At 40.3% G+C, this 144179-nt stretch overlaps 2 protein-coding genes and 1 long non-coding RNA gene across 14 annotated transcripts; 1 reads left to right on the forward strand and 2 right to left on the reverse strand.

The window, feature by feature from the left end:
* Positions 1-6389: 6389 nt before the first annotated feature.
* On the reverse strand, positions 6390-22343 carry LOC123278405 (uncharacterized). Its single transcript, XR_006515765.2, has 4 exons — positions 22198-22343; positions 21093-21422; positions 16921-17041; positions 6390-7273 (listed from the first exon to the last, which is right to left on the reverse strand). It is a non-coding gene; the product is annotated as an uncharacterized lncRNA (long non-coding RNA).
* Positions 22344-26183: 3840 nt separating this feature from the next.
* FN1 (fibronectin 1) lies at positions 26184-91823 on the forward strand. 12 transcript variants are annotated; one of them, XM_014843578.3, is made up of 46 exons: positions 26279-26695; positions 27639-27767; positions 28703-28840; positions 30136-30267; positions 31234-31371; positions 34337-34495; positions 36697-36888; positions 37638-37817; positions 38439-38615; positions 39693-39845; positions 41117-41245; positions 42256-42399; positions 47311-47432; positions 49928-50108; positions 50303-50479; positions 51304-51432; positions 51531-51620; positions 52403-52597; positions 53330-53602; positions 54931-55197; positions 59017-59111; positions 60782-60950; positions 61391-61477; positions 63213-63404; positions 64714-64986; positions 66085-66267; positions 68601-68690; positions 69998-70267; positions 71217-71333; positions 72015-72179; positions 72715-72870; positions 73542-73655; positions 74479-74748; positions 75917-76104; positions 76981-77068; positions 78137-78313; positions 79117-79206; positions 79440-79619; positions 80792-80881; positions 81815-82281; positions 83294-83432; positions 85647-85811; positions 87342-87467; positions 87982-88088; positions 90624-90734; positions 91062-91823. In XM_014843578.3, exons 1-46 carry the CDS (start codon positions 26548-26550, stop codon positions 91131-91133), a joined length of 7434 nt encoding a protein of 2477 aa, XP_014699064.2. In that variant the 5' UTR covers positions 26279-26547; the 3' UTR covers positions 91134-91823. The 12 variants fall into 12 exon arrangements, with proteins under 12 accessions (XP_070345872.1, XP_070345874.1, XP_070345879.1 ...); XM_070489769.1 differs by having other exon boundaries at positions 81890-82281; XM_070489774.1 differs by having other exon boundaries at positions 82175-82281.
* Positions 91824-105342: 13519 nt separating this feature from the next.
* Positions 105343-132258, reverse strand: ATIC (5-aminoimidazole-4-carboxamide ribonucleotide formyltransferase/IMP cyclohydrolase). Its single transcript, XM_070489780.1, has 16 exons — positions 132089-132258; positions 131731-131857; positions 128706-128782; positions 127864-127930; positions 123813-123901; positions 123379-123530; positions 122950-123106; positions 119034-119159; positions 118106-118213; positions 117175-117260; positions 116011-116100; positions 113124-113252; positions 109078-109170; positions 107472-107654; positions 105975-106130; positions 105343-105565 (listed from the first exon to the last, which is right to left on the reverse strand). The coding sequence occupies exons 1-16, from the start codon at positions 132105-132107 to the stop codon at positions 105446-105448; spliced, it is 1779 nt and encodes a 592-aa protein (XP_070345881.1). The 5' UTR covers positions 132108-132258; the 3' UTR covers positions 105343-105445.
* Between the last annotated feature and the right edge of the window lie 11921 nt (positions 132259-144179).

The following is a 144179-nucleotide window of genomic DNA, read 5'->3' on the forward strand; positions in this document are numbered from 1 at the left end:
TGGTTTTCCAAAGCTCAAAGCACTTCTGCAAATTGATTACAGATATGCCAAGATCTTGAGCCCTTTGGGACTGCCAGAGGTACAGGCTGGTCCATTGACCCTTGTGTGCAATGGTGTGAAAAATACCAGGAAACACTACTGTATTCCAGGCAGAAGTCAAACTGATCTTCTTTCAGTTCCACAAATGCGTCAGCCTCTCCTCTACTTCAGGGCTTTTATCCATGATGTTCCCACTGCCTGTAATAGTATTCCTCAACTCTTCACTCAGCTCATCCTTTGAGACTCAACTTTGCATCAGTTCTTCTGGGAGGCCTTCCCTGAGCGCCCACATTTGGTTAGCACACCCTATCATTCAGTCCTGCAGAGCACTCTACTCCTCCTTTTGAAATATTTGTGGCACTTAAAATTACTTTCATCAATGCCTGACTCTCTCACTCTATACCCAGTGGAGCAGGGACTCAGTCTGAGTCACCACTAAGTCCCAGCAGAGAGAATAATTTACTGAGTGGACATCAATAAATTTTCACAGCTAAATGACTGTTAGCAATCTTGATTTCCCAGATTTAAGAAAATAAAAATAATAACAATTACTATCTTATATGTGTGTGCTCTTTCAAAATTGTTTTCACAGTTAAAATCCTTTCTTATTTGGAAATAAAGAAAGTGAAACACTGAAAACAAAAAAAAAATCAATAACATGCCTAAGTCAGCACAACTCACCACTGGGGGATCAGTAGCAAGAACTCAGTTTCCCGCCTTTCTTCTGTGTTAACTACAAGTTTGGGAAAGCTGTGGGCACATTTCTCACTTTTTAAGGCTGAAATCCTGTAGGACAACTAGAATTCTTTTTTCAGAACACATGTATGACTGCCACAGTCCAAGACAGACTTTTTGGTAGCATGATGTCCTGTCCTGACCCATTATAGCAATCACCACGTGCTCATAACTCCTTGCTGGTCTGTCGGAAATTTCAGGCATTAGGAGAGATTTGGTGATGACAATTCTTGATTATCTGTCATCCATCAACTTTGTGTTTTGATTTGAAAATACATCCCAAAATATATGAATGAACTAGATGGAGTGAAACCTTTCACAATGTATATGTATATCAAATCACCATGATGTACACTCTAAATATCTTACAATTTTGTCAGTTACACCTCAATAAAGCAGAAATTAAAAAATAAACAAAGATGATGGGCAAAACTCCAGAGAAAAAAAGAAAAGAAAAATATATCCAAAAAAGATAAACAACAGTTTGAAACATACACTGTTGTGACGGTTAGACAAAGAAGGTTTTTTGCAACGTTGTGAATTTGCTGGCTCTCCACTTGGGTTTTTCTGTAACCTCACAATTTACACAATTTCCTCACAATTTACAGAGGTGACTAGCAGAAATGAAAAGCTTCTAGTAAGTAACGTAAGGAGGCAAATATAACAACCATGTGTAATTCTGATTTCTTTTCAATACATCATGTGACATTTCTGATTATAAATTGATGGCAGACAAGGATTGGTATGAAAAATTTACTATTGTGTAATGCAAACATGTTATTCATAACAATATGCCAGATGGAAAATGTGAGCACTTTAACTGGAAAGTGAATTATTTCGTCTTTCCATCTTGTGTAAATCTGCAAAGCATAAATTAAAAGCAGAAGATGTAATGTATGGATTCAGGATCCTAAAACCCTCTACCATACTCTATAAATATTTCAGCAGCCTGAAGGACAGCATGTTCAACTGGCCAGATGGACACTCTTGTCTCTTCCCTAGTATTGTTGTTCTACTTTGCGATGATGAGGTTCAAGAAAAATGTACCCCGAAAGGAGTATTTCCCACTCTAAATATTCAACACGAACCCCAAGGCCAGATAGAGTTTATTTTAGTTTCTGCTCACAATGCCCTATGTGGTGCATGATGGTGAAAATTTTTTCGTTCAGAAAATATTTTATCCCTTCATGGTTTTTCACTGTCTGTACGAAAGAGGACTCAGTGCACAGAGAAATGATCTCTGAGTCGGTCACTTGGAACATTTTTATTTTCATATAGCCTGAATAATTTATGTGATATATTTTGCTACTTATAAAAGAGGAACTCAAAAGGTGATTTTTTAGAGCTAAGAAAGCTGTTTTTCTCCATAAACATCAAGCTAGTACTCAGAATGTCCTTATGAGCAATGTAATAAATAAAAGATGAATATTTAATATATAAGTAGAAATAGAAAAATTCACACTTACATTATTGCCTTGCACCTTAATGAATAAAAGAACTACAAAGCGTGAAGGTGAAACATCAAGATGACGAAAACCCAAAAGGGAAATGACTCTGTTGGCCAAGAATGTATAAAATATTTCTACCCTAAATACCAGCATAGGAAATCGTACAGCATATTTTAAATTTTGAAAAGAAGAAATAATTTTAATGTAGCACATGTGACAAAGACAACAGGGAATTTTTTTCCTTTCAAGTTTATAGTCAACTTCTCAAGCATCCAGAGCCACATCTAACTCACTGTCAAAATGTTGTCCCTAAGCGTATCTTTTCTCGAATCAGTATCTTTGTTCAAGTTGTTTTCCTTCCTGGAATGTTCTTCTCTCTTTGCTTCATTTCTTGGACTCCATTTTCTGAGTGTGAGTTTCCTCTTCTAGGAAATGATAGAGAGGGCCTAGAAAACTTCCAAGGGCTCTTCCACCCTATAATTATCAAGCTAGGTTGCCCACTCACTTCCAAAGCAAAAGACCTAGTTGGGAATAAAGTCTATGAACAGAGGAGTCAACTAACCACAGTCTGAGCTAGGACTGATAAGTGTCTGCAATATCAAGTTGTTTGGGGGAATTTTGATGAAATTGGATTTCTCTTTTTTTATATTTCATGATTATTGACTTTTTGGAAACATATCATCCCCAAAGAAAGCTGTTCTAAGTAGTCTCTAAGGTCTGTTATCAATACACTAGATGATTTCGTGGAGCGAGTGTGCCTTAGGAAGACAGGTAGTTAGAGACTGAGACTAAACCAAAGGGACTGGTTGTAGGAATTTCACTAAAGACTGTGAGACTCTGAAGCATGGAAAGGAAGAATGACTAACTGGGGTTTGGTTCTCCATGTCTCATCTCAGCACTATTCCCCTTATTTCAAATAACTTAGAGGAAACATTTTCGCTGCATGGATTTCCTTTATTAAATGTTAACTAAAATTATTTGAGGAACAAAAGCTCCTAGAAGACGCTCAATTTAATAAAAGAGCAAGAATTTATCTCTTTTTCATAAATGTTCTTATTCTCTAATTATAAAAGTCACACACATTTTAATTGTTGTAGTTTCATAATAACTCGAGCAAATTCCCTTTTATAATTACTTTTTCCCAAACGTTCTCAGAGATTGAAGCGAGTGCCTTTCGGCACGTATCTCTGCCCGTCTTTAACGAGAACTCCCTCTCCTTACCCACCCACCAGTATGGGCTCCAAAAACAGGCCTATTTGCACTAAGTGAGCCTCTCTGATGCTAAACACAGTTGATTGGACCCGGAGGTAGAGATTCTCTCTGCCAGGATTCTATAACTGGGACTCAAATTAATCAATCAATCTGATGGTTAATGTGTCTGTATTAGAGCTCTTTTGGTTGATAGTGACAGAAATGAAAATTCAAATGTGCTTAAACAAAATATAAATAGCTTATTGGCTCATTAACTTAGAAGTTCAGAAGCATGTTTATTGCATGGCTGGATGTAGGTGCCCAAATGACATCTTCAGGACTGAGTCTGTCCATTTCTGAGTTCGTTTTCTTTGGATTGTCTTCATTCGTAGGCACCCTCTTCTCCTATAGTGGAAGTTAACCACCAGTAGCTTCACACCTATATTCTACCATTTTAACAACCCCAAAAGGAATCACAATTATTAATTAGTTCTATAAAAATGATCAGGAATCATTTCCATTGGTCTAGTTTTGATTGTGAGTCCATGAACCAATCGCAAAGTCTAGAGTATTTCAATGCTCTGATTACCCGGACCCAAGTCAAAATCCCACCCTTGAGATCAACCACGCCCACAAATCATGGACTGAAAGTGGAGAAGAAATGGTTCTTTAGAGGAAAATCAAGGTGCTTTATCTCATCACAGGGGCATATATTAGAAAAAAAGGTGATCATTAATTGGTTAATTGGCTACTGGTTAATTGCTGTGTGGATTGGCCATCTAGGGCCAGTCTTGGATTAGTCGGTTCTTGGATCTGAAATATACAAATGGAAAGTTGTTAGCAGAATGGAATGATTGGGTGGCTATAGAGTAGGCTTTTTGTGATCTAAATGGCTCTGCTGCTTTCCCATTCTTCTGACTGAAGGTTGAGCCCTAATCATTGCTCCTCGTTCATTTTAGCCATGGGTTATGATGGAAGAGAATGACTAAGGCACTGGGCCAATCAAATGATGATGCAAAAGCACACACGAGGTTCCTCTCTAGTCTAGCTGAATAGTCAAACATGGTTCACCAAATTCCTGGGGTCAGCCTCAGGTATGAGGAGCAAGCCTGCTTATCCAAGATAGCATGGCAGCCTATTGACCCAGGGTGCTTTGTTGGTTTGTTTGCTTCTTGCGATGGTCTGAATGTTTCTGTTCCCCAAAGTTCAGATGTTGAAATCCTAATCCCCAATGTGATGGTATTAGGAGGTGGGGCCTTTGGGAAGAGATTAGGTCATGAGGGTGGAGGCCTAGTGAATGAGACCCAGGAGGGACCCCTAGCCCCTTCTGCCATGTGAGGACACAACAAGAAGTTGGCAGTCTGCAATCCAGAAGAGAGCCTTTGCCAGAATATGACTGTGTTGGCACCCTGATCTTAGACTTCCAGTCTCCAGAACTGTGAGAAATAAATTCTTTTGTTTATAAGCAATCCATTCTGTTGCATTTTGTTATAGCAACCTGAATGGACTAGACATTGGTTTACTTATCTTTGAAGAAAATTAAATTATACAGACCTGGTATTTGCCAACAGGCAGTATGTGTGGATAGCCTATAGTCCTACTCACTGACCAAAGGAGCAGATATACTCAGTTTCTCATTTCTACAAAATAAAAAATTTTTATTCATTAATTTGAAACAATTTAGAATGAATTCATTTCTCCTCTTCACCAGCTATAAAAATTCAATTTAATTCAATCCAAGTCAAGCCTCATCTCCTTTATAAATCCTTTCTTGATCACTCTGCCTACATCAATTTCCTTCCACTTCCTTTTTTTCTATCTTCTTTTCCTCCAATAATAATAATAATTTGTTACTCATTGAGGAATTAACATGTGCCAGGCATTTTGCCAAATGTTTTCATAGATTATCTCATTTAATCCACTCAACAAGGCAGGCGACTGAAGATGATGCTGGTTTTGCAAAAGCACAGAGAGGCTAAGAAACTTTGTCCAATGTCGTATAATTAGTGATCGATCATATACCACTAGTCTGTACCATTTATCTATGGCACATAGTATGCACTCAATAAATTGTTGTCACTGTTATCATTATTACATCGCAATATTAGGTTCACATAAAAATGTCCTGTATTTCCTTCTTCGCACAACACAGAGCCCACAACTTGTGAAGCATGTGTAACATTTAATGTGTTACTGAATTGTGGGGCCTAGAATTGGCCACCCCAAGATATGTCTCTTTGGCATGAGGATTATTTGGGGCTGGTTACTTTTAATAAAAACTGCAGACAAGAAAGGAGCTCTGAGAAGCAGAGTTTACTTACCCTTTGTTAAGAAACATTTACATTTGTAAGGGAAATCTCCATCTGTAAAGTTGTCTTCCTCTCTACCAGGAAGAAGGGGGATGACCTTATCACTAGAAACTCCTATCAATACAGAATGCAAGGACTTAAATCTGCATAATAATCTTATTCCTGTTTATTGTGCTTGTCTGGTAACCTCCTGTAACTGACTCCCCCCACCCCCAACATCCTCCTTTGTCTTCAGCAGGGTATGATATTTAAGGTGGCGGTTTCAGCCATTTTGGTGAGTTGCTCAGCTTGCCTGAGCCTCTCCCATGTATACATGTTATAAAGCTTTGTTTAATTTTCTCCTGCTATTCTGTGTCATGAGTTTTTTAACTCATTCTCCGGCCAGAAGAACCCAGAGAGGGTAGAGGTAATGTCTTCCTCCCCCACAGAATCTAATCTATCAATTAGACCAGAAGTAGAAACATGCTGAGTATTACCATCTCTATTAGCAGGAATAGTAAACACTTTTTTCAAATTTAAGAAGCAGAAGTCTTTTGTTATTTCTTCAGTTTCATAAATGTACCAATGATTTTAACTATTGTTTATTTTTTACAGTGGTACCAGGTGAAAAATATAGGATGGAGTCTCTGGAGAAAATTCTCAGATTCTCACCAGATTTATTTTATTTCCAACTTTATTGAGATATGATTGACATATAACATTGTGTAAATTTAGGGTGTACAATGTAATGATTTGATACATGTATATATGGCAAAATTAGATTAATTTTATTTTTATCATAATATTTTCCAGCTATTTTTAAACTGCCTCATGAAATGAGTGTTATTTTATCATTTAGAATGGAGCTAAAATTAAAATTGAAGTGTATTAGGAGAACATTGACTACATTTAACGCATTAGAAAAATCCTTCAAGTTTTGTCAGTTTTGAAAACACACCCCATTCTCTAGTGGACATTGCGTACCTGGAGAAAGTTCCCAGGTTACAGGTAACACAGTTATGGCAATTGAGAATTTTACAACCAAGACATTTGAGTCATGTTTAATATATATGGTAGACAAATTTCTAAAATGGCCCCCCAAGATTTCCTACTCTAATATGATGAGCTATCAAGCCATGATTTAGTTACATTATATGGCAAAAGGGATTTTGCGGCTGTAATTAAGTTACTAAACAATTGACTTTGAGTTAATCAAAAAGCATCTTATCTGGGAGGGCCTGATCAATCACATGAGTCCTTTAAAAGAGAGAGCTTTCTCAGGTGAGTGGCAGAAGAAATCAGAGAGATTTGAAGCACAAGGATTCAACACGTCCTTGCTGGCTTGAAGTTGAAGGGGGCCACATCCAAAGACCAGAGAGACGCTTCTAGTTTCTGAGAACAAGCCCTGGCAACCACCACCAGGAACTGAATTCTGCCAACAATCTGACTGAGACTGGAAGCAGATTCTTCTCCGGAGCCTCCAGAAAGGATCCCTGCCCCAGCCTGAGGTCGAGTTTGTGAGACCCTAATCAGAGAGTCCAGCTGAGCCCACTTGACTTCTGATCTGTTGAACTGTGAGAGAATAAATACATGTTATTTTAAGCTGCTAAGTCTGTGGCAATTTGTTGCACAGCAATAGAAAACTAACAGAGATTTCTTTTTATTGGTTGACCCATATGAAATTGCCAATATTCACCGTCTTGAACTATAAAAATAATGATTTTATTTGGTCCAATCTAATGTTATTTGGATGTGTTCAATCTAATATTATTTGGTTGATGGGTTCTTATAGCCTTGACATCTTAGGAAGACAGCAAAAACAAATGTTCACGGAATTTACTCCCTCCCTTGTCCTTTATTCCCCAAAATGCACACACCAAAAAAAGTATTTATGTTGATCATTTCTTCAGTGTTACACCAGAGAAAAATGTCTGTTACGTCTAACCATGTTGTTTCTAACTGTTGCTATTACCAACTGTGAGCCATATTATAGCTTGTGTCTGTTCTCAAATGTGATCTTAAAGTATTTGAGGTCAGAAACCATATCTTTATTTCCAGTACAATTTTTTTTTACATAGTACTCTCTTAATAAATGAACACTGCAATGCTCAGGTTTACAATGATGGCCCTTTGAAAATGCAAGGAGTCTATGATTCAGTTATGTCAAGTCATAAGGGGGATTTTGTTCTTGCATGACCACTGGAGAGAAAAGATGTTTTACAGTTTAGACTATAGATGGAGATTTTTATTTTTTTTTAAGATTTTATTTTTTGTTTTTCCTTTTTCTCCCCAAAGCCCCCCCCCCGACCCCCGCCCAGTACATCGTTGTGTATTCTTCGTTGTGGGTCCTTTTAGTTGTGGCATCTGGGACGCTGCCTCAGTGTGGTTTGATGAGCAGTGCCATGTCCACGCCCAGGATTCGAACCAATGAAACACTGGGCCGCCTGCAGCAGAGCGTGCGAACTTAACCACTCGGCCACGGGGCCAGCCCCTAGATGGAGATTTTTAAATGTTTTTCTTCAAAGTAGAAGAGCAGTTGAGGCGCAAAGTAAGTTCCCATGCACAGAAAGAGGACTCCAAGAGCTGACGATTGAGCTGAGAATTCAACAAGCCATCCTTTCAAAACAGCTCATGAAAGCATTCGAGAACAAAAAAGGGCAGAGGAATCTTCCTTGGCATGAAGAATCCAGCAATTGTCTTACCTTGATGAAACATAATATTTTTCTTTACTCTTTACACATGTAGACCAAAAGATGCAAAAGGTGAACTCAATGCAAGTAGGCGCAACATTTGGATTCCATGGAGTTTTGAGACAGAGTAAAGACCAAACAGCTCCTCCTAGTTGTCACTGAGGGTGTGGCATTTAGTATCAAATCAGAAAATGCACTTCTGGTGAAGCCTAACCCTAAGATGGAATGAAGAAATTACTCATGTGTCATGACCATTGTTGCCTCAAGGACTGTAAATCGGTGTTGTTCCTTCCATCCAGACAAAAAGAAGCTGTAGGTAAATTATAAATTATGGCCAATTCACTAGAATCCATCTGCTTAGAAAATTCTCAGGACCATGCTTCCAAATTAATACTCTACACTTTGTTCATGAGTTTCCTTTTACAAATTTTACGATCGGCCAAGTAATTCTACCAAGATGACTTACAGTGTTGTTTAAGGAGTAACACACAAGAACGATTCTCAGAACTAGCAAACGAATGCTAATAAGACACTTCATACATGAAGAGTCTTTTTTTAATCTCCTTAGAAAATAGATATGGTTCTCACCACCGTAATTTGTAAAATTTAATTTCGAATGGTCCCCTTCTTCTCTAACCCATTTTAAATGTTCCTCATTCTTTTCTATTAGGATGAGCAGAGGCATGCTGGGTAGTTTTACTATATTCTATTAACTAATACAATAGAAAAAAAGAACTCTGAAGGAGTTGACATCATTACATGTTCAGTAGCTCTTACAGAATAGTGGAATTGAAAGAGAACTCGGAAGTCACCCAATACAATACAAGCATGAATGAGTCTCCTTCAAGTGCCATCACCAAGTACGGCTTTTGTTTGACTCCGGCAGCCCATTCCAATCTTGCAGAGCTCTTCCCATTAGGAAGTTAAGTTGAAATAAAATCTACCTCCCTATAATTTCTATCTATCGTCATGAAAGTCAAACAGTGCTTAAGATTGTAGTTGTTTTGCTCTCATCTTGCTAGTTATTATTCAATTATAATTCCTTATCTAGTCACTGTGAAAACTCTGCTAACATACGCATTCTATCAAACTACATCCTACATTGTACATCGATATAAATTTCCATGGAAGCAATTCGCACAAGTAAGATTCAATTTCCAAATGGCACAGTCTTAAACATTGACTCAGAAGCCATTTCATTTGTCAAATCCATTCAAAAGCACTTCTGAAGTTTATTCTAAAACACTCACATGAATTCAGATTGTGAAAATGAGTTATAGCTTCTTTGAAGTCAAGCGCTTTTTTAATTCCTCCAAATAGAAATGTTAAAACTAAAATGTCAAAGTAAGCAATAGTAATACTAACATAATTAATATTAAAGATAAATGTTAAACACATGCATACATTTCTTTGCAAAGATCATCTGCAAATGAAGAACCAAGAATGGTTTCATTATAGACCAATCTACTTGAAAAGTATATTAAATTGTTTTACATTCCATATTAGCATTTCCTAAGATTGAAAAAAATTCACCAAAGTTTATTTTTAAAGAATGTAGCCAGTGATGATCATGACTGTAGATTTAGAAAGGGAACATCTTTACCCTGTTCCTGATGATCTCCCATAAGCACAGACCTGGGAACATTCTTTGACTTTTTCCCACTTTGTCTTTCCTTGGGAGAAGTAAAGTGACTTACGGAATTTGTAAATTTGCAAAGAATAACCAGACAAGCCAGCTCAACTCTGCAGGCTTCCTTTTCTTCCTTAGTAACGGAGCCTGTTCACTGAGATCTTCATTGCTTCTCTGTTCCTCCATAGAGTTGGCCTTGCTGGAGCAGGTACGTGCCCCGTGTGGGTCACTCCAGTCCAGTGGGGCCAGCAACAGGCAAATGAGACTCCCTAACTCTGGGCGCAGTTGGCAGACCTACCTTCCTCCTTGATCTTAGCCCCCATCAGTCATCTATTTAGAACTCGGGTAGGGAAGAAATGGCTGTTTTACGAGCTGCACTTCCACTTCTAGGCACCCCAAAAGCAGGACATCATGAAGTAGAATAACAAAGGTCCTTTGATTACTTCAACAGAGGGAAGAAACAAAGTTTTTAGTCTTGCTAGAGGTAAAGCTTTAACTCTTTACCTTTTCTCTTACTCAGAACACAAGCAAGTTTAGCATATAAACCCATATTCCTTGCTAAGATGTATAATCCAATATTCTAGATACATGCAAAATATATGAATGAATACTTAGCAAGTGAAAATGTGTCATTATCTTCTATTCAGGCATTTTTGAAAGTGAAGTTAAAAAATTGTAATTTACAAAAGCTGTTTTATAATCATGTAATATTTTAGACCAAGAAATAAGAAATAATCTAATTCAATGCACTCATTTTACAAATAAGGAAACTGAGGCACAGAGAGATTTAAGCATAACCAGGGTCACATAGATATAGCTTGGCAAAGCAGCGACTTAGTGTCAATTATATAAAAATGCTAATTGATAAAAATCATGAAACCAAAAGTCATAAATGCTACTCTGTAACCACCCTTACGCATCTTTGCAATATAGTAATGATGTAGGCAGATATAATTTTATCCAGTTTTTACCAAAAAAATGACTGAGTTATAAAAATAAGTACTTTTCCTGCAATCATAAGGCAAATCAAGAATAAAATTAATAGGGGCCGGCTCCGTGGCCGAGTGGTTAAGTTCGCGTGCTCCGCTGCGGCGGTCCAGGGTTCGGATCCTGGGCGCCGACATGGCACCGCTCGTCAGGCCACGTTGAGGCGGCATCCCACATCCCACAACTAGAAGGATCGGCAACTAAGATATACAACTGTGTACAGGAGGGGTTTGGGGAGATAAAGCAGAAAAAAAAAAAAGATTGGCAACAGTTGGAAAAAAAAAACGAATAAAATTAATAAACAACCTAGCTTCTATCAGTGCTTCTGATATCAGATAACACATATTTAGCATGTGACCAGTAATTACACACTGAGATGTTACAAAATATTGGGTTAATTTTCAACTCAAAAGCATTTTCCTCTTAGAATAACAAGGAACCTTAGGCTAGACTGTGCTACCAGAGATTCTTAATCATATTCCTGGGTAGCTAAAAATGAAAATAGTGAAAGCAAGAATTATATAAATTATATACAACAATTGGCCTTCTGAGACAGTTCTTTTGTGTTGTCAATGTTAACGACATCTTATAACTCGAGTTTTGGACAGTGTGCAGCAAGCTCTCTCATCACACCAAAACTGAGCAAGCTTTCCACAGCATCTTCATTTTTGTCCTGAACAATAAACAGTGCCCCCATTTTCACTCAGATTGTTTTATGCATGGCGAGGTCATTTGAACCTTATGGTCTGCCCTCACATCAGCAACTCTGGCAGGAGAACTTTCTTTGAATTTTGCTGCTTAGGCAAGACTCCACTATTGAAGCAATAGATGAGAAAGCATAAAAATGAATCATGAAAGCCAACATGTCATTTGGGAGAGTGGGAAAAAAGAATACAGTCACAAATCAAAACAGATTGGGGGTCTGAAATCTGTGGTTGAGCAAACCCATCTATGTGGCTATGAAAACGGACTTACGCCAGAAAGTATCACCTCTGGCTTGTAGAAGCTTCGTCATCTAACCTCCCAACAAGAACTAATTGAAGTTTTGTCATTGTGTTCAACTCAGCGATCCATGCTTGGGAGAAGAATACAAAAGAAACGTAAGGATGATCTTGCCTTTAGGGGGTTTATACTTTAGCTGGGGATAGAAGCCAAACAGCTGAAACAACCAGACTACAATTTCAATGTAAAATCTCTTAAACAAATTCCACTCAGCCCACTCGCCACATTAACCTGTGCTCTGCTTTCCTTCCGTAAAACATACTAGTGAAGCCCAAGGTATGCTCAAAGCCGTGTCCCACCCAACATGCCAACACTCTTCTGCTCCTATTACTTGAGTTATATGTTTACCGGGGGTCAGTTATTGGTTATCAAACTGCTTATTCCATTTGTACTTGTTTTTATAATCATGCAATTTAGTTAAATGTTTTTTAAACCTTTGAAATAGACGTGTGAAAGGAGAGCATTTTATATAAAAACCCATTTGAATTACTTTGGAAAGACACGATAGAGTTGAGATATTTAAAATATTGCTTTTGAATTGAGTATGAAACAACTAAAAAGATTAGAGGAAATATTACAATAATCTGGAAGGACGCTTCACTGAGAAGGTATACACCAGGGGTCAGTAAACTGTTTTCCTAAAGGGACAAAGAGGAAATATTTTCAGTTTTGTGGTCCATCTGGTCTCTCTTACTACACAACTCTACCATTGTTGCAAGAAAGCAGCCATAGACAACTTGTAAAAAGAAGGGCATGGCGGTATTCCAGTCAAATTTCATTTGTGAATACAAAAATTTGAATTTCATATAATTGTCTCATCATAAAATATTATTCTTTTGACTTTTTCAACCACTTAAAAGTCAAAAAACAATTCCTAGTTCATAGGCCACACAAAAACAAAAGGTGGACTAGATTTGGCCCTAGGCTTGCCGATCTCTGGGTTAGGTTAGGTACCTTTGAAAAAAGGCAGAGGACTTTGGAATTGCTGCATTGAAAGGCATGTGTATTTTGTTTTTAGTGCCTATTTAATTTTATTTAACGTAATATATCTGTGGTATGATTTAGAATATTTTTAGTAGATATCCATTAGATCATCAGCACATTCTGGAAATAATCCCTGCTCCTCCCTTCTGATTTCTGATCTAGTGTCTATAGTCTCTTTGCGGCTCAAACATCTCCTTGATCAGAACATGTTGAAATAACTGGAGTCTAGGAATAAGCCTCTTTCTTTTCTCCCCAAGTAGCTGAAATAATTCTTATATGCCAGAGACTGCTTGTGGGGCTTGCAAGTGGAATTCTCCCATTTGTCCTGGCCTCTCATTGTCCTTCCAACTTGGAAAGTTACTGAAGTAGAGAAAACCACAAAATCTATCTCCAGTACTAGAATAATTAAGAAAATTCAGTTTAAATCAATTGTCCTGATGGTTCTTTTTTCTTCTTATTTGCTTTTTTCTCATTTTATTTTTATCAAAAGATAAATAATACTCCAGGTTTATAATGAAAAGCAGCTGTTCTTGCCCCATTCTTCTCACTCTATTTCCACCATCACCCCACTTACTCCCTACACACACTTTCCTTTCTCTTATCTTCCCAATTCCATCATAATTTTTAGTAAAATTAATATTCAGAGTTTCTTTCTGCTACTCTATTTTTCAATTTCTGAGTTACTTCTTGCTCTCTGAATGCTCATAAACACATAGATTACTACTCGTTTTATTTATGCAGTATCCTCTCTCTATAGTCACTGATTTTGAGGTTTTCTTTTTCATTTTCTTCTATTCCTTTAATTGTCTTGTATTCCACTTTTTTGTTTTGTTTCCTATAAGGCTATTTGATCTTTCCTCATGTTAGAGACTTTCCTCAAATGTTTGTGACCTTTGGCCGTCCATTTTTATTTAGAATTAAGGCACCAAAGATCTGATTGGAAACTGTGCACGTGGTGGAGCTTCTTGACTGACTGGCATCACTGTAGGTGATTGAGTTGGGATCTGGCTGTTGCACTGTATCCACAACAGATGCTCTCCAAAGAGACTAAGTCCAGAGAGAAATTCTCTAACGTGCCACATGTAAACTTTTGCTCATTCCTCCTGTTTTCAGCACTGTTCTTCACCTCTACCACCCTTCCTGCCACTGTGTTTAGGATTTTTCTGGTTCCATCTATCCAGACAGTAAAATTCCTGCTTCCTGCTTGGACAAGGTGAGGGAGGGTTGGGTCAGCCCTTGGCTGGGTAAAACAGGGGAGGGAATCAAGAGTGTGTCTAGTTGCTCCTTATATGGAGACTTACAACGCTTCTCTGCCCTATTTTTCTTCCTTACCTTCAGAGGCAGCTGGTGCCTCCAATTATTGAGCTTTCAAGTTTCTTGAATTTAAAGGTACTTGCTTCTTATTGGTCTTCACTCATTTATTCTGTGACCTCAGCTATCTCTTCTCCATCTGCTTTCCTTCTTCCAAAATTTTGTTGCTATCGCTTTTCTGCTGTCTTCTTCTTTCTTGTTCTCTTTATTTGTGTGGGTTTTTACTGTTTTTGTCTTGAACTATCATGTTAGTGTGGTTTCAGAAGGGTGTAGAGGAAATGCTGTGCTTTATCTATCATGTTTTGGTAATGTGCATTTTTAGTGTTACCAAAATGTCCTTTGAAAAGAATGCAGCAATTTACACCTCTAAAGTCTATGCACGTGTATATCTTTTTTCAATGGACACACTTGCCAATAGTATGCAAATCAAATTTTTTCACCCGTGCCAATTCACTACTAAATTGTACGTTCCTTGAGTAAGGCCTGCATCTTGCCTCTCTTTGTTTCCTACAATGTTTGGCACAGAAACATCTGCAGGAAAGAGCACGGACCAAAAGGTCAACCATTCCAGCCCTTCGACTGACCAGGAGTTGGCCTTTGGGCATGTTATGTCATGCCTCTAGAGCTCTGAATTTTAACCTGAATTCATCGCTCTTCTTCGTATTAATACTAAACGTGCTTTTATTAGTAAAGCACAGCAAAGTGGGTGGTTTAAACAACAGATATTTGTTGTCTCATAGTTCTGGAGGATAGAAGTCAGAGATAAAGCTGTCAGCAGGGTTGGTTCCTTCTGAGAGCTGTGAGGGAAGGCTCTGTTCCAGGCCTCTCTCAGCTTCTGGTGCGTTGATGACAATCTTTGGTATTCCTTGGCTTGTAGATGCCTCACCCTGATCTCTGCCTTCATTTCACATGGGATTCTCCCCATGTGAGTGTCCTTCTTAAGTGTCCCCTTTTTATAAGGACACCAGTCATATTGGATTAGGGCCCACCTTAATGACCACATTTTAACTTGATTATCTATATAAAGACCTTATTTCCAAATAAGGTCACTTTCTGAGCTACTAGTGGTTATGACTTCAACATATGGATTTTGGGGGATACAATTCAACCCTTAACAGTGCTCTCAGCAGGTGCTCAAAAATATTTGACAGATGAACTGAATTTATTATTTATATGTAAATAGTAAAATATCAGGAGAGTTTAGCATAGAAGCCAAAATTCTGCGTGTGTACTTGGAGAGAGGAAAAGACAGAAAACTGAAGTAGGATTGCAAACATCAGCGTAAAGCTGGCAAACAAAGCCCATGCAGTAGCCAGGAATGGGGCAGTTCAACAACTGGGCATCTAAGGAAGGCAGCGACAGGCCCCATATATTGGTTAATGTGAAAACCGGGCTGCCGTCCCAAAGATGATCAATAATGCAGAGGCTTAAAGAACAAAAGAGTGTGTTTCTTTGCCACGTAACGGTCTCAACATGAATGGTGCAGGTCAGTGATAAAGCTCTGCTCTTCCTGATGATTCAGGTCCCAAGTCTTTTCCAAGACATTCTCATCATCTCCATGGTAAAAGCTGGATGTCTTTCATGACTGCACTTCAGCCGATGGGAAGGAACAAAAGAACCAGGAGGAGGCACGCCCAATGAATTAAGCCCCAGACCCAGAGCAGAAGGTCTCACATTTCATTGGTGACAACTATTTTCACTAGGACAACTAACTGCAAGGGAGGCTATAAAATGTAGTCTAGTTGTGCACAATGGGACTAACTGTGCAAGAAGAAAATGGATCTGGGAGACAACCAGCAGTGTCCACCATACTTCTTAAGGAACTTCAAACAGTAGAAGTAAAAAAGGCTTCCTGGTAGGAATGAACTCAGTGCCTACCATCAAAGAGTTCGCCAAGCTACTGGAAGAAAAAAATCAATGTAAAACTTTCAATGAGCTATAATAATAAGCCAGTCTATGTGGACAAGAATATAAGTGTAATCAAATGAGAAGAAAAATATCTATTGGGCCAGAATAATCAGGGAAAGCCTATAATTATTATTATTGCCACTTATAATCATCGTCTTCCTGTTGGTTTTCTCACTTGCACACGGAGATAACCATCATCACCAGTAACAACTTCACACAGAACACAATTTATATCACCTTATTTACATGCTAATGATATTAAATAATAATGGAGCCCATAATTATCTACCGATTAGCTTAATAACCATTTGATTCAACACCTAGAGAAGATATAGTTATAGCATTTGTTTCCCGTCAATTTGAGCTTAAACTTTCCTCCAATTTCAGTCTTTGACATCATGTTCCAAGAGAAATAAAATTTGTTTTCAAAGAGCAGACTGATGGAAAAGGATATAACGTCTTACAAGCTAAAAGAGAATATTGAAACAATAGTCAAAAAAATATGGAATACAAAACTGTCAAGAGTATAAAAGAGACACAAAACTGACTGACTAGAGATACATACGAGAACTCCAAGTTGTATTGGAAGTAAGATTTCAGAGAAGGATAATGTTTTTTCAAGTTATTGATTAGAATATTTAAAATCTCTGAAAACTGAAGGGGATACCCACTTCCATCTAAGATAGAATAACAGGAAACAAACTTACCATCTCACCTGAAACAACCGAAAATTAAAAAACAAAAATGAGAGAGAGAAACTTCCAGAAAAAGTATATGAAACCATGGTTTTCAAGACACTGGATATCCGGCAACAGGGGACAGAAATCCCTGAGAGACAAAACAAATCAGATAAGAAAAAATTGATAAACCATACTTAATCAAAATTGAAAATTTTGCACTTCAAAAGACATCATTGAGAGAAAAAGACAAATTACACAATGGGAGAAAATATTTTCAAAGCATATATCTGATAAACAACTTGTATCTAGAATATATAAAGAGTTCTCAAAACTCAATACAAAGAAAACAAATACTCCACGGAAAAATGAGCAAAAGATTTGAATAGCCACTTCACAAAAGAAGATATACAAATGGCAAATAAGCACATGAAAAGATGCTCAACATCACTAGTCAGTAAGGAAATGACAATTAAAATCACTAAGAGAAGTTCTTATACTCCTATTAAAATGGACAAAATTTAAAAAACCCATCATACTTAGTGTTGACAAGGATGTAAAGAAATTGGAATCCTCATACGTTGCTGGTGGGAATGTAAAATGATACGACTAGTTTGGAAAACCATTTGACATTTTCTTAAAACGTTAAAAAATACACCCACATATGATCCAGCCATTCCATTCCTAGATATTTATCCGAATGCAAAGGAAACATAGGGCCAGCCTGGTGGTGCAGCAGTTAAGTTTGCATGTTCCGCTTCAGTGGCCCGGGGTTCGCTGGTTCGGATCCCGGGTGTGGACGCGGCACTGCTTGGCAAGCCATACTGTGGCAGGCATCCCACTTATACAGTAGAGGAAGATGGGCAGGATATTAGCTCAGGGTCAGTCTTACTCAGCAAAAAGAGGAGGGATTGGCAGCAGATGTTAGCTCAGAGCTAATCTTCCTCAAAAAAAAAAAAAAAGGAAACATATGTCCATACAAAGACTTGTATGTAAATATTTCTTGTACTTTCGTTCCTAGTCACCAAAAGCTGGAAGCTACTCACATGTCCCTCAGCAGACGAATGGATGACCATATTGTGGTATATCTATTCAACCGAATACTACTCATAACAAAAACAATCAAGTACTGATACAAGCGACAGCATAGATGAATCTCAAAATAGTTATATTGAGTGGAAAAGACAAACACAAATGAATATATACTGTATGGCTTCATTTATATAAAATTCTAGAAAATGCATAGTGACAGAAAACAGATTAGTGGTTGCCTGAGGCTACATCAGCAAGGCAGGACGGTGAGAGTGACAAGGGGCACAAGGAAACTTTTGAAGGTGATGGATATGTTCATGACTTAACAGTGGTAATAATTTCTTGGGAGTATACACATGTCAACATTAATTACATTGTATAGTTTAAGCATGTGCAGTTTATTATATGTCAATTATATCTTATTTTAGAGAAAACAATATGCTCATGTTTTTAAATTTTTAAAAATTCTCTAATCATAGCTCTTTCCAAATGATCTATTAATATTTGGGAATAACTAGAATCACAATTTGCTGAAATATTGAAGTCGATTATCTAAGTTGTAACTTTAAGCCATTTTAATTAGTCTATAATTAAAAACCAAATCTGAAAAAGCAAAGACAATAAAAAAACAAAGATTTTTCACCAGTAAAGGAAAATATCCTCTAATTTGATATATTGTATGCCTAAATCGAAAAACTCAGTTCCTCAGAGAGGTTAAAACGTTTCAGAAAAAAACTTCACGTTCTAATTATAATTCCATACTATGTTTACCTTGTATTGTTCTTCTAAACTGAAATGAATTTATAATTTTGGTCTGTAAATATTTGTATTATTTTGCTTTAAAATTTAATTGGACAAAGAAGATGGGAAGATTAATTGAATGTGTAAGTTGGTAAAGTATCAGTAATGTTTCAGGAATTTTGTATAAACTGACAAAAATGTGACCACTTTGCAGTAAAAAATAGAGGATAAATTATCAAGCAGCTTAAGACGAGCTGCAACTGATCACACATAACTAACAAAGACATTATAGCTACTTTCAGTTTCCAAATTAACCCCCAATAAATGGATTCTGTAGCTTTTAAAAGATGAGTAAAGTAAGTTGAAAAATCAACAGGACATTGCGAGAAGTTTCAAAGCATGTCATAAACAGCTGTGTTCCTAAATATCACATTGTATTCTAAGATTAAAAATATGACAAATTATTGCTTGTTTTTCAAGGAGAGTCTCTGAAAAGAGTAAATAATTACTAATCCATCAAGTCTGTCCAAGAATTTTCATTTCTACATAAGGAATTTATCTACTCTAAATATTGGTAAGACCTGGGAATTTACTGCATGCAGAAGCAGAGCAGATCTGAGTAAACTTTCCTTGACTTTACAAGCTCTCAGCTAAGTTATTTCAGTATCTAAAATAAATTGAAACGCAAAACTCGCGTTTTTATACATACGAAAAATGTGTAAAAATCCTTCGCTTTTACTTATACATTTGTAGATTTATGAGGGACTTTTTTTTTTTTAAAGATTGGCACCTAAGCTAACATCTGTTGCCAATCTTCTTCTTTTTTCTTCTTCTTCTTCTCCCCAAAGCCCCCCAGTACCTAGTTGTATATTCTGGTTGTAGGTCCTTCTAGTTCTGCTATGTGGGACACCGCCTTGGCATGGCCTGATCAGTGCCCAGGATCCGAACCGGTGAAACCCTGGGCCCCCTAAGCGGAGCACGTGGACTTAACCACTGGGCCCTGGGCCGGCCCCCATGAGGGACTTTTAAAGATAGATTTCTGTCTCTGATGTGATAGGGCTCCTGATCCCAACATCTTTGCAGAAACCAAATTACCCGGTGGGCAAATCAAATTATTTCCAAGCAAGTTAAGAAGGTAAAACAAATACTATATAGTACTTAAAAATAAAATGCTGGCTTCTTTTCTGTGTCATTTTATGAGCACTAGGCCATTTGCTCCTACCATCAGAGCATTTTATTCTGGGAAAGATATAGTATTTGAGGGGCACACATTCAGGTGAAAGTGACAGAGAGCTCATTAAAGACTTGACATACAAGGAGAAATCACTGAGTAATATTAGTTGCTAAGTTTGGAAAAGAATTTGTGTGTCCTAAATCTATTTCACTTCAGTTTCCAACTTAACCCATGGCTTATGCGAGCTGGTCATGTCATGGTCAGAGCCTGTTAGAATCTGGATCGTCAGGTGTTCAGCAGGAAATAGAGTTCAAATAATTTCCATAGACAGGCTTCGGTGAAGGCACTGTTCAAGAGGTGTGGGCACAACCAAAGGATAAAGGGATGTTTATGCTCCCAGGGTCCAGCAAGGTAGGAAGTGTTCTCTCTCCTGGGCTGCTATCTTGGGGAGGGAGCCCATGAGAGCTGGCGCCTCAGAAAGCAGCCTGGCAGGAGCTATCATTCCAGAGCAGTGTTCTTCCCTATTTGTCTTTAGTTATTATCCCCGTTCTCAAGAAATACTAAATCTAATCTAAATTCAACCTAATGAGCTAAATTAACAACTAAGGAATAAGATTTTATCAGGTAGGGTTGAATTGGGGTTTTTTCACTCCTCCTTTCCCCAACCAAGAACCAATTTTCATCCCCTTGGGGGCAATATTGCCCCCATTGAGAACACACATTCTAGAGGGAGGCAGCTGCCAGAAGCAGGCTTTGGAAGACGCACTTTGACCTCTTTGTCCTCTTGCCCTCCAGCAAGCAGAGGACCCTGCCAGACAGTCCAAGGGCTCAGCCCCAGAGCGCAGAACAAGGCAGAGAAGGGCAGAGCTGGAAGATCTGGAGAACAAAAAAAGTAAGCAGCAGAGAATTTGTCCAAATCTGTTAAAACTCACACGAGGCAAAATCTCCTTGGGGGAATCCTTGCATGTCTTGGGGAAGAGTATGAATTTTGTGTCAGGAAGACCCTGATTTAAATCGCAGCTTTGTCCCCTTCTCACGGCACGAGCTTAAGGACCCTCTTTAAACTCTCTGAGCCTCAGAGAGTAAAACGGGGCTATTAATTTCTATTGCTGGTAGCTGCTTTGAGGATAAACTAAATAACATATGCAGGGCACTTCATAATGTAACAAGCTGGATAAATAATCACTAAATGTGACTGTGAGAGCGTTTATCATCTGCCCTTCTTTCCTTTCACTCCTAAGTCCCAGGCACTTACCCAAGGGTGCATAGTGTCCAGTGCTGGGCTTACAGAGTAAACAAGACAGACTGCCCCACCAGTGGAAAGTCAGAGGGAACACTCTTCCACGTGTCACTCAAATGCGCAAACACAATCAGGCTGTTTGAAGGAAACTGCTATACAAAAGAATGGACCTGGATACAACAGATGACAACTGGAAGCATATCTGGTAGCAGACTTCTGTGTGACATCTTCTGAATAAGTTAGTCCCATGTCGAAGAAGTCATCCATTAAATCCTCTAGCCAACTGCTTTGCTCATACTTTCATTCCAGAGGGAGATCATTAAGTGATACCATAATCCTGCAAGGCTGGTGAGTCAGAAAACGTCATTCTAGTTAGTTTTCTAAGCCTTGTACCCTCGCCTGTACAAGACAGAGGATGAGAGTATTTACCTCAGAGGGTTGTTGCTGCTTGAATGAAAAAATGCGTATAAAACACTTAGTACCAAGTCTAGCTCAGAGAAAGTGCTTCATAAAATCTAACTATTTAGACGTATTTCTCTTTAGGTACTGAAATCTTTGTCACCTTGTGCACCTACTTAAGCTTGCCTTAGTTTTTCATGTTTAACATAGCAATGATTTTAAATATCTATCCCATCTTGATAAAATTTTCATAGCTAATGAGATTATATATAAAATTATCTAGATAATAGTTCAGCATAAATGTAGAGATTATATTTATACTTTCATTTTTATAGTTCTATTGAACTAAATATGAATATCCAGTTGAATATAATATGTTAATTTATTATAACTAATTGCTCTATCTAAAGGTCGAAAGAGTGTCTAGTGACCACCTGTAACACCATAGTCTATTGTAGACATAAAAGTTTACTTAAGAGATAATGTTTATGGTTATTTTTAAGCATTTGACACACCCTTCATGATTAGCTGCTTAGGAGATACTAAAAGTATGTGAATGTAAAAAGGATAGAAAATCATTTAAGTACTGGAAATCTTCTAAGTTTTTAAAAACTTTTTTTCAGCCTTTCAAAACAAACCTTTAAAGCCACCAATGTAAAATAAAGCAAAATTGGAAAAAGAAGCAACACACAAAAGTTAAAATTTTCCAAGAAAACGCTACCTATTTGGGAAAGCTGAAACGTTCTATAACACAGTTTTGGTGAAGTGTTCCAGCCACATAGTATTTAGTTCCGTTTTACTGGATGAGTTCGACTTCTTTGCAAAGCCTTTTGGGACTTACATCACTCTAATGAGAAAAGAATACTCCTGTTAAAAAACAAAGGGCAGAGATTAAAGCTCTTAAAAGTGCTGATTAAATAATAAAGTAACTTAAATATAAACAAAATGCTTATTAAGTGAAAACTGGCTAGACTTCAAGGCATAAATTAAAGCCCTATCAAGTATTTCCCCTGCTTGCAGGCGCCCTGTCAATTCTAGACAAACTGCTCAGACATTCTACCCATGAGAGCTGCCCATGGGGTCGTTTACTTTTTTTTCTCACACCTGTGCTTAATGAGTAGCAGTTTTGCAAGCTTGGTCATTTTCAAGGGAAGAAGATGGGAAGGATTTCATGCAAAAAAAAGAAAATCAAGATAAGAAACAAAACTACAGTAATTTATCTCCATTCAACCTTCCTACGCAGACTGTGAAATAGAAAAGGACAACACCAGCTCTTAAGGCTGAAAGTCTGAAGGTCACCTAGTCAGTGGCCGCCCCTCTCACAGCCCTAAAAGGGATTAAGAACAGGATAAAAGCTCAAAGTATTCAGGACAAACAGCCTACTTTCGTCTAAACGTAACCCTTGGGGTCAAGAAGTTATTTCTTATCAGGGATAAGATTTTTTTTCAATAGGCAAGGAATCTGGCTAGGGAGGGGTATGGTCTGTAACGTGTGTTTTACTCTTAAAAGAAATCCATTTTTCACTTGGAAAATAATTGCCCTTTAAAACTTATTCCTTAAGTTGTTTTGATTTCAATCCTCTTTAAATGACCGGATCTGATAAATTCTTTTAATCTTCAACTCAAATGAAGACAATTCAATGTAGATTTCCGTAACTGCTCCTGCTCCTCATTAACTTCTCCAAGAACAAAACAGCCAAACACCTCCACCCTCCCCACACACAAATATTTGTGCTCCTCTTTGTTGTTGAAATTTAAGTTGTCCTAAATTCTGGGGAAATCCTATCGCCATGGCAATTCCAAGAAAAAACAAGGCACAGTCCTAAATGAAGATTTGTTCTGTCTCCGCCACATACATGCCACCACACAAATACTAGGTTTTGTAAGGAGTCACTGGTGTAGAAGAAAGAATTCACTACTGTATTAAAAGCAAACTTCCTCTTAGAAAAATGAAGAAATGAGGACGCCTTGTGTATGCTGCTGCCACTTGGGAGCATGCCCTTGGAACAAAATTAGAAGGTGGTACAAGTCAAAAAGAATAAAGAAATACCACTTTGAAATCAGCTTTTTAAAGACCACTTTATTGAGGTATAATTTACATACCATAAAATTCACCCACTTTAAGTGTACAACTCAATGATTTTTAGTAACTTTACCAAGTCATGCAGCCACCACCACAATCTGGTTTCAGAACGTTTATTTCCATCGCCCCAGTAAGATTTCTTGTGCCCATTTACAGTTAATTCCTGTTCCCAGCTCCAGCCCCAGGCGTGTGGGAATCTACTTTTTGTCTCTTTTGTCACATTTCCCTCTCCAAATCGAGATAAGGAAAAGAAATCCAAGGATATTTCCTACAAATAAAAGGCTACTGTTCACTGAAGAACCCACTCTGTGAAAACACTCTTCAGGATTCTCAGGAGAGTGCAAAGGCATCTTGCATGCTAGGCGTGTCAGCTGAGTCAGAACAGAGTCAGTGTGGTCTTTCAGACTGAATTCTCTCTCCAGATAGAGACAACAGACTTACACAGTTACAAGGGATTTTGATAATGAAAGAAGACTGTACCAAGCCTTGTCATCTTAACCAAGAAACTGTCTCCATGTCCACAGTTTAAAAAAAACAATTTTCAAGTAAAAGGGTGAACTTCCAAGCATTCCTATAAAATTCAGTCAAATATTATATTTTTGCTTAGGAGACAGGAGACAGAGACCGTTTCCTTAAATTATGTTTCAATGGGACTGAAATATAAAAGTTTCTTCTGAAATGTAAGGTGGGCTTTTTTCCTCCAAGTTCTCATATGTATTTATTCTAATATATTTTGAGTACAGTAAATATATCAAACTATCATGGTTTGGGTTGACAAAATACTTTTCTAACCACTTATTTCCTTCCACCAGAATCTACGTATTTTAAGAACGCTTTAGCTCCAGGTTTATCTTGCTTACATCCTGATTTCCAGGTATCCTTCCTTTTGGAAGCAACACACAGCTTCCCAGAAATTTACTAGGAATTTTACAAGGGGCCCTTTTATATGTGAAAGAGAAAACTGTTTTGTCAAGTGATGATGAGAAATTCAAAAAGACTGTAACCTAGACGGGACTCTAAATTTGGGGAAATCCGTGGCGTTCTTTCAACTTGAAATGTTGGTCACAAAGATTCCTCAAGAAGTTATTTTACACTACATGTAGGAAACTGATATTTGCTGTGCGTTTTTTTAAAATTCCCTGCATTAGTAAACACAAATGTTAGTTTTGTGGTCTTTGATGTGTTGGGCATTTTATGGACCATAGAGTTCGGATTACCATATGGCAGGTACTGAAGGTGCAACTTTTGGAGAAAATAAGTACTTGCAGAAATAAACATCTTGCTAGTAGCTTTTATAGGTTCTCAAAGCACACGGGAGGTCTGCGCTACTAATGTAACCAAAAGGCAAAGCTTTGAGTTTAGGGCTTAGGAGTTACCGAAGAATGTTGCGGACTCCCGCTTTCAAAGATCTTTAAAGCAAGTTTGACTTGGGTTTGCCTGAAAAAAAGAGTAGTGTGATAAGTTGCTAAAAGCTAGAGACTTCTCAGATTCCCTTTCGACCCTCTGAGTTTAGACGGAAAGAGGGGGAAATCTTAAAAATGGGAACTTTACACATTCTTGGAGTAAATAACGATTGAAATAGAAAAAAATCTGGCGGCTGGGCTCGGGAAGGGGAATTCTCTGATGAAATTGATGTCTACCAAAAAAAAAAAAAAGAGCGAGCGCCAAATAAAAGCAAAAAAGGGACTGCAGGAAGGGAAAACTTTACATGGTCTTTTCTCAGCTTTTAGTCAGTCAAACAGGATCTCTGCATTGTGTGTAACGCGCATTGTGAACGTGGGCAGGACTTTAAGATCTTTCTCTGTGGCCGGTCCAACTTTCCAGTTTTCAGGTCGTCCACGACTGATTTCACTTTCAGTGGAAACAGACATCCCATCCCCAGGAAGGGAAGATTTTCCAGCATGTTCAAAAAAGCAAACTGCTGCTTTGTCCCTTCAAGAGAAACCCGTTCTCTGAATTTCCCCCAGATCTGCCAAGGGCCCGGCAGAACTCCTAGTATTTAGTGAAGCTCATTAAAGGATGGCTTTTCCCCTTTGCTCCCCAGCTAGCACTTCCTCAGAACTGAGCAGGCACAGCTTTTAGAAGGGGAAAAGTCTCTAAGAGGGAGCTGTGAAGGCAAAGAAAGTGAATCCCAAGTCAGTGCACTCTGGACGAAACAGAGGGAACCGGAGAAAACCCAGCCCCGCCCTGGGATGCAAAGTCTGCATTCCTACAGCTGCAAGGGGGTGGCTACTTTATGGTTTTCCTCCCCCCAAAATACACTCCAGTGAGCAGAGATTTTTTTCAGAGGTGACGCAATGTCCTCAACCTCCCCCCCCCCAATAAAAAAGAAAAGGGAAAGGGAGGAGGGGAGAAGACTTGCAACCCCTTCCCTTCACACAGCTGCAGCCCCTCCCTTTCCCATCCGTCTACCACATTCCAGCCGCTTCCCATCCCTCCCCGCTCGGCCCCAAAAAAGTTTGACGACCGCAAAGGAAACCGAAAAAAGTTCCCTTGCCGGAGTCCTGGCGGGCGATCAGCATCTCTTTTGTTCGCGGCGAACCCACAGTCCCCCTGACGTCACCCGGAGGCCGGCCAATGGGCGCGCGGGCGGCGGCGGCGGCGGCGGCGGCGGCGGGAGGAGGTGGGGGAGTCGGGCCGGTCCCTCCTCCCCGGCGCCCGGGCCTCGCGGGGGGCGGGAGGGGACTGTCCCATATAAGCCGCAGCTCTCGGGGCTTGGCCGCCCGCGCCGGCTGCGCTGTGCAGGGGGAGGAGAGGGAGCCCTAGGCGCGAGCAGGAGAGAGGGGACCTGCAGCGACAACTTCTCTCGTCCTTTCCTTCCCCTCTGTCCCTCTACCCGTCCCCGTCCCCATCCTCCGGCCCCTACCTTCTCCGAGGCTTCAACCCCCAGGAAGCACTGGAAGGGACTCCTCCCGCAGGTTGCGAAGGGAACCAAACTTGGTGGCAACTTGTCTCCTGGTGAGGGCGTCTCTCCCCACACCGTCTCAAGATGCTCAGGGGTCCGGGACCTGGGCTGCTGCTGCTGGTCGTCCTGTCCCTGGGGACAGCGGTGCCCTCCAGCGGAGCCTCGAAGAGGAAGAGGCAGGATCAGCAAATCATTCAGCCCCAGTCCCCGGTGGCTGTCGGCCAAAGCAAGCGTGAGTACTGACCGCGGGCTGAAACGGGCTGTGGCAGGGACGGGACTGCAAAGACAACCAAAGTAGTGACTGAAGTTTTGCGCGCGCGCGCGCGTGTGGAGGGTGTGCACGCCTTAATGAGAGAAACCGGCTGTGGACACAAAAGGCTCTTGCCTTTGAGCAGGCTGGTTCTGAATGCATTGGGGGACGCGCTCTGCAATGTCCTGCAGTGGTCTCATCAACTCTACACTTTCAGGTCTTCCTCCTGTGAATGCATCAAAATTTGCCGTTAAAGCAAAAAATGCTGTGTGCCTTTAAATTTTCCATTTGGAATTAGCGTGGTCCTCACCGTTCTTATTTTCTTTGTTACTAAAAAACTAGTTAAATGTTTTCAAATTGGGGGTGGGAAGAGGGTAGCCCAATAGCTACGTGGTTCCTAAGTAGCTTGGAAGAGATGTAATTAGTTCAGATTGCTCTGGGGCCCCTCAGGATGCTTCTCCAAGCACAGAGGTCGGAATTCCTCTTCAAGTTTTTGGAAGACACACCCTCCCTGTGCCTTGGCTAAAGGAAACTGCTTGAAGTTGCCCTTTAAAGAGCATTGAAGTTCTTGCATGTTTAAAGATGTGATTCCAGTTAACTGCTTTTCAAAATGTTTCCACTCCTTTGATGTAGACCCCTGGCCAGATGGAAATGACATCATTGTATAACATTTAGCTAAGTTAAGTGGGAAAAAAAAGGAATACCTAAATATCTACGTGTACAAGTTGTGGTTAACTCTTTAGATAGCTTGTGTCTGTATCTATATCTTAGTGGAATACTGCTTTTAATTCTCCTGGTGCTCTGATGCTTAGCTTATTTTTCTGTTTGTTGCTTAGGCTCATCAATTTAATTGTACAAGGAAATTCCATAATTTTGAAAAAGGGAGGATGCAAATGTGATAACGTTTTCCTTCAATTATTTACAGCTGGTTGTTACGACAATGGGAAACACTATCAGATAAACCAACAATGGGAGCGCACCTACCTGGGCAATGCCTTGGTTTGTACCTGCTACGGAGGGAGCAGAGGCTTTAACTGCGAGAGTAAACCTGAGCGTAAGTGCTGGGGAGCCTGGTAGTTAGTATCTTTTAGTAGATGGAGAAGTGGTGCTTGTTAATTAAATGTAGCATTAATAGTAAAAATGCATATGCCATTTTCCTGGTAGAATTGTATGTCATTTCCTCACGTAAAGCGTTTAATAACTGCTTATATTTGCTTTTCACGTGTTCCTCTTACCTTTAAAACAAAAGAACAAAGGTATCCCAAAGTAGTTCCTAGAGTCTTCTTTTTGTTTTATTCTCCCAAAGTTTTTTGATGAGAAAATGAAAGAGTTTGTGCTCTCCTTCAAAAAAAATTGCTTATAAAATTTTAATTGTTAGAAAGTTATCTTAGATCTTAAACTCTAAGATTCTGGGCCAGAAAACACTTTGGGCCCTCCATGGCAAAGTGACTTGACAGCTGCAGTTCAGTGCAAAACCACTAACCGCTTCAAAGTTCTCATTCCTTTATGACCGTTGATATGTTTCTTGTAAATTGTAGCAACTCCTGCAGAGAAGCCCTGATCGGGCTAAAATGGAAATAGGAGGATTAGCAAGTGACCGGGCTTGGTGGGGGTGGGGCTCTTCAAACTGCTTTTATGTGGACCTTGCCTGGTTTGACTTTCTGAGTCAGAGACCAGAATCTGAAGCCCGTCCTGCATAATCTAGCTGGTCCTAAGGTAGGGCTTTATGTGGCTTTTTTCTAAGGGCCTGAGAATCCTTTACAATAGAAATTAATTTCCAGATAATTCGAGAACTTGTCAGAGGTCAAAAACTGAGGCTTTATTGGAGCCAAGGATAATATCCAGAACTCCCACTTCAAATTTTTCAGACTTTCCATTGTACCATGCTACTTCTGGAATGGAAAAGTGAGTTTTCCTTTGGATGGGAGTAGTGGAATAGGAAAGCTGTCGCCTCTGTGAGGCTCTCATGGACTTTCCTTCTCCCCTCAGCTGAAGAGACTTGCTTTGACAAGTACACCGGGAACACTTACCGGGTCGGCGACACTTATGAGCGCCCTAAAGACTCCATGATCTGGGACTGTACCTGCATCGGGGCCGGCCGAGGGAGAATCAGCTGCACCATTGCAAGTAAGACAGACGCCTTGTGGAATGACACTAGAATACCAGAAATGCGAATTTCTCTGTTACCGTCTATTACTCTTATGTGGTCACCCAGCTGGTTCCCATGCTTGTGGAAGATGGCTCTGAGCACAGATGGAATCAATGTTTAGTCTGTGTGCATTTATGAGTGTGTGTGTGTGTACATAGTGTAACCAAGTGCATCTCTTGGGTTCCAGTCCAGGAAGACATGCTCAGAGGAGTTGCCCATTTGACATTACCCAGGCGTCTCAAGCCAGATTGATAGTGTGATTATCTGCAGTGATTGGGAAGATGGTCATGAAGAGCGAATCAGCCCTTGTGTGGTCTGCTCTTCTTGTTTGCAGAGCAGAGACCTCTTGCATCTCACAGAAACAGTATAGTTTCTTTGTGACCAATAGTTTATACCCAGAAGTAGATCTGTCAATTCCTAGAGATAATATAGACTAATTAGCCTAACAGTGTTTCCAAGGTACTTTGGGGACTGGGTTGACTCTTATCAATTCAAGTTGAGCTAAGGCAACCTTTCTAGTGTGATTCACTGGGTTACTGTTAGATTCTATTAATGTAGCATTTAGTTTTTTAAATCCATCCTTTAAGTATAAGTCACTTCAAAGGCTTCCATCCAAAAGAATGAATCAGTCCTTTGTGTATAGGCCCAATCATCTTTCCCATACTTAATGTTAGGGTTCATCCAAGTTTATTGGCAAATCTTAAGAGTCAGCGGTCCGTCGTGTTTACATTCTAGTGGACAATTCAGTCTTTGGATGTGCCGTTGTGTTTAACACACACCTAGAAAAGTATCCAGATTTTCATACTTGATATGTATACATCGATTTGCTTTCCAGCAAAATGACGTTTCTATCCCAGGGTGAAATACAGACTCTCCACGCTCCTGAAAGCTGGATGTTCTGCCCCATGTGGCTGTTTCCTTGAATTAGTCTCAAGCCCAGCCCGCTGTGTATATGTGAAGGCCATGCTTGCCAGCCTTTCTTTCTGCTTTAGGACCCATTTCCTGTGCTTTCTCTGGGGAATCAGGATTTATGACCTCTTTCTTTGCCATTCACTTTTCTCTGTGGTTTCTCATTGTGTTTAAACAAGACATTTAATGAATGACCCAAAGTGACCAGACTCGTCACCTTTCCTGTCTCTGATGGGAAAGCTGTTCCCTGTGTCTTTACTTTGGCTAACCTAGGTGCTTACCCTGGGTGGAACATGAGACTTTTTCTTTTTTAAAAACATTCTCTGTCCCACTCTCTCTAACATTTGCTTTTTATCTTGAACAGACCGCTGCCATGAAGGGGGTCAGTCCTACAAGATTGGTGACACCTGGAGGAGACCTCATGAGACTGGTGGTTACATGTTAGAGTGTGTCTGTCTTGGTAATGGGAAAGGAGAATGGACCTGCAAGCCTATAGGTATGTGACTCTGAGCAATGAATGGGGGCGGGACACCCAGTCAAAATGTTGGCTTAAATCGAAATGTACATGAACGAGATCTGAATTCCAATTAAAAAGAGAGAAATGGAAGTTTTATTTCAAATAATGAAATGTTATATAACCCATAGTTTCCTTAAAGGAATCAGATCAAAAAGTACTAACCATGCATAGAAGTCTTAATTTTGTTTCAAAAACGCAAGATAGAGTTGAAAGATCTAGGAAGAAGTCGTTTCTTCTGTCTAATATCTGATCTCAGATTTCTCCTTGGTCAAGATACAAATCACTTAAAAGGAAAACATGACACTTTTGACATATTTCTTTATTGGAATGCACTGGACGATAATATTGTGTGTGCTCTGTCACACCTTAATAATTTTTTTTCAAAGTAAAAATTGTCAGGTTTCTTTTGGTCTCAATCCTCAGTTGAACTCGATAGATAAAATTCCAAAAAGTTCTGATTACAAATTTTACCCTGCTTCCTTATTGTTGTCTCCTGCAGAGGCTTTTATTTTGCTGTATTGTCTCTGTTTTTACAGAATTCCAAATTTTAAATAGCTTTCTTGTCATTTTATTTAGGCATTTGTAATTGGTCATTCATAATTAAGACTGGAAGTTTTCATGTACAGTCTCCTACAGACTGGATCCCTACATAGATCCTTTTCACTCAAAATACTGGTGTATAGAATGGTGCTAGCTGAAAATATACAGCCCATGTACTTATTAAGAGACTAGGATCTCTGCCTGCCAGCTCGACTTGAGCTTCCTTTTGCTTTGGTTATTTACTATGTGCCTCGTTTCAGGGCGTGCCTTTCTTTTGGAACAGGGTACCACTTAAAAAAAATGTGGCTGGACTTTTGCTTACATGATACACTTTACATTACGGGGAGACTGCAAATTCAAAATAACCCCCTTTTTTCTGTTTTTTTTCTCCAAATTTCCCTACAGCTGAGAAATGTTTTGATCATGCTGCTGGGACCTCTTATGTTGTCGGGGAAACCTGGGAGAAGCCCTACCAAGGCTGGATGATGGTGGACTGTACTTGTCTGGGAGAAGGCAATGGGCGCATCACCTGTACCTCTAGAAGTATGTTTTAGATCTTTCTGTTAAAGATGAGGCCAGGTGTCGTTTTCTGGATTCCTAGAGAGAATTATCATGTGATGTCACTTAGAACACCCACTGCCCCAACATGCTTTGGTAACATTTGGATGTCAAGAAAAATTCCATCACTAACTTATTCTGCTTCTTCAAAGAAGACTAAAAAGAAAAATAAAATCTTAGTTCAGTAAAGTCTTAGGCTATCAGCTACTAAGAAAAACCTTAATATTCACTTCAATGCCAAATATGCTATAGATCAGAACATTAGTTGCAAATATTCAATCTAAATTACGACTGAGATATTTTCCAATATTAAGAGCAAAGAAATCATTAAAATAGCACGCAAGGAGTGTGGAGAGTCTGCATTTTACCGCAGGATAGAAAAGTCATTTTGGTGGAAAGCAAACAGGCATCTTTAGGCATGTGGGTCCTACTGACATGGAAGGGGCAAAGCTCTAAAGATTTAAGCTTCCTTCCATCTTTGAAATTTAAATAAAGCATAGTCATAAGCAAAACTGATGAAAATAAAAAGCACTTATCCCATAGGTTAAAATTATGTGTCTACATGCTGGCCCCATGGCCTGGTGGTTAAGTTTGGCATACTCTGCCTCAGTGGCCCGAGTTCACAGGTTTGGATCCCAGGCGTGGACCCACACCACTCCTTGGTGGCCATGCTGTGACAGTGACCCTCATATACAATAGAGGAAGATTGGGGCCAGCCCAGTGGTGCAGTGGTTAAGTGCGCATGTTCTGCTTCAGCGGCCCAGGGCTTCCTGGTTTGGATCCTGGGTTCGGACATGGCACTGCTTGGTATGCGTGTGGTAGGTATCCCACATATAAAGTAGAGGAAGATGGGCGTGGATGTTAGCTCAGGGCCAGTCTTCCTCAGCAAAAAGAGGAGATTGGTGGCAGTTAGCTCAGGGCTAATCTTCCTCAAAAAATAAATAAAATAAAATAAAATAGAGGAAGATTGACACAGATGTTAGCTCAGGGCGAGTCTTCCTTGGAAAACAACAACAACAACAGCAAAACATGTGTCTACTCTGGGGTTAAGGGCAGTGTCTTTTACCCAAAGCTCCTAAATAGGCTCTTAGTGCTGTAAAGAAGGTATTCTCTGGTGTCTCTGCTGCTCTTTCTAAGATTGCCCGGAGGCCTCTCTGTTGCCTTAGGGGCTCAAGGCTCCCTTTTTGAAATTTCAAACTAATAGCGACTATAGAATGTTGAAGCAAAAACAGCCATTAAGTATTGGTGTTATAAAGAAATTTAAAATCAAATCTAAATGTTTTGAACTTTATCTACCTTAAAATATTTCACCAGCTTAAAATATTCATCCTCCAAATTTGAATTCTTTGCTAACAATAAACAAGTCTCTCCTGGAAAGTAATAACAATTCTGACCAAATCTTTCCTGGAACCTTACTGGTTCATTAGATTTTTTGCATTTAAAACGTTATTATGATGGTTAGACTTCCAAGACCTTGGGGAGAGTGTTTTAGTTTAAGACAAATTAGGTGTCTGACTCGAACTCTTATCTATTATTTAAAACTCTTCTAATAGAAAGTTGGGAAAAGTTTCTCAAAGAAAAGTCATTTATTCTGTGAAGTTTTGTAAGGCTCTACTTTGTACAAGATGGTATAGGGATGCAGAAATGAATTGGACATTAGCCCAGCCTTCAAAGAGCCTTAGTAAGTAGGTCAGGGAGATGAGAAAGGCTTATACATATTCATCGTCTAGAGCACGATATTAAGGGCTTCCAGACAAATACTGAAAATAGTGCTCTGGGGGTCAGGGAAAGACAATCTTTTTAGCTAGGGATTTGGGTAAAAACTGTAAGCAGCAATGACTCTTCATTCAGCCCTCTGCTCTGATGGTAGATCAATGTGGGTGTGTATTTGTGAGAACTTACATCAACTGCATAATTATTATTCTCCAACCTAGTGCAGTGATTTTCTGATTCACAAATAAATCAGATCCTCCCTATTCACATTGTAGCAAATGGGGACAGCTGGATGATAACTGAAACAATCTATTTACCAGATAATTGAACACAAAGACCAATGGTAATTTACAGTCATGCGCCGCCTAACGACATTGTGGTCAATGCTGGACCGCATGTACAGTGGTCCCATAAGATTATTAGTGGTCCCATATAGCCTAGGTGTATCACAGGCTAAACCATCTAGGTTTGCATAAGTGCACTCTATGATGTCCACACAACAACAAAATCTCCTAACGACACATTTCTGAGAATCTTCTCTCTGTCATTAAGCAACTCATGACTGTAGTTACGAAGTATCATTTTACATTAATAATCGCACTTTTCTATTGAAGGGTTAACACTGAGCAATTCAAAAGCGGCCATCTTCTTAGTGATTTTAAATAGGTAGGTGTGGGGGAGGGGAGAAGAGGACATTTTATTCAAAGAAGTTGGTAGTCCCGTGAATTTTTTTATATAACAAATGAAGAAAGAGATGCCGCCATCTTTTTATAGCTTCATTGGGGCAATGGGGGGAGAGCTTCTGAGACCTTCTTGCCTCTCTATTGTTTCGAGTTTCCTAAAGGAAGTCCCTCTGGAAAGGCAGGTCATATACAGTAATTACTCCAGGAAAGCCTGGGAGAGCCTGAGAAGGAAAGAGACTGGAGAATGAATTTGGTCAAAGGAAGAACGTGAAAATGATTAAAAAAAAAAAATGAGTGAATGAATGAAAGATGATGAAAGAGTCTTTTGGCGGAGAAATGGAGCTAGACTAAATCATGCAGCTCCCTTTCCACTGTAACAAATGTAATCCCATCTTTCAGAATTTGAACACCTGTGGCTCCACAGCTGGATGTGAACATACCACCAGAGAAAGGGCTTGCAAGCTTTAAGCTGCTATGTTCTTTTCTTGAGGTTTGAACTGAGCATTACAAGCTTGACCTGATTTGCATATTTCACTGCTTCCTTTCTGACACAGACAGATGCAATGATCAGGACACTAGGACATCCTATAGAATTGGCGATACCTGGAGCAAGAAGGATAATCGGGGGAACCTGCTCCAGTGCATCTGCACAGGCAACGGCAGAGGGGAGTGGAAGTGTGAAAGGCACGCGTCTCTGCAGACCACATCCACCGGTGAGGCACAGGATGGGCGGGCCGGAACCGCGAACGGGGATAACCTTTCAAAAAATATTTCTGCAAATCCATTTTTCCCTTGACATGCTATTTAAGATGATTTGCAGTGTTTTGGCTTACTGTAAGCTGAGTTCATTTACAGATCGTTAGCTGTTAAAACTTTGTTTAATGTCAAGTTTTAAATTTAAATAAAAATGAAATGAAAATGAATCTTAGGGGGAAAAACAATTTTAGCCCCAAGAGATTAAATTGATGTTTAAAAAAATACTAATATCACAAAACCTACACAATTTATATATAGAAAGATAGATATAGATGGGTCTATATATATATATATATAGACATTTAGATACACATGTGTATGCATTTTGAATATCTAAAGTGCATTTTAATGGAAATGAGTGGGTTATGATGAGTTATATGATTACTTGACTCTTCTGCTAGGAAAGGGGAAAAAAATGTACATTTATTCTTTTCTCAAAATGGAATATATTACCTTGTCCTGACATTCAGCTCTTTGTAGCAGAAACAATCCTTTATGTGTGGTTTCCATGCTCCGGCAAACTTTGTTGCATTCCATAAAATAATGCACGATCATTTTCTTCATGTATTGGCATTCACAATTTGAGAAATTCAGAGAGAACCTAGAGATGGGAATGAATGACACAATATCCAAGCATTTTTTTAGGAAAGGAAGTTTGAATTGTTTCTAGTACAAGAACAAGGTCTTTGCCTTGTAGCTTGTTTTGTAAGAATCTGAGGAAAGAAATATGGCAGTCAGGGGTATGTCCTTCTGTTATTATTCTTAATATGTTTTGAGCAAGTTTTCACTACATAACATGCTAGCATTATTGTTTAGCCTTTTATCAATTGGTCATTTAGCTAAAAATATTAATTATTTGTTTGGATTTTTCTCCTTTTGATGAGTTTTCATCTTGCTCTGAATACTTATGAAGGTCATAAGATTATATTTTATAATATCTTTGAGTTATTTGATTATTATCATAAAATGCTGCTAACCAAAAAGAGAAACATTACAAATATCAATCTACTGAAATAGTTTAAGCTAAAGGGGTAGTTGGGGTCAAATGGGGTAAGCATTCAAGAAATGTTATGTATTTTTACTAATATTACTAATATACTGAAAAGGTTCCATTGTTCAAAAAGGTTTGAGAAACACTGGATTAAACAAAATGGAACTTCTACAGGATCTCTATGTTCCTTTGCGTTGTGACTCTCCCAGGTGGGACGTTTGAACACAGATGTTGTGTTCCCCCATATGAGTGACTGTGGGACCCGCTGTCTGTGAGGAATCTTTGGGTTCTAGTGTTCAGCAGGACTTAGGAGATGCTGAATTCCGTCTACCAGTCGTTCTAGCATCAGTTCTGACTCTTCTCCGCAGCGGGCCTGGCCTTCAGGAGAACAGATTTCCAAAAGTTTAAGGGAAAGATTGACACAATCTCTTGTCTTACTCTGAAAGGAAAGGTATTTTAAGAGGATTGATTAGTTTTAGAAAAAACGTAACAGAATCACAAGTAATCCTGAGGAGAAACAAAATCTGGAAGGAGGGAACAACTTCTAGAGAGTCCAATATGGCTGTTCAGGGCACCCTCCAGTGAGCCCAGAGTTACACAGATGGCAAGAGGTCTGCTGCAGAGTGACAGGGACTTCCCAAAACAGTGTCAGGAAGAGAAATGCCTAGATTGATTGAGTTTATGGAAGCTGCTTAGAGAGGAAGGGTGAGGCAGGCTAAGGAAAAAGCATGAAGACAGCACAGGGTACATGGGGGGAATGAGCATTGAGCAAGGAAGGAAGTGGTCAGAAGTGAGCTGGAAGAAAGTTAGATGTGAAGGATTGTGGAGGCATGGACCAGCAGCTTCCTGGCATGAGTAAGGAGTCTTTGAAGCTATCTGTTCTACCGAGTAGCAGCAGGATAATGTCTGTGGGTTTCGAAATGTAATCCCGGTGGCTCCAGATGAGCTGGAAGATGGAGACCATTTGGTAGACTCCTGTGGATTGATTCCTAGACTGATTAGCCCAGGCAAAAGCTAATGCAGAATGGGAGGGGCGTTTCTTTTCAGTTGCAGGTCAGTAACAACATGGATTTCAGAGTCATCTGTATGGAACTCCGAAGATCCCAACTCTAGAAAATAGTTCTTTTTCTTGTCCAGCTTTATGACTTTCCTTTCTCATGCCCTTAGGATCTGGCCCCTTCACAGATGTCCGAACGGCCATTTACCAGCCCCAGCCTCACCCCCAGCCCGCTCCATACGGTCACTGTGTCACAGACAGTGGCGTGGTTTACTCCGTGGGGATGCAGTGGCTGAAGACACAAGGAAATAAGCAAATGCTTTGCACTTGCCTGGGCAATGGAGTCAGCTGCCAAGAGACAGGTCTGCATTATCTTTTTAAAAAATAGCCCTGGTAACTCATTATTTAGTTTTTGAAAGGCAATACATTCATTTACCCACAAATGTAAAACAAACAAGAAAAGCTTATAATCTTACCACCCTGTGATAACAATGAGGCTTGGCTTTTGATATATTTTCTTCCAATCTTTTTAATCTGTGTATTTTCTTTCCTGTAGTGAGGTTTAAACTGTGATGTATTATTTTTACTTGTCTAAAATGTTGTTACAAGAGGATTGCTTTCGGAATAGCTTATCATCCATATATTACATTCTAAATCTCAAATTTCTGGAGCTTTGTGTTGTAAACTTCTTTCAACAACCTAATGCATCTCTTCTGGGATACAAAAGTGGTCATAACTAGAGCAATAATAATTGGTACACTTGACTTTTGGCACCAACAGAGTCATGCATATCCTTTCAGTATCCTTTGAGCATCATCCTTGATTAACCTGTATAAATATAGCTATACAAATGGGGAAACTGACACATGGAGCAGAGGTGGTAACAAAGGACATCAGCAGAAGAAATCAGGTGTTGCTGTGTCTCAAAAGCCATGGCTTCCTGAGTAACGCATTTTGACAGACATTAAGCAGATGATCATCTGTGCTTGCAGCTTTTTTCTTTGAGGGCACAAGCTCAGTCTCAGTTAAGTTATAAATCAGCGGCAATTGGTGGAAGGTCAATGCAGCTCTATTTACTGAGACTGTCACCATATTTTGGCAATGCTTGCAGCTGTGACCCAGACTTATGGTGGCAATTCAAACGGGGAGCCGTGTGTCTTACCCTTCACCTACAACGGCAGAACTTTCTACTCCTGTACCACGGAGGGGCGGCAGGATGGACACCTCTGGTGCAGCACAACTTCCAATTATGAGCAAGACCAGAAATATTCTTTCTGTACAGACAGTGCTGGTAAGTGTCCCTAGGGGAAAACACAGCAGTGAGAAAAACCCATTTCTCATGCCCTATTTTTATTTGCCGGCGAACTAGCCTCTAATTTTGAGGCTGCACAAGAAATCTCACTTTGGTGCAGTCTGGACCCAAGAGATGTGGAGCAAACTTAGCAGCTGAACATCCTTCCATGTTCCCCAGCACCCTTGGGAAATGACAGCAAGGGAAAAGCCCCCCAGTTCACTTGTTTTTGACACATGGGGATTATGATGTGATTTAAGATACTTGTCTATTGAAAGCAGTAGGTGATCCCACAGGACTGAGGAATACACAGGTGGGATGCCTGAGTGTTTTTGCTCCTCTTCTGGTTAAAACTATGTTTTATTCAAAGAGATCATTTAAGCTTTTTTTTTTGGCTGGGGAAGCGAGAGTGGAAATCGGATTTCAATCTATTTTGAAGGTGAGGTGAACACGTGAAGGAAGCTTAGAACTATATTATCAGACCTCTGTTATTCTGAGTCAGACTCTGTGAATTAAGTGTAGAAGCTGGCTCTCTCAAACCTTTCTGTAGCACTTCCCCACTGTACCTGGGAAAGCTCGGTTGTAATTTTTTTCTTCCTATTTGTGTATTTTTCTGGGCAGTTTTGGTTCAGACTCGAGGTGGGAATTCCAACGGTGCCTTGTGCCACTTCCCCTTCCTATACAACAACCACAACTACACTGACTGTACTTCTGAGGGCAGGAGAGACAACATGAAATGGTGTGGAACCACCCAGAACTATGACGCGGACCAGAAGTTTGGATTCTGCCCCATGGCTGGTAAGATGAAGCCCTTGGAGACAACCATTTATGGTGTGAGACTGAAGGATAGTGTCCAGTTTACTCCTGTTTCACCTGTTAAAACTTAAATTTTGAGACAGCAGAAAACTTTGTTATATATGTAAAATAAAATATATAAGAATTCTATATTTATATAATTTTAAAACCCTATTGATATAATTTAATGTCCAAAAATGTAGAAATACAATAAAAATACTTGTTCAAAAGTCTGGGATTATAAATTTTGCACAGGTTTGTCTTTTGTAAAGAGCACACAACTGAGTAGCTTAAAATGGTTAATATGTAGCTCACTGCTACTGTCACAGACCTACGACATTTACACGTAATTTTGGTTTGACTGAAATAAGCTCTATCACTAAATACCAAAATAACCAAAACTCTGTCTTTTACAAGTAAAACAAGTAAGCGAGCTTTTTTAAAAAGGGGAGGGGGGCGGGCTTCTAGTTTGTATGAATGGAGAAAGGGGAACCAATACCGTTTATTTGTTTTCAAATTTCAAAAACTCTGTGGATTTTGATTTTCCAGTTGTAGGTCCAAGAACCTGTGCTCTATGCATTGTCAAGGGTACATATGAGGCAGGGAAACAGGAAGAAAAGTACTTACTTTTATTTCTCTCATTTCAACAAAAGGGAATGCTGGGTGTAGAAGGAAAATACACTTTAGGTTGCAATTCTTGCACTATCTGTACACATAGTTTCCCTTTGAGCTAGAATAAACTGGAACTAGGAAAAGTTATGGGGCAGTAGTGAAATGTAGGCTTCTAAAACTATGCAAACCCTTTGTGCAAATGTGTAGGTATTATCGTGGTTTCACATCCCTTAACTTTCCGTAATTATTCTGTACAGAAAACCTCAGCTTTAGTAGACTATGTTTTCTCTCTTTGGGGCTCAAAACCCTCCACTTCCACATAGCAGCACCGAGATTTCTCTGAAGCACACAGGACTTCCTTCCAAGTGAGAGTTCTCAGGATAATCAGACTGAACTGATATTATTGCATGCCTTTTTAGACCTTGTGATCATTGAGCCAGTGTGCGTTTCTTGTTTGTTTCCCAACAGCCCACGAGGAAATCTGTACAACTAATGAAGGGGTGATGTATCGCGTTGGAGATCAGTGGGATAAGCAACACGACATGGGCCACATGATGAGGTGCACATGTGTTGGCAATGGTCGTGGGGAATGGACCTGTGTTGCCTACTCCCAGCTCCGAGGTATGCTTGCTTATTAATGGAAACCCTGGAGAGGACAGAGGGTCCAAAGAGGCAGACTTTTATGTGAAAACTTGAGCTTTGCAAAAGCAGCAGAAGAAATATGCAGTGCCTCTCCATTAGACTACTGTGCTGGATAAGTTTTGCATTTTAGGCAGCCAGTTAAGAAAAGCCGGCACAGCAATTCTTAGATTCTGAAACATTCCCAGGGTGTAAGTGCTTAGGCTGAGCCAAAAAGATGACTTCAAAGACTAGAACACAATCATTTGATCCTTTTAGCTTTTAGTTATGCCGTTGGATTCATGTCTAGAAAAGACTGGATCATTTCTGTAAAGAAAAGAGATTTGCTCTTCTGAAATCAGATCTTTGCAGTTCCAAACTTAAGGAGGCAAATACATAGACCAATTTCTTTTGTTCAAATCAAGGTTTCCCCTTTGGACCCAGATATATAATATAGGGATGTGGATTTATTAAAACTCTCTTACGTTTTCTGTTTCTTTGATTTGAAAAGTAAGATTTAGGTAGAACTCTGAGCTAATAAATTGCCCATATAGCTGGTGTGCTGACACTGGCCTGAACTTGTTCTCCTTTTGTGGTGTCCAGTGGGCAACCCAATCCAGGAGTCATAATAATTGCATAAGGTGGTGCAAAGCTGAAAGGGACCCTAGGGGGTCACACAGACCAACTCTTCTTTTTACAGATGAAGGAGCTGAGAACGCAAAGAGGGAAGTAATTTTCTTAGGATCTCTCATAGAGTTAGGAAGAGTTGGCCTAATTTTTTTTTAGCTTTAGAAGTGCCATAGATGTCATTTTATTTCCCAAATCTAAATATCTCCCCACCCCCGCCACTCCAGAGATGAGAACATCACTCCATGCTGGGCACCGTATAAATATGTTTACTCTTCCTCCTATTTATCATAACAAGCAGAGATCTAAAGGGCATTATCAACTAAGCAAGAATTTTTCTGAAAGCAAGACACTTATTTGTTTAAAAATTGGCTTTCCTCAGGGAGGTGTATCTTACCACATTCTTTAGTTGTATATACTTTGATCTCAGACATTTACAAGTTTATAAGAAAGGATTGGGTTTTTTTTTGCAAAAATTGTATCACTGGCTAAGCTTTGAAAAAATATTCTGTGACAGTTGAAAAGTTAGTTTAGTGGGAGAGGTTGATAATTAAGTGGAAGGAACTGTATGCTTTGAAAAGCGTAGCTTCTTTGCTTTTATCAGTGAAAGTTAAAGTCCTCCACCCGTTCCACTCTTTCCTACATAGATCAATGCATTGTCGACGACATCACTTATAACGTGAATGACACATTTCATAAGCGTCACGAAGAGGGGCACATGCTGAATTGTACCTGCTTCGGTCAGGGCCGGGGCAGATGGAAGTGTGATCCCATTGGTAAGTGGGCTTGTCTTTCTAGATGGGTTTGGGCCCTGAGAATAGTTAGAAAATTTCAAATAAGGAAAGCTGTTTGATATTATATGATTGCAATTGGATCCAGACTTTGATCGGTGGCTTGCAAAAGCCTTGCAAAGTCTTTTCTCTAATTATGGACCAATATATAATCTTGCTATTGGCAGTCATCTGTTTTTGCTGAATTTGGTGACAAATTCAGGTTTATTTTAATTGAATGAAATTCGTTCTTTGCTTCCGAATCATAAAGCCAGTCCATGTTATGAAAGAGAACTCCCCTTTGCTGACTGTGCAATAACATGGGCAAATGATTATGCCAGTAAATACCTCCCTCCAAATGCTTTATTTTTCTTGGCTGCCCTTTATAATAGATCTAAGCAAATAGTGAAGGTTCAGCCTTAAATGAGCTGTGTTACCAGCTTTAAGGTAATCCATTAATATTCCTTTTCTGAAAGAGGAGGGTTGCTCACTAAGAAAACAAGCCGATCAGATGAGTTTGTTTGACCTCAGATTGCCAAAGCTCAAAGAGAAGCCTCAGAGATTTTCTTAGAAATTGCTCAGCAAGTATTCATAGTTAAAATCTAGTTCATTTATTTGCATGTAAAATTAAGCCCTTCAAAGTTTGAAGAAGTGTATAAAACGGACAAAATAATATGGTAAATCAGTTGCATTAATGTGGCTAAAATACAATATCTAATTTATTTTTCTCAAGTTAATATTCAGAATATCAATATACACTGACATCTAAATCTTAAAATTTTTATTTAGAAATATTGTCCTTTTAGAAAACTAAATATTCCTCTCACTGGGTACTTCTTACCACTAATTGTCCTATAAGGTAAAAGATAGGAACAAAATACTTTTTAACTGCATATATTTGTAAGGAAAGTTACAAGTTTCTATTAAAACTAAGAATGTATGCTCGAGCACACTGAAACTGAATGTGTGGCTTTAAGTTTTCAAGGCTGCTTATCTTTTATTTCTGTATGCTTTAGACCAATGCCAGGACTCGGAAACCCGAACGTTTTATCAGATTGGAGACTCCTGGGAGAAATATGTGCATGGTGTCAGGTACCAGTGCTACTGCTATGGCCGTGGCATTGGGGAGTGGCATTGCCAACCTTTGCAGACCTACCCAGGTGAGTAGCCATATTACCCCAGATTGAGAACTGTCGACTGGGTTATAAACACAGGGCCCATCAGTGTTTATGAATACGCTGATGCCTAAGCTCGAATCTCCTTTCTTTCCCACCCTTTTTTTTATATCACTGTCTAATAATCAATCGAATTTTTGACTACAATGATCTTGCTTTCTCTGCAGTCAAGTACAAGGTGTGGAAGGCTGTAAAAATGTGCTTGTGTGTAATTTGTTTCTTAACACTGTAGAACATTCCATTAAGTTAAAACACTCGGGCTGATTTCATGGCACATCCATACATGGAAACAGAGACCGTGAAGCAAGCTATGCTGAGAGTGAAGGTTGGGGTTTTATGTTATGGTTCCTAGCAGAGAGGTTGCATAGAGAAATTACGTGAATGAGCACGTACAGTGTGTGTTCGTTCCGTGTATTTCATGCTGGCCCTCTTTTGTCTGGTTTCGTTTGTTTGATCAGTTGGAGTGGGGAGCAAAGCATCTCAGTCAAGAGTTGAGTAACCTGGTCAGTTCTCTGCCCACATAGTTCAAATACTCGCAAATGTTTGTTGCTTGGTTCTTTCAGTTCATAGGAAATCATGCCTCACCATAGGTAATTTTAGTTCATTTTAGAAAAAAAATTTTGAATTTAATTTTCACTGAGTGATTAATTATAATAAAATGCGTTGAATTATGAAAGTCTAATTTTTAGGCATCGATTATTTGAGCAACTACTGAGGTGTAAACCTCCTCGACCTCTGTTAGCTTTTGACTTAAAACATAGCCTGCATTCAGAAACGAAAAGGAGAGATTTTTCAGGGCAGCAGGATCTGCCTGTGAGAGAAATCAAGATTAAGTTAACTAGGTCCTTCCATAACGTGATAGAGATTCACTGTCCTAGAGAACAAGATAGGGGGCAATCTGGCCAAAGGCAGTGTTCACCAAGACATGGATCCCAGCTCCACATGCTGCTGAAGAGATACACGTCAAGCTCCACTCGTTATTTCCTATCAGAAAAATGAGGAGATTGTAGCTGATGACCTTGAAAGTTCCTTCCAGCACTGACAATCTAAAGTCTGTGATCCTATATACCCACCACCCAGATCCACTCTTTCTGTGAGCTCTGAAGAGAACCTGCGCCCGCCCTGCCCACCCTCAGACACTGTCAGGGCTCTGGACGGTGGCTTTGCTTTAGGCGAGCTTATTGCACCGATGGACTTTTCTCTTAAATGGTATTTCGTAGTGAATTTGGATATAAGAATCACTTAGAATTTTTCTATTCAATAATTTTTAAAAATCTGATTGCAGAAGTACTGTAGGTTCAGAAAGTTGATAAATGGGTTTTTTTTTTCTTTAACGACGCAACCAAAGGATAGAAACTTCTCAAGAAATGCTCTCTAGTGTCAATGTTTATGGTTGGTATTGGTGTGGCAATTTATTGAAAATTATTTCCTTCTTACTGATTTAGAGAGAGCCTATTTCTTTCTCGTTTAAAAATAAGCCTGTTCACATAGCTGCTTGCTGGAAGCACTTAGTGGACATGTCAGAGATGAAATCTAGATAGGAAGGAGTCCTCCTTCTGGAGTTTTATGTGTTGACCTTGTTTCTACTCTTTAAAAATGGTAACAAGAGAATCCACTGAGCATGGGGGAGACGTAGGGGACAGCGGCCTGGAGTTTGCCCTCCGTACACAGTTTGGTTTTCTCGATGGTCCATGTGGGGCATGAGGAGGGTGGGAAGACTAAAAGAACAACAGATTACCAAGAGATTGTCTCTGAGGCTTGTCCTGTTTGTGCCCCCTACGGAGCATTTGCTGGGGTTGTTCAAACTAACAGAAGATAAGAGGCGTTTGGTTTGTCAATAAACAACTAGGAAAGCACAGATCTCAGCAAACTAAATAGAGAAAAAAGGACTGAGTCGCAAATCCATAAATGTTTAACCTCTCCAGGGTCACTGTTGCTGGCAATTGCTCATCGTGACCTGATTTTAAACTGGTTTTAAAAGTGTAGACATTGTATCATGTCTTTACTTCACTATTTTGTTGTTAGCCTGATCATATTGAATAAGAGAGGGAGTGAAGTTTTCACAGGGGTGAGTAATTGCTCAGTTAGGTTAATTTTAAAAGTTTTACCAACTAACCAGTATGAAAAGGATGATCAAAAGAGTTTTAAGTCTAAATAATGTAAAGGATGTCAGAATCTCCCGATTTCTTGTCTTCAAATCATGTGTAGACTAAGGTAGAGTGACAGTTGGAATTTAATTGACCTTACAAATAATGGACACAGTCTCTTTACTTTCTGGACAAAAATGTGCTAAATGCGTGACATCCTCATGGCTGTTCAGTGCAGTTCCCTTAAAGGTGAGCTATGGCATAAACCTTAAATTGAAAACGTAGAATTTCAAACCAGCACTTGAAGTTTTAGAAGGAAAAGAAACTTCCGTAGTTTTACTCCATCACTGGGGTAAAAGCCACTGGCCTGCCTTTTTCTTCACCCCTACCCCTCTTTTATCTTCCTTGTGGACATAGCAGCATGATTAGACTTACAGGTGGTCAGTAAAGGTGATTTGTGTTGTCTTCTTAAGATTTTATTTGTTTTTCCTTTTTCTCCCTAAAGCCCCCCGGTACATAGTTGTATATTCTTAGTTGTGGGTCCTTCTAGTTGTGGCATGTGGGACACCGCCCACTCGGCCATGGGGCCAGCCCCTGTGTTGTCTTTCTAAAACTTAATCTTAGTGACATCTAACCATCATAGACTATTTTTTTTAATTAAAGACTGTTTGCTTAGAGCAGTTTTAGGTTCACAGCAAAATTGAAAGGAAGGTACAGAGATTTCCCATATACCCCCTCCTCCACACATGCATAGCCTCCCCTATTAGCAACACCCCCCACCAGAGTGGTACATTTGTTAACAATTGGTGAACCTTCATGAACACATCATTATGTGTTCACTCATGGTGTTGGACATGCTATGACATCATAAACTTCTTCCCCTCAAAATCATGACTGTCAAACTAAATAAAACACATATCAAGTTCCTTATCTGAGGAAATTCTAGTAGGATTTCTTTAAGAGATCAATATTTAAACCACCTTATGCCAATTATCATAAATAATTTAAGGACATGATAGTCTTCTATTTACTGATTTACTTGGAACTACTTGAAGTAGTTACATCTCTAAAATTTTGCTTCAATGTTCATCTTTAAAAACTTAATTACTTTTGTGAGGATCTTCACAAACAGAAAGGGTGATTCAGAGAGACATGAAATTGACTTCTGCCAACTGATTAAAACAAACATCTTGCCGTGTTCTGTGACGTATATACCACTTTAGAGTGGAAAACTGAGAATTTTGTACATGAGTTTTGGAATTCATGTGGCTTGGAAATACCTGCACTAAATGAAATTAAGATTCACACAATATTGTTAGGTGGCCGGCCTGGTGGCGTAGCGGTTAAGTTTGCATTCTCCGCTTCAGTGGCCAGGGTTCACTGGTTTGGATCCCGGGCATGGACCCACGCACCGCTCATCCAGCCGTGCTGTGGCAGGAGTCCCACATATAAGATAGAGAAAGATGAGCATGGGTGTTAGCCCAGGGCCAGTCTTCCTCAGCAAAAAGAGGAGGCTTGGTAGTGGATGTTAGCTCAGGGCTAATCTTCCTCAAAAAAAAAAAAAAAATTTGTTAGTCCTCAACCAACTTTGAATTATTCTCAGTGTGGAAAGTGAGTACGTTATTTTGGAATTTTTGAGTCTACACAGATTTACAAGTTATTTATTTGTTCTGCTAGAGGAAACTTTTTTCCAAATAGAATTTAACAGCAAAGATAAATTTGAAAATCAGTATTGTTTTTCTAAGAGCTTTCAGAAAACTTAAATCTGTTAATCTGGTGTAATACTTTATTAACATTAAAATTTTGCTATTTGACAGATTAGCAGTTAGAAACTCTGAGAAAGGTTATTACAAGGAAATTCATTTTTATTTCATAAAAAAGATAACATTTAGGGGAAAAATAGTGTTCTGTGCTACAAGCATAAATGTTTCAGCTATTTCATTATTATCCTAAATAGAGTCTACACTATGAAGAAATTGATTCCACTTGATTTATTTTGTTTTTTTAGAAAGAAGAAAAAAGAAACAAAACCATACTTTAAATTGTATTGGAAACAGTCATGCACATCAAGATGTAGAAATGTTGAATTTGTGTATACTTCAGCATGTCATTTCAGTTGATAACTGCTTTTCAAAAAAAAAGTTATATCTCTTAATAATTTGACCAGGCAATAGTATGATTTTAGAGTATACTTACTGAATGAAAGTAAAAATAAAACGTTTTTCCAAATTGGTAGGATGTTTAGACTGATGAGAAATAAAATTGAGTCTTTAATTATTACCTTTGTCTATTTGTCTAAGATTCTACCCCATTTAGAAATGTGTTTGTTTTACATCATGTCGTATGGCCTTTGGAATGTTGTTTCCTTCTTAGAGGCTAGATTCATTCTTGATAAAAGCCTTCACAAACTGGAATTTGCTTCAAAGAAGCTTAAAAAATAAGTAAATGAAATTTGTATTCCGTGGTACATTCTTTGTGTTAGGGTAGTTTTACAATTTACTCGTAGTTCTTACTTTGAAAACAGAAAAGAATGCAAGCTAAGAGGCATTTTTAAAAATGTGTTTTATTTGCTGTAAACAAGTTCTATTTACATTTCTCATGTGAAGGACAATAATTTATCAGCTAAAAAAGGATGTCTCCATTGATTTCTAATGTAAATGTGTAAAAGGTCAATCCTGGATAATTTTTATTATACTCATCCTTGCTAATACGCAGAACTGTCTTTAATGATGGCTGTCGCTGTGCACTGAATTTTAAGTTGAAGTGAGTGAATACCCAAGGTAACCAAATGTCAAATTTTTATTTTCAGGCACCACTGGCCCTGTCCAAGTAATCATCACAGAGACCCCCAGCCAGCCCAACTCACACCCCATCCAGTGGAGCGCACCGGAGCCATCTCACATCTCTAAGTACATCCTCAGATGGAAACCCGTGAGTGTGAAAGCTCGGTCACCCAGTCTCCCAAAATGAACTCATTTGGAACATTTGTTTGCAGCTTTTGAGCCAACAGATCTGACTAACTAGTCATATAGCATTTATATTTGTTTAGCGACGAAACAATGTGTGGTCAATTGAATTGACATATAGATTTAGCTTTTTGGGTATTTAGAAGAATTTAGTTCTTTCTGTTAGAAAGATCTTCTGAGCAAGGACTTGGAAATGATAATGCTGGAAATTATTCTTCCCCAGTATGGGAAGAAAATCTAAAGTTTCATATGTTTTATAACTCTTTCAGGGGAAAAAATTGTTGGCGTCATTTCCATAATTTGGAAAAAACCCCAGCTAAATTCATATCTTTCTTTTCTGGTTTACTTTTTAAGTGATCATTTCTGGAATTTTGATCCTCTGAAGTTGTTTAGATAGAAGAGAAGGAGATGATGAGAAGGAAGTAGAGATGAGGGATGATGGTTGGTTTATTTAAAGAATGAACCTTGTGATTTTCTAATAAAAACCATCTAGAAATTGAAGAAATCATACTAAAGAGGATATTTGGTCTATTAAGTTTTAGGTTTTTCTTACCCCTTCCGAGCTACCCTGCTATATCTCCAAAATTCATGGCTCATAGTTTGAGGAACACTATTTTAAACATAGGAGAAAAATGTCCATTTTTAATCACAGCTATTGAATTCTAGCGATTAAAAACAGGATAAAGCAAATCAAAACATTGGACCAACTCATACAGTTGTATTTAAACTCTTGAGGGAAACTCCAAGCTGTTGAAATCATTCTTTTTCTTCTTTCACCCTCTTTTGTAATGTCCGTAGCATATTGAGTAGCCATTTGCAGAACTTTGTACCTAGTGATGTGACCATGGAATCTTTTTCCCTCCAGCACCTTCTTGTCTCTTACCTTTCATCTCATCACCAAGGTTACTTACTTTAAACTTGATTCTGAAGTATTATGTGAGACCACTGTAATAAGGGACATTTATAGGTTGGTATAAAATGTATGTTAAATTGGAAAGTCCTCAAGGAGTGGTAATGATGAATTTCTTTGAGATTTTGAGTTTCAAGGGCTGGCCCTGGGGGCCTAGTGGTTAAGTTCAGCATACTTTGCTCCTGTGGTGCAGGTTCAGTTCCAGGCGCAGACCTACAGCACTCATCTGTCAGTGGCCGTGCTGTGGTGGTGGCTCACATACAAAAAGAGGAAGGTTGGCAGCATATGTTAGCGCAGGGCAAATCTTCCTCAATTGAAAAAAACATATATCAAGTCTGTAGGGACACCTGACTCGGGTCTCTTCTCCGGTCCTCAATCACTCAGTGTCATTTACAACTTATAGCTACAATTTGTAATGTTTACAAGTATTAACTTCTCGTGTGCTCTCAAAAAAATTTTTTCGGGGGTTTTTGCTTAATGTTCGTCACATGAGAGTTTCCTTTCTAGTATTATCTTCTGATAGTTAGCCAAAAAAGTTCACATTGAATAAAAGGTTTATCATGAAATCTGAGCTAATGGAGCGACCAATTTCAAATTTTTTTCACAGTGTATTTGAGTTAAAATTTAAATTTAAAGAGTATTAGGATCACTTTCATTTATTCCAGAAATATAAATGAACACCTGAGTATTTGAATTATTGAGGAACTGATTGGATAACTTTTAAAAATCATTGGGTGTGAAAAATGTATTTTGACTTATGTTTGTTTAGAATATTTGCAACTTAAAAAGATCTCATCTTGTTTGAATAAGGGCGTTTCTTTTCCACACATTTTATTGCAATGAGTTTTGTGATCCGCGACATATTAATGAAGTTGGACAGGATGTGAAAATGTAAACTGGAAGCAGAGACTAAATAAATCAAAATCGCATTCTTCTGGAGTCTTGCCCAAAGTTGGCTAACCACTTTTGGTAGGGTAGTTCATATTCAAGAATGAGTCATAAAAGCAGACCAACTGAACCTTATATGTGATGGCCCTAGGAGCTGAGTCATCAGGCAATATTGCTTTGACTGTTTCTGCAAGGCAAGAAACTTGAATTGTGTCCCAAGGGACAGATAGAATATATGGCTTTCTCTGCCTCAGAGAGGAATATGTCTGTTCATTGTAGAAATGAAAAAATTGAGAGAGGCAAAACTTAGGTTCATCGTATTATGTTGCTGGTATTAAATAATCTGGCAAAAAGGAAGGTGCCAGCACCTGTGACAGTGTAGCCTTGGGGGAGATGGAAATTAAATGGGAGAATGCAAGTAAAATACCACAGAACATAGCACATAGTAAGCTCTCCATAAATGTTAACTATAATAAAAATAATTTTTAATATTAACAAACTCTGCTACAGGTCCCTATTCTGATTCAGTTTTCCATGATTTTCCTCCATGATGGGACTGCCTGGGCCCCTCATTCTTCTTTGAAGGTTACTCTATGTCATATCTGAACATTCATCCTTGTGAATACTTGTGTGAGTTTTTTTTTTTTAATTTAAATTTTTAGAAAAATGCTCCAGGCCGTTGGAAGGAAGCCACCATTCCAGGCCACTTGAACTCATACACTATCAAAGGCCTGAGGCCAGGTGTGGTATATGAGGGACAGCTCATCAGTGTCCAGCACTACGGCCACAAAGAGGTGACACGCTTTGACTTCACCACCACCAGCACAAGCCCACCAGTGACCAGTACGTACCCCAGTGGCCTCATGTCTGTGCCTGCGTTTCTCAGAGCTGCCTCTCCTCAAGAAGTGCTTTTCTTCTCCATTCATATTCTGCCATGGATGGCACCCACTTTTTTTTTTTAATGATATTCTACAGACAGTGGCAGTAAGCTTTCCTGATGGCTGAAGGCTCTCTTTCCTCTCTCTGTGACTCTGTAGGCAACACTGTGACTGGAGAGACAACACCGTTTTCCCCCGTTGTGGCCACTTCTGAATCTGTGACTGAAATCACCGCCAGCAGCTTCGTGGTCTCTTGGGTCTCAGCTTCAGACACCGTGTCAGGATTCCGTGTGGAATATGAGCTGAGTGAGGAGGGAGATGAACCGCAGTACCTCGGTGAGCTAAATGCGTTGTCATGACAGATTTTGAGTGGCTAGTGGTAAATCCTGCTTAGGAGGAGGCATCCAGGCAGGTGGTCTGTGAGCTTGGGAACTAGTTGACAGCTCAGACTAGACAAACGACCCTCTGGTATGAGGATGGGAAAGGACCGGTGCTTTCTGGAACTGAACTGGGTTTTTCCTGAGCCATGCTCACATTTCCCTGGTCCCTGACATGCACTGTGTTATGCATTTGCCTGGGTGGAGGTCCATACAACAAAAATGTTTTCTCTGTGTATGTAATTGCCAGTATGAAGACTGTAGCAGAAAATGTTCGTTTTTGGGGGTGCGCAGTACCCTCATTCGTGCTTTTCAAATTCTCCTGTTTAGGGCCTTTTAAAAGCCTTATTGTAGAATAATAGACCTACTGAAATGTGCACAGATCATAAACATAGAGCTCAATGAATTTTTATAAAGTGAACGCACCCACGTGACCATGGCCCAGATCAAGAAAAAGAACATCCCTCCTACCCTACTCGCCATCAGCCCCCACCCGTAGCCACTACCCTGACTTCCAACCACAGAGGACTGTGTTTACAAATATGGGGGTGGATTACAAAAATTATACATCTTTAGAGAAAATATTTGGAAAATGGAGAAAAAAAGAAGAAAAATTATCCCATAGTGCATTGATAATTATTGATTATCCATCAGTGCATTCCCTTCTAGTTTCCCCCTGTCCCCCATGAATATATAATTTTTAAAACGTCCTTCTCATAGGCTGTAGAGTCATTTAAGGGATCAGTATGCTTTGATTAGTAACTTTTCCTTTTTATTTCAAAGATCTTCCAAGCACGGCCACTTCTGTAAACATCCCTGACCTGCTTCCTGGCCGAAAATACATCGTAAATGTCTATCAGATTTCTGAAGAAGGAGAGCAGAGTCTGATCCTGTCTACTTCGCAGACAACAGGTAGATGTGTGCTACATGGTGGGTAAAGAATCTTTTTTTCATGAAATAGACCCATAGCAATATCTCCTGACTCTTTTCTTCCTTTCTTTCTTTGTTAGCGCCTGATGCCCCTCCTGATCCTACTGTGGACCAAGTTGATGACACCTCGATTGTTGTTCGCTGGAGCAGACCTCAGGCACCCATCACAGGTCAGCTTAGCTTCCTTTTCTTGGCTGCCTTGTTAATCTTGATGGCATAAGAGGTGAAGATTCTGATCTGTGGACTGGCATATCATTTAAATATCCTATCTAATTACTAGACTAGAGTAGGGATGTGTGTGTGTGTCTGTGATAGTAATTAAGAATATGATTATTTTCAAGTCTTAACAGCCTTTCTTATGAATCATTCTCCCTCGAATCCATTTTATCAACCCTCTACCCACACATAAAACACACACAAAACCTCTAACATCAGCCCATTGACTTATTAAACCAGGCGTTCCCATGGTAGAAGAGGGGTAATTTTTCTGAAAACCTTACTCTAACTCTTACTCTCAAAGACGTAACTGAGTTGCCTCCTTAGCTCACTAGTTGACTCAGGTGTCTGAATTTCCTGAAAGACACAGACAGTGCTAGACAACTCCGTGCTCAGGGTGCTTCAGTAACTGCTTCCATTGTCCGGAGCTCAAAGAGAAGAAATTGATTTAACATGAATATTTTCACCTCACGGCTTCTCCAATAGACATTTATTAAGGATTTTGGGTCTTTAAGGATGATAGTCATTTTTAAAGAGGTTTGCATGGCTGTTCGTATTTTATCTTTGTACTCGATAGTCCTTATAAGAAGTGGCAACATTGAAAGAGTCAAAAAGGATCACTAGTCCTTAACTAATCAAGCAAGATGCCAAGGGCTATTGGAAAAGGCGAATTTATGACTTTTAAACCTCTGTTTCATAAAACAGTGTGTCCTGCTTTTTTCTCATCAATCTGCAGGATACAGAATCGTGTATTCACCATCAGTAGAAGGGAGTAGCACAGAACTCACCCTTCCTGAAACTGCCAACTCCGTCACCCTCAGCGACTTGCAACCTGGGGTTCAGTATAACATCACCATCTATGCTGTGGAAGAGAATCAAGAAAGTACTCCTGTTTTCATCCAACAGGAAACCACTGGCGTCCCACGTGCAGGTAACTTAAAGACGCTTCCTGTGGTATCTTATCTCATAAGGCTTAACAAGGTAACGTCTTTAACCTCCCTTTTCTTGGAAGAATGAAACTATCCTTGGATTGTGTTCATCCCACCAGCCTGCCGGGGAGGACCAGAAGTGTGGGATGAAAGAATAATTGGCTCTGTGGGAGGGTTCCCTTGTGTCTGTCAACAATTTCTATATGCAAGTAACTTTATAGATTATTTTATCTGTAAACTTCTGAAATTTGGCTGAAATGTCCTCACTATAAAGTAACCTATCAAAGTTGGCTATTGGCCTTCCTGATTAAAAGCTGCCACCATAAAGTCTTTGTATTTTTCCCCAGAAACTTAAGGGTCAGTTCATCTGTTGCTTTTACGTATTATAAAATGATTCAGTAAAATGAAAACCGTATTGTTTTTGTTGTCACCATAAGGGTTTTTAAATTATTTTTTTGTATATTACTTTTAAACCCCTCCAAAGGACACTTCATGTGTTGGAAACTCATCTGCTTACCTGCTTATTTTAGATAAAAGCTTCAAATGTCGTATGGAATCAGTATGACTGAATCCAGAAAATATAAGCAAAAACCATCTTCTCTGGTTAAGAGACAAATTTAGCATTTCTGGAATGAGAGGCTCTATGAATTGCCTTATATGCGGCTGGGAAACTGGCTTTTCAAAACTAATCTTCAGTCGGAATTGTGAATGACCTGTTGGCTCTTGTCTGTTAGATAAAGTTCCGCCTCCCCGGGACCTGCAGTTTGTGGAGGTGACAGACGTGAAGATCACCATCATGTGGACACCCCCTGAGAGCGCGGTGACCGGCTACCGTGTGGACGTGCTCCCCGTCAACCTGCCTGGGGAGCACGGCCAGAGGCTGCCCATCAGCAGGAACACGTTTGCAGAAGTCACAGGGCTGTCCCCTGGGGTCACCTATCACTTCAAAATCTTCGCCGTGAACCACGGGAGGGAAAGCAAGCCTCTGACAGGAGAACAGACAACCAGTACGTCCTGCTTCTGACTACCTCCACTCCAAATTCTCCACTCTCACTTCCAATGTGTGGTGATGTGCAGCCTACAGTTCGCTCCCGGGTGTACAGCTAGAAGTAGGAAAACACTCAGCTGACGTAAAGCACGTTAAACTTGAAAACTCAGACAAGCTCCACAGACGCTAAATGACAACCCAGATGCATGTGCCAGTGGAATGGCAGTAAGAGAGGAGACCTTAAGGGAACCCAGTTTTCTTTACTAATGGAGACATGGATTGAAAATTGAAGTGCATTTTTGTGTAAATCAATATATCTAGATCAAACGTCAACTGTAGACTCTTAGCACTTCAGAGTAGAATTACTGATAAATAGTGATTGCTAAAATGTTTGGTACTTACTAGGTACCAGGTCCTCTGCTCTGTTCTTTATGAGCATTGTCCTCATGTTTATATGAGAATATTTCTATGAGGATATCCTCAGATTTATCATCCTCGTTTTGCCCTAATGAGGAAGATATTATTATCCCCATTGGATACATGAAGAAACCAAGGCTTATAAAAATTTCTGCAACTTGTAAGGTCCAGATCTAGGAAGCGATGGAGCTGGATCCACACAGACCTATGTCTTTTTGACCGCAAAGCCCACGCTTCCAATGATTCTGCTTGCCTATCTCTTAAACATTTCCTCTCTTTTAAAAGTGTTTTAAATTCTGCAGGGAAACTGCTAGTTGTCGTACGCAAGAAGAAAACTCACAATTTGTGTGATTCTTTCTGAGAATGCAAACTCACCGATGTCCTCCCATGATTCTGAGGTTCTGAATATATTGTATCATTATTGTCTTATCTGAATCATGTGAAAATAACGTTTATTTCTCCAGTGGAGGACCATTCATGCAATAAATACAGAGAATATTGCTTTTGGTCCATATGGAGCTATCTTTTTGCTGCCCTCTCAGTGGGCTTCTTCTTCTTTTCCTAACATGTTTGGCTGAGAGCAGAGAAAATTGTGGCATTCACAAGTATGCGTTTTGGGTTTTTTTTATACCATCTCTTTAGTGTTAGTATAATTTTGGAAGATGGTGGGAAAGTCAGGCTGGAAAATTAGAGTTTCCACAGGATCAAAGTTAAGCAAAAAGGGTCAGCAATTTCTCAGGACTGACACAGAGTTTTGCAAAGTTCTGTGGAGCACTCAAATCTCTGAATGGCTCAATTTTTCCAAGGTTTGGACTCTTAGTTTCAACCCTGAGAAGAGAAAACTTGGAAAATTCAGCCAAGCTTTAGAATTTCAGTACGATAATTACTGAGGTTTCAATATTTCTCGACATATTTCATCTTTTTTTCTAGAATTGGATGCTCCCACTAACCTCCGGTTTATCAATGAAACTGAGTCGACTGTCGTAGTGACCTGGACACCCCCTCGGGCCCGGATAGCCGGGTATCGGCTGACCGTGGGCCTGACCCGGGGAGGCCAGCCCAAGCAGTACAACGTGGGGCCCTCTGCCTCTCAGTACCCACTGAGGAGTCTGCAGCCTGGGTCTGAGTACACCGTCACCCTCGTGGCCGTCAAAGGCAACCAGCAGAGCCCCAAAGCCACTGGAGTCTTTACTACTCGTAAGCCAAAATTTAAATATCTTTTCTTAGTGATGTTGTAAGTTCTCGCCTATATTCACATTCTCTATTCTTCATTCATATTTTTAAACAGTTAACTTAAAACACTAGGGCAAGGTTTAAATGAAAAATTGTTTTTAATTTAAAAAAAAAGATTTAAAGCCCTGCTACTCAAAGTGTGGTCCGTGGATCAGCTGCTGGTCCATGAACTGTTTGTTACTAGATAACAAGGAGCTTGTGCCAGCAGGTGAATCATGAAGTACACTGTTTAGTTCAGGTGATCAGTTTTTGGCAAGATTTTCTTGATGAAGGAAGCAGTGCTGTAAATTACAGATGTTGCTCAGTTCCTTATGTCCTTCTGGGACCAGCACCTTGAGTAACACCGTTTAAAGCATCCAGTTATTTGAAAACTGAATGCTATTGTATTAAATGAATTTACCAAATACTAATTAAGGCAAGAAAAAATCAGCAGCCGTGTCTACACCCTGATACTTTGGACATCAAATGATAGCAGTCAGTGTAGAATAAAAACATCTACCAATTGAATAGAAACCAACAGAACAAGAAGCCAAAGAAATGATTTCTTTACAAGTGTTGACGGCCGCAGATTAAAGTACTTCTGAAGGAGAAAATAGCTTTCCTAAAAATTACTCTTGAAATTCCACAGAGGGAAAAATACTGAAAATAATTTTGGTCATGTCCGTCCTTTTGCTCAGCCTTTGACAGGAAGTGGCCTTAAATCTCTACATCACAATAAAGTGCTGTATTCATAAACTGATTTCTATTAAACATTCTCATTGACATACAAAGAACTATGAGAACGTTTATTTCTACCTGAGCGCTATTTTGTTCCTTTTAATTCAGCGTTTTGAATTACAGAAGCACTTAACACTTTTTCAGCATATATTGCAACGATGAACTGCTTTGCAATTTTCTAAAATCTTTCAACAAATCTTATTCTTTGGCTAATTTAAAAATATAGATGTTAACAATCATTCAAAAACTGAAGATAAGCTTAATTTGTAAATAACTATGGAATTTATTTTCCGAAGAAAATTCTCTATAAACTTTTCCCTGTAGGAATTCATAATTTACCTAAAATTATTTCAATTTAAATTTCATTTATGAGGTTTGGTTAGTGAAGTCTTTTTTTCATAAGTAAGTGCTAACGGTAAGCAAGTAAAATCTGCTTTTTATTTGTAAGTTAACTTTTAAATTTTGCTATTTTATGTTACATGTTCCTAAGACACTCTAAAATTTATTGACATGAAATCAGTGTCTTTGTATTTCTTGTAAATATCTATTTCTTATAAATGCCCTTCACTGAATTGGAATGGAGATTTCAATAGATTTAGTCTTTTACTAACCACATATAATTCTACATATTATCTTTTTTACTCAACATGAGACATATTTTCTGTAGTTTCTTTTGTTGGATAGAGTGCCTATAAAAGAAAAAGCATTTTAAATGATACTAACAGTAATTGAGTAGAGTGGAGTGGGTCAATATAGACGATTTCTGGTACTTTTGAGGATGTTGATATATTGGACATGTTGTTTTATGTTCTGCACAAAACATTTATATAAAATATAATTATATTTGAGTTAAAGTACTAATAGTCAAAACTAATTTTTTTAAGTAACATAGTGCCTTGCACATAGTATAATTTCAAAAAATATTTGTTGCATAGATAATTGAAGAAAGAGTGAGAACAGAAACGGCTCAACCAAGCTTAGATTGAAATAAACCTACATAAGTAGGGAGTCCTACAACTTTATTTGAACTTCAAGTACTCGCTGAGGCTGTCAACAGCAGCAGGGATTGCATATTTTAAAAATTGCTTTAAGTTTCTGTTGCTTTTTACTGTCTTACCAAGCTGAATTCTGGGCATAACTTTTCTGGGTTTTGTAACTTGTACTAAATTCTTCAGAGCAAATGTGAGAGGGGGGTGGAATGCTGCTTCTGGGGAAAATTCAGCTTACTCCTTTATAAATAGGGCAAATTTTATTTCGTTAACAACCAGGCTGTTCTTCACCTAACAAGACCTGCCAGAACCCATGGCTTATACTTACAGTCACATCCTTTGTTTGACATCAGTTTGTGGGTTTGTGGTTTGGAGATTTTCCTGTAATGGTCTTCCCAGGCAGAGAGCATCCTGGCGGGCTCAAGCAATAGAAAACACCCAATCTTAAAGCCCAAGACAATTGAGGAGAATGTAATTTGTGAAAAGGTTGTGGCTTTCACAGATGTTTAGCGAAAGAAGCTGACTGCTCTCTAAATTGTTTCTTGTGGCCATTATCATGGTCACTCTGGGCTGGCCACCGCATTTTGGCAAAGTCAGCAGCAGCCGAGTGGCATATGATTTCTGAGACTCTGGGAAGGCATCATAGGTCACCCATCCTAGTTCCCCTGAAAATACCATCAAAATAATAACATGCTTATGAAACAGCTTAGTAAACCAGTACTACTTCAGTTCAGCCATTAGAGCAGCCATTACAAAGAGGCCCACACACATATTTTACTTTTTCCCACACAGTATTTTAAAAATAATTTTTTAAAATTGCACATTACAGTCCAAACTGGAAAGCAATGGAAGAATTGCAACACTGGGCCTGAATTCCCACATGGCAAAGAAAAAACAATTGACCGGAGCTGAGTAGTGACTGGAGTCTTAAGACTTTTAATCTCCATTTGTATGATTCTGGAGGATAACTCTTTATCTAATCAGCCATTCTCAATTTAGTACAAATGCACTTAGTAGGTGCCTTCTCAGTCGGCACAGAATTTGGTTGGGATGTAAAGAGGAAGGAATTGTGAAGACCAGGGCTATCAACACACTTGAAACCCTTGAATTAGCTCACCCTACTCAAATGTCTTGGTTTCTGAGACCTCACTTTTCCTATAGCAGCCAGTTATTAAAACGCTTATTCTCCTTCTTAGAAGATTTAGTCATTCAACCAATTATATTTTAGAGATTCTAAATTCATAATAAGTTTTGTACGCATATTGTTTTTCTTCCTCTCTTGTTTCTTTAAGGAATATCTTCACTAAGAGAAATAGCAATGATGTCAGGATGCCAGGAGATACAAAATACATTTTTATTTTAATTCCTAATTCCAGTGGCAAAATACTAAATTTCTGCAGTATGATTAATCTGAATGAGTAATTACATATTTAAGGAAAGAATCTTTAGAATTTAGAAGCACATCCAGCATGGCAAATTTTGTTTAACTTTCATTTGGCATTTCCGTTGCAACCAAAAATAATTGGTCGTCATTATAGAATAATTCAGAATAAAGCTATTTTTAGATTACCATCTATAATTTAACTTTTGTTCTCAAATTAAAGATTAAGAAGCAGAATGATAATCAGTCTGTGGTGACCAGTTTTACATTTTATATGGGATTTTATGCTGACGACATAGGGAAATTGATTGTCCTCAAACTGAAATCCCAGATATGATGAAAAGACACAAATCCGAGAATCCAAGGCGTTGAAAGGGTCCTCTGAGGTCAGCTAACCCCTTGTTGCTCAAGTCTGATTGACAGACCAGCAGCATTGACGTTACAGGAATGCTAAATACCTAGTCCCGTGATGAATTTGCAGCAGCAGAACTGCGTTTTCGCCAGGTCTCATGATTTGTGTGGCACATAAAAGATTGAGAAGCACTGACCTACTCCAAATTCTCAGGCAGGGAAGGGACATATGTTACGTTGAGGATCCAGTAGCTGGTTAAACTGAGGTTCTTGATAAAAATACTTGCTATCTACATTCTATGCAATTACCTGTGGTTCCAACACATATTGATTTCCCTTCCACAGTGCAGTCTCCAGGCTCCATTCCACCTTACAACACAGAGGTGACTGAGACCACCATTGTGATTACATGGACGCCTGCTCCAAGGATTGGTTTTAAGGTAAATTACAGATATTTCTCATCTCTTGGGAGATAGCCCTGAGGTGCCTTCATATTTCTGGATGAGGCAGAAACAGGATGTTCAGGAGTCAGAAGACCTGGGTTTTGTTCCTTCTTCTGTTCAGTGTGGTCTCTGACCACATTGTCGTGGCATAATAAGCCTTCTGCCTCACCGAATCCTGGAAGGATGGATTGAGGCAGTGAAAATGCTTTATTAACTATTAAAACATTGATATGGAACTGTTAGTTGTTGTTATCTTATTTTCTTTCTCCTTTCCCCCAGGGAACTATGTTTAAAAATACATAGAGAAACACCATTTGTTGTGTTGTTCTAAATAGATGTCAACAAGTTCACGAAAACCAATTTAAGGGAGACCAATTAAACTCAGAGTCACTTAAAAATCACATTTTCATCCAATCGGTTTCATTTCAACTTGTTCAAAGCCCCTTGGGGGAATCTCTTAATAGAATTTAAGGCGAAAGTCTTCTGCAGATGTCTGGATTCATGTTCTTTAAAGTAATGATTTTAGGAAAGTGATGAAAACAAACGAATAGGTTTAAAAGAATTCCTTTCTTTCGCATTTAGAGTGTGGAGAGAGAAATATTTATTATAATTGGAAATCAAGACTAAATCCTCATAACTGTTTGTTTAAAAAAAAATATGCCAAAGCTCAGTTCTTTTTTGAAATATGTGAATGGCCATATCAATGGTTATGCTACTTAAATATAGAGAAGCCCTTTTTGAAGATTTAGTCTACCTTTTAAATTTCCCTAATAGTGTCATTCTGACTTTCTCGGCCTTATAATGAACGAAGGATGTCTCTAGAGTTGAACACTGCTCGACGACATAATATTACCTAAGTTTTTGAAATAAAGTAGTGAAAGGATTAAAAATTCATGGGGCTGGCCCCGTGGCCGAGCGGTTAAGTTCGTGCGCTCCGCTGCAGGCGGCCCAGTGTTTTGTTGGTTCGGATCCTGGGCGAGGACGTGGCACTGCTCATCAAACCACGCTGAGGCAGCGTCCCACATGCCACAACTAGAAGGACCCACAACAAAGAATATACAACTATGTACTGGGGGGCTTTGGGGAGAAAAAGGAAAAAGAATAAAATCTTAAAAAAAAAAATTATAGGCACATTCATTTCAATTCTTCTTTTGTACACATCATCCTGCAAGTTGAAGCTATGAACGTACTTCTTCAAAAGGAGTGTTTCTGAAGTACAGTGTGTTAAAGGGGCTGGTGCCTTTAAATTAAATGTTAACAACTCAATAGAGAGAGAGAGCTAGAGGATTTCTTCCAGCGAAAAGAAAAAATAGAAATGAACTGTTATGTGGCCCAAAGCCTCTGTGTATTTCTGGGTTTTGCCAGGAGATGATTTATCAAGCAATACACTGTGGAATGACATTTCTCTGGAAACTTCCATTATAAGCCACCTTAATGCAGTTCTGGAAGATACCTCCCCGACTTGGCCCCCGCGCTCCCCATCCAGGGACTTTCCAGCTAAAGTATCTAAAAGAGCTGAAGTAAGGCACCCACTCATTCCATACTGAAAGCCCAGAGTGCCGTTGCTGAGGAGTTCCTGTTATACGAAGCATAACCACAACCTCTCAGCAGTAACTCAGCTCTGGAAATGTTTGTCCGAGGTGTTTATTTCGCTCTTCTTCTTCTAGCTGGGTGTGCGACCAAGCCAGGGAGGGGAAGCACCGCGAGAAGTGACTTCAGACTCAGGAAGCATCGTTGTGTCTGGCCTGACCCCAGGCGTGGAATATGTTTACACCATCTCAGTCCTGAGAGATGGGCAGGAGAGAGATGCGCCAATCGTGAAGAAAGTGGTGACACGTAAGAGGAGTTCTTTGCCCCTTTTTTTTTTTTTTTAGTTTTTAGAACTGTTCCACTCTTAAAAAATAACTGATATCAACATCGCTTTTTACTTACAGAAGTGGCACAGGGGAAAGATGCCATCCCTACTCATAGTATGTGCCATTTCTAAATCTGGAGTAGCAAGTTCAACTCATGTCATATATCCCATGGTCAGAAGTGTTCTTTCCATGTCAAAAATATTTACGAAGTGGCAAGGCAGAAAGAATGTCAGTAGTATTGTGAAATCGTTAATTGTAACAAATCTGTCAGAGAATTGCTGTCCATCATGGTTTCATAGCACAACTTCTGTATTTTTACTGATTCCTATAGGAGAGAAAGAGAGAGAGAGAGAAACATTCCGGAAGTCAAGTACTTTGTGTTAGCTTTAACTTTTAATTTAAAATTTTCTTTCTGTTTAGCATTGTCTCCCCCAACAAACTTGCACCTGGAGGCAAACCCCGACACTGGAGTGCTTACGGTCTCCTGGGAGAGGAGCACCACCCCAGGTAAGCCTGGGATCTACTGGGGGCCGGTATCTGCAGAACCTTTCCAAGACAGAAGCTTTAGGAACTACATTCCTTTCAGAGAAAGATAAGGTCAAAATTCTAAGTACCCAGCTCTCCGTAAAAAATACACGGGTCCGTGATTGTACATCATAGGGTGACGTGTAGGATGTTTTACTGCATGTTTATTTAAATCACGGGAAAGAGAACAAGGCAGACCCTTATCTAGCTGTAGGGAATTGTGAGGGCTGAGGAGGAACATTCTGGAGGGTGCCTTTTGCTCACTGACATTCAAAATCGCCAGACAAATGGCTGAAGTCATACTACATAATTTTCTTTTTTGTGAGTTATCATAGATCCTAAGTTTATTATTCGTTGAAGTTTTACAAATACTTGGTCATGAATTACACCACAAAAATCTAATATTCAAGTAGCATAATGTACCACGGCAACGACAGGAGAAATTTTAGATATTCCTGGCCTTTGTCAAGCACATGTGAAAGCCTCTTTAAATGAGAAATGTTAACTAAAATGTCACTGTATCATTTAATATTGGGCACATTGGGGGAATCACTGTTGAAATAGCAGGATACTTATTATTGAGAAAATTCTAAATTAAACCAAAACAGAAGCTCTAACTCATGTTGGTTGCATCCATAACTGCTGCACTCCTTAATTTAAGGGCTATATTTAGTTTATCATCTCCTTATTTCTAATTTTATTGTAATTTTTTCAACAGTTCTGACCTTTGCCTGGACACACAGCTAAGGGGGTTATCTCTAATGCAATCACACACAATAAAACCGCTCAAAATATCCTTGTTAATCTCCCTCTGATGGAGAGTGAGTTTGGTGAAGTTTTCCTTACCTATGGAAACATTTTAAGCCAAAGCTACACTATTTCCAGCTGAATTACTCTAAATTTGAAACTTTAAGTTGGCAAGTTTCGTGCTTGTTAGAAGCTGGATCATTCATATTTGGTCTTAATGGATGGCCTAGCCCCCCTTCTGGATGGTCAGTGGCACATGTAGTGACCTAAATATTTATTCCTCATCCAGTTGGGTTTCCTTGTACATACTTCAGTGTTCACCCTGTTTCTCATGACAAAATGTACTGTCCTTTCCTTGCCCTTGGGTGATTTTAACTTAAGTATACTTTCTCATTTTACTTTTAGTCTGTCCCTGAGGATCTCTAGTCATCACTGTTTTAATTCGAATGTCTCTATCCCCCTTCACACCCTTACTCCCCAATTTCTCTGATTCCTAAAGTCTTCAGCAGTTACTATTCTTTCTCTAGAATAAGTATAGCCACTTTAGTTTTCTACTTTTTCTCCGTTCTTTATTCCCTTCCTGCAAATCCCATAGGTTCAGACCTTGTTAATTAGGAGAGCCTGCTTTGGGGAATGTTCTTGAAGTTGAGAGCCATTCCTTACTAAGCAGGTAAAATGCAATATTCTCCAGCTGTCCTGCAGGTGATCCATTAAGGAAAAGCAGGATAGGGTGGCAGAAGGAGCGTGGAATTTGGAGACAGAAAAGCCTTTGGTAATCACTTCCCCTTTCCAAGAATTTTCTTTGGACTCAGGAGCTTAATCCCTGCCTCAAAGGGTTGTTGGAAGCACTGAATGACAGTAGAGTCCTTTCCCCATTTCCCCTTTGTGGGTCCATCATTGGAGTCTAGTTTAATACGCGCTGGGTTGCAAATGTTCCATGCAGTAACGTCCTCCTTTCCATTTTCTCCAGACATTACTGGTTATAGAATCACCACCACGCCTACAAGTGGCCAACAAGGCTATTCTCTGGAAGAAGTGGTTCATGCAGATCAGAGTTCTTGCACTTTTGAAAACCTGAGTCCTGGCCTGGAGTACAATGTCAGTGTTTACACTGTCAAAGATGACAAGGAAAGTGTCCCTATCTCTGATACCATCATCCCAGGTAATGGAAAAATAAGCTGTTATCCTCAGAGTGGCAGCTCCAATAAGAGCGGGGATTAACATCTTAATCCCTAGATGGTTGAGTGTGTCAAATATATTTGGGATTTAATTCTGACCTCTCAACCACACTCTCCAAAACCATGAAGTCAAAGCAACTATTTGGGAAAATGCTTGCTGTTAACACTGCTTGACTGTCTGTGCTTCACTGGGATGCTGTTTGTTGCAATGAGTATGTAATGGAGTGACAACCATGGCATTAACTCTGTACTGTCCGCTCACGTGGAAATATTACTAAAACGATGTCATGTGTCTGTACTCAGTACTGACAGGCTAAAAGTAATATGGTAAATGCATCCCATCAGTACATTTGTGCCTGATTTTACAGTCCATATCAATTTTCCACAGCTATCTATAAAATAGTATTTGTCTCCATATGTGAACCCTGAAATAGCACTTGGTTGACACATCTAATTCTTTATCTTACAGTGTGTAATCCTTCTTTTTTAAAATTGAGGGAAGAAAAAAAAAAAAGAAAGGCCTTCTCTTCAGGGTATTCTTTCTGGTGAATTGAAAGACAACATTAAAAAAACCTATCTAGGGATGGGCTGGTTGATTGCCCAAAATTGGATTATGACAGAAGAAAAGCGTTGGACAGGTTGTGTCCCCCTTTGCATTACTTAGTAGAATGCTTTTACTAATGCTAATTAAATAACTTTGATTATGAATTTAACAAAATGTTGGCACTGGCCTTGGGCTCAGGCCTATCTGTCTTCTGCCTGAAGGTGCTTTTGAATGGCACATTTCACACCATACCTTCATAATGCATTAGCATTATGGACATAATGCTGTCATGAGTTTTGTATGGGGGGAAAAAAACTCATGAACCATTTTTTTTAACTTCATTTATGCAAGCTTTATTTTCCTATTTAAAAAGTTTTGGATTTTTTAAATATTGCTCATGCTTACTACAGATTTTACGTCTAGGTTCTAGGAATGGTTTTGACGTCCTAAACAGGCCTATAATTTTTAGGAACCTGAGAGGTTTAAACTGTACTGTTGAGAGACATTTTCAAAGTGACAGAAAATCCCTAAAAGAATATTACAGTCTGTTTTATTCTCCCAGGGCAGCAAACGATTCATGATGCTTAGGAAGTCTTTTCAGATAATTTGGAAGAGATTGCATATTACCATCATTGCTTTAACAGTCCATCAATTTTACCACTAGTAACCTGATGTACACTGCTTTATTTTTTCCTCTTTTTTGCCTCTATTTCCTTTTGCCCTCCCCCCTTTGCTTTGTAACTCAATAGAGGTGCCCCAACTCACTGACCTAAGCTTTGTTGATATAACCGATTCAAGCATCGGCCTGAGGTGGACCCCGCTAAACTCTTCCACCATTATTGGGTATCGCATCACAGTAGTTGCGGCAGGAGAAGGTATCCCTATTTTTGAAGATTTTGTGGACTCCTCAGTAGGATACTACACAGTTACAGGGCTGGAGCCTGGCATTGACTATGACATCAGCGTTATCACTCTCATTAATGGCGGAGAGAGTGCCCCTACTACGCTGACACAACAAACCGGTGAATTTTGAAAACTTCTGTGTTTGAGACGTGGATAGTGTTGCATGCTGCCACCAGTCACTCTGGTTAAATATGGATGTTTCAAGGGAAAAGCCAGCAACCTGCCAAAGATTAAGAGAGGGCGGGTTGAAGGGTGAGGAATCATGCATATGCTAAGCTGGTGGATGGAGACATGTGCAAGTAGTCTTGAGTATTTAAACCACAAATATGTATAAAGCTAGAGAAATAGAGATATCTGATCTATCAAATACAAAATAGCAAAGGTTAAGTGAATTTGCAGACTGTAGTTTTTTTAAATATCTAACATTAATACCAAATTGCATGATGAGCACCACTTAGTAAGAAATGTACTTCGAAAAATGTGCCATTATGCTCTTCCTTCTGCTCTTCGATAAACTCTATCGTGATCCTTCTTTGTAGTTGACTAAAAATCCATTAAAATTTAGAGTAGAATGGATGGGGGTGTGGTTTTGAGGTAGAAAAAGAAACTTTGGAGCATTCTAGGTTTCACGGTCATGGTGAGGTAAAGAAACTCCTCTTTAACCACAGTCTGGCGACGAGCATGCAACATTATGAAGGTTCTCTGCCTGCATGGTAGGGAACACGCTGAGAACCAAACTGCATGAGCCCTTTTCACTTGTAAGTAGACTTCACTGAATGGAATCGTAGCTATGCCAGTAGCCATAGTCAACTCATGTCGGGACATTTAGGACCCTCTTGTCCTTTTGTCTGTGTGCATGTGTTTCTTTGAAAAGTACTGCTATGTTTTTCTTTGCTGTGTGGCAACTTAAGCCTCTTCAGCCTGGGATAAAATCATCTTCAGTGGCATTAATAACGTACTTAAAATCAGCGTATTTAAAAGTCGATTAAAATCATTCTTTAAAATATATTGATGGCAAAAAGGTTAAAGAGGCCTAACAGTACTGTGTCTAGTGTTTTATTTTTAACAGTAGTTCACTATGATTTAGATTAGATTATTTGCATGATTATGACTCGTTTCCTTTATGCATGAAATACTGGTTTTGCCTTTCCAGTTATTTTTGTTAGCTTTAACTTTAAAATTACATTAACTTAGTCTTCCTTCTTCTTTGAAACCAGCTGTCCCTCCTCCCACTGACCTGCGATTCACCAATGTTGGTCCAGACACTATGCGTGTCACTTGGGCCCCACCTCCATCTATTGAATTGACCAACCTCCTGGTGCGCTACTCACCCGTGAAAAATGAGGAAGATGTTGCGGAATTGTCAATTTCTCCTTCAGACAATGCAGTGGTCTTAACAAGTAAGTGGTCAAATGTATCTACTCAATAAATACAAAGCTAGAGCATAAGGAAAGAATGCTGATTCTCAGGACCAACCGAGATCAAGACAGTTACAACAGAGCGACAGACTAAACTCCGACTCCAGCACGCAGCTCTGTCAGTTTTGAAAGATGGCACGTTAATTATTTTAATATATCTTTGATAGCTATTACTTTTTAAGAATCAGTGGAAAAACACCAGCAGTGAAGTTCAAAGACTTCAAACAAGTTCTGCTTCCAAATAAGCACGTAAAAATAAATGTTTATCGAGAGAAATTGTATGGCTAAATCTAAATGTTTAGAGAGAGAAAAAATGAAGATTGAAAATAGCGTCACCATATGTTTTAGTCTCATTTTTGAAAAGTATCAGCAGGTAATCTATTTAGCATTTGAAAACTTAGAAGCAGTAACTGATTACTCAGAATAGATCAGGAGGCTGTTTTGAAGAAGAGCTAGAAGTTTAATTTGTACTTCAAAAAGAATCTGTTAGCAGGATTTCTCTGAAGCTTGAAGACGTAGAAGACAGCTGACACTAAAATAAACAACAACAATTTATGGAAATCGTCTCTTTCTAGTTCCTACCCTTTTGAAATAGACATTATTTATTAAAGAAAATAAAAGGAGGCTGCAACGTGGTGCTGTGTTTCACATAAATGTTGCTTTTCATTATAAGAGTCAACTAGATACATAAGAACAGTAAAAGTTTCTACATAAGGGAAAAAGAGTTCACATTTGGGTACGTTACCAAATGACGTTCTGAAAGCATCCTCTATTTTCAAAGATATTTTAGAGAATGAAAGGTAGCTCAGTATGACCACCGTCTTGGTTTCTCATTTCGTGGCTGAGAGGGAGAACATTGTTATGTTTGCATATCGCCTATTGTTTCTGTTCTGGAGCATTCTGGAACCAGTAGTGACAGCATTACCCGAACACAAGCCCCTGCTTCAGGACCGCTGTCTGTCCCACCTTAGCCACAGACCTGTCTTGCGTTCATTATGTGTTCTAAGGTCTTATTCTAGATCCTGCTCAAATCTCAAGGAAACCATTTTCCCTCAGAGAAGCCGTTATTATCCTATTTTACAGATGGAGCAGTGTAAGCACTGAGGTCCCCAGTGGTTGAGTAAATTGCCCCTGGCCAAGCAGGAAGGAGGAAATTGGACTCCAAGCATTGGCCCTCTAGTCTTTTCCAAACCTTGCAGGGGCCTCTGGAGAAAGGCTGAAGGGGAGATGGTGTGGAGGGCAATGGGGTCTAGTGAGTCGGAGTGCAATGTTTAGAAGCCTTACTTTGTAACTTTTTTGGTAGTTCAAAATGAGAACAGAGGATACCCAGGGATGGATGTTTAATTTTTTCTAAGTATTCTGCTCTCACCTTAATATGGCACAACTCATCACTTTCCTATGGAGTATGATTCTTTTCCAGTAAAGGTTCATTGTCAAGACCACTGGTCTTGGCCTGAGTCAACTCCTGTATGATCTTGGGCAAGTACACCAATGAAGATAACTTCTCCATGCCTTGATGTTTTCATTTGTAAAATGGGGATAATTGTAAACTAAACTTGAGATAAAGGATATGTTCATTATCTTGAATGTGGTGATGGTTTCACAAGTGTACACAGATGTCAAAACCTGTCAAACTGCACCCTTCAAATATTTCCAGTTTATTGTCTGGCAATAAAGCTGCTTTAAAAAGCAGGAAACTACAGGGGCTGGCCCCGTGGCCGAGTGGTTAAGTTCCCGCACTCCGCTGCAGGCGGCCCAGTGTTTCGTTGGTTCGAATCCTGGGCGCGGACATGACACTGCGCATCAGACCATGCTGAGGCAGCGTCCCACATGCCACAACTAGAAGAACCCACAACGAAGAATACACAACTATGTACCGGGGGGCTTTGGGGAGAAAAAGGAAAAAATAAAAAATTTTTTAAAAAAAAAAGCAGGAAACTACCTCCGAGGGTGGTTGTGAAGAATGAATGATAATCCACAATGCCACAGACGTCGTTATCGCATGCCCTCGACAGACGTGCTATTGGGTGAAGGATGGAGCTATTACTGTGCTGCAGCAACTCCACCATATTGCAGATCTGGCAGAGTCACACTCACAGAAGTAGACTTGAGGGCAGGGCTTAGGTGACACAGGGCAGGGTGACTTTCCTTATCACCTAATTATAGCCATCTCCAGGTAGCGACATTCCATTAGCTATAAATAGGCTATAGGACTAGATTCTTGAATATTTTATCAGTTGAAACAGTCCCAAGGGTATTTTGATTTTTCAGGCTTTCAAGCACAATTTAAAAGTGAGTCCCACTTGCCTTTTCAGATCTCCTGCCTGGGACAGAATACTTAGTCAGTGTCTCCAGCGTTTACGAACAACACGAGAGCACACCTCTTAGAGGAAGACAGAAGACAGGTGAGTCATGTTGGCAATATGTTTATCCAGTAGCTTTCACCTACCAATTTTAAACAGCAAAATGGAAGGCTACTTCTAAAAAAAATCTCCATTTTTGTGGTGGTGGTTGTAGCCTTGTCATTACTTTCTGATCACTGGTCTTAAAAATTAAAAGACACCTTATTCACCCTGACGTTCAGTCACTACTATTATACTCTGCTTCCAGAGAGGACCGAAAATAGTCCAGAAACTTTGTTGTCTATCCTCTTAAAAAATGTGCCAAGAATAAAAATCTCATAATCTCTATTATTGAGAGATGATGAACATTCCTTCTCATTGGTGGCTTTGTCTAAGGGCTGACCCAACCCTGTCATTGTCATCTAAGTATTTTCTCCCTTTACTAAGCCTACAAGTTTATTTCCTTTTTTCTACTTGATGAAATATTCATTTACTATGAAAAGGAAGCTGAATTGAATCCCGTAACATTATGTCCCTTCTTAAATATGAGTACTTCTGTTGATTTTTCCCTTTAAAAAAGGGTAATGTAGTATATCTAGTAATTTTATTTATTATAGTTCACTTGCTTGCAAAATGGAGCTCTGATATCTCAATTTGGTTTGAGTATATATTTGATTAGAATAAGTAAATGGTAGAACTAAAACAAAAATTTGCTGCAAGTGCCAGAGAAGTTAAATGATTTGAATTTGAGATAAATTCTAAATTCTTGTTAATTTTTTTGCAGTACGCTAAGTTCTTGATTGATGACAAATTACTTCATTGTAGTTTGTCCAACATGACGTCTTATTTTAGATTGAGAGAGCCTTATGTTTGGCGTCATTACCACCCTGTTGACGTATCAGTTCCCTCTGGAGTGTAGAAAGCTTCTTAGAGATCCAAACACTTAACCTGAGCGTGGGCAGATCTTGCCTTACTTTGAGAGACACACTTACAGGATGGGAACGTAGAATACTTGAACACTGAAGTGTTTGAAAATATCAATTCCCAGAATATCTTAAACACCTATTTTCAATAGTGATGCAGAAACCTACTGTAATGACACATAGGAATTACTTGGATTACGCAAAAGAAGAAAAAAGAATGCTTGAGTTGGCCATTCTGAACTGAGTCAATTTATGATTTTGAAGTTTATATGTGGCTTAGAATCAGAACATCATAACCCGAGGTTTATGGCAATTCACTGTGTGAATGTGAAAGGACAGAAACATTGGATGTATGTTAGTTTCTCCTACATTCTTTCTCACTTCCTAAGCTGGTGGTGTCTTTTTTTTTTTTCCTCTCTCCCTTGCTCCTCTTGGTGGGAAAAACAGGTCTCGATTCCCCAACTGGCATTGACTTTTCTGATATCACCGCCAACTCTTTCACGGTCCATTGGATTGCTCCTCGAGCCACCATCACTGGCTACAGGATTCGCCATCATCCTGAGCACACTGGTGGAAGACCACGAGAGGATCGAGTGCCTCCCTCTCGGAATTCTATCACCCTCACCAACCTCAATCCAGGCACAGAATATGTGGTCAGCATCGTTGCTCTTAATGGCAGAGAGGAAAGTCCTCCCTTGGTTGGCCAACAATCAACAGGTAACTTGTTTTCTGGTCTGCAAAGAAACCCGGAGGACTTCCCTAGGCAGGGAAATAGCTTTGTGTTGTCTAAGTTATATAATCCCTTAAAAAGATAGATCATGGTTATGAGACATGGATAGGGAAGTGAGAGAGTATGTGGAGAAAATCTCCTTCTTAGCATATATTAAAGAAGATAATTGCTTTATCCTAAGAAATTTCTCACTTGATTTAGGTATTTATGAATTTCTTTTTTGTTGTTGTTGAGGAAGATTCACCCTGAGCTAACATCCGTGTCAGCTTTCCTCCATTTTGTATGTGTGTCTCTGCCATAGCATGGCTGATGGAGTAGTGTAGGTCCACACCGGGGATCTGAACCCAAAAGCCCGGGCCACCAAAGTGGAGCGTGCCAAACTTAACCACTACACCATGGGGCCGGCCCTATGCATTTCTAATAACTAAATTTTGTTCAAAATATAGAAAACACTGTTTCCAAATTCCTTTAAGAACATAATTATTTTGATGTAATAGTGTTGTTGTTCTTAGGAGATAGATGCTGAAGCTCTTAGGGGAGCAGTATCGTCTTAGTCTCAAATGGATAAACAAAAAGACAGAGAGAGACAAGAAAAGTGGCAGATGGTACCAATTAGCAAATGCCTACGGAAAGGAGATATGGGTGTCCATTATATTATTTTTGTAACTTTTCTGTTGTTTAAAAATTTTTCAAAATACAAAATTGAGGAGAAAAAAACCCTTCAATATATTTGAAATAATCATTTTATCATAATTAGAATTGTCTCCTTAACCTCTTACCTTGAATGGTTCATAATTTTAATTTTGCCAGTTTTGTATAGTATTTACATTATGATTTGAAGGAATCATAAAGGCAATTACCTGGAAAATGAACAAAGAAAGAATCTGGGCATTGTTTGAAAGTTACGGATATGAAAACTTTGCCATGTTTTTCTAGTTTCTGACGTTCCAAGGGACCTGGAAGTTATTGCCACAACCCCCACCAGCATCTTGATCAGCTGGGACGCTCCTGCCGTCACAGTGAGATATTACAGGATCACCTATGGAGAAACAGGTGCGTTAGCACAATGCTATTTCACATTCTGATCAAGTCACAGTCTGTTGTGGGGAACCAGAAAGCCCCACTGTGGACTCGTAATTAAAGAAACTTTGGCAAGTCCATTCAGTGGATCCTCATCTTTTCCAAGAATACATAGAAAATATGTACGATATAATTGGTGGCAAAATCAAGATAAAAAGTTGTTTGTATAATATGAGAGGAGGGATGGTAGAGCTGAGCAAGAAAGGATTGTAAATTCACAAATAGATTCTCAGCGGTGAAATGATAAGTGATTTGTATTTCTCTTCTTTTTACTTTCCTGTTTTGTCAAAATTTTATTTAACATGAATATATTTCATTACAATTTTGAAAAAAGAACACGATAAATGCAGTCCTGGGTTGAGGACTTTCCTTCTTCCCTTTTCGAATGTTAATATACAACTCAGTGACATTTTAAAGCTCGAATGTTAAAATAGCATCACCTACAATTTTGTCCCAATTTGTACACACTCATCAAGGTTTACCACGTGCATAAATAAATAAACCTTTGTTTTCAGCCCCAATTAATAGCACCCTTTTAAAGGGAATAAACGAAGGTGTGACTTACAAGCTGCTCTCAAAGTGTTAATTCAGTTACTCAGCAATCCCCAGTGTCTCTTGGCCTCTCACACTTTGAACTAACCCCTTTTCCAACAGGAGGAAATAGCCCTGTCCAGGAGTTCACTGTGCCTGGCAGCAAGTCTACAGCTACCATCAGTGGCCTTAAACCTGGAGTAGACTACACCATCACCGTTTATGCTGTCACTGGCCGCGGGGACAGCCCAGCCAGCAGCAAGCCAATTTCCATTGATTACCGAACAGGTACCAACTCCTCTGGGGTGACATAGACATATTTACTCAGATAGTTAGTTGGTATAACGTTCTCCCAAGGTATTTTCCTCATTGTGGGACTGATTTCTTTTATTAATAAGATGAAGCATCACCTACAGCTAACCAAGTTTTGAGCCAGATATACAAGGAAACACCCTCGAGGGCTGAGATTTTTGTCTGTTTTGTTATTCAGTATATTCCATGTGCCTACAATAGAGACAGGAATAGAGGGTGTTCAATAAATATTTATTAATGAATGAATGAATGAGCTAAGATAAAAAACCAAACACCTTCTTGGAATGTAGTTTCTTTGTGAATGAAGCGCCATCTTGAAAATAGATAATGGTGTCTAGGTGGGTGTCACACCTTCCAAAAGATATCTCTGTGTTTCTGCAAAAGAAACACCTAGGACTTGTTAATGATAGCAAGAGATCATTCTGTATGTACCAGAACTGGAGAAAGGACTTGTCTAGTCTTGTCCCAACGGACTGGAGCCTCACTGGTTTCTCCTTGTTTTTATTTGTAGAAATTGACAAACCATCCCAGATGCAAGTGACTGATGTTCAGGACAACAGCATTAGTGTCAGGTGGCTGCCTTCAAGTTCCCCTGTTACTGGCTACAGAGTGACCACTACTCCCAAAAATGGCCCAGGACAATCAAAAACTAAAACTGCAGGTCCAGGTAAGAATAGCCAGCATCTCACATACATCGGGATAAACAGAATAGGACCACACAAGATGCTTTTTAAATAAATGGCCATGTGGCTCTGAGTACTATACGTTTTCACAGCACGTGTCAAAGATTCCCCATTTGTGAATTCAGGGCTCAAGATTGTTACCAACTCCCTCCACAATAGAATTTTCAGGATAAGTGCATTTCTGTTTTTACATGCATTCTGTTTGAAATGGTCTGGTCATTTCAAATTATTAGATGCATCTTTGTGGTTTTGTTATTGTGCACATCAAGAGGGGACAAATGGCCTAACTGAGATCCTTTTAGCTCTTGTTTTTGTTTTTATATGAAATACTTGTGAAATTAGGATCCTAAGGCAATATTTTAAAGTCAAGTTAATTTTCATTTTTCCAAGAGCAGCGTCATTCATTATTGGGGACATCATATTACATTTGAGATTTACCCTTTAATGTGACTTTGCTCCAAGGTGGTACTTGGTATTAGCAATGAATATATTTGTCCAAGAGGAAGTCCATGTCTGACGCCTCCAGATCTTCATGACAAGTCTACAAATGAAAATTCCAGGCCACCACACATTTACTACCAAACTCGGAAAGTCACTTGGATGACCTTCTAGTGGATGACAAAGATGCTGCCTTTGCTTTTCACTCCCTTTACAGATCAAACAGAAATGACCATCGAAGGCTTACAACCCACAGTGGAGTATGTGGTTAGTGTCTATGCTCAGAATCAAAACGGAGAGAGTCAGCCTCTGGTTCAGACAGCAGTAACCAGTACGTAACCAGTGTTTGTTTTCCAGTTTCAAAGTCAAATTTTGTTCTTAAGTGTCCGAATGCCCTCTGCATGTCTTTGGCAATTATACGTAGGGAAAGCTAACTTATTCGTTAGTTTGCGTCTTGAGCTGAGCCCTTGACATTTTTCCTTCTCAGTGCCAAGCAGTGAACATCTAGGGAAAGAAGTTGTGGAACTACCATAGTTAGTGCTGTGCTTTCAATTTCTTTTGCTCAAATGGCCTCAGCAAAATCTTATTTGCTTATAGCAAATCTACAAAATATTTTGCTAGGACCTTCTTTTCTAAGACTGGATGGTAAAGTTGATTGATGTGTGCCTCATGAAGCCATTATGTCTAGAGCATTTGGAGGACTGTAGCTGGACCAGTGTTTAATGTACATACGTAACAGAACGGGGAAAAGAAAGAGCTAAAGACAGATTATAACTATCTGAATCTAATATTGAAAATCAACTTTACCACTTCCAAGGTATAGAAAATCCAGGTCTATGAGACTAACAACACATTGCAAAAACAATTCTTGGTAGAATATCTTAAAATTAATAGAAATACATCTGCGTTGTGGGGACATTTTGCTAAGATGTCTTCTCATCTCACGTATGTTTTAATAAGTGATGGGACATTAAATATTTTCTAAACCAAGACAATTTAAGCAAGCGTCAAGTAATTCTCCATTTAATAGTGGGTTAATTGGAATTTAATTCATCAGAGAAAATGGGATCTGCAGAACTGCTTTGCATGTTATAAAAATGCTTATTTCACAACTTGCTTTTCACATAACCTCTTACCATTAATTTGCCTAACAGACATTGATCGCCCTAGAGGACTGGCATTCACAGATGTGGATGTCGATTCCATCAAAATTGCTTGGGAAAGCCCACAGGGGCAAGTTTCCAGGTACAGGGTGACCTACTCGAGCCCTGAGGATGGAATCCATGAGCTATTCCCTGCACCTGATGGTGAAGAAGACACTGCAGAGCTGCAAGGCCTCAGGCCGGGTTCTGAGTACACAGTCAGTGTGGTTGCCTTGCACGATGATATGGAGAGCCAGCCCCTGATTGGAACCCAGTCCACAGGTATATCGTTAACTGCACCACTGGGTGCTCATGTGGGCAGCAGCTTTATGCCCTACTGAATGAATTATACTTTATCGGGCTCCTGATTCCCGTGTAAGGGGGTTCAAAAAAGCAGCCTTACTATTAGGAAAAACCATCCTCAAAGAAGAATAGTAATAAACAATAAAGTTCCGGTGATGTTTAGATAAAGTCTAATAAAAGGAAATTTTGGAGTTGCTTGGCTTATAAACGAGGCCGTAAAGCAAGACATTTGAAGATAATGCGAAAATTGTGGATTATTTCCTAAACTGTGACTCCCTCTGGTTACGTTCACTGCATATAAAGGAGAGAAGTGTGGCATCCTATAGCTTACTTTAAAAGAGGAACCCAAATTGGGCCATTTCATAGCAGCATGATTCTGAGAAGACGTGGTTAAGACCTTCCTTCTCTGGTTAGATACTGTGTGTTGGGTGTGTAATTTTCTTACAGGATTAAGAATCAGACACATGAGACAGTTGATAGGGCAAATGCTTTCCACGATACTTTATCTTCTTGTGCTTTGTTTCTGAAGCAGAGTGGAATGTTAAAGATGTGTCCTCATGACAGCATAAACCCTGGAGGTGACAATCTGTGTTATTGCTCCTTGCTTCTCTTTTCTGCTTCTGTTGTGAGCCAGTTTTCTTCTTATGCTGCACCACAGAAAATACCTAAAATTCAGCAGTGATATCTGCCTTGGGGGTCCAAATAAAGAGAATAAAAACATAATTCTATCTTTAGGGGGATGGAATACTCTGTGAAATGGTTTTCCACATAAAGATAATTTATATAGGAAAAAGGCTATTGCTCATCTTTCCATACAAATGGAAAATCAATTCTAATGGCCAATAAGCCAATTTGACTTTTTTCGTTTTTTAAAGGAAAGCAATAATAACTTCTGAAACCTCAAGTCTTAGAGTTCTGGCATGTGCCCAAGTATTTCCAATGATTGTGAGCATTGGTGGATATAAAACACATTTTTTCAGCAAACATGTTCTTCATTTTTGCCTCCCTTCCTGTACTGAATCTTTGCTTGACCAGGGAACCCACCTAACCAAACAAGCACAATCTGTTCTACTTGTTGGAATTCACTTTCTTTTCCCTTTGCCCCATTTCCTATAAGATAACCTCTAACCAATGACCATTCCAACAGCCATTCCTGCACCAACTGAACTCAAGTTCACTCAGGTTACACCAACAAGCCTGACCGCCCAGTGGACAGCACCCAATGTTCAGCTCACTGGGTACCGTGTGCGGGTGACCCCCAAGGAAAAGACTGGACCAATGAAAGAAATTAACCTTGCTCCCGATAGCACATCTGTGGTCGTATCAGGACTCATGGTAAGATGTGCCCTTCCTCATTGGAATAAAGAAGTAGGTCATCTCTTACACAGTTCAAGGTGGTGGACATATAATAAATCAAATTGTATTCTGCGCTTCTGCCATCAAATAATTTTATTGTAGTTTTGTATCAAGGAGAATTCCTTTATGTTGACCTAAGCTCTTCCAGATGACTATCTGGGACAGAATGTTATAAATAGCTTTGGATGTTGGACAGCTCTTTAAAGGTATTCTGTTTATTTTAAAAGCTTGTGTGTGTATATGTGGGTGGGGGGGCAATTTATATATCCATAGGCTGAATGCATAAATCCACTTAAGTTATGCATTTTCTGAGCTCTGTTACCTTGGCAAGGAATATTCTCCTGTTTATACCAACCCAGACTGACCTTATCTTCATTAAACCATTTTTAATTCTTCTAGACATGTATCTAGAAAACTAGCCAGGAGCCTAGGAAATTGATACCCTTCTTAACATAAGGCCACTTTCAGGAGAAACTACAGAAAGAGGGTTTAGAGAGAGAATAGAGCATTCTCTTTGCCTCTCTATGATCAGAAAAATTCATCATTTGCACCTGTCAGATCGTAAAGGAGAAAAATAGGCTAATACCCATTTTGCTCATTTTGTATCAGCTTAGTGTAAATATGCAAGTTATGGTTTACTTGTGCTTAACCCCTAAGTGCATTTTGAAATTCATATAATTTAAATAGGTTGATCATCTGCAGTGTAGGAATGAAATTAATCTAGGAATTTACAGTGCTGAGGGTTTTGCTAGTTTCTTTTTCTTTGATAACTGCTGTGTTTTTCTAATGCTGTAGTGAAGACCCCTGGGCTGCAGAAGATCACATTGCTAAAGCTTACCGTGCCCTTGTTTCTAGGTGGCCACCAAGTATGAAGTGAGTGTCTATGCTCTTAAGGACACTTTGACAAGCAGACCGGCTCAGGGAATTGTCACGACCCTGGAGAGTGAGTAATCAAACTTTTTAGTGTCAACATTCTGTATAAACAAAAATTAAGCACTGGTAAATGATTTTCTAGCTCACTAAGCTAACAATAGAATGATTCCCAATTTGACAATTGCTCTCCCATCGTTTTGACTTAACTCCTGTGACCTTCTGTGCCCCCCAGAAGGGTGTCCACTGGCACGTAAATGGGATCACTTCATAATGTTACGATGCTGGTGTTATAAACAAGGACTAACTCCTAGTTTACGCTTTACTTGTTAAAGAATTTGTTTTCATAGAGTTAAGTTTGGGGAGGACACGCCGGCTCCTGCTGGATCTTAACAGTGCAATAAATATAGGACAAAATGGGCCTAGATTCTAGTTTTCTGATCAATAACTCATGGTAGGCTCTTTCGGAAGTCACATAAAGTGTCAGACTTTCTTCATATATAAAGTAGAGATGGTGCTATACCTGTTGAGAGAAAAAATATGAAGCCCTATAAAAATAACAAAGTACTACCAATACATGTATATATTATTGCTGGCTGCCCATATTGTAACTCCTACACGCATATTTTACATTATAATAAATTAATAATTTTAACGCTTATTGAGATATTTGTAGATACTATAAAGTTAGCCTTGGGAACCACTGGTAGTATTTGTAAAGCTTTTCAGTTCTTAAAAAAAAAAAAAGTATGTGAGGTTAGTAATTTCATATTTCCAAATTACTGTCAACTTTTCTTTCTGGATGCCACAGAAGAAAATCTACACATTATTAGTCATGTGTAGAAATGGATGCATTTGGGACATAATAAAGAAACTTTTTTTTGAGCGAGATTAGACCTGAGCTGATATCTGTGTCCATCTTCCTCTATATGTGGGGCCCCTGCCACAGTGTGGCTTGGTAAGTGGTGCCTAGGTCTGTGCCTGGGATCCAAACCAGCGAACCCCAGGCCATGGAAGCAGAGTGCATGAACGTTAATTAACCACTGCGCCACCAGGCTGGCCCCAAGAAACATTTTAAAATACCAAAACCTTACCCATATGAGCCAGCCAGGCACTAATCTCTAGCTATGATCCCATGTAGATGTCAGCCCTCCAAGAAGGGCCCGCGTGACAGATGCTACTGAGACCACCATCACCATTAGCTGGAGAACCAAGACTGAGACCATCACTGGCTTCCAGGTTGATGCCGTCCCAGCAAATGGCCAGCCTCCAATCCAGAGAACCATCAAGCCAGATGTCAGAAGCTACACCATCACAGGTCAGGGAACTCGCTGTACTGACCACATTTCTTAACTGCTATTCACAACATAAATGAGCTCATTAGTTATTCTGCCAACTACACTGATTAAACTTATTTTCAATGTTTTATGATAATCCTATATTTTTTAAAAACTTATTCTAATACCTTGATCAGAAATAGATTTGTCCTGTGAACGCCTGACTTTGTCTAATGTGTTTGCCAGAGAAATGGCATAAATTCCATTCATAAAATTTGATCTTTCATCAATGGACCCTTTCTTGTAAAAAAAAAAAATTGTAACACAATGCTTAAAGCCAAAAGAAACTAAATAGTGGTATATAGTTCTTGACATTAACATAGATTATAAAGCATAATTAAATTTTAAAAAGCAAACACTGCTTCATAAAGATCAAAGTTAGAATCTAAGAATGTTCAATATTTGGTCAATTTAGGTCTTTTTGAGATTTAAAATTCTGATTCCACTTACCAAACTGCGACCGTCTGACTACAGTAAAGAGACAACACACTCGATAGGAGCTCGCCCCTCATTCTCCAAGAAGGTCACTTCTAACATAGCATTTTTGTATTTTAAAATTTATTTTAGCCAGTGTCTCTGTATGCATCGGTGTTTTTCTTTTGAGATATGTTTCTCTTTAACAGTTAACACCCATACCGTGCTCTAATTTATTGTTCAAATGTGAACTGCTTCTGTGGTCTATATGAATATGGGATGGTGGAGGACCCATGAAAATTGTAGATGAGTTTGAAAATTTTCTTAGTGAATCAAGACCAGATACAAATCATCTCTTCACAAATCTCAGGTTTGCAACCCGGCACTGACTACAAGATCTATTTGTACACCCTGAATGACAATGCCCGGAGCTCCCCTGTGATCATCGACGCCTCTACTGGTAACTACACTTTCTACTGAAGAAATGCCACTCACCTATATGTGATCAGTCATGTGAACTTAAGAAACAAATATGAGGCTGATGTTTTTGTTTTATAAATCACAGTGAATCATTTTTACAGTTTATAGAATCTCAGATTCTCTGAAGTCTTTTTATAAGGGTTGGGGAAAGAGCATGGGAATAATTTTCTTGGTCATTCATTTTCTTAGAGACTTAATTTCGTTTTCCTTTAGCCATTGATGCACCATCCAACCTGCATTTCCTGGCCACCACGCCCAACTCCTTGCTGATATCATGGCAGCCACCCCGTGCCAGGATTACTGGTTACATCATCAAGTATGAGAAGCCTGGGTCCCCTCCCAGAGAAGTGGTCCCTCGGCCCCACCCTGGTGTCACAGAGGCTACTATTACTGGTATTGCTGCTTCCATTCTGCCATTTTCCTCCATCTCTAGGACACACAAAGTGCTTAGCAGACTCCAGCTGTGTCTGTGATGCTATACCATGAGAACAAGAAGCCCCATTTCTGATAACTTCAAAAAGCATCCTCTATGTAGGAGCTATAGAGCTCTATACATCTGAAAAGGCATGAATTCATGAAAATGCAATAATTTCAATGCTGTCATAATGGCATAACTAGAAACATTGTACTTACTGTCCATTTGCCAGATACCTGTCAGTCTAATCTTAGAAAAAGACATTTTTCAAAACATACTGGCTAATTGTGATCCTGTCCTCTCACTCAGCTCCCGAAAGATCTGATGATCTTGCAGGACTTGCCAGAGTGCCCCTGCCATTGCCCCCATTATCCAGTTTCACAGAATAGGTCTAGAGGCAAAGCGATTCCCAGCCACCCATATTGGACACAATGCCTGGAATGAGGAATAAAAGTTGTCCATTTCGGTGGGAAAGATCATAGGCCTCTGGTATTATTTTCGTCCAAAAGTTTACATTTTTAAACTGTGGCTAGGGTATCCTCTTGGACTTAAAAATCCTATAGAACACACAGATGCTAGAAGGAGACACTGCTCTTTTAGAAACTTTGGAGACAGGGAGATAGAATCAGATATGGAAGGAGGTGCACTGCACGGGAATTGAGTTGTGCACAGACACCACACAGGGATGGGTCACTTTTTTCTGTAGAGCGTTTACCTTTAGTCTCACTTTTCCTCTATCCTGCCACCGAGGGCTGTCTGGTTATTAGGCCCAAGTGGATTCACATATACAATCTGCAATGTTCTCTCCCAAATGTATATTCCACTGGCAGTGTACAAGGCGGATAGATTTTCTGGAATATAAAAGGACAAATAATACCACATGTTAAAAGAATACCCAGGAAAAGTTAGTATGAAAGTGCTTACTCAGGCGTCAGATTTGATAGGAAGATAATTAATTTGCTAAGTGGCCATCGTATGCAGAGTATTTGGGTGTTAATGGAAGAAAAGTCAAGTTGATTTTACTGGTCAAGAGGCCAGTGGCCAGCTAGAGAGAAGATGCTTGCTCCCCAGTAGCATCTCCTGGTGAGATGAATTGCCAGTTGACCAGCTGAGCCCACAGACATGATGTGGTGATCTGTCCTTCCGTTAGGTCTGGAACCAGGAACCGAGTACACTATTCAAGTCATTGCCATCAAGAACAACCAGAAGAGCGAGCCTCTGATCGGGAGGAGAAAGACAGGTAAAGAGCGCCTTCTGGGTACCATGGGGATAGTCAAGACAAAACTAATTACAAATGATCAATTTTGCAGTGAAACTGTTCTCCAGGTTTTGATGCATTTCTCATGGAACTTTTTTTTTCTTACAATATAGTATATATGTTGTGTTCTTTGATAGGGAACAACCTAACATAATCTGCAGAGTTCAGTTTTATTTTTTTCTTAGCCAGTCAATAAAAAGCCTGTCATTCATCTACAAAAAATTCAAACTAGATGTTTTAAAATGTAAAAACCAAATTGGCTATCGTTGCTATCCTTTTATACCTTTTGTTAAAGTTAAAAATGCTAAAAGAAAAAAAATACGGGAGAAAAATCTCTCCCATTTGTCTTTATTATTTGGTTTCTGAAACTTGGAGCTAAATAATGTCTTGCTTTTTCATCCAATGTCAGTTGAACTTGAAGAAAATGCTATATTTATGCTAATAGGAGAATTTTTAAAATAGACATGTATGTATTTTTATCTATTTTTACCGTGAAAATCCGTTGAGTCGAACCTCTGGAATTCTCATACTTCAGATGCTGCTATAATTAGTGTGGATTCTAGTCCTTATAACTATTCTCAGATGAAAAGAAGAGAGAAAAGGCTGCACATTTCAGTTCCATTAAGCTTCATTTGAGCAAAGGCAGCTTTTGTGGGGCTCAGCGACTCAAAGCTTTGTATGTATGATTTATTCATACTAACACTTTTGTCGTTCTAAACTATAAAGAAACCTTTGAGAAAAATCATAAAGATTTTTCTGGAAAAAGTGTTTGTGATCTACGAATTGCCGATTTTCCAGGGGCTTTGATCAGAGTGATAAGCAGTCATTGTTGCCTGAATTGATGATGACTCCTGCTGCCACTTCTGCAAGCTTAACGCGCTCTGCTCTTTTTTGGCTCTAACCTCTCTTGGCTAGATGAGCTTCCCCAACTGGTAACCCTTCCACACCCCAATCTTCACGGACCAGAGATCTTGGATGTTCCCTCCACAGTTCAAAAGACCCCTTTCATCACCAACCCTGGGTATGACAATGGAAACGGTATTCAGCTTCCTGGCACTTCTGGTCAGCAGCCCAGTGTTGGGCAACAAATGATCTTTGAGGAGCATGGTTTTAGGCGAACCACACCGCCCACAACGGCCACCCCCGTAAGGCATAGGCCAAGACCATATCCGCCGAATGTAAATGAGGAGATCCAAATTGGTCATGTCCCCAGGGGAGACGTAGACCAGCACCTCTACCCTCACGTTCTGGGACTCAATCCAAATACCTCTACAGGACAAGAGGCTCTCTCTCAGACAACCATCTCTTGGACCCCATTCCAGGAAAGCTCTGAGTATATCATTTCATGTCATCCAGTTGGCATTGATGAAGAACCCTTACAGGTAATTAATTTTTCTCTTTACTTATGGGCAGCCTAGAAAGGAGTAATCTAGGTAACTGAAGTGACCAGAGGTCTGATGTCAAGTGGCTACACTTCAAGGACCTCTTAAATATGGTGGCACTCTTAAGCCCTGACTTTTTCTTTTTTAAATCTCAATATGGCTCTACTTTGGGGACGTACCAAAGAGTGTCAGTAGCTTTTGTTTAATAGAATAAAATAATTTCCATTGTTCTCACACTTGTGAGGCTCCTTAGTAATATAGACAAAGAAATAATCCTAGGAAAAAGAGAGACATATTCTACCTGAATTTACATTTGTGTGAGAAGGGCTAAAATGCCATCCTTGCAGTTCGTCCTTGAAGAATCCTATAATCTACAATATGTCTGAGGAGAACGAACTTAGGTGAAGTTGTGGGTATCAGCTGTTATAAGTGATTGATTGTCTCACTAAAACTTCTCTTCTTTAATTTGCCTTGCTGGTATCAATTCTTATTATGTTCTTATTTTTAGAAAGTGGCAGAATTTAAGAAAAAACACTACACTGTGAAGATGTATGAGCTTAGAAACATGAGTTTGAGGATTTGCCAGGGTATTTTAAGGACCCCATGTTGGGGTCAGACACCACCTTGCCTGGGATGAATATATCTCCCACATGGCACAGTGCCCACCTTGTATGTGAAGGGGCCATGGCCAGGGTTTCCGGTGGGCTGGTACAGACCCGCGAATAGAGCAGGATGAGGAGGAAGCTGTCTCTAGGATTACTGAGGGCTCCTGGTAACTCTGAAGCACATAAGATAGATTTTTGGCAGGAAAATCTGGCAGGTAGAAATGATGGCCCCTCACCCAACTTACACTTCTCTCCTTGGCTGGTTGGGACCTTTATACCCTCCCTCTTTTTATGTTTCCCTTTGCTTTGTTTAGACAGTGAGGGCTATTGATAAGAGAATAGGGAAAGTCACGTCATTCCTCACTATAATGCTTTCTCCCTCACTTTGGATGTGCCAATAATTGCAGTTCCGAGTTCCTGGAACCTCTGCTAGTGCCACCCTGACGGGTCTTACCAGAGGGGCCACCTACAACATCATAGTGGAGGCACTGAAAGACCAGAAGAGGCACAAGGTTCGGGAGGAGGTCGTTACTGTGGGCAACTCTGGTATGTGAAGGCCTGTGTTATTCAGGAACGGGCTCCCCTCTGGACCACGTCAGAGATGCTTTCTCGACTGACTGTTCTGTGGTTGCTGTTGTCTTTTAACTTTGGGAAATAATTCCATGAAGTAAATGAACACCTTTAAATTTAATTATTTCCCCCTCATAGTATCCTAGTATCTTTGTAAAATGCATCCATAAGTAGAGGCTCAAACAGTGATATGAGGATTGACCTGGATGGGACTTCAAATACTGTTTAGTCCAACACTCTGGTCCCTGCTAGTGAGTATCTGAGCTGATACAGGGCACAAGTCTCCTGATCTCTTTCCCACACCTTCTTCATCTCACCATGTTGCTCTCCTCGAGTGGTTTTTAAGTGCTGAAACCGATTACCTATACGGGAAACCCCCATCTGCAGACATTAGGGACAGCTGGGTTTTGTTCCTGATGCAAAATGCTGCCAACATAGCGCATTTCTGTCCAAAGTGCTCCCTTATTCCAATGCTATTTCAATTTGGTTTTTTTCTGATTATATAGATCCTAAGCCACAATAGTGGTTAAATGGTCATTGACTCTTCTTTGTAGCACCTGAAAAGACCTTTTAAACCAGTAGTGTATCACCTGGCTTGTCAACCTGTGGCAGCTGAAGATTCACAAAGAACACGAGATAGAGAATAATCAAAACCATGAATCTTGACTCTTCCCTTTGGAAGAAAGATTCCACACCAGCAGAGTGCTAAATTCTGTCTCTGCCAAGTGACAGGCTGTATTCCTAGGGCCAGCTACTTAATCTCAGCCTCCTTCCTCATTCAATAGGTGACTGTGCTATTTTACACGTATAAACGCCTGTGAATTAAGCAGCTGAGTATTTGGGGGGATCCTTTTGTTCGCTGTGTTCCAGATGCACGATAATGCATACCTTTTGCCTTGTGTGGTTCTACTCGTAGAATGTGATGTGACAGGAATTTTCAAGAGTGCAAAGGTCTTTGTGCTTCTCCACATAATTTTTTAAAACGGATTCCATCCCCACAACTTTAGTCAGGTAGAATTTTAACTCCTAGCTATTTTTAGGAAGGTTATTGAAACCCCCTGGTAGCAATTTAAGTTTCTTCCATTTTTCTTTCTGACTCCTTATTCTCAGCAGCAATATTCTGCATTCTAGCCAGGTTTTCCTGGCTTTGAGACATTTCAGACTTCCTTGTTTCTCCAAAACTCTATTTTCTTCCAGAGTGATGCCTTTTAAAATATTAGGCACTTAAAATATCTATTGCTTTTGAGCTTTTGAGTTTTGCACTGTAAAAAGAAATAGACACCCTGGAATTCAAAGTCACAGAAGTTAATTTAATTTTTGGAGAATAACTTGAAGCATGCTTTGTTGGCATAGATTATTTTAAAATAAGCTTTCCCAAAACATGAAGACCAAGATCTCAGGCAACATGAAGAGACTCCATTCCTTATTCCTAAGTCATCCATATCCCATTGCTTCCTCTTATTTGGAATAGTTGATTTTATTGATAAAGTAGAGCATTCCTATCATTATGACAATAATGTACAAAATCTAAGATTTTTCACTATTATACCAAAAAATGCAATAGTGGAAGTGAATATGTCATTATATTGGTATATAAAAATGCTAAAACTTTTGCATTAAAAGCAAAAGATGCCCCCCAAAAATTATTCTTTATTTGGTGAGCACTTTCTAAGTGTTGGCAGTGGAGCACTGCTTTGAATTCATGATCCCATGTAATTTTCACAAGATCCCAAGCAGGTAGAGATATTTTTATTATTATCCCTGTATTACAGATGAGGAAGGTAAGGCAGAGAAATGTTAAATAACCAACTGATGGTCACCTGGGTCCTGATGGAGAGACATTTCCAGGTTTTGCATCCCACTGAAGTTCTTAACTAGCTTAAATTGCCTCAAGATCTGTTCCATGTTCCCTAAACTAGATTTATCAGAAATGATGATTTTTTAGAATTGATGACAAGAATGAAAGATAGGCGCCTTTTAAAATGCTCCTGGCAAGTGTCCACTGGCGACATCTAAGCATTGTTTATCAGAGCACCTGATGCATTGATAGAACAGATGAATGCTTCTTGACGCGACTGGGATTTTGGTTGTAGATTAAGTCACTGTACACAATAATTCAGTTTTCTTCTTATGATCCAAAACCACCAATAAGATGTCTGTTTTTGCTTTCTCCTCCTTTTCTTCATGTAGTTGACCAAGGCCTAGGCCAACCTACGGCTGACTCGTGCTTCGACCCCTACACCGTCTCCCATTACGCCATCGGAGAGGAGTGGGAGCGACTGTCTGAATCTGGCTTTAAACTCTCCTGCCAGTGCTTAGGGTTTGGCAGTGGCCATTTCAGATGCGATTCGTCTAGTGAGTAGCTTGCTCTGTCCATCTCTTCCGGTTCCACGCATTCGCACCACGTGCCCAGGGAGCATGTTTGGCAGACACGGGCTCTTCCAAACATGGAGCTAAACGAGGGGAGGCTGCTTCACTCGAAGTAACATTTTGCATCATAGAAAAATGATGGGAAATTTTACTTGTTGAATATTGCTTCATTTCAAGGGTTGTCTGTCAATGCGACAATTAATTAAAAATAAATTTGTGGTGGTAATAATGATTTTAAATAATTTTTTAGTTAAAATGATCCTAGGAATTACTTATTATGTGCTTTGAGGTTTAGTACTAGAATTTATACATTTTTCATGTGTGCTTTGATTTTAGGGGATGTGATTATTATTGACAATTGGTTCATTTTTATAGGTGTTAACCAACCTACCTTACAAACAGGCCTCTGTGTAGACATATCCAGAAATTATATTTGGGGAAATACAACATATAGATTTTTTATGAAGATTTTAAAAGTATTTTATTTAACTTGTATACATGAAATGGTGTAATTCAGACTGAAATACAATAATGACTAATTTTTTCACTGTAGACTATTATGCTTGGTATCTGAAAATGGAAAGACAGAGTGATGGAAGTGTCATGCTGTTTAGGAGTTGGAAGTTTTAATATTTGGCGTCAATTAGATCGTTTTTAATTTCTGAAACTGAACTATTTTTGTTTGTATATTTATTACCTGGATAAGTACTTAGGTGCAATTGTGGGATTAGAGCTATAAGTTGATTTATGTGATTCTTTGGCTCAACTTACATAGTCTTTGCTCAGATGTCATAATTATTGAGTAATTTTTTTAAAGTTGAAGGAATGACTGACATGTTGATAAAATGGAAGTAGTGTATTATACAAACTCCTGAAGTTTGTTTTGTTTTAATATAAACCTTGGAGATTAAAAAGTCATCTTCTATGTATAGTAGTTAAAGATATATACTTGTGACTTTTAGATAATCCTCAGAACCAGTCTTATTTGTAGGAGAATAACCACTGATTTATCGTTTTGATTGTTTTTGTTTTGTTTTGGTACACAGGTTTATTCTCTTACTCTTCCCTTTTACAAGAAACAGGCTGTGGCATGTAGAAACCAGCTGATCTTTGTTTTTTTCATTAATTGCACTACTTTGTACCCAGGATCTCTGCAAATCCGAAAAAGTGACTTTTCATCTGTGATCTGTTCCTAAAAGACAACTCATCTCCTACTTTAATATCTCACAATTTTGAACCCTAATAATGAGAATTCCAATGAAGGTCATTAACTATGCTTGTGACATGATTATGGTGGAATAAAAGGGATCTTAAGATATCCTAGAAAATGTTAAATTTAGGTAAACTTAATATTTTTAAATCCAACCAAAAAAGTGGTTTGTCATAGGGATCATGACCTGTAACTTTGCTTCCAGATACCTGGCTTTTAAAACCCTGTGCCATGTCCCAGTGCACACACTGTCTTGTGAGTCAGAACACACAATAACTTTGCCTCTGGTTTTCCCCACGTCCCAGAATGGTGCCATGACAATGGTGTGAACTACAAGATTGGAGAGAAGTGGGATCGTCAGGGAGAAAATGGCCAGATGATGAGCTGCACATGTCTTGGAAATGGAAAAGGAGAATTCAAGTGTGACCCTCGTACGTTGCCACAGATCATTTTTAGTGTCTATGAAGCACTCCCACTTTCATTACCGAGCTGTAACTCTCATTCACAGAAATGGTTGGAGACTTTAGGGCTCTTTGAGGAGTGAACAGTGGGTTTGTTAATCTTTTGATTTGGGAAAGCAGAGACAAGCTTCAAAAATGAGCCATGATTTAATGTTATTACAGGGCGCTTTCGCACTTCTCCAACCTGAGGATTTTGACCATAATCTGCAGCAAAATGTTATAAGAAAGCTTCACAGGTCTTTAGATTCAACTCTTAAAATAGGATCTTTATCTTCCCATTGAACCTTTTCCAGTTTATTAAATCTAGCTTTTGGAAATGCTGCCCTGAGATCTATACCTCTCATAGGGATGTTTCCCATAAATGCGGTGTTTTGGCTGTGATGGTGCAAATTTAGGGGAGAAATAGGACCTACCCCTATCTAGGGGTCAAGTCTGTATTATTATTCTCAGTCTTACGTGAACTTCTGACTGTGTCTCCATGTAGATGAAGCAACATGTTATGATGACGGGAAGACGTACCACGTAGGAGAACAGTGGCAGAAGGAGTATCTTGGTGCTATTTGCTCCTGCACATGCTTTGGAGGCCAGCGGGTAAGACCAGACGTGCCAGGCTCCCTGCAGTTTAAATAAGATAAAGGGGAGGCTCCTGCACTGGTGGTTAAGAGTTCACCGTCTTGAGTGTGTGCTCTACACACAAGTGCAACAGGGCCCCTGATGAAATGTTGCAACACCTCATTTCCTGTTGGCACATAGCTGGCAATGTAAGGCTCCTGAATACCCTTTCTCCCTGTCTCTGGCAGCCTCAGCCAGTCCCACATCTACTAGTTTCAAGCTGTCTCTTCTTCGGCTACTAAAGCTGGGTAGCAGGGGCCTCCAGCTCCAGTATATGCACAAGTGCCCCTGTGGTATCGATGTTAAATATTATGAATGACACCTCAAATCTAAGAAAATACCACTTCTTTGTACCCTCTCTAAATCCTAAAATAGATTCTTGCTATAGGTCCAACACTGTGCTAAGGAATACGGGACAAACAGAAGGAATGAGAAATCGTCCTAGCTCTTAAGGATATAGTCAGAGACACTAGATTAGCATACGTTGAAAGTCAAGCTAATTAAGGTTCTGAGTGAGTTTGATAAATAACACAGTTTCTCGGTAAGCTGGAATCAGCAAGAAAGTTTCATGGAAAAGAGAAGTGTAAACTGGCTGGGGTTTAGGATGGTTAAAATTTGGTTGAGGGAGGGGAGGAAGCAGTGTGACCAGAGTAAGCGCACTGTCCTGGGATGGGAAGGAGCTGGCCCATGTGGGCTCCAGGGAGCCAGTCCTTGCCTGGTGTCTTGTGGTAAGAAATTAGATGCGAAGATGTGCGGGGCCACTTATGGAGGGCCTTGCAAGTCCATTATTTAAGCCAGTACTTCTCAACCATTTCTAATCTGCTTCCTACTTCCATATAGTAGAAAATGCCGTGCCTTTCTCTAACATTCGAAATTCAAAATAAAATGACTCTTGTAACTCAAATAAAAGCAACGGAATATAATATTCCTTTGTTTTCAATGAAAACATACCCTCCTCAACAGCTCTCAAGTTCTCCTACATGAAGAGGGTGCTCCCTGCTCCAGGTTAGGAGTCACTGGTTGATGCCTTTGGCATTAGCTAATTGCAGGTGTCCAAGAACAAAAGGAACATGATGGAAAATGGTCTTCAGGAAGATTAGTCTGGCAGCAGGAAGGGGTCTTCAGGGGTCTGACTCTGCCCCTACCCAAGGACCTGGGGCAGCCCATGGAAACTACTCTGATCTCATTCCACCCCCAGTGGGTGGGTGGGGAGGGAGGTGCTCCCTATTCTGATAGAGAGCAGCTTTGGTCTCTCTCTCTGTCTCATTAACACTTATAGAGACTTGGTCATAGAACTCAGTCATCTCTGCTGATGTGCTTGGTATAGACTGTGTGATGGAAAATGAATTTGTTGGGAAGTAGGTCTGGGTCTCCCTTCAGCATCTCCTCCTTATCGTTTATGTACATGAAACCTTTCATGTGTGACGCCTATTCTGTTCTAAAGCAAATGAAACACTTAAGAAAGGAGTGGGAACTGTTACATTTTTATATGAAAGCAAGATTCACTGATTCTCTAAGTAGGTATTTACCCGCATTGTATTAGGTATTATGGAGAATAGGCTTTTAAATGGAGAAGCATGTCTGAAATATTTAACTGACAATATAAGAAAGAAAGTGATTGTGCTCTTTAGGGTTCTTTTGATTATAAGAGAAAAGCCCAACTCAAGTTAATTTAGGCACAAGAAAGCTCACATAACTGAAAAGTCCTAGGATCTACCAGCTTCAGGGCTGGTCCAGCAGTGGCATCCGGAGTCTCTCACTCTCTCATATGCTTTGTTCCCTTGCATTGGCTTCATTCTCCAGAAGGCTCCCCTGTTGATGGGAGGAAGATGACCTCCGTCACCTCCAGGTTTATCTCCTATCAGCATAGGAGCAACAGTAAAAGAGAACCCATTTCCTCACCCTTCTAGCAAAAATCTCAGGGAGGAGCCTCACCGGTCAGCTTCCCACTCTCATTCCATCTCTAGCCAGAGGAAAGGCTACCAGGCCACTAGCTGTGGAAGTTTAGGAAGAGAGTGGCAATGACTGCAGTAGAAAGAGTGTGGCCAGGAGTCACCCAGCTGGGTGGCACTCGGTTCACTGTGTGACTTTCCTGCTCCCTCTGAGCAAGTCATTCTTTGGGTCTCATTTTCCTTACCTGTAAAATGAGGGTGTTTGTCCATGTCCATGTCTCCTAAAAGCTCTAGAATTCTAGGAAAACCTCTGCTATCATTCAGTGTGGAAATCTTATTAAGGAAGTAGGGACTGGAATGATCCTTAGCAGATGGGTGGGGTTTGAATAGGAAGAGAAGACATTTCAGGAGAAAGAAAAAGCTTAGAGGCAGCCATAAGATATGAGCAATCAGCCAAAGTGTATTCTACGGGTTATAAAGGCATGAAATCATTATCAAAGCCACCTTAGGATGAACTGCCTATATTTTGCCAATGCCTAAGAGCTGACATTCTTCTTTAACAAATGTGATGCTCCCGTGTTATCATAAATCCCATTTGACTTCATCCCCTCTGCTGTCTCAGGGCTGGCGCTGTGACAACTGCCGCAGACCCGGGGCTGAACCCGGTCACGAAGGCTCCACTGGGCACTCCTACAACCAGTATTCACAGAGATACCAGCAGAGAACCAACACCGTAAGTGCATTGGCACCACGAGTGCTTCTCCCCTAAATGCAATGAGGGCACAGCAGGGAGTCTCTTTCTGTAGGTACCTTTCTTCTGAATGAACCAAATGCTTTTTTAATCTTTTAAATGACTTATCAGTAGAATACTGTATCCTGTGACATAATTTAGGTTCTAATGTATTAAACTCTTAAACATCTCCTATTGCCCAGTATATTGCTAGGTTCTTAAGCTAGAAATAGTCTCCTATCTGTAAGTAATTGTCATAGATAACCCCCCATTTTTTTGCTGTACACTTTATAGTATTTGCCACTAATTTTTCTTCTTCTATTTTAACAGAATGTCAACTGCCCAATTGAGTGCTTCATGCCTTTAGATGTACAGGCTGACAGAGATGATTCCCGAGAATAATATCTCCAACCCAGAGAAACCAGCGTGGGACCTCTGCCAGAGTCCATCCAAACTGGAGTGACAACAGCAGACCCCATCTTAGAGCGTTTGTTTCTTTCTTAGGCCCTTTGCTCTGGAGTAACTTCTCCAGCTTCAGCTCACCTCACAGCTTCTCCGAGCATCACCCTGGGAGTGTTTTGAGACTTTTCTCATAAACGGGGGCAGTACATTGCCTCTTCTGCTCCAAAGTACTCACTACCGCTCAGTATTTTAAGTGAAATGATTCTAACTTGGGATTTGGTTTGAGATCAATAGGGAAGCACACACACCAACCAAGATGCAAAATGTATTGAAATGATATTACCAAAATTTTAAGTAGGAAAGTTACCCAAACACTTCTGCTTCCACTTAACTGTCTGGCCCGCGATATTGTAGGCATGTCCTTGGTTACTGTGATATTTAAAATATCCACAGTGCTCACTTTTTCCAAATGATTCTAGTAATTGCCTAGGAATATCTTCCTCTTACCTATTATTTATCAATTTTCCCAGTATTTTTATATGGAAAAAAATTGTATTGAAGACACTTAGTATGCAGTTGATAAGAGGAATTTGGTATAATTATGGTTGGTGATTATTTTTTATACTGTACATGCCAAAGCTTTACTACTGTGGAAAGACAACTGTTTAATAAAAGATTTACATTCCACAACTTGAATGTCTTGGCTTCTTTTTTATATAAAGAAATTTAGGGGAAAATAATCCTTCTGAATGTTCTTTCTCTCTTCAATACAGCAAACATTTGGAAATCGATGGTGTGTACAGCTCTGTGAGTCTAGGTGATTTCAGTACGAGAATTTCTAAGTCTGTCACTACAAAAACACAGATTCATTCTTGTCGTTTCATCTCTTCAGTAACGGAGATAGTTTTATATTTTCTGCTTTACCAGATTTAAGTCGACTAAGATATTTATTTAACTTCCTAGCTAGCTCTTCAGAAGTATAATTGAAACAACCTTTAGTTGATCTTTTCTAATCATTATAACTCTTCCTCCCTCCCACCTCCTTTTCTTCCTTCATTGAATAAACATTTATTCAGAGAGCTTATCTGCTAGGGAAACACAAGGATGACTGAGATGTTAAAGCTACTTGAATGGTACAGCACAGAGGAGTTTTGTATTAAGGCAACTGCATGGTATAATAACCTCAATCCAATTTGTCTTAATTCGTGTCGGCTGATGCTGTTAAGGTGTCACAGCTGAATGAAGTGCGATGACTCCTGGTCTGCAAAGGCCATTTCCTTTTCCATTTAATTTTGGGGAGACAACTAAACTTTGAGATTAAGTCTGGCATTCAGCGTGGCAAATAATGGCACTGCAAATAATTGATTATTAATCAGTAAAAGATTAGTAATTTATAATATACAAGGGGCCAGGCCCATGGCCAAATGGCTAAGTTTGCACGCTCCGCTTCGGTGGCCCAGGGTTCACTGGTTCAGATCTGGGGCACGGACCTAGCACTGTTCATCAAGCCATGCTGAGGCGGCATCCCACAGCACGACCAGAAGGACCTACAACTGGAATATGCAACTATGTACTTGTGGGGAGGGCTTTGGGGAGAAGGAGAAAAAAAAAAAGGTTATAATATACAAGACTTGGTAAACAGTTTTATACCCTATTATGCAATGTAAGAAGCTATTTCAATAAATACCCCTGGCAATGAATATTAAGACTAAATATAGAAAGAGATTTCCTCAGGGCTCATTTGTTTAAAAAACAAAGGGACAGACTCACATATGACCTACAGTGTATAAAATGCTTTGACACTTAGCGTCTCATTTGGGGAAGGTTTGACAGTCTAATTTTGCAGACTTCAGCTCAGATGAGTTCTTTAGCAGGACACAGACCCAGACCCTGGACTTCCGTTTAACATCGCTAATCTTTCACCTTTATCAGGCCAGTAGTTACCAAGATAGCTCTCTGTACATGTGAAAAAAGGGGAAAAATCACAGAAAGTACAGATCATGATGATATTAATGACCATCTCACATACGTGAGTCACCATTGCTCACTGGAGAGAAAATGTGACTTGAGACAAATCCACACACTGTGCAATGGGGCGTGCCACTGAAGACACTCGGGAGGGAGAGCAGGCTGGTCCCCCCATCTTCACAGGTGGAGCCGAGGCCCAGGTAACTCACAAAGGAAGACATGCACCTCAGCTCAATCTTGTTCAAACGTCCTTACGTTTAAAAACCAAAGGCAAGAGTAGTTTGGGGTTGAGACTGTGCTTCAAACAACTTATTTAAGTACAACCTAAAAATATTTTCCCCAAAGTTAGTTTAAGTAAATCTAGCTGGACTGTATTAATTTAAGGAATAGGAAGCCCTTTTGACAACTTACACACAAAAATGTAAAAATCACAAGGTCCGCCATTTAAGATAAAAAAGTAATGCTTTTTCCAGAATGTCTGCTAGATTCTCAAAAGCAATATATTAAACTTACAATTTAAACTATTTTAATAGTGAGTCAGTAACTACTTTAAATAATCAGAACAAATTAAACAAATTTAAATGGCCTTTTATGTTTTGGCATTGCAATACAACAATAGTAAAACTTTCTTTTACTATTTCTCAGCAAAATCATTCAAACATGAGAATGGAGAGGGTTTCCAGAGATCTTTCATAGTTTTTACTGACTCATATTACTGCTTCCCCTGAGAATTGTCTTAAGCAGGACAGATTGAAAAGGCGTAATTAAAAGACCAATCTGGATTAGGCAAGAAATTGTCAATTCAAGAAAAACCAGGTAAAACTAGTAAATATATCAGACTTTAAAAAGAAAAATCTTAGTTTTGAAGTTTTACCTTGCCTTGCTTCACTTGATTTGTAATGAAATTTATTGTTGTGTATTTATATTGTTTTCAGCTCTAATGACCTAAATGAATTATGCAAATTAGTCTGTATAATAATATGGCTATAAGCTTGTAAGGCACACTTTCTATGGAGGTGAATAAAGAAATGATCAGGAGGAAATTACAAGTATAGGAAATGACTTTTCTATTTAATTATATTTCCATTGAAACTTCTATTCCATTTCTAGTTGTATGAAACTTATTAAAAGTGATTAAGAAACATCACGTCAGCACATTTAAGTGTTGAAATTGCTTCCTATTCAGCATGTTCCATTACTGTGGGAAGGAAAGTGGCAGGCTACAATTAAAAATTCTGATTTTCAGGAGATACATTGTAACCACTAAAAAAAAATTAAAAGACCACTCTTGGGATTTCTCATGTTTGGGCATATTTAAAGATTATCATAAAGGCTGATAAGGCAGAAGAAGCACAAAGATGACCTTGCACTGCCAAGGGTTTTTCAGATGAAGACAGGTTTTTTGTTTTTTTGTTTTTTTTTAATGAGGAAGATTGACCCTGAGCGAACACCTGTTGCCAATCTTCCTCTTTTTGCTTGAGGAAGACTGTCCATGGGCTAACATCTGTGGCAATCTTCCTCTATTTTTTATATGTGGGATGCTGCCACAGCATGGCCTGACAAGTGGTGTGTAGGTCCGTGCCCAGGATCCGAGCCTGCACACCCCAAGCCGCTGAAGTGGAGTGCACGAACTTAACCACTACACCACCGGGCCGGCCCCAAGAAAGTATATGGCACTCATATTTGATTCAGGAGTTATTATCATTGCCACATCATCCCACTCCCTATCCTCATTGAAATAAAAGATCTATTTGAATTGCAAACAAAAATCTAGATATAAATTACAAAGGAGGAGAAGAAAATACTGTAAGTAATAAAAGAGCAGGAGAAACGATGCTTCAGCTGAAAGCCAAAAAATGGGAAATTCCTTTCTAACGTTCCTCAGTAGAGTCGGGTATGAGATACTAAAGCATGTTTTACATTTTCTTGAATTCCTTTTTACTTACCCTTAAGAGACATACAGGTTTCAGGCATCTTAAGAGCCAGCGTTACCTCTAAAATAGCTCTCACTGGAGCCCGCCAAGACTTGAAATTAGCATCGTTCGGGGGCTGCGGGCGGCAGCCAGCATGGGGTGGCGGTCAGCATCCTGGACTCAGGGGGCCAGGCTCGCTGTCCTGCAGGCTGCCTATCACAGCAGGTTCCCCTCACGTAGACACACCGGAGGCCGAGGATCCTCCTCTGGCCTTCTCTCTTCTCTCTGCATCCCAGTACTTCCGAAACCGCCATTTTGTTCCGGAAGGAAACAATGTCTCTGCCAGGAACCGCTGGACAGGACTTTATAACGAAACCTGCCGCTCTACAGTTCAGCACTGGCTGTAAGATGCTGAGCCAAGTGCTAAAAAGCTGTATTTGACTCAAAGACATGCCACTTTGGTGGAGGAATTGGAACCCTCATACACTACTGGTGGAATGTAAAATGGTGTAAAATGGTGTAGCTGCTGTGCAAAACAGTTTGGTGGGTCTTCAAAAAGTTAACCATGGAATTACCATAGGATCCAGCAATTCTAGTCCTAGCTGTCTAACCTGGAGAACTGAAAACATAGGTTACATGAAAACTTGTACACGAATGTTCACAGCACCATTATTCATAAGAGCCAAAATTTGGGAACAACCCAATGTCTATCAATTGATGAACGGATAAACAAAATGTGGTATATGCACACAATGGAATATTATTTGACCATAAAAAGGAATGAAGTACTTATACATGCTACAACACGAACTTTGAAGACATTATTCTAAGTGAAAGAAGTCAGGCACAAAAGGCCACATATTCTATGATTCTATTTACATGAAATGTCCAGAATAGGCAAACCAATAGAGACAGAAAGTAGATTAATGGTTACCAGGGGCTGGGGGTAGGAAGGAATAGAGACTAACTGCTAAGGGGGACGGGGCTTCTTTTGGGGGAAAAGAAATGTTCTAGAACTAGATAGTGGTGATGGTGGCACACCTTTGTGAAGATACTTAAAATCACTGACTTGTACACTTTAAAATGGTTAAAATTGTAAGTTTTACGTTATATGAATTTTATTTTAATAAAAAAGGAAGAAAATGCCACTTTAGTTGAAGAAAGTCTCTTTAAGTCCTTTGGGTTATTGGTTAAGAAGTGAGGTATGGAAAAATAGAGCAGATGAAAGGTTGAAGGTCACAGAAAATTTTGGCTACCTATTTGGAAACTGAGAGATCTTTCAGGGCCAGCCCAGTGGTGCAGCAGTTAGGTTTGCACGTCCCACTTTGGCAGCCTGGGGTTCGCTGGTTCAGATCCCACATGCGGACATGGCACCGCTTGTCAAGCCATGCTGTGGCAGGCATCCCACATAAAATAGAGGAAGATGGGCACGGATGTTAGCTCAGGGCCAGTCTTCCTCAGTAAAAAGAGGAGGATGGGTGGTGGATTTTAGCTCAGGGCTAATCTTCCTCAAAAAAAAAATCTTCCATAAATATACTTACTACTTTTTATAGTAATTTCCATACATTAATATCATCCTTCACTTCCTCCCCTGCCCCCCGTATACACAAAAGCATTATGAAAACAACCAGCCCTTTTTTACAAACAGTACTTCTCATGTCCCAGGCGGTGTTCCAGGTGCCCTTGTAGATTTTGTCTCCTTCCCTCCTCCTCAGAGCAACCCTAAGAGGCGGGTACTGTTATCACTGTCAGTTTACGGAGTGAGTGAGGGACAGGCTCAGAGAATCAATCGCCTAGTATCACACAGCTCGTCAGGAGCAGAGCTGGGACTTGACCCTGACAGACCACCTCCCCGGGCATGTGCTTTTAGGGGAGCTATTCAGCCTCTCCAGCAGTGAAAGTGATGTGGATCAAGGCTGCCCCAGGGAGAGAAGCCCAAGGCGTCCTGGCCTACATGCCGATCTATATGACCCGACTCATATCTAAAGTTATACGACCACACGATAACCAGACCCCACCTGCACTGATACCATTTAATGATTTTTTACATCATCTTTCCTTTGTCTAGTAGAAAATAAGTCATGTGCCCACGTCTTATAAAATTAGCCCTACCCTCAACACATTGCAGCTCTTCACTGCCCATGGGTCCTGTCCCCGTGCCTGCAGCTCTTCACTGACCACGGTGCTGTCCCCATGTCTGCAGCTCTTACTGACCGTGGGTCCTGTCCCCATGCTATTCTCTGAATAAAGCAGCACTACTACCAGACCTTGAGAGTCCAGGAAATCTTTCTTTTCACTCCTCGGTTCGCCAAGGCCGCATCAAAAGCATCTCCATTTTATAGATGAGAAACAAACTCCAAGAGGTTAAGTCATGTGCCAGAGATCACGCAACTTGTGGAGTGGCAAGACAAGGTAATGATTACCATAAAGGGAGTGAAAGAGTGGGCCATGATCAAGAACAGGCATGTGGAAAGGAGGCTGCCAGCAGCATTATTTTTCTTGGCCTGGTTGGTGATGACATGGGTGTTTGTTTAAAAATGATTCTCTAAGCTGTAGATGTTTTATGCACTTTCCATAGGCATGATTTATTGTAGTTTATTTTTTAAAGTACATTTGTGCCTAGCACAGTGTTTAGTTTAGCAAAAATAAGGTTTAAGAGTGTCCAGAAATGGAAGGCACTGGGAGCTGGGTGTTTGTGCTCTCAGGAAGGGACAATGGCCTGGGCTTCAGAAAGAAGGTGCCTCTGGAGGCAACGAGATGGGCAAAGGGTGCCCGCAGTGCACGGTTCACAAATGAATGAGAGCTGCTTCTCTTCTTCCTGGGCCCCAGACGCTCGCCCTGTTGAAGGACACTCTTTCCTGATCCAGATGTTTTATGTTACGGGTTTCCTGCCCATTCTGTATCATCGAATAAGAGGTTTCAGATGATTGTGTGTTTCATTTAAATACCAGTGAAAGTCCAGTCTTGATGTTTTTTTTTTTTTTTTTTTTTTAAAGATTTTACTTTTTGCTTTTTCTCCCCAAAGCCCCCCGGTACATAGTTGTGTATTCTTCGTTGTGGGTTCTTCTAGTTGTGGCATGTGGGACGCTGCCTCAGCGTGGTCTGATGAGCAGTGCCATGTCCGCGCCCAGGATTCGAACTAACGAAACACTGGGCCGCCTGCAGCGGAGCGCGCGAACTTAACCACTCGGCCACGGGGCCAGCCCCCAGTCTTGATGTTTTGAATGTTTTAATTGCATTAGAAGGAGACTGTGGTAACGGGGTTCCAGCTCCACATCCTCCCAAAGTGTTGAACTTCCTTGGTTACTGGCTCCCTTGACCGAGACAGCACAGGTAAAGAGAAACAGTAAGACACAGGGCCGAGAAGGGGGCACCTAAAGGATGAGCTGGTGGCTATTTTGAGAGGGTGTGTGTGGGCTGGTGGCTCTGGCCTAAGGCAGGACACTGCTTGGCAGGGCAGTGGGAGGTAAAGCGAGAAAACAACTGTGGAAAGCCCTGAACTGAGTTGTTTTGAAGAGTGAATGACTGACAGGTATTTGCTCCCTGGGGTGCTCCTCCCCAGGGTTCATTCCGGCCTGCCCTCCCTGACCCCTGGGACCACATCTGCTGTACGGCCTCCAGCGCTGTCTGCCAGGGTCGCGGATACCGGTGGGGGAAAAAATGAGCTCACCGGCCAACACACCAAGACATTCTAGAACAAAGATTTCAAAACAAAAATAATGTACTAGATTAGATTCCAACAGAAGTAGAAATAGTAAAACAGAACTAGAAAGAAGATATCCACAATATGAAAAAACCAGAAATATTACAAATTCTAGGAAATTTATCCCTGTTATTTCTTCTGCTAATATTTCCTCTCTTCATTTTTATTTCTCTTTTTGGAATTTACATGTGAAAAATGTAACTGCTGAGATAAAGGGCTCCATGGATGGGACAAACAGCAGGATGGATACAACATAGGAATTAATCAGTAAATTTAAAGACCAGACTAAAGAAATCTCCTGGAGTGACAAAGGAAAGGAAAAATAAATATGCAATATAAAAGAAAAGCTAAGAGATATAGAAATTGTACTAGAAATGCTAACATTTGGATAAAAGAAATTCCAAAAAGAGAAATAAAAATGAAGAGAGGAAATATTAGCAGAAGAAATAACAGGGATAAATTTCCTAGAATTAAAAAAAAAGGACCTCAGATTGAAAGGGCCCACAGAGTGCCAATAAGGAGAAAGAAGAAATCCACACACAAATACATTATATGGAAGCTTGAAACTATCAAAGAGAAAATTAGATAAAGCGTCCTGCCAAGAACAAGAACCACACTGACTTCAGATTTTAAATACAATAATAGATGAAGAAAACAATGGAATAGGTTTCCAAAGTACTAAAGGACTTAGAACTCAGAATCGTATGTGTAGCCAAAATGAATTCAAATAGAGGCTCTCAGGCACACAAGGCTTCAGAAGCTTAGCCACACAGACCACACTGCATACAGTTTCTACAAGAGGGAGAAACGCAGGAGGTATCACAAGAGATTCGTGACATAAAAGGTTAACAGAAACCTTGGAAGCTTGTCTTAAAAAAAAAAAAAAGCTAAGAGAAAATGTATTTCCCTACCCAGGATTGAAAGTCTGGGAATCAACATTATGGGAGTTTTTGTGGATGGGGGCGGGGAAAAGTTGTGGAAGTTCTTATCAGAGGAGAAATACAGCTATCAATTCAAAGCAATGGTAAGAAAGGAACAAAAAAGTAGGTCAGACTTCATAGGATGGTAGAAATAGGGTCCAACTAGATCAATAAGTGAAATGAATATAAATGGGCTGAATGTAGAGGTGAAGGTTGGCAAACTGCATTAAAAAAACAAAAACTAATTCCAGATGCATGCTACACCCAGAGGGTAAGACTTAAACAAAAGAGGAACGAAAAGACGTGTTAGACGTATAGCAACCAAAAGAGAGCTAGTCTAAGCTAGTCTATGCTCTTATCAGATAAAACTCATTTATATCACATATTTTATCTAAGACAAAAATTGTTAGTAGGATTGGAGTTACTATATAATAAAAGGTTGAAATCACTATGAAAAATAGTAACTTTAAACAGGTCTGCACTCTTTCAGCTTCAAATACAGATGCAGCCAAGATTTCTAAACCTGCAGGGGGACCCTGGCCAACTCATCTTCACAGAGAGGGGCTTCAACACATCTTTCTCACTTGTTGATAGACCAAGCTTTAAAAAAAAATAATCTCACTACAGCTGTCATTTTACAAGAAGTAACGGAGTAGAGGCACAAACGAAATGACATCACCGGGATGCAAGACCAAAATCCAGAATGTGGGAAACTCTGTGGAAACAAAAGTCTGGTATCTTCAACAACTGACTGCAAGAAAAAATTTAAGAGGAGGAACCAGTCAATTAAGAGGCTTGAGATACAGCAATCAAATGCAATGTGTGCACCAGGCTGGATCTTATTACCAAAAAACTGGAGCAAAAGAAAAAAAGAGCCAATATAGAAGATCCGATGATGACTGGATATTTGCTATTAAAACTACTGTTAAGGGGCCAGCCCTGTGGCCCAGTGGTTAAGTTCACAGGCTCTGCTTTGGCAGCCCAGGGTTTGCTGGTTCGGATCCTGGGCACAGACATGGCACTGCTCGTGAAGCCATGCTGTGGTGGCGTCCCACATAGAACTAGAATGACCTAAACTAGGATATACAACCAGGTACTGGGGCTTTGGGGAGGGGGAAAAAAAAAAAAAGAGGAAGATTGGCAACAGATGTTAGCTCAGGGCCAATCTTCCTCACCAAAAAGCTTACAAAAAAACAAAAAGAACTACTGTTAGGCTTCTTGGTGTGATATTAGAACTGTAGTTACATATTTTTTAAAATAAACTTTTTTATTTTCTAATAACTTGATTAAACAGAAAAAACTGTGAAGATAGTACAGAGTTCCCACCTATCCCACACCAAGCTTCCCCTTTGATTACATCTTACATTATCACGGTACATTTGTTACAGTTCATCAACATTGATACAGACTAACTAGACTAGACGCTTTATTTAGATTTTCTTAGTTTTTATCTAACGTCTTTTTTCTGTCCTGGATCCCACATTCCATTTAGTCCTCATGCCTCCTCAGGCTCCTCTAGACTGAGTTCCTCAGACGTCCCCTGTTTTGGATGATCCTGACAGTTTTAGGAGCCCTGGCCAGGTATTTTGTAGAATGTCCCCAGTTGGGAGTTCGATGTTTTTCTCATGACTAGACTGGGGTTCTAGGTTTTTGGAGAGACCAAAGAGATAAAGTGCCAGTCCCGTTTTGAGGTACATACCGTCAACATGACATCATTGGCTGTGCACCTTGACCACCTGGTGGAGGGGGCGCTGTCAGGCTTCTCCACTGCACACTCTTCTGTCCCCTCCCACACTGGACTCCTTGGAAGGGGGTCACTATGCAGAGCCTACACTTAAGGGGCGGGGAGTCATGCTCACCCCATCAAAGGCGCAGTATCTATCAAATCACTTAGAACTCTTCTGCATGGGAGATTTGTTTATTCTATCATTTATTCCTATCAGCATGAACTCATAGATATTTTGTACTTGGGGTTGTAACCCAACACTACATTATTTTGTTGCCCAAACTGTTCCAGCTTTGGCCATTGGGAGCTCTTTTAGTTGGCTCCTATGTCCTTTGACATACTCCCATTGCCACGTTTTTGTTATTTTTTAAGCACCTTCTGGCACTGTAAGATGCTCCGAGCATCTCATCTTGTATTATTTCCTGCCTGTCTGGAGTCAGCTACTTCTCCAACAAGTCCTGGATCAGTTTCTTGGAGAATGGTAGTAGAAACCAAGATCTTGGCACCAGGTGTGTTCATTGCTGCTGGGGTGTCATCATTTCTTGGCTCTCTCAGCTGACAGACATGGTTATACATTTTAAAGGGTAAAAACACTGTTTTTAAAAAATTATTTTTTTGAAGTTACTTTTAGATTAACTGACTAAAATACCTAGAATTTGCTTCAAAATAATTAGTGTTGAGGGGTTGGAAGTGGGGCAATGGTAGATAAAACTAGAATGGTCACAAGTTAATTATAGTGAGATGATAGATACATAAGAGTTCAACTATTTTAATAGTGTGTCCATCCCAAGATTTCCATAATAAAGAACTTTTAAAAATTCAGAATATTCCTCAGAATTATATGGCAATAATTTTGAAAACTTAGACAAAATGGTCAAATTCTTAGGGGAAAAAAACATTTTGCTAGAAATGCTTTTAGAAAAAAATTAAAAAGCTATTTAAGAAACTGAAGCAGTGATTAGAAATTTTCCTATTGGGTATTCATTGGTGTTTCCAATTCTCTTAATGATAGAGTAAACTGTACTGGACAATCCTCCTACAGATAATTATGAACACTGGACAAAAATACTAAAAAAATCTATTTGCTGGGGTCAGCCTGGTAGCGTAGTGGTTAAGTTCATGCACTTTGCTTCAGCAGCCCAGGGTTCATAGGTTTGGATCCCAGGTGCAGACCTACACACTGCTCATCAAGCCACGCTGTGGCGGCATCCCACGTTCAAAAAGAGGAATATTGGCACAGATGTTAATGTTAGCACAGCAACAAACTTCCTCAACCAAATAGAGGAAGATTGGAAACAGATGTTGGCTCAGGGCCAATCTTCTTCATCCCAAAAAATCTATTTGAAGGCACAGAAGAGCAACCAAAAGCTGGTGGAGGATCAATATTCAAAGGGAAAGAGGGGGATATATGCCAATTCTCCACAAATCCATCTACAGACTCAATGCAATTCCAATCAAAATCGCAACAGGCTTTGTTATAGAAATGTAAAATTTATATGGATATGCTAAGGACCTGCAACAGCCAAAATAATCTTTAAAAGAACAAAGATGAAGGACTTGCACTACCCGACTTCAAAATTACTGTAAGCCTACAATAATCAAGACAGGGTGGTCCTAGCGTTAGGACAATGGAACAGAACAGAGTAACAGAAACAGACCCACACAAATATTGTTAAACCCACAGAAAAATGGTTGAGAGTACAAGGCAATTCAACAGAGTCTTTTCAATGAACTATGCTGGAACAACTGGATAAATGTATGGAAAGAGGGGCTGGCCCGGTGGTGCAGCAGTTAAGTTAGCACGTTCCGCTTTTCTGCGGCCCCGGGGTTCGCTGGTTCGGATCCCGGGTGCGGACATGGCACCGTTTGGTAAAAGCCATGCTGTGGTAGGCGTCCCACGTATAAAGTGGAGGAAGATGGGCATGGATGTTAGCTCAGGGCCAGTCTTCCTCAGAAAAAAGAGGGGGATTGGCAGTAGTTAGCTCAGGGCTAATCTTCCTCAAAAAAACCAACCAACCAACAAACAAAAGTATGGAAAAAAAAATGAAACTTGACCCACACATCGCACTTAAACTGAAACAGATAACGGACCTGAATGTAACAATGAAATCATAAATCATCTGGAGAAAAACATCAGAGAAAATCTTCACAATCTTTGGGTAGATAGGCAAAGACTTTTAGTGTTTAGGAATACATAAAGATGCAAAGATGAACTTGGAACTCAGAATGAGGTTATCTTGAAGGAGCCCCCGAGACGGGATAGGTTAGCAAGTTGGGGGCACCAAATTGTTAGATTAAGCTATTGTCCAGACCCTAACTTGTTTTGGGAGATGAGGTCACATTTCTATTACATTATTAAAACTATCTGCATCGACCAGTCTGTCATGAACTAAGGATTATGATTATTTCAATTCTGTAAACCTGAGGTCCAAAAGAAAAAACTAGCTGCAAAAAGATTAAAAGGAAATACTCTATAAAGCATTTTGAGTCTCTACAAATTAATACTGCACCTCCATATCTGGGAAGTAACGGTGGGTGAAATTTTAGCTCTCACACAGCCCTCTTTTCTGCCAGTGTAAAACAGTGATGAGAGGATGAATGAATCTGATAAATTTGGACAAAAGAATCTCTCATTGAGATGTCTGTAGTACCACTCTTAAAAATACTTGTGTAAGCATGGTTAGACAATATAGTATTAAGTAGAGCATCAATTGTTCCAATAATTATACCCTTAATGTCAACCTGTGGTCAAGCTAAAGAACAGTCAATAACTTGGCAGAGATGGAATGCACACTTCACCATTTATAAGTCAACATCTCTACTAGCTCTTTACTGCTACATAACACAGTACCCAAACCTTTGTGGCTTAAAACAACAATACCTCTCTCTGTTTCCAGGCCTCAGGAATTTATGAGAAGCTCCTTTGGGCAGCTCAGGCTCGGGGCTCTCAAGAAGCTTCATCTGGATGTCGCCTGTGCCCGGAGCTGAAGGACCACTTCCTGGGCGGCTTGCTCACACGGAGGGAGGTGGCGTAGGTGGTCTCTCTCCTGTGGAGTGCTGCTTCAACGTCCTGACAACACGGCAGCAGCTCACTCCAAAGCAAACCATCCAAGGAACTAAGTCTGAAGTTGTAATGCCCTTCACGACCTACCCTCAGAAGTCGGTTTTTCTACCGTATTTTATCAGTCACACAAGTCAGCAGCCCTGTTTCAGTGTGGGAGGGAAGGACTAGAAGGTTAGTCAATATATCAATGACTAGAAGGATGACCTTAAAAAAAACCTTCAGAAATTTTAATTTACGGAGGAGGTGGGTTGAAGACACGGGAAGAGGCTGGGCCTCATCTGGCGAAGGGTTTAGCTGGTCTCGGATGTGGCGTAAGCGAAGGGCCAGGACCACGCACAGGGTACACTGGCGCAGTCACGTCCTGCTGCCCCGAGCCCTGCTTCCCGTGGTCAGCCCGCAGGGGAACACTGGGTGCGTGTGTGGGCCCCAAACATGGATTACATGTTTAATGTAGCTCCAAGAGGATATCAAGGGCTTGCTGAAATTACGGGAAACAGTTCACTTAACGCACAAGGCCAAGTACATACTGGCATTATCCCTCTACGAGGTCAAGAGAAGACTTATTAATCCCCTTGAAAGCTCTAGTTCACAGGAAACACTCTGCTGTTTGTTTAGAAGGTGGACAAACAAGCTTTTTAGAACTGTGATGAAAAGAAACTCCCCAGGAGCAGAATCCCCCGTGAGGAAACCCGTGGGCTTTAGGATGCTCGAGTCTTCCACTCGGGCGCTGCCCGTCTCTCTGGCTCACTGCCGATTTTCACAGGTTCGCATGGGGACTGCTGTGGGAGGAGCTGAGCTCCAGGAGGGAGCGGTGCCCCGCAGGTCTCAGCACAAATGCTGTGTGCAACGTCTGTCACCTCAAGAGCCCACGCCCTTAAGACACTAAATACAAAACCAAACACTGTGGATCCAGGATTCTTAACATTTAATGTTTTATTCTTTTTAAAGGCATTTTCAGAATTTCACACATGATTTTTCACCTCCACATAAGCAAGCCATAAAGCAACATGTGACGAGATCAGTGATGGAAGAGCCGAAGATTTGTATGAGCGAGGATTATTCCCAGCTCGTCGCAAGCCTCGATCACAACTTTGTCGGCGGCAGACCCAGAAGGAGCAGCAATGTACGCCACACCACTCTGAGGGGAGAGCAGATAAGGACTTCAAAACACAATTTTATGTTAAAACACGAAATTCAAAACCCCCTCTAAAAAGCATAAGCTAACAATGATTCACACTGATTCACTCAAGTATTGACTTCCAAAATACGATTTTATGTTAACACGTGAAATTCAAAATCCCTCTCTAAAAAGCATAAGCTAACAATGATTCACACTGATTCACTCAGTCAAAAAGACAAAATAACAGGATTTGGGTCATCTATACATCAAATGGAAAAGTCAAAATAATTCCCTAAATATTACGGACATATCACACCGCCATAGCTTGGATTGTAACTCACAGAACCTAAAAATCAGAAGCAGGATTTCTGAAGTAGTTTCTGCATCATGACCAATTCTACGCACCTGCACACCAATTCGCACTTACCCTTTTAGCTCGGTCTACGTTATCCCGGAAAGGAAAGAAGGCATCGGAGCTGACAGAAACTCCACTAAGTTGGTCAACCCATTCCTTCTTCTCTGCCTCGGTTAACAATTCAGGGACTTCCTCAAACAGTGCCTTCCACTTTGCCAAATCTTCATCCTGAGTCACGGGGAGAGGGGAGAGGAAGGTTTCTGCCACCATCTTGCCTGATGGAATCAGAATGCCGGAAAGCACTGGGCACTTTTCCTAGAATCTCTTAATTATGAATAAGGACTCTTATTTACATTCAATCTCATATATAGAATCTCTTTTTTGATGCTTTTAACATTAATGAAGAAAAATGAGTCTAAGTGCAGCAAATAAAGACTTATCATTTACTTTCTAAATAAGCTTATTTCAAACGTATTTTGTTTTTAATCTCTGCCTAAGTTAAATCTACTACTTTATTTCCCTCTATCACAGCAAGCAACAAAACAGACGATGGACATTCTAGAACTGTGTTTATACAATTAGCCTCAAGCATACAGTCAAGTCTCACAGACAAATCAAAATATGATTCATAACCATATTTCAAGAAGGTCCTTCCATTTTGGGTGATTTTTGGGCTTAAACAACATACTTTTATTCTTGTTTACACATAAACCCTTCCAGGACAATTAGCAGGGTTTTGCTGGATAATATCAAACAGAAAATAGAAGATTAAAGTAAAAATGCAAAGCTGTTTCGAGGACTTCACCGTGACAAGGCACAGTCTGCAGCCTCCCTTTCAACACTTCCTACGTCACGGATCCCCGTCTCTGAACGGACAACTCAGCGTGGCCGACTCGCCCCTTCAAAAATGCCCCGACATTCTGATTACTGGGCCTCTCTCGTTTTCCATCCAGTACTTGTTAAGCACTCACTATGTCCAGAAACTTGGCTAAATTCTATTCTTCTGACAGGCTGCCTGAGGCGTGTGATTTTAATGCTCCCATCATACCCCTTCTTCAAAACAGAAGATGTCAAAGAACATGAAATGTAACAAAAATATAGTGAGTTGTTAATGGAGCTTGTAGCAAATGCGAGGGGAGAAGGAAGACACTGGTCACCTGCCATCAGGTGGTTTGTATTTAACGCTGAATACGCACCTACAGCAGAGCAAGCACAACGCTCGGCTCTGTCACCGACACCTTGAGACAAGTGAAAAACGGTCCCTGCCATCAAAAGCTTATAATCAACAGGCGAAGTGCAAACATATAAAACTAAACCAACGGTTATAATTTAAAAAGATAGAGAAGGAGGTTTATGGAGACAGAAAGGGATGAAGAACCATGAAGGAAATTAAACGAGACAGAAGACAACAGGGAATTGGTAAGAAGTTTAGACTAGCAATTTTAGACAATATAGAATTTCAAAAAAAAAAATACCTTTTTCTCTCTGTAGTGACCAAGGTGAAGTGTGTTACACGGAAAAGGGTGAATGCATTAATACCCTCCAGCCAGACCCAGCGACAGGCCTTACCTCGCCAATGGTTCCAGTAACATACTGATCGATGGCATTGGAGATTTCTGCTCTCTTCACTCCAGCTTTAAACTTCATTGAAAGCACCCGGGGATGGTGTCTGAGCCACCAAGAGTTTGCCTTGTCCCCTGCGAGGCGTGTGCAGTGTATCCGAGACTGCTGTCCTGCTCCAATGCCAATAACCTGAGGAACGTGGACGTTAAAATGAACACCTCTTCCAGAAACACATTGTTCTCAAAGGATCTTCTGTACATATTCCCCAAAATCTACCTATTAATTTTGTGCAAGAAAATATCGGCCAAAATAAGAGAAATGTAAATAATTCTTAAGTCATTAAGAGGTGAAGGTAGGAGGTTTATGACTACTATTTATACGTTTTACCTCTTAAGTGACATCTGAAGTATGATTATTAATATTCTGGAAGTTTCTAGAACTCCTGGATATCAGCAGTGAAGTATGATCTTACTGGAACTTATTAGACCCTGAGCCCAAGAAGACCAGTAACCACAGTCTCCAAGGTTTCTGTCATTAGAGACTAGCAATCTTTTAACAGTTGGTGATCACTACAATTCGGAATTTGAAAGGGTCTTCCAGGTCACATGTTAATTAATATCTACTCACCTCTCCCACTTTTGGGCCAAATATTTTAATAAATGTGGAGAGAAGAGCTCAAGACACTGTGGGAAGAAAGGGCTCCCAGTGCTGCTGAAGCGACGGCAAAACCAGGTTCATCCCAGTGTCAGGAGAAGCCTGAGTGAGGAGCTCGCTCAGTCCTGCATTCTATGGCTTGTGCACCAGGAAAGAAGTTCAACATCAGACAGTACAAATGGTTCAATATTGGGGCCGGCCTGGTGGCCTAGCGGTTAAGTGTGCATGCTCTGCTTTGGTGGCCCGGAGTTTGCAGGTTTGGATCCTGGGTGTAGACCTACACAAAGCTCATCAAGCTACGCTCTGGGAGCATCTCACATATTAAAAAAATAGAGGAAGACTGGCAACGAACGTCAGCTTGGGGTCAATCTTCCTCACACACCAAAAAAAAAAAAAGTTCACTATCTTGATTGCAGTAGTCATCACACAACTATATGATTTGTGAAGACTGGTCAAACTCTACACTTAAAAAAGGGTGAATTTTACTGTATATAAACTATGCCTCAGTAAACCTGACTTTAAAAGATCACGTTAACTCCTAGTATACGGATCGTTGGTAAAATAACCTAAGAAACAGATGTGAAAATACCATCTACGATCTGCAAAAATAGGGGCTGGTGGATGGCACTGGCATTCTCTCCTCCCTCTCCACTGGAAATGCTCCCGACAGTGGGGAGGGGAGGAAGACACCAGTTTGTAGCAGTTGTCAGTCTCACTAATCCAGAATGTGCAACTCCTTCTGGACAAGAAGCAAGGACTGACCATAACACTTAGTCGCAAAGACACCTCATAATCAGGAGCTTTACCATCCGCCGAGCGACTGAGCAAACACTGACAAACCCAGGGGAGCAAAGTTTGGCAAATTTTCCATTTCAGCTGGTGTGGGACCTGAGGCAGCTGGATTTTTGAACACCATTTGGTAAAACAGCTGCCCGTCAGGGGAGTGGCAGCTCGTTACCTGCCCGTTCTTGGCGTAGCACACGGAGTTAGACTGGGCATACTTGACTGCGATGGTGGCTACGACGAGGTCTCTGAGCGCAGACTCCGGCAACTGCAAACACATAGCACGGTAAATCACGTCAGGCTTCTTAAACTTCCTTCAACTTCAAGCATCTTACACGTCACTTATTGTAACAGACTTATAATGCAGTTCTCTCGCCCAAATGACAGTGAAATTAACCGTTCATGCCAAGGACTATCATGTTTTACTGAAAAGATCAACATTTAACATATTGGTCGTGAAACTCAGCACAACGCCTAATGTGTCATCGACTCAAACTGATGCCCTTTTGCAGCAACTTTGGCTTAGGCCTGTTCACAAATCACACAAGACAGGAAATACCATATCCACTCCAAAAGTGACAAATAATATTTTCTCTACCACAGTACCAACAAATATCTGGAGGCGTGATGACATTTATGTTGAGAAAAAACACAGAATAATTTTCACAGACATTGCAAACAACTGTGATGCCCACACACAGGCCAGCCTGTTGAGGGAAAATCAAATTAGAATCATTTTCTGCTTTGTCTAGAATATTCTAAGTAGAAACCATTCAAAAATGCATTGTGAACTATCAGTCTAAATAGAATAAAACAACAAATATTATAGCCCAAAATATCACCATCTTTAATGTAAAGAGAAAATACAAATGACAAAGAAGGACAATGACCTATGTTGGTGTGCTACATGGACCAGGGTATAAGCGGCAGCTAAGTGATAAATGAGCTAACTACTGATAAATCAGACTTCATCAAAATTAAAACTTCTGCTCTGCAAAAAAGCCGGTATTAAGAGGATAACAAGCTACAGACTGGGAGAAAATATTTGCAAACAACATATCCAGCAAACAACTAGCACCTAAAATATATAAAGACCTCTCAGAATTCCTTAACAAAAAAAATCTAATTAGCAAATGGGCAAAAGACACGAAAAAGTATTTCACCCAAAAAGGATACACAGAGGGCAAAAAGCTCACAAAAAATGCCCATCATTAGCCATAGCAAATGCAAACTAAAATCATGAGATATTGCTACACACCCATCTTAAAAAATATAAGTGACACCACTGAACGCTGGTGGGGATGCAGAGAAGCTGGACCACTCAAACAGCGCTGGTGTAAAATGTAAAATGGCACAGCATCTCTGGAAAATAGTCGGCAGTTTCTCAAATAACTAAACAGACAGCTATGATACCATGCAGCACCCAGCAATGACACACCCGGGCATTTATAGCAGAGCAATAAAAACTTACATTCACATAAAACCTGTTCATGAACGCACAATCAGTGCAAATTCCAGAAAGGGGAACAGATTAGCGGCTGCCCCAGGTTAAGCAGGGGGTGGGGGCGGGAGGGATGTGTGTGTGATTGTCAAAGGGCGACATGAGGGCGCCTGTGGTGATGGAAAACTTGTCTCGACTGTATTAATGTCAATGTCACAGTTGTGATGTGGTAATACAGCTTTGCAAGACGTTACCATTAGGGGAAAGGGGTAAAGGTACATGGGAACTCTCAATACTGCACGTGAATCTACAATTATTTTCATCTCAAAATTAAAAGCTTAATTAAAAAAATACTGTTAGAATCTCTTCAGAATTTACTATTCTGGTGCTATTGACATAATATATTCTTTCTTGACTCCATCTGTGTTTGAGTCATCAACTATACATTTTATTCCTTCGGTTCTAAGATTAACAACGAAAGCCAGCTTTCCCAGAGCTCTACCTTTAAATATAACCCTGGAATTCTGCGTCAGGATCAAGGAATATGAGACACGTCAACAGGGGTGGGGTGGGCTGGGAGTGAGGGAATCCAGTCTTACAAACATGGAATAAAAAATTAAAATAAATTAAAGCATTATTCAAAAAAAGGGAGAAGAGCAAAAAATTCAAACATGTTTAGTAACGCTTAACTCACACTTCTGCTTTCTCAAGACTGAAACCGTTCAGACCTAATAGTTAAATGTGATGATTATGAGGCTGGAATGTTAACAAAAATCTGCTTTAAAAGAAGGGAGGGGAATACAGAGGATAAAACCATCATTCTCATCCTTAAGTTTCCAAATTTCTATTAAAAATACATATGAAACAAGGAGAGAAGAATTTAGAGAAAAGACTAATTAAGATCATACCTTCGATCCTTGTGAAAAACATCCAAGCTAGCAGAGCCAGAGGCACAAAACTTATCAGATATCACTGAGTTATTCAGCAGTCCGACAGCCACGACGCAACAAGGACAACTCACAGAGGGAAGAGTCTCGGTGGCTCGGCACAGCTGTCAACCTGGGACCACGGAGTCTGGGCCAGCACGCTTTCAGCGTTGTTAACAATACATTAAGCAACCAGGTTAACAAAAGCAAAAAAAGGCCTTCTTCTACTGTGAGATGCTTAAAGTAACGCTGCTGCAAACACTGTTGCCACGCAGAATTCCCTGCACCTCACGGCCTTGACCGCAGGAGCGGCTTCCACAGAGCCGGAAGACACTGTACATCTAACGCCCACGTGGTCCTTTCCTTCAGGACACCACGAACCTTCACAGACAAAAGTGGAGGAACATCCACTAAATCAAAGATCACGTCTTCATCACGTCATGCTTATTAACAGAACCATCCAGATAAAGCTTTTAAAGCTTATTTTCAGCAAGTCCACCTAAAGCCTCAGGAGTGGACCGGGGAAGAACAGCTCCTCTCTTCACTTCTGCTAAATGAACGACTTGCTAAGAGACTAATCCTCTTCTAGGAACAGACAGAAAAGCTGAATACAGAGCCAATAAAAGAGCAAGTACTGAGAGGCAAAGATCCCAGAGATAAAGGGAGCAGGAAGAAATGAGTGAGACCATCTATGCTTTCCCCCAGGGCATCTTCCAACTTGCAAGGCCAATAAACGAAGAGGTAAGGGAGCTAAGCACAGCTTTTGGAGGTCTCACAGGACTCAGGGGCCAAAAGGGAGCTGGAGCGCACCAGGGACGAGTGGAACCAGGGGACACTTGGTGCCTCCAGCAGAACAAGGTGAACCACAAACAGAACGGTCCTCACAAAGACCGAGGCCCCGACTCCAATCAGCTCAATTCCTGCCAGGATGGAGAGGACCCGCCTCTGCCTGATCTGCCAGCCAGAAGCGCAGGTCAACTCTCTACAGGGAAGACACACCATCCAGACCTCAGAACACCTCCACAGTTTCTACATATCCAGTGCCCAGCATTCAGTCAAGAAGAGCAGGCATGCTAGCAGACAAAATCGGAAAAGAACGGAGTTCCACATCTGAAGTACTGGAAAAGTACAGCCAACGTTAGATCCCTGCAAAAACATCCTTCAAAACCGAAGGCCCAATTGAGGATTTCAGAAAACAAATACCAGCCCATCCATTTCCTTGTCATGTAACCTTGGGCAAACTTCTTATCTGTCCCCTATGTCACAATTTTGTGATCTTCACAATAGAAATGATAGTAGTCATCCCCTCATATAGAGTGCTGTGCATATTAAATGATACAACACATGTAAATATAAAAAAAAAATCACCATTATTATACTAGGAATTTGTCCATCCTGAAAGATGACAACCAGCCTAAGAGCAGATACTTGACTACAGAAAAAAAAAGATCACATCACTGAAAATGGGAGCCACCTGGACACCCACCATGCACATCCACACATCGAGTACCACATGGCCTTTCAGATGAACACGTGGATCTATATTTATTGACAGAGAAACACACTTGGAGGATAGTACATGGAAAAAAGGCAAGTTACAGAATCATAAAAGATATGATCTCATTTATGTATAATTGAAGATAAATATCTCTATTACGTACATATGCACAGGAGCTTCTAATATGGTGTTTTATCCATTTTTTAAGCTCTGAAACTTACTTGACAATCAAAGATAGAGCTAGCAATTTGCACATCAGCCAGTTTTAAATAGAGGTCTTAAATACATAAGCTTATAAATATTGAAAACACAGCTACTGAATTACTAGCATTCAGTTCAGATATTTTCCAACTTACATCTTTATTCTTGGTAACAACATTGCTAAATAACGACTTGTCGATGACACTATTATTTCTCTGCTGGCTTAAACGAAGACCAAAGAGGGTTCGAACTTCATTTTCATCTGGATTGTAAGACTGGTCCATCTAAAACACAAATTCAAAGAGTTAAAAGTAATGCATCGACATCCCTCAAGAAGTCTCATTTATTTTATGTACAAAACGCCTTTTTCCTAATTTGAGCCCATGAGAGATCATGCCAATGTGGGCAGAAGAGAAGGGCAAGGCACCAACGTTTTGCCCCCCAAAATTTTACAGGTTTTACAACCCTGTAGGGTTTTACAATTTATACCAAACATAATAAAACCAATGATTCCAGCAACAGCATTTTTGCTTACGCTAACTGGGGGCACTGTCTGTATAGCCCTTTTGAAAGACCAGCAGACAAAACAGATTTGCTACAAGAACAGGCAGGGGCACAAAAGTTAAATTTAAATTTTCCTTTCTTCCTAAAAATCTATTACAAAATACCCAGCTAACACTTGAATTAGAAAGTTAAAGGGAAGGAAATAGCATTTGCAGTATGAGTCTTTGTTACTCGAAAAGGAAGATTTGTCATTTATTGCTACCTTCCTCTCCTCCCAAATTTTGAAGTGAAAAGATATTAAGACCTGGGAATAATCTGCCCAGGATCACTCTCTCCCTAGGTATTTTTCTAAACTTGGAAGTATTTCTTTATTTATCCTTTGTCTTTGTTTTTTTTGAGGAAGATTAGCCCTGAGCTAAGATCTGCTGCCAATCCTCTTTTTGCTGAGGAAAACTGGCCCTGAGCTAACATCCATGCCCACCTTCCTCTACTTTATATGTGGGACGCCTACCACAGCATGGCTTGCAAGTGGTACCACATCTACACCTGGGATCTGAACCAGCAAACCCTGGGCCGCTGAAGCAGAAGGCGCGCACTTAACCGCTGCGCCACCGGGCTGGCCCTTCATTTGTCCCTAGGATGATCTTTGACCTAGAAAGCACTCATATCTACAACTTATAAGCAAGCCCTCATATAAATTCTGCTAACTCGCATTTTCTTGAATTCTAAAATGCTTTTTCCTTTGCATTATAAAATTTCTAAAATTGGAACATGCCCTCCTATTAACTATGTCACAAGACACTTCTCCTCGGCCAGGCAGAGGAACAGCTGTTTCGTGGATGTAATTATGTGTCCACGTACAAACTCAGCCAAACTCTCAAAAAAATAAAAGATCGAGGAAGCCCAATATTCTTTTTACACCCTCAAATATGATGCTGTCAGGTGCTCAAGAGGTCATGATGATGGGCTCAGGGCTGGGAAAACATTCTCCATGATGCTACGTGTAACTGCTAATAAGCTGTAAGTACTTAACACTTTTAACAATAAGAACAAAAAAACACTTAAGAAATTCAACAATATAGTTTGAGCTCACTGAATGGTTAACCTTGCTATCAAGTGGCCTAAAAAGAAAAAAAACTATGTGTATTTAATGTGTTATTTTTCCTTCTTTGGAAATCTGATGTGAAATCTACGGTGAACCATGCAATTACTGGTCTCTTACAAGAAAGGAGATGTACTCACTAACTTCCATCATATAGAGTTGGGATTCCAAAGATTTTCTGACATCAACACCTTCTGAAAAATGGCATTATGAATTTTTACTTTCAGTTCAAATAACTCTTTGCTTTATCCATGTATAATCTGAGACTACGGACTAGTTTCTCTAACACATAAGAGCTTCTAAAAATCAGTAAGGAAAAATCTCAACCATCAATTAGAAAAACAGGCAAAGAAGTTGGGCAGACAGTTCATAAAAGGAAACAGCCTTAGATATGAAAAGATGTTCACTTCACACAATGAAAAATCAAAACCACAATGACACGTCATTTTCATCTATTTTATTACCAAGATGAAAAGTTGAAGAACACGATGTGGGCCAAGGTTTTGGGAAGCAGGCCCCCCTGACCATGGCCATCGAGACACAGAACGCGCTGTACGACCTCCAAGAGGAGCGGCACTATCGCAACCACCGGCACCAGGGCCTGCGCCCCAGTCCTGACCCCCTCCAGGACTGCGGCCTGGGTTGTTCATTGCAGGGTGCGTCTAGTACTGAAGACTGGGGACTGGCTAGACAAGACACACACACACACGGGACACATTTGCAAGATGGTGAAGCACTGTGCCTTTCTGGCGGTGGGGGAAAAAAGATGAAGAAATGCAAATACCAACAGTGGTTAAATATGTATAGGCTCAGGAAAGACAAGCAAGAAATTTAAACTACCACTTACTTTTCAAAAAGGTAACGGGGGGGCTTTGGGGAGAAAAAGGACAAAAATAAAATGTGGCAGAGGGGAAGGATGGGGAGACTTTGCATCGAATAACATTTAAGACCTTTTGAATAGCAAAGCAGGTAAATATATTATTTTTAAAAATTTAGGGGCTGGCCTGGTGGCGCAGTGGTTAAGTGCGCACATTCGGCTTTGGCAGCCTGGCATTCGCCGGTTCGGGTCCCGGGTGCAGACATGGCACCGATTGGCAAGCCATGCTGTGGTAGGCGTCCCACACATAAAGTAGAGAAAGATGGGCACGATGTCAGCTCAGGGCCAGTCTTCCTCAGCAAAAAGAGGAGGATTGGCAGCAGTTAGCTCAGGGCTAATCTTCCTCAACAAACAAAAATTTAAAAAGTTAAAATTAAGGGTAAGGATGCTATCCTCATACTAAATCCACAAATTAATAGTAAGGAAAATCGCAAAATTAAGGATAAAGAAACCGTAGGATAAATTAGAAGGTTGTCAGCACAAAGGGAAAATTAAATATGGAGAAAAAGAAACACAAAATAAGAGAGCAAATCGTGTTTCAAACACGAATTGCACCCACCTGAAGAACACAGTAGTTCCCATTTTTCTTTTTGGAAAGTATTTTCAAAGCTTCGTCTTCATATCCCGGGGCAACAATACCATCAGACACCTGTAAACATATTAAGCATTAATTTCTATTTAAAAAAAGCAGACAGAGCCTCAAATAATCTCAGACGATCATCTGTCTTTAAATAAGGCAACAGCGCGTCCTGCGTTCCGCCTCCAACAGACGACACTAACACTACTTGGAAAAGACGAGCCCGTGTGAGGACACAGCTTTCCACAGCTGACCTCATCTCATGTGCTGTCCTTTCCAAGTTTCTGGTTGGTTGTTTCAGTTTTAACTAAGACTATGTGAACGATTCACTCTAATACAAGTACTTTAGAAAGAAAACAGATTTCATGCTGCTCTGTTCACGGGCATTTTGCACTAGAAAGAGCCTGTTCCAGCCGGCTCTGCCAGGGCCTGGCTCAGTGGCCTTAGGCAAGGCAAAGCCCTCACAGCAAGATGGGGCATCAGACTGAATCAGAGCTCTAACGATACAGGAGCCCCAGCTCACAGCCAAAGCCGGTGCCCTAACCCACAGGCAGCACGTCAGCGGCACCGCAGTTGGGGACGGCAGCGAACGGGCAGAATGGCTGAGAAACCAAACACTGTCAAGCCCTTTAGCCCTCATTTCTACGTGTTTCCCCTCCAAGTAATCTGAGCTACCTTCTCTTTCCTTTCTGTCTGTCCCCCCATCCCAAAGCCACCCCCATCTTTCTGGAATGCTTGTTTGGTATTCAACTGATGGGGGTTTTTCAGACTAGTTGACAATTTCTCCCATTATACAGATCTACGAAAGTTTACAGGAAGGTTCATTATCACGCCAGCCAAGATGGCATCCTCTGCTCTTCAGATACAACAACTTTGCCATTAAGATATTTAAAAGAACTAAATATATAAATTAAAACTTTTTCATGATAGTCAAATACTCATGTGAAATATTAATTCACTAAATTTCAAAATTACAATTCAAAGATTCATGTTCTACATAAAATATGAACGTTCTGAGTGATAAACTTGACCCATTTACAGATGGCACACATATAAACGTGACAGACTCTGGTTTCATCGAGCGCTCTGCGCAAACAGCGCCATCCTCAGGCACGCGTGCATCAAGGCACACGGATGTCCACTGACCTCTCTGGAGATGATTTTGGCAGTAGGAACATCACAAACATCAGATAACGCCACAAAGTCACCAAATGAAGACATCCTATCCGCCCCTGGAAATAAAAATTAAAGTGAGGCATTTATCACAAAATATCCTGGCACAGAAAAAGAAAATGTTTTAAAAACCCCAAGGTGATCACATAAAATCCACTTCTCTAAACCTAACTTTGTTTACATTAGATTTAAATAATAGACTAGTACGTCATCTAACTGAACAAATCGTGAGAAAGCATTCTTTCATTTTATCTTCTAGACCAGAACTTGGCAAACTTTCTGCGAAGGGCCTGATAGCAAATATTTTTTAAGCTTTGCGGCCACACGGTCTCTCTTTCAACAACTCAAGTCGGCGGCTGTAGTTTGAAACCAGCCATTGACAACACAACCAGCGAGGGGCCCTCTTCCAACCAGACTGCATTTACAGGAACAGGTGGCAGGCTGCTTTAGTCCACGAGCCACAGTCTGCTGACCCCTGATGTAGAAGAAAAAGTGTATCAAGTTTCTCAGCAGCCTTCCACAAGCATTTCAGTAACATTCACAGGTTATTAAACCCATGAATTAGATATTTCTGAAATATACCAAATAGAACTCTAACCAAATTCCGTGTAGTTAAAAGAACCATACAATTTTACTCATATGTTAAGCAATACAAATGCATTCAACAGCCTAAATCTGAAGTCACACACACCGAATCCTAGTGGCGCCTCCATTTACTACATTAATACACTAACATACATTTCTATAAACAAATGTATTCCAAGGTCCACAGTCATTCTGAAATATTAATAAAAAACAATTTGAAATCCTCTAATAAAACAAAGGCTATTACTATTTTATCCTATTTAGAATAAAACATTGCTTTTTCTCTCAAAGAAAACAAAACCCCTCCTGTTCTTCTGACCTCTGGCTCTCGCATACGCGGTGGCCACGGGCGTGAGGGTTTCATACAGATCGTAGACCATGCAGACTTTGGCCTCATCTTCACTAAGCGGGATTCCAACAGCAGCGCCTGGTATAGAAAACCATAAAACACACCAAAAATTGCAAGTTGCTTCTTGTCAACTTCTAAATCAAGAGGACATTTCTCTTAACATCTAGTCTATGCAGCATAATTTCTAGTGTCTGCACCAAATTAAACAAAACTCTGTTTGGCCAGATAATTATACAACAAAACTCCAGCTGCAGGAGAGGGTGAGAGGGAAGCCTCTCTCTGGCCTCTGGGCCGGCCAGCACCAGGCAGGCGCGTGAAGCCACTTCCTCACCGACTCTCTCTCCATCCTGTCTGATACCTCGCACCATTTATTTCCTCCCTGCTCGAATGGCTTTAATATCGAATAAATGACAGAGAATTAACCATGTGCTGGATGGTCAGCAGATGTGGTGACATAAGTAAGTTGTGGAGTTGGCTTCAACACAGAAGCAAAAAGCTTCTCTCATAATCGCTACAAAAAAGTTACAAAGTATCCTAAGAACAACTTCTTTATGTTTTCTCATTTCCATTTTCAACCACGTGGAAAAACATTTAGTCATATTGCATGAAGCCATTTCACTTTTTTATTTTCTACATGTTTCCACTACAACAAAATCTATCTCCTGATCTTCCTATCTCATAATAATGTTCCACGATTATACATATGCAAATAATGTTTTATTTTATTTTCAGATTTTATCATGTTACTATATTGATACTGTTCACAGATTTGACAAAAGCGTTTGAGAAATATTCAAAGAATGTCTATCTTCACAGTAGAACAAGCCAATTCTTCTTAAAATTAAAAAGAAGTAGGTTTCAAAACGGTTCCAGAGGGTTCCAGAGTGCAGCGCATTACCTGCAGGGCTGACGTGTTTGAAGGAGGCAGCAGCTGGGATGCCTAAAGCTCCTCTGAGTTCCTTCACCAGCTGCCAAGCGTTCAGAGCATCACACAAGTTTATAAATCCCGGGGCTCCATTGAGAACTACACATAAAAATATACACACACCACCAAGCAGGGCAGTAACGTCAGATACACATACGTTTCCGAAAAAAATAAAACCATATATCAAGATGGCAAAAATATGTTTAAGTGAAGTATAATTCAGAGGCAAACTTATACACAAACATATATGAACTGGATGAGAAAAGTGAACAGACGCACTAGACTCTGAGCCCGTCTCACAAAACACGATACGAACATGCGTGCGCACACACACACACGCGCTAATGGAGGACCAAACCCAGCCCATCTAGAAATAAAACAGCAGAGGATTCAGGAATGGGAGAAAGAATGACATGGTGAGTCATCACCAGGGATCCACTTCCATGCAGAAGCAAGAGTAAACAATTATGCTAATTACAGAGACAGTATAAAATTTAAGTTATAAATCTTGTCATAATATTATTATTATTATTATTATTAGTATTAGAAATAATATTACAAACTAAAGCAAGAGCTGTGGGGGGGAGGAAAGAAGGGACAAAACGTGTTGGAGTTTTCCTCTTTTACACCAGACTCGGTAGGCCCTGCCTAGAGTTGAAATGCAATCGAAAAGAAGGCTACAACTTCAGAGGTTTTCACTGCCTATTTTCTTCCCAATGGCAGGAGTTTTTAGGAGTTAATATCTCTCAAGATTAAACATTTATAAGAAGTTTACACATATAAAAAAAATAGTGGGCCATTAATTAAAAACAAATTTATACTGCATTTCCCTTGTGTTATGTTGGATAGTAGACACTTTTAAAAGTAGAACTGGGCCAAACACTCACTGAGCTCCTATGCTACACCGTTAGGGCCTGTTCAGGCACTCGGGATTGGGGAGTAAAAAGTCCCTCCCACCCACCCCCAAAACATCCCTGGCCTCACAGGGCTTAGGCGAAAGGCAGAGAAACAAAACAGGCAATACATAGCAAAAAAGAGAAAATATCAGGTATTTGTACACATGGCTGAAACCATGTCCACACAAAAACTTGTACTTGAATGTTTTTTAGCAGTTTTATTCATAACTGACAAAAGCTGTCCCTCCATTTTTGATGTCTGTCAACAGGCGAGTGGAGAAACCAACCGTGGGACGCCCACGCACAACAGAACCTGATTCAGCAGAGAGAAGTGAGCTCTGAAGCCAGGCCTGGAGGACCGTAAATGCAACCCGCTAAGGGAGAGAAGCCTGTGTGAAAGGGCACATGCATCCCACTCCAACGTAAGGACGTTCTGGAAACAGCAAAGCTAGGGAGCCGGGAACCAGAGCAGTGGGTGCAGGGCTTAGGGGTGGGGTGGAGGGCATGTGGTGGTGAAACTACTCTGCGGGACGCCGTCAGGGTGGATACACGACATCACGCCCGTGTCAAGACCTGTAGAATACACGACACAGAGTGAACCCTGATGTAAACTATGGGCTCTGGTTGCTAACAATGACTCCATGTCGGTTCATCACCTGCATTAACGCACCATACTAATGCAAGGGGTTAACAGGGGAACCTGGGGGGTAGGGGTGGAGGGAGGGAATGTCTGAGAACTCTATTGAGAAATTTTTCTGTAAATCTAAAATTGCTCTAAAAAAATAATCTATTAAAAAAAGGTACTTATAAAAAATAGTTCCTGGGGCTGGTCCCGTCACCTAGTGGTTAAGTTTGGCATGCTCCACTTTGGTGGCCCGGATTCAGTTCCTGGACACGGACCTACACCACTCTGTGGCAGCCATGCTGTGACAGCAACCCACATACAAAATAGAGGAAGACTGACACAGATGTTAGCTGAAGGTGAATCTTCCTTAGGAAAAAAAAAAGTTCCTTACACGAAATATGAATGAAAAAGCTTTTGAAAATGAAGAGAATGGGCATTTTCAGGGGCTATCCTGGTGGCATAGTGGTTAAGTTCACATGCTGCGCTTTGGTGGCTCAGGGTTCACAGGTTCGGATCCCAGGTGCAGACATAAGCACCACTCATTAAGCCATGCTGTGGCAGCATCCCACATACAAAAGAGAGGAAGATTGGCACAGACGTCACCTAAGCAACAATCTTCCTCAGGGGGGGAAAAAAATAATGGGCACTGAAAGCACATGGCAGTACTTTTTGCCTCAGAATCTAAATGGGGAACATTAACCATAAAGAGGAAATATCTGAGATAAAATGCAGATAAATCTGATTTAACAAAGTCTAAAAGTAAAAATTTGTGCAAAATTCTAATTATTCATTCAATAAAAATTTAGGGAACATTCCAGGCGATATTCTAAGCACTGGGGGTACAGCAAGGAACAAAGACTGAAGATGATTAAAATGCAAACTGTTGCAGTGAAACAGAGTTGGGTGACAAAGTGTGAAGGGCAGCTACTCTGGTCTGGGTGGCCTGGGAAGGCTTCTCCGAGAAGGTGACATTTAAGGTGAGATCTGAATGACAAGAAACCAGAGGGAAGATTCAGGGTGAAAGGAAGAAGGGGTGCCAAGGTGCCAGAGAGAAGCAGCTCAGCCTGTTGTGTGAACAGGAGGACGGCACCGGGGAGGAGCAGGCGAGGGGAGGCTGTCCAGAGCCAGACAGCAGGGTCTGCTGGGCAGCGCATGGTGTCCAGGCAGGCAGGCAGGCCGGCAGGCCAACGAATGGTTTTAAGTAGGTGTAACATCACATGCTTTCTACATCTAAAAGTTGACTCTGCTGCGAAGGACAGCAAGGACAGAGAGAGCAGAGAGATCCTGAGGTCACAGCAGGCCGGGAGACTGCGGGGCGGGGCGGTGTCAGGAGAGACGCAAGACATGTTTGAGGGAGAGGAGTAACAGAACTTGATCCCTGGATGTGAAGGCTCAGGAAGAGAATATTTCAACATCTCCTCCAACCTGTGACATGCTGCCAGCTCCTCCTCTCCCCCTGCTGGTGGCAGGAGAAGAGGCAGGCAGATGGGAAGGAGCGCCCCCTGCTGGTGATGCAAAAAGAGGCAGGCAGATGGGAAGAAATGCTTCTTGCTGGTGACAGGAGAAGAGGCAGGCAGGCAGACGGGAAGAAGCACCCGCACGCTCCCTCCATCAAATGAACAGGCCTGTGTGCCCTGTGCCTGCCATTTCAGTACATGCAGGAAGTGCCCTTGCCTCACCCAACACCAGCCCTCCTTCCAATGCTCAGGCCTTCACGCCCTCCAGACCCACAACTCTCTCTCTGCCCTGTGCATCAAGTGTGAGGAGCAGCAGCTGCTCTACCAGCCCACCTTAAGAACAAAGCAGAACCAAAAATTCAAAAACCCTCTTGTTACTCTACAAACCCAGGGAAGTCCTGATTTCTCTGTTCAAAGAACTATCTTTATCATTGTCATCTTCCTATGTCGGCCCACTTCAACTGGGCTTCCAGATTCCTAATTCCAAGGAAACTGCTTCTTGTCACATTCCCAGATCATACAGTCACTTCTCCATTCTCAGCAGCATTTGAACCGGTTGAAGCTCAAGTTTCCAAACCTGGTTTTCCTCCCCTGGTTCCTCCACTGCTACCCCAAGGCTTGGTCTTGCCCTTCTATGAAATCCAGGCCATCCCATCCCATCCTACATCTTCAAAATCATCTACGTGACAAAGACATTCCAGTCTGTATCCCCAACTTGACCTCTCCCCAGGACCCCAGCTGTCTCAATATGTTTTGCTCACAAGTCCCCTTGGCATCTCAAACTTCAGGTGGCTATAGAGGTATTATATAATTTACTTTATCTCCTAATTGTGAACCTCATCAGATACGATATAAGAAAGACACACACACCGAGACACAGCGACACATGCCACAGAACATTCGGCCTTTACCTGTGACAGGGAGCTTGGGCTTCAGTGTGTACAGCTGGGCAGGAGTCTGATGAGGGTTCATCCCATACCTCAAGGGCAGCTGAGATATTCCTTTACCATACTGTTTCCGGAAATAATCGGAAATTGCTTCATCATATTGTGCCGTATGAGTGAAAGCCTATAAAAAATACAAGTTTTGTGACACACCAGCAGCATTTCTCAAAGTGGGGACAAGACAGTTTTAGGTATGACATAGCCAACTACACTCCCCCCCTGCAGAGGAAAGACACCAACTAATACTAAACAGCACAATGAATGATTCCCTTTCCAATTCTCTTTCAAGCTTTTTAACAGAACACCTCTTTAATATTTGGTCTGTTCATTTATAACAAAAGGAAAACAGCACCAAGCAGAATCTTGGGATCTACTCAGCTAAACATTGGTCCCCACCTTCAAGGCTAACTGGCGTCTAGTCTCCAGGGAGGTGTCTTGACTGTCGGAGGTCTGCATCTCTGCAGACACGGCAGCGTAGTCCCCCGGTTCACACACGACTGTCACTCGGGCGTGGTTCTTGGCTGCTGCTCTCAGTAGGGTGACTCCACCTTCAGGAACAAAAGATGATCTGCATTTTCAGATCCGTTTCTCAAATACAGTCACTGTACACATATGTCTACTTTAATTCCTGACTTACAAAACAACTCAAATGAATCTCTACACAAAGAAATAGCTTAGAAAACAAAGACGAATCACTGTCATCCCAGAACACAATCCAGGAACAGTAACTATTTTCTATTCCCTCAACATGAATTTCAGAATGAAATCTTATTTAAAATTGGAACAATCCTCTCGTCAGTCAGTGTTCCAAAATGGTCCTTCTGACTTACCAATGTCAATTTGCTCAACAGCCTCTTCAACAGTGACATCTGGAGAACCAACTGTCTTCACAAAGGGGTACAGGTTACAAACGACAACTCTAAAAGAAGAATTTAGCTGTTATTAAAAATTCAACGTACGTGGCTTACAGCTATGTAAGAAAACGTGACCAGAACACCTAAAGATGGAACATGCCAGCTGTCGGCCTGCCACTTTAGAATTGTGAAAAGTCAGGTTGAGGAGTGAGGACCCCGAGTGTCACAGAGCAAATGTAAACAGAAGGGGCTGGAGTCAGCAGGGCACCCATGACATTAGTTCCTGCTGCAATGCTGCTGCTTGGGTAACCCTAACTACCCATTATACTATCAAGACATCAAACACCTTTCAAAAATTTTAACAGGGGCTGGCCCTGTGGCCGAGTGGTTAAGTTCGCGCGCTCAGCTGCAGGCGGCCCAGTGTTTCGTTGGTTCGAATCCTGGGCGCGGACATGGCACTGCTCATCAAACCACGCTGAGGCGGCGTCCCACATGCCACAACTAGAAGGACTCACAACGAAGAATATACAACTATGTACCGGGGAGCTTTGGGGAGAAAAAGGAAAAAAATAAAATCTTTAAAAAAAAAAAAAATTTTAACAGAAATGTAAAATACGAGGCTACAGATAACATCCCCATTTTGGAATGAGATCCCAATGATCTAGGACATTCGATTTTAGATTCTATTTCCAATGGATTGTGTACAAGGATGAAAAACAATGGATCATTCTAAGGGTGAAAGATTTATTTGTAAGTTCTGTCTTCAGAGAGGTCATATCCAACAACGGTAACAAGAAAGTCAAAAGAACAATGTGAAATATGGAAATAACCTAAAATTAACCATTAGTTAAATAGAGTTCTACTCCTAGGACCTCAACGTGAGGGGCTCTGTGGGGAGGTTCCCCAGTGAAATAAACAAAACCGGTAAAAACTAATAAAACAAGAAACACAGAAGAGGGGGGAAACACTTCCCACCGTCTAGTACCCTGACACCAAAGCCACACAAAATGTCACAGGAAAACCACAGACCAATCTCTTACAAATACTGACACAAAAATCCTCAACAAAATACTAGCAGACTGAATCCAGCAACACATAAAAAGAGGCGCACAGCTGAGCCAAGCATGGTTTACCCCAGGAATATAAGGTGGGTCTAACATCTAAACATCAGTTAATGGAACAGACCACTTAACAAAATGTGGGACAAAGCCCACCTGGTCACTTACATAGAGGCACAAAAGGCATCCGAGAAAACTGCTCACCCTTCCTGATGAACACACTCAGCAAGTTAGGAACAGAAGAATTGCTCAACACAATTTAAGAAAAAGCCACAGCTAGCATCATACTTACAGGTGAGGACCAAAAGCTTTCCCCTAAGACCAGGAACAAGGTTAGGGTGTCCACTGTCCCCCCTTCCATGTGACACTGTACCAGAGGCTCTAGCCAGGTCAATTGGCAAAGAAAATGAGAGAAAAGGCATCAGGGTGGGAAAGGAAGAAGTGAAGCTATCTCTATTAAGAGGTGACATGATTTTGTATGCAGAAAATCCTAAGGAATCCGTAAAAACACTATTACCACCAATAAATGAGTTCAGCAAGGCTGCAGGATATACGATCAACTGAATTTATACACAACAGCCAGGAACAACCCGAAAGTGAAATTAAGAAAACAACTCTTACAATAGCATCAAAAACAAAAAATAATTTAAAAATAAATTTAGCAGAAGTACAAGACTTGTGAACCAAGATACAAAATATTGTTGAACAAAATTAAAGAAAATCTAAATAAATGGAAAGACATCCCATGTCTATAGACTGGAAAACTTAATCTTGTCAAGATGGCAATATTCCCAAGTTGACCTACAGATTCAACACAATCCCTGTGAAGATTCCAACTCCCTTTCTTGCAGAAATGAGCAAGCTGATCCTAAAATGCATATGGAAATTCACGGGACTTGGAATACCCAAAGTAATCTTGAAAAAGAAGAACAGAGTTGAAGGACTCATACTTCTCAACTGCAAAATGTACCACAGAGCTACAGTACTGACATAGTGCTGGCATAACAAAAATATAGATCAAGCGTGTCAAGACCAGTTAATGGGGAAAGAACAATCTTTTCAACAAATGATGTAACAACTGGATAGCCACGTACAAGAGAATAAAGGTGGACCCCTGCTTAACACTCATATATAAAAAGTAACTTTAAAGGGGGCCCGGCCCCACGCCACATGGTTAAAGTTCTATGCACTCTGCTTTGGCAGCCCAGGTTCACAGGTCTGGATCCTAGGCACGGACTTAATCTGCTCACCAGTCATGCTGTGGTGGTCACCCAAAAAACAGAGGAAGACTGGCACAGATGTTAGCTCAGGGCTATTCTTCCTCAGTGAAAAAAAAAAAAAAAAAAAAAACAAAGACCTAATTGTAACAGCTAAAACTAAAAAACTCCTAAAAGAAAACATAGGCATAATTCTACATTATCTTGGATTATCAAATGGCTTCTTAGATAACACACCAAAAGCATAAGCAACAAAAGAAAAAATAGATAAAGTGGACATCAAAATTTAAAACTTTTATGACAGTCAAAGGACACCTTGAAGAAAGTGAAAACAATCCACAGAATGGGATAAAAACGAACTCTTACAACTCAGTAACAAAAAGATAAATAACTCGACTAAAAAAGGGACAAAGAATCTGAACACACACTTCTCCAAAGGTATACAAATGGCCAAGCAGCACAAGAAAAGATGCTCAACATCAGAGGAAATGCTAATCATAATCAAAACGAGATACCCCATCACACCCACAAGAATGGCTAGAATCAAAAAAACATTTAACAAATGCTGGGGAGGATGTTTAGAAATTAGGACCCTCCTACACTGCTGCAGAGAATGTAAAATGAGCCACCACTTTGGAAAACAGGGTGGCAGCTCCTGAAAAGGTTAAACAGGGTTACCAGCAGACCCAGGAATTCCACGCCTACGTGTGCACCCAAGAGGAACGAAAACACACATCCACACAAATACCTGTACATGAATGGTCACAGCTGAATTACTTGTAACATCGAAAAAGTGGAAACAATCCAAATGTCAATTAACTGATGAACTCATAAATAAAATGAGGTAGATCCACACAATGGATTATTTTTCAGCAACAAAAAAACGAAGAACTGATATATGCCATAACATGGATGACCCCGAACACATGCTAAGAAGCTAGTCGCAAAGGACCACATAATGTAGGATTCCACTGATAGGAAAAGCTCAGTAGAGGTAAATCCAGACACAGAAAACGGACTGGCAGTTGCCCAGGGGTAGAGAGTGTTGGGGGAAATAAAGAACGAATGCTAACGGGTATGAGGTTTTTTTTTGAGGAGGTTGATAAATACATCCTCACATGAACTGTGGTGATGGCTGCACAACTCTGAATGCACTAAAAACCAGTGAATTATAGATTTTAAATTGAGGAATTGTATGGTACATGAACTACATCTCAATAAAGCTGTTATGTATATTTAGAAGTGACAGTGAATATCGTTATGCAAATATCTAAGTTGCCTGTATGTACCAAAATTTAGACAACTTCCTAAAGAACCAAAGGTTGTTTTTAGTTTAAGTATGCACTGTGGTAATTCAAACCTGGCAAAAGCAAAATGCTTACACGTGTACAATGCCACACAAAAGGTACTCAATAAATGTTTACACAGTCATGCGTTGCTTAATGATAGGGACACGGTCTGAGAAGTGAGTCGTTAGGTGATGTCATCGTGGGACCACCACAGTGCGCTTACGCAAACCTAGATGGCAGAGCCTGCCACACATCTAGGCTACATGGTACTCTATCTTATGGGACCACCGCCATGTATTTTGTCCATGATTGACCAGAACGTCGTGACGCAGCACCTGACCGTAATGAGCCATCAGAAAACTAAACCTAATGCTAATGTTAACCTTAAAAAAGAGGCACCAGCTTTGGCGTACTCTTTATCTTTGATCCTTGATGGATTAAAAATTCAACTTCAAATTTTTACCTGATAAGATTGAAATCAAGTCTGGCCATGTCAGCATTATCTTCTGGGATATTACGAGCCAAGATTCCTAATTTAACAAAGTTAAAGTATTAGGTTCAAAAAACAAGTCAGAATAAGGTACTTCTTTCCAAAATGGTCCCACCAATCAAGTTAGAGCCTCCAGCATTGCCTAATTAAGAATACCAAACACACAGTTAAAAATTAAGATTAGCGGGTATATTTGAAAATCTTGTGCGTCAGTTCCCGATTCCCCTTTCCTGAGCAACAAGATATAAAAGGACTTTTCACGTCACTATCGTCGATCTAGTGCTCCCTGTGTTCCCATAGTAAGAGGCTTGTCTGATGGCTCTCAGCCTCATAATCTTTCATTCTGCCGAAGTTTACTGTAACTGCTAAGTTAGCAACATACCTGTTTCTCACCATTTTTGATATGCTAGTCAGTGTCTTAGAAATGAACAAAAGTAAAGCACTTTGAAAAAGAACTCTCTTCTGAGTCAGTTACATTGTGATGCTTTATTCCAAATTTGAATCATACAAAAGTCTTTACACACATAAAATCGAAATATTTTCATTAACTCCAGCAGGAAACAGCACTCTAAATTCGTTATCGGGTCAGGACTAACAGCCAGCAGAGGAAAACAACCTGAATCTATCATGTAACAAAGCCAACTGGATTTTAAACAGGTTCCAAGGTATTATGAACTGCAGCAGTGAATGTGATAAAAGCAATATAACCTCACAGATAATTCTTTTTGAGCTTATGACCTATCTTTTCCCTCACTTATTCTACAAAGGAATCAACTAAAATATTCCTGAAAACCACTGAAGGTACCAATACTTACCAGCATGGACCGCAGGATGCAAGGTTTTCACACGTCCCCCTAACATTTGGGGAAATCCCGTCAGCTCAGAGACATCTCTGAAAATAGAGAAACAGAACGTTGCTGAACTGTCATTCCACGTTTTACACTATTCCAAAGCATCTTCCAACATCAAGTCTACCGTTCTCATTTTGAGAGATTCATGAGCCATACTAATGAAATAGTATAAAGAAATAAATTCAACTGAGAAGTAATTTGGGAATATACGACAAAAAGTATTAACAAGAATTTAGCTTTGGGGCCAGCCTGGTGGTGAAGTGGTTAAGGTCACATGTTCCACTTCGGTGGCCTGGGTTTGCCGGTTGGGATCCCAGGTGTGGACATGGCACTGCTTGTCAAGCCATGCTGTGGCAGGCATCCCACATATAAAGTAGAGGAAGATGGGTATGGATGTTAGCTCAGGGCCAATCTTCCTCAAAAAAAAAAAAAAAAATCAAATGAGTGGGAAAATAAAAGATTGTTAGTAAAGTGGTGTTGGTATTGGAATAACTGGTTAACCCCACAAAAATAAATTCAGAATGAATCAAAGATTTAAGTATCAAAATTAAATATGTGAGGAATTCTTTCGAAGTATTAAACAAAAGATGGATATATCTGATTATGTAAATGTTAAAAACTTTTACATGGAAAAAATAATCGCAAAATATGACAATGGGTCAAACAAGACACAATAATGAAATACGGCTCCATATCGCCAAACTGCCATGAACCCTCTCTGGCAGAATTTACTAGCAAATTCTAATGGCACGGGAAAAAAGCTCACCATATGTTAAGTGAAAAAAGGCAAGAAGCAAACTGTCTTCCTAGGAGCTATGAAATAAAGTGTGTGCTTATAAAAACAGTGGAGGGCAACACACCAACATGTTACACAGAATCATAAGCCATCTTTACTACTTTTATCAAAGCTTCCCACATTTTTTAAATTCTCTACAATCAATAGATATTGCCTTTATAGTAAAAAATAATATTTTATTTTATTTTTTGTGTATGTGAGGAAGATTGGCCCTGAGCTAACATCTATTGACAACCTTCCTCTTTTTGCTTGAGGAAGATCGTCCGTAAGCTAATATGTGTACCAGGCTTCCTCTATTTTGTATATGGGACACCACCAAAGCATGGTGTGATGAGCCAGCCATGTGTAGGTCTATGCCTGGGATGTGAACCCGCAAACCCCAGGCCACTGACGCAGAAGGCCAATAACTTAACCGCTATGCCACCGGGTCGGCCCTTAATACACACTTTAACGCAGCAAATTCCACTGACAGGATAGAGAATTCTCTGGGCAGACCCTTGTATTAAGGAGGGCCATGTGCAAATGATTGGTGTCTGACCAAGGACACACATTAATTCCAACATAGATGGACAAACTGGTGACGTGGTTTCCAATTCAAAATTCTCTTTCCTGGAATTCAGGAAATAAAATCCAGATTCTCCAAATGAGGATAATCGCTAAAACAGAGAAGGCAGATCCATTCTTAGAATTAACAACCACTTGAGGTAATTAAAAAGCTTGCCACTCCTTTATATTTAAGAATTTGTACCTTAACAGCTGCCATTTTGGGAATAATTCTCACTATGCTCGCTGATTAAAATCTCATCAGTTTTCCTCAGACCTCAAGGTTAATGTCCTGGGATAAAACTGTGTGATTTGGGGCAAGTTACTTAACTTCTTTGTGCCTCAGTTTCCTTATTTATGAAATGGGGATAATATTACCTACACCAAAAAGGTGCTGTAAGGATTACACGAGTGAGTATACATATGAAAACGTGAACAGTCTCACACTCTAATAGGAAAGAAACACATTCACACTCCCAATTTTTAAAAAAGGTATCGCCATAACAGGGGTGAGTGGGGAGGGGTGCAGACCAAAAAAGACGAAGTGCTTGATAAGCATTTAAACTGGGTGATGGATGTGCAACATGACGCTTCATTACACTTTTCTCTCTACTTTAATTGTGTCTGAACTGTTCCCATTAATACAAAGTTTGGTGGGGGAAAAAAGAGGCTACAGAAGAGGACCTTACGTCATCTGAAGGGTCCAAAAGGATCCAACAGGGTCCAATGGAAAGAACACTGTCTAAACTTTGGATGCCCACCCGGCTGGGGTTGAGAAAGAGCCGCCCTGCTCTGCACGATTCTTACAAGGTTCCTACGAAAACCGCCTCAGGGAAAATATCAAGCATTTACTTAATAAATGGCCTAAGGCATTCTCGCCATCTGAACTTGTCAAATTTAGGGAAGCCGTGTACTGCCCACCTAAGGCACGATTACAAGAGGACAAAGGTAATAATCCAAATCTACATGGATCTAGAGGGCAGGCAGCGAAATTTTCCACATGACAACAAAAGCAGACAGATCTTTCACTCTTTTTTCTAAAGCATATTTCAGGGGCGGTATGTCCTTTCTCTCCACCCTCACCGCAGCTTATTACAGCTGTCCCAGGCCTGTTTCATTTTCTTGAGGTCAGGAATGGTGGCCTCATTTACCGTTTGCCCATTCCTTCTTCCCATCACTTAGCCAGGTAATGAACAGCTTATGGAAGAGGGGAAGAATGATAGATTTGTGGCTTCATATGGTTACCAGAGATGCTAAGGGAAGGCAGGGAGACCTGAATCTTAACGTCAACAGTTCTACTAAAGAGCCAGTCAAAACAGATCATGGGAATCATAACGTCAGTTTTTCTCGCATAAGTGGCCCGCCTAAATTAATGTGTGATAGGAAGTGGCTAACAAGGGGGGCTCTGAAACGACGATGCGGGGTTCCAATCCACGGCTCTCTCTTACTTAACTCTGCAAACCCGAGCAGAGTTGGTCAATCTCTCCGAGCCTCACCCTGCTCTTTTGCACCGTCGGTGACACTGCACCAACCGCACAGCACTGCTGGCAGGAGCGCTCACGTCTGCTCGGCGCCTGGAGTCCATGACGTTCCGGGTTAACGTGATCACACGGCGTGGTGATGGGACTTAGAAACCAAGCGGGGCCTTACCTGACCGCCAGACCTGCATCCCTGAGCGCGTTTGCAGTCCCTCCAGAAGCGATCAGGTTCAGACCAACCGCAGACAGGCTTCTGGCAAATTCCACAAGGCCTGTTTTGTCAGAGACGCTAAGTAAAGCTGAAACAGAAGACAATTTCCGTCATCACTGGCAGCACAAGAGATTCTGTCCCCCTGGGCCCTGCGCGCGGGGATCGAGCGGGCCCACCCCCCCCTCCAGGCTGGCCGGGGTCGGGGGTGGCCCTGGCGGGTCGCACGCGCGGGCGGGGCGCCCGCAGGCCCGCAGTGCAGCCAGGCCCGGCCGAGGGTCCCGCCCGCCACCGCCTCGCGGGCCGCGGGCGCGGGGCTCACCGAGCTGGCCGGGCGCCATGCTGCGGGCGGCGGGGTCCGCGGCGCGGGGACCGGGGCGGCGACGCCACGTGCGGGGACAGGCGCTGCGCCGGACGGAAGCGCGCGGCCGGCGGGCTCCGACCTGCCACGTGACCGGCCGCCCCGCCCCGCGCGCTGGAGGCCGCCCCCGAGCCCCGGGCGGAAGGGGCGGCGGGCTCTGCAGGGCCCTCCCCGGCCCGCGGCTTCCAGGGCCACAGGCTCCATCCCGCGTCCCGGGCCTGCCTTGTCCCCGCGCCCAAAAGCGCGGCCGCCCGGGGCCTGCGGCGCAAACGCCTGTTGCCCTTGGCAGCCTGTGCCCAGAGGCCGGAGTGTGGACGGAAATGTGGAAAGCCTTGACACAGAAAACACGAGAAACACGAGAAAAAGTTCACAGAGTTGCAAAGGTAGATAGCATCTTGGCAGTCAGCTACCATCCTCCCGCTTTAATATATTTAAAAAAATAAAACGAAAAACTGAAGATGAAAGATGCCGTGCTTGACTCCACGGTTCTCATGTGAGAGGCAAAACGAAGGGAAATTGACACTCATTTGAGGTTTTGCGGCCATATTATTAAATAGCCTGACATCTGCGTAAACATGGTGTCTTCTGGCAAATCGGCAAATGTTATTGACTGAAGCCTGGCTGAGAAGAACGATAATGGTCGAGGGAGAGGGGAGGATATTTCTTAGTTCATCAAACATAGGGAAAGCGAAAGCGAACGCATTCGTTCCTTTTTTGAAAATAACACCTTTGCCACGAAATAAATATATATTGCTGTCTACGGAGATCTTTAAAAATGTTCCTTATTGGAATTATATTACAAAATAATAATGTGGCCTATCTTTCATTGTTAATCTGAGGCTTACAGCTGCGGAAAGGAATCTATTTTCTGGTTACCCACATGCTATTTCTGTTTTCCCTCTTCCCCGCTCTAAATTCTTCTAGTCTTTTCTTTACTCCCCAAAATGAATACCTATTGGCTGAAATCAAGAGCTCTATTTTATAACCTATGAGTATGGGAACTCCTTGCTCTGAATATTACTTACATTTCTAGGAGAAATATATTAAGATTATCACAGTATCTTCAGAGTATGTTTGCCAACTTTGAATTTAAAAAGACAACGATCACAGCTAGTAAAGGAAATTTCTCTGGCCAGTCTCCATTAGGTTTTTATAGGAAATAGAAAGCAGAGAAAGGGGAAAATAATGCTGAGATTTAGCGATAAGAGGAAAATAAATAGTATTCAGACCCTCGCATTTTTCCTGCATGTGAATTTCAAATATTCAATTTAATAAGTATTTATTGAACCCTTTCTGGCTGAATGGCAGAAATACAGTGTCAGAATGACAGAGATGAATGTCACCTAATTACTGTCCTGAAGGAGCATGGAATCAAGGTATAGAAACATAGGTACAACTAGAAAATATTAATAGAAAGAGAAAATATGGGATTAAACTGATTTTTTAGAAATCCTTTGGAAGGCTGCCGTATGTACTAAAAAGGAATGAACTGCAGGTTCCAGACCAAGACACAACTCTTTTCATTTAAATATGTTTACTAAGATTAATTCTGATTGATCCTTCTGTAGTTTTAAATTTCACATCATAACTACCTCATGTTAATGGCAAAAAGAGTAAATGAATTTTTGCTAGCTTTGTGATCCTGGCCACATGACTGCATGTTTGGGGACTTTGGTTGCCTTGTCTGTAACATGGGCACAATATTTATTCTGTAGGCTTCATCAGATTGTACGAAGCAAGTTAATCTGTTGAACGTACAAACTGTAAAGTGGCTAATAAGGATAATAAAGAAGTGTAATTTCCTTCTCAGTTCATTCTTTTGATGTAATTGACTAAGAATGTATCTCTCTGTATTTCAGAGTATCCTCCTTAAAGATGCTAGTCACAGGCAAGCTAGTGAGTTAGAAATGGAAGATGTGCCCACAAAGATGTGGACTTGTTCCAAGGGTTTATCCACTCACATGGATGTAGTCTGCCATATCAAGTGATTCCCAGGAGCTTGGATAATTGGATTAGTGTATTAAGTATTGTCTACAAAATCCCTCTCTACTCTAGGCCGGAGATTTAACTGTTTTATGACATATTAAGAAATTTCAACATTTCCCTTGAAGGTTTGGGGCTATTTGAAACTATAGAGTTGGCAATAGTACAAAGAATAAATTAGAATAGTGAGAAGCAGAGAAATCAGTTAGGAAGGTTTCACTTTAACCCACACAAGTTCCTAAGCAAAGGGCTGAAAGCATGGAGAAGGAGAGATTTAAGTGAGACAAAAATCAAAGTAAAATGGTTAACACATGCAGTTCAGTTTCATAAGGGAAATATGAAGTGGAAAGAAATAAGGGAGATTCCATCATTTCTAGCTTGATCATCTAAATAGCTGGTGGGGCAAATAAACAACATAGAGAAAGTCAGAGAGACAACAGTTTGGACATGTGTCTGTTTACTCGAGGTCAGTGTGAGAGTTTGGGTAAATAAGTTTGAGCCTCTAAATGTTGATTTTAAAGTATAAATAACTGGTGGACATCAACATGAAAGTGTGCAGTAAGTTTTCAGAAATACGAATGCAAATCATGAATGGACATGAGGCTAAAGAGAAATAAATCTGGAAAGTTAATGACACTGATGTAATAGTTGAAGCCTGAAAGAAGATAAGCTTGCTTAATTAGGCCCAGCAAATAGCCTAAGTTGGAAGGCCAAAAAGAGTAAATTTGTTCAAGTAAGCATTTAATGCCCTAAGAGTGAGTGTAGATTTTAAACATTTAGCATTCATATAATTAATACTGTGGCTAATAGAGTAATAAAAAAATTGATATTATAGAAGTGTTCATCTGATGAATGTTTATTGAGGATGATATTCATTCACTCACTCACAGATTCATTAAAAAAATATTTACTGAGGACCTGCTATGCAGCAGGCCTGATGGCAACGAAGATGCGAAGGTTGGTCACCCAGACAAAAGAAAAATCTTGGCGCTCGTGGAGTTTGCAGTCATGCAGGAGGAGACGGTCAATAAACAAAAGAAGTGCATATAATTTACAGTGTGCTGGATAAGGAGATACTTTATCCCCATGGAAAAAATAAAACAGGGAGGAGGGCAGGGCAGAAGGGCAGTTTTAAGTAGGCTTGTCAGAGGATTTCACCCTGAGAAGGTCCATCTAAGTGAAGAACTGAAGTGGGGGTAGGGTCGGAAGCCACAGGGTATTTGAAGGAGAATATTCCAGGCAGAGGGATTAGCTAGTGCAAAGGCCCTGCGTAGGGAGTGTGTGTGCCTGTTGTGTTTAAGGAACAGGAGGGAGGCAGTGTGGCTGTAACAGAGGGAGCAAGACTAAAAGGAGGAGGAAGCTGTGTCAGCAGTCAGACTGTACAGGGCTTTCTGGGCCACCGTAAAGACTTTGGCTTTTACACTGAAAAGGGAAGCCCTTGCAGAGGTTTGAGTGGAGTGACATCCAGCTTATGTTTTAACAGGCTCACTCTGGTTGTACGAGAGCAAAGGTGGAAGAGGGATATCCCTAAGGAGGCCATTGCAATAATCGAGGCCCTAGATACTGGAAAGATGAGGGTGGCATGGCCCAGGGTGACATCAGGGATATTGTGACAAGTTATCAAATTCCAGATATCTTCTCAAGGGAGAGCCAACAAGATTTGCTGACAAATTGAATGTGAAGTATGAGAGGAAGAGAGGAAGCAAGGATGGCTGCAAGATTTATTGGCCTGTATAACTGGAAGGCTGAAGTTGACATCAGCTAGTATTGGGAAGGCTGCAAGTGGACTAGCCCAGAGAGTGAAGGTGGGTACCTGAGGGTTACTGTGAATACGCAATAAGGACATGATTACCCTTTGATCTTGTCCCCAGCATAGACAGATGAAAAGATGTTAATCTTGTCAATTTGCTGTTTTCTTGTTTAAACTGAGGGGTGACTCAAGGGTCAGAAGAATTTACGAGGTTGTTTTGCAGAAGAAAAAGAATGCCTTTACCTTTAAGGAAGTTGACCGCCAGATAACCAGCCCCCAGGTGCCACTGACACCTAGAAGTCTGATTGCCCAAGGGCTTATCTAGAGTGAAAGAAACTGTATGTCTCCTTTTTTTTTTTTTTAATGCTTTTTGTAGCTAATTTTTCTTTTCCTTCTTTTTTTTTTTTTTGAGGAAAATTAGCCCTGAGCTAACATGTGCTGCCAGTCCTCCTCATTTTGCTGAGGAAGACTGGCCCTGAGCTAACATCTGTGCCTGTCTTTCTCTACTTTATATGTGGGATGCCTACCACAGCATGGCTTGCCAAGTGGTGCCATGTCAGCAGCGGGGATCCAAACTGGCAAATCCTGGGCCGCCAAAGCAGAATGTGCGCACTTAACTGCTGCACCACCAGGGCGGCCCCTCTTTCTTTCGGTTTTTGTTTTTTTGAGGAATATTAGCCATGAACTAAGATCTGCCACCCATCCTCCTCTTTTTCTGAGGAAGATTGGCCCTGAGCTAACATCTGTGCCCATCTTCCTCTACTTTATAGGTGGGATGCCTGCCACAGCATGGCTTGCCAAGCAGTGTGTAGGTCTGCGCCCAGGATCCCAACCGGTGAACCCTGGGCCACAGAAGAGGAATATGTGAACTTAACTGCTGTGCCACCAGGCTGGCCCCTGTATTCCCCCTTTGTTTCTCAGAAACTCTTCCTCCCAAGCCCCTTAGCTCTAAAGATCCATCCCCAACTCCCCCCACTTCTTCTTTTTTGAGAGATTTTAGAAAACAGTTCTCCTGCCTTCTTGTTTTGGCCAATTCAAGGAAACCTTTCTCCATCTCCAAGCACCCATGACTTAGTGATTGGCTTATTGTGCATCGGGCACACGACTTGAGATATAAGAGGTTTGGTATCAGGAGGAAGAACAAGAATTAAGTTTAGGACATGAAAAGCCTGTTAGATACCCAAATGAAAATGTCTAGTAGGCAGTTGGAGGAGTCCAGCAGGGAGCTCCAGGCTGGAGATATAAATCTGAGAGTCATTAATGTATAGTTTACATTTAAGGCATGAGACTGGAAGAGATCAGCAAAGATGCAGAGTGATTGGAGATCCAAAGAGCCCCAGGAGTGACCCCAGGAGGTTCCAATATCAAGGTCAAGAGATGAGAAGAAACAATCAGTAACCCAGGAGGAAAATGAGGTGACGTGGGAGACTAGGGTGTGCTCGAAGCCAAGTGAAAGGAGTATTTCAGGAGGACAGAATAGTCAACACTTTGGCAAATATCGCAGATATGTCAAGTATGATGAAGACTGAGAGTTGACCGTTAGATCTTGGATTAGCCTTATAAGGACAGATTTGGTGGCATGGTGGGGGCAAAGGTCTGGTTGGAGTGGGTTCAAGAGAGAACGAAAGGAATAATTGGAGATGTGGAATAGAGAAAACTCTTTTTAAATAGTTTTACTCTAAAACAGGGTTTCTTAACCTCAGCAGTATTGGCATTTTGGACCAGGTAACTCTTTGTTGTGGGGGATTGTCCTGTCCATTGGAGGATGTTTAGCAGCATTCCTGACTTCCGCTCATTAGATACCAGGAGGACCTCCAACCCCCAGTTTTGACAACCAGAAATATCTACAGATATTGCCAATTGTCCCCTGGGAAGGGAGAGAGTGACAGTCACTCACAGTTGAAAACCACTGCCCTAAAAATAGAGTAGAAAAATAGTGTGATAGCTGGTGGTAGAAGCAGGTCTAGAGATGTTATTAATGTTTGTTTTGTTATAATCAGGTTGGAATAATAACCACATTTGTATGTTGATGGGATTGATACAGTGGAGAAGGGGAAGGGGGACCTGACAACGCAAGAGAGAATAAAATTTTGTGAAAAAGGAATCTTTGTGGCAAGTGTGGGTGGGGTGGAAAAGGATTCTTGAAGAAAATGTTTTTTGAATAGATGCCTTTTAAAGAAGCAGGTGTTTGGCAGAGGAAGAGATGGGGAGGAGAGACTGTTTCAGGAAGAGAAACTCATATGTACAAGGACCAAGAGGAAGGGAAGATTACAGACTGTGGAAGAAATAGAAGCAGCCTTGGATATCGCTAGTGTAGAAACTGAGGGGCAAGAGTGTAACGGGGTATTGGAGTGGGTCCATTTAAATATGGTCCTGTGGGTTTTAGTCTTATTTCTAAGAGCAATGATAAGCCACTGAAGAGTTTTAAGTAAGGGATTAACTCAACAGATTTGCATTAAAAAAAAAACACCTTGTGTTTGCTGTGTGGAGAATAGTTGGGAGGAAGTTGGAAGGGATGTAGGAGATGAATGAAAGAGAAATTCATAGTGGTTTTTTTTTTATTGAGATAATATTGGTTTACAACATTATATAAATTTCAAGTGTACAACATTATTTTTCGATTTCTATGTAGGTTACATCAGGTTCACCACCCAAAGACTAATTACGATCCATCACCATGCACATGTGCCCAGTCACCCCTTTTGCCCTCCTGCCTCCCTCCTTCCTCTCTGGTAACCACCTATCTAATCTCTGTATCTATGTGCTGTTTGTTGTTGTTTTTATCTTCTATTTATGAGTGAGATAATGCAGTATTTGTCTTTCCCCCTCTGACTTATTTCCCTTAGTGTGATATCCTCAAGGTCCATACCTGTTGTCACAAATGGCAAGATATCGTCTTTTTTATGGCTGAGTAGTATTCCAATGGGTATATGTACTACATCTTCTTTATCTGTTTGTCCCTTGATGGGCACCTAGGTTGCTTCCAAGTCTTGGCTATTGTGAATAACGCTGCAATGAACACACGGGTGCATAAATCTCTTTGTGTTGTTGATTTCAACTTCTTTTGGTAAATATCCAGTAGTGGGATAGCTGCGTCATATGGCATTTCTATTTTTAATTATTCTGAGAAATCTCCATACTGTTTTCCATAGTGGCTGCATCAGTTTGCATTCCCAACAGCAGTGTATGAGGGTTCTCTTTTCTCCACATCCTCTCCAACAGTTGTTATTTTTTGTCTTGGTAACTATAGCCATTCTAACAGGTGTAAGGTGATATCTCATTGTAGTTTTGATTTGCATTTCCCTAATAATTAGTGATGTTGAACATCTTTTTGTATGCCTGGTGGCCATCTCTGTGTCTTCTTTGGAGAAATGTCTGTTCATATCCTTTGCCCATTCTTTAATTGCATTGTTAGTTTTTTTGTTGTTGAGATGTATGAGTTCTTTATATATTTTGGAAATTAACCCCTTATCAGATATAGGGTTTGCAAATATCTTCTCCCAATTATTAGGTTGTCTTTTCGTTTTGTTGATGGCTTCCTTTGCTGTGCAGAAAGTTTTTAGTTTGATGTCGTCTCATTTGTTTATTATTTGTATTGTTTCCCTTGCCAGGTCAGACAAGGTATTTGAAAATATGCTGCTAAAACCAATGTCAAAGAGCATACTGCCTATGTTTTCTTCTGGAAGTTTTATGGTTTCAGGTCTTATGTTCAAGTCTTTAATCCATTTTGAGTTAATTTTTGTGTATAGTGTAAGAGAAGGGTATACTTTCATTCTCTTGCATGTAGCTGTCCAGTTTTCCCAATACCATTTATTGAAGAGACTTTCCTTTCTCCATTGTATGCTCTTGGCTCCTTTCTCAAAGTTTAGCTATCCATAGAGATATGTGGGTTTATTTCTGGGGTCTCAGTTCTGTTCCATTGATCTATGTGTCTATTTTTATGCCAGTACCATGCTGTTTTGATTACTATAGCTTTGTAGTATATTTTGAAGTCAGGGATTGTGATGCCTCTAGCTTTGTTCTTTTTTCTCAGGATTCCTTTGGCTATTCGGTATCTTTTGTTGTTCCATATAAGTTTTAGGATTCTTTGTTCTATTTCTGTGAAAAATGTCTTTGGAACTTTGATAGGGATTTCATTGAATCTGTAGATTGCTTTAGGAAGTATGGACATTTTAACTATGTTAATTCTTCCAGTCCAAGAGCATGGAAAATCTTTCCATTTCTTTATGTCTTCAATTTCTTTCAACAATGTTTTATAGTTTTCAGTGTACAGGTCTTTCACCTTTTTGGTTAAATTTATTCCTAAATATTTTATTCTTTTTGTTGCAGTTGTAAATGGGATTGTATTCTTTATTTCTCTTTCTGCTAGTTCATTGTTAGTGTATAGAACATAAGTGATTTTTGTATGTTGATTTTGTATCCTGCAACTTTACTGTATTTATTTATTATTTCTAAAACTTTTTTGGTGGATTCTTTAGGATTTTCTATATGTAAAAGCATGTCATCTGCAAATAATGAGTTTCTTTTTTCTTTTTCTCCCTGAAGCCCCAGTACACAGTTGTATATCCTAGCTGTAATTCATTCTAGTTCTTCTATGTGGGATGCCACCACAACATGACTTGATGAACAGTGTCTAGGTCCACACCCAGGATCTGAACCAATGAAGCCCAGGCTGCTGAAATGGAGTGTGCGAACTTAACTATTCGGCCATGGGGCTGGCCCTCCAAGTAGTGAGTTTCACTTCTTCCTTTCCAATTTGGATCAGTTTTATTTCTTTTTCTTGCCTGATTGCTCTGGCTAGGACTTCCAATACTGTATTAAATAAGAGTGGGGAAAGTGGGCATCCCTGTTTCCTGTTCTTAGAGGGATAACTTTCAGTTTCAGTTTTTGTCTGTTGAGTGCAATGTTAGCTGTGGGTTTGTCATATATGGCCTTTATTATGTTGAAGTATTTTCCTTCTATAACCATTTTATTCAGAAGATTTTGTTTGGTTGGTTTTTAAAATTTTTTTTGCTGAGGAAGGTTCACCCTGAACTAACATCTGTTGCTTATCTTCCTCTATTTTGTATGTGAGCCACCACCACAGCACAGCCACTGACAAGTGGTATAGGTCTGTGCCTGGGAACTGAACCTGGGACACTGAGGTGGAGCTCATCAAACTTAACCACTAGGTTGCCAGGGCTGGCCCCAGAGTTTTTATCATAAATGGATGCTGTATCTTGTCAAATGCTTTCTCTGCATTTGTTGAGTTGATCATGTGATTTCTATTCCTCATTTTGTTAATGTGGTTTATCATATTGATTGATTTGTGGATGTTAAACCATCCCTGCATCCCTGGAATAAATTCCACTTGATCACGGTGTATGATCTTTTTAATGTCTTGTTGTATTCAATCTGCTGGTATTTTGTTGAGGATTTTTGTGTTGGTGTTCATCAGTGATACTGGCCTGTCATTTTATTTTTTGTGTTGTCCTTGTCTGGTTTTGGTATCAGGGTAATTTTGGCCTCATAGAATGAGTTAGAAAGCTTCCCCTCCTCTTCAATTTTTTGGAAGAGTTTGAGGAGGATAGGTGTTAAGTCTTCTTTGACTATGTGGTAGAATTCACCACAGAAGCCATCTGGTCCTGGACTTTATTTTTTGGGAGGTTTTTGATTACTGTTTTGATCTCCTTACTAGTGACTGTTCTATTCAAATTCTCTATTTCTTCTTGAATCAGTTTTGGAACGGTGTATGATTCTAAGAATTTATCCATTTCTTCTAGATTATCCAATTTGTTAGCATATAGCTTTTCATAGTATTCTCTTATAATCTTTTGTATTTCTGAGGTATCTGTTGTAATTTGTCCTCTTTCATTTCTGATTTTATTTATTTGAGCATTCTGTCTTTTTTTCTTGGTGAGTCTTGCTCAAGGTTTGTCAGTTTTGTTATCTTTTCAAAGAACCAGCTCTCAGTTTCACTGATTTTTTCTTTTTTTTTTTTTTTTGGTCTCTATTTCATTTATTTCTGCTCTAATTTTTATTATTTCCTTCCTTCTACTAATTTGGAGCTTTGTTTGTTCTTCTTTTTCCAGTTACTTAAGGTGCACTGTTAGATTGTTTACTTGAGATTTTTCTTATTTGTTGAGGTAGGCCTGTATTGCTATAAACTTTCCTCTTAGATCTGCTTTTGCAGTATCCCATAAATTTTGGCATGTCGTATTTTCATTTTCATTTGTCTCCAGGTATTGTTTGATTTCTCCTTTGATTTCTATGTTGACCCAATAGTTGTTCAGTAGCATTTTGTTTAATCTCCACATATTTGTGGCTTTTCCAGTTTTCTTCCTGTAGTTGATTTCTAGTTTCATACCGTTGTGGTCAGAAAAGATGGCTGGTATTATTTCATCTTCTTAAATTTATTGAGACTTGTTTTGTGGCCTAATATGTGATCTATACTGGAGAAAGTTCCATGTGCATTCAAAAAAATGTGTATTCTGTGATTTTTGGATGGAATGTTGGTGAAATTCATAGTAGTTTAGATTAGGATGGTGATAATAGTGATGGAGAAAAGTGAATAGGGTGAGTAATGTTTACAAGATAGAATCAATAAGATCAATGAATGATAGGATGTAGCAAGTGAGAGAAAGGAGAATTTTAGATAACTATAGTTTTCTCTTTTGAATAACTGCCATTAATTAGGATGGGAAGACTGGTAAAGGGGCAGGTGACAGGGTTGTGACATAGAGAACTCTGTTTGGGGCAATGTTACATTTGAGATTTCTTGGAAATTTGTCAATAAAGATGATGCAAAGAGAAGAATGGTCTGGAGGTGTAAATCTGGCCCCTCATCATGGCAGTGGTGGTGCAATCTCCCTGAATGAGATGAGTTGGGGAAGGGGATTGCAGAGTGAAAAGCGGGCATTGGACAAAGTCTCAAGGAAGCAATTACTCCATATGTTATGAAAGCCAAGGACAGAATGTAAAAAAAGCTGTCGGCTGTTTTAAATGTTGTTGGAAGGCAATAAGGAGACCAAGTGGCTATTATGATAACAATCCTATCATTATCAAGGTCAGTGATGATGTTGGTAAGACCAGCTTCAGTGGAGTGGTAGCAGAAGCTAGGCTACAGGATTGCCAGGTAGGTTGAAATCCATGTGAAGTTGGTGATGGTGAGTTTACAGAGACTGTTGAAGTGTGCAATTTTCCTCCAGCAGCTTGGTAGTCCTCATACAGACACAAAGAAGGCAGATGGTTCACTTCATCCAAGATCAAGGTTTTCCTGAAGGATGAGAAAAGAACAAGAGTCAAGGGACTTTGGCATGTTGGCAAGTGTGATTGACTTGATGGGCATTCAAGTCTAAGCTGGACAGAGACAGAAGTAAAGGCAAGAGAGACCCTGTAGCAGGTCAAGCATGAGGCTGAAGACTAGTTACAGGTCATTGCAAGCTGGAAGGATGGGAGCACTGTGTTAGAGAGTGGGTTTTTAGGAGTGGAGTAGTTTAAGGTGTTGATAATATTTAAGGTGTGATCCTGAGAGTGGGAAGTTAAGGGCAGGAAAGGTCACTGGGGTGCCCAGGACTCTGCCAGTTTGTATCTCTTGTCCTGGGGTACTTGTTAATACCAGCTTTTACTTTCAAAAGGTTTACTTTCTCTATTTGGAAAATAAAATTATATGGTCCAAAGAGAGTTTTTATCATTTTGATAATAATAGAATAATATGTAACTCAGCATGAAATACCAATTCTATTAATATATTAAGTAGGAATTTCTTGAAGGCACTTATAATGGATTATGTTCACAAATTCGTATCACATTTAAGATTTCCAAGTGTCTTTTTCCTTTGGCAGTCACTTTAGCTCCCCTAGGTATTTAAGGACTTTAAAATTAAAGCCAAATATTACAAAATATTGATGATAAAAACTGATTCAGACTAGAATTATCAATGTATGCTAAAACTGACAATGGGGCTCCAGCTACTGTGCAGTGCCTGTTTAGATAATGGGCATTCTGGGCAAAGATTTACAACTAAAGGCCTTTATTTTTGGTTCCTAATGTGCAGTTGCTTTTCCAATCATCTGCCAAGTAGACTAGTCTACAGCTGGGATTGGGACTCTGTCTGTTCTTTGTCAGCCCTCCTATCTTGGTCTTCCCAGACATAACTGCCGGGATTTTCAAATATTTGCTAACAACTGTATCTTTCTGGCCAGCCCTGCCCAACTGTTGAATTCCTCTGCTACTTATCTTAGATCACTTGTGTCCCCCATTTGTCAGAACTGGGGTTGGAGATTATTACTCAACCCCAGCCTCCATCATATTTAACCCTTTACTAAACAGCCACCATTG

Source organism: Equus asinus, chromosome 19, assembly GCF_041296235.1.
Source record: "Equus asinus isolate D_3611 breed Donkey chromosome 19, EquAss-T2T_v2, whole genome shotgun sequence".
NCBI classification, from domain to species: domain Eukaryota; kingdom Metazoa; phylum Chordata; class Mammalia; order Perissodactyla; family Equidae; genus Equus; species Equus asinus.

What these genes read in the sequence shown, in the direction of transcription:
- ATIC (XM_070489780.1), bottom strand. An exon ending in TGTTGAGCAAATTGACATTG is followed by an intron (nt 123,531 to 123,812) that starts GTAAGTCAGAAG and finishes TTGTTCCTGAAG; the next exon opens with GTGGAGTCACCCTACTGAGA. An exon ending in GCCCAAGCTCCCTGTCACAG is followed by an intron (nt 119,160 to 122,949) that starts GTAAAGGCCGAA and finishes TTTTATGTGTAG; the next exon opens with TTCTCAATGGAGCCCCGGGA.
- FN1 (XM_014843578.3), top strand. Translation starts at nt 26,548, where the DNA reads ATGCTCAGGGGTCCGGGACCTGGGCTGCTGCTGCTGGTCGTCCTGTCC. An exon ending in GACAGGAGAACAGACAACCA is followed by an intron (nt 53,603 to 54,930) that starts GTACGTCCTGCT and finishes CTTTTTTTCTAG; the next exon opens with AATTGGATGCTCCCACTAAC. An exon ending in TACGCTGACACAACAAACCG is followed by an intron (nt 64,987 to 66,084) that starts GTGAATTTTGAA and finishes CTTTGAAACCAG; the next exon opens with CTGTCCCTCCTCCCACTGAC.